General features: G+C 37.1%; 1 protein-coding gene across 1 annotated transcript; it reads right to left on the reverse strand.

Annotated features, from left to right (window-relative positions):
• Positions 1-73,446: 73,446 nt before the first annotated feature.
• TMEM74 (transmembrane protein 74) lies at positions 73,447-77,531 on the reverse strand. Its single transcript, XM_033203083.1, has 2 exons — positions 77,389-77,531; positions 73,447-75,050 (listed from the first exon to the last, which is right to left on the reverse strand). Exon 2 carries the CDS (start codon positions 75,009-75,011, stop codon positions 74,094-74,096), a length of 918 nt encoding a protein of 305 aa, XP_033058974.1. The 5' UTR covers positions 75,012-75,050; positions 77,389-77,531; the 3' UTR covers positions 73,447-74,093.
• Positions 77,532-144,179: the final 66,648 nt, after the last annotated feature.

Genomic DNA, 144,179 nt, shown 5'->3' on the forward strand with positions numbered 1-144,179 from the left:
CCTTGAGTGGCGCAAGGGAGAAAGAATGAGAGGTGGTGACCTGGTTGTTTAAGGCCTTCAGGGACATTTTAAGGGCTTAGGGTTTTGTTCTCAGTGAGATGGGGAACCATTGGTGGTTTCTAGTGATATGATCTGACTTAGGTTTTAAAAGAATCCCCCTGGCTGCTGTACTGTGAATAGATGAAAGAGTAGTACCAGTTAGAAAAATATGCAGTGTATTAATATAGTATATTGATATGGCGTATGCATATACTTTAAATAAATATATATACATTGGAGTATGTTCAGATTTTTATTACCTTCAGTGGTACATGGATAAAAATGCCTGCAAACCACTGTTCACAACAGCAGAAAGTCAGCAGGTGGCTGATATTACTTGGGGAAAGAGGCAGACTCCTCTAGTGTTTAGTTTTGAAGAGCTAATTAGTGATAACACCTGCTAGAAACAGAACAGCTGTGATACACTAGGATTTTTGACAACACTAACAGAGAGAATGTGGGTGGGACCTGAGTCCTGAACTGTGTGGGGTGCTCTGTGCAAAGATTTGAAGCTGAAATGTTGGTATATGTATAAGTCACCTGATGTTTCTTTATATTCTTATGAACCTTTAAAACAACATTGAGACAATCAGCATTTAATATGTATGAAATTTGAAACATGGTATTGATATGAAAATTGTACATTTTCTTTTTTTTTTTTTTCTTTTTTTATTTTTTATTATACTTTAAGTTCTAGGGTACATGTGCATAACGTTTATATCATGTATAACTCCCCAATGCAATCCCTCCCTCCTCCCCCCTCCCCATGATAGGCCCCAGTGTGTGATGTTCCCCTTCCCGAGTCCAAGTGATCTCATTGTTCAGTTCCCACCTATGAGTGAGAACATGCGGTGTTTGGTTTTCTCTTCTTGTGATAGTTTGCTAAGAATGATGGTTTCCAGCTGCATCCATGTCCCTACAAAGGACGCAAACTCATCCTTTTGATGGCTGCATAGTATTCCATGGTGTATATGTGTACATTTTCTATTCTTATTTACACATGCAATTTATATTCACATAGTTTAAACATGCTCATTTTTAAAACAATAAGAAAAAAGGCAAAAAAATGAATGAAATGTACCCATTATATCATACTACAAAGTTAGACAGCTAGTTAGTAGCATTTTGTGTGTGTATGTGTGTGTGTATATGTGTGTGTGTGTGTATATATATATATATGTTTATATCCTTGTAGTCACATATGCAGTATCCCAATCACAATTACATAAATCATTAATGCGTATTTCAAAAGTAAACTCGATTAGAGTAGAACAATTTTTTTAGTTTGCTTACCTTAAGTTTGCCCTCAAACAGAAGACATTTACTTTGAAATACTTTTTACTCTGATTCTCTTGATATAGGTTCTATTGACATATTCTTGTGGAGATTAAATTGGGGAGATGCACAAGCACACAAACATTTACAAAAATGGGACCAGATCTTTATATTATTTGTTATTTAGATACATTCTCATGATTATCTACCTATTTTGTTAATACTTTTAAAAAATAATTATGTTAAATATACATTCTCACAAAAGTATTTAATATCATTGTAGCCTTCCACAATATAATACTTTACTGGATCAGTCTTCTATTTTGGCAGATCTGCATTGTTTAGTATTTATCTCGATTTTAGAGAGCACCGCCCTCACCATTTTTGTGGCACATATTTGCACACTTTCTTAATTGTTTTCTTATTCTGGTTCTAATCAAATGGAGGATACAGTTTTTCAGATGTTTTTATTTCACAGGAAGCCATAAACTTATTAATATATAGTTTTCTAACAGAGTAGAATACAAAATATGTATACAGTTTAAATATAAAACTGGAATTTCAAAGAAATTTCAAGCCACTGTCAGGCTACTTTGAGAGTGGAGAGGCTAGTGGGGTGTGGGGAAAATCAAATTTACCTGTATCATCAAAGTTTCTTTGGTGGATAAATTTGAGAAGCATTCTCTCAAAGTAGAATTTTTGGAAAAAAATGGCATGTATTTTTTATGACTTTTAATCCATATTGCAAAATTTTCCTCTAGGCAGGTTACATCACTTTGTATGTGTAAACACTGTTTCGATTTGTTGGAAGGTAATATCATCTTCCACTGAAAAGGCAATTTAAAAGTATATTTTTAAAAAATCATGTGCACAAATTACTACTATTTGAGTTTCTATGTTTTTCTTTATTCTCATGATAATTATGTCATCATCTTGAAATGTTGTTCATGTAAACAACCTCTTTGGAACATTAGCTAATTTTTAACAAAGACAATGTTCTTAATTATCTGACTTCCACAAACAGACAAGGATTAAAGTGAATTTCAAAATCATTCCACAAGGGTGGGCAGACCAGCTGTCCCCAAATTGTGTAAAGCAAGTATTTATAGATATCCAAATTTATTTTAAAATAAAATAATCACATTCTGTATAGATTTTGATTTTTAAAAATCCTCCTAACTTGTCAAATGATTGTCAGCCCAACTACAGTTAGAACTGAACATTGTTCTGTGAGCGTAGCAATGAGAACTGTTAAGTGGACAGTACTGTGGGAAATGGTTAAATAATAGTCTACAATCAATTCTGATTTGGAAAAGACATGGTATGAAACCTATTATGAGATGCCTTTTGTAATTCACTGGCGTGCCTTTCTCATATCAGTATAACTTCTTATGGTTTATGAATAATTGATCTAATAGTACCCATAGTCATTGTAGAAATATTTTAAAGTTGCAAACATAATGTAAATTCAAATAAATTAGGTAATCTATAAGCTCTCTGAAAGTAGGACAGTCTCATCTTTGTCTCTTTAGTGCTCGGCTCGGTATCCTACCATAAAAAAGACGATCAATATAAGGTTGTCAAATAAGTAAAATGAGGAATACTGCCCCCAAATTAAGATAAAACAATTTATTTATTTGTTTGTTTGTTTGTTTGTTTAGTTCAAGACGGAGTCTCACTCTGTTGCTCAGGCTGGAGTGCAATGATGCGACCTCTGCTCACTGCAACCTCTGCCTTGTGGGCTCAAGCGATTCTCCTGCCTCAGCCTCTGGAGGAGCTTGGATTACAGGTGTCCACTACCAAGCCTGGCTAATTTTCGTATTTTTAGTAGAGATGGGGTTTTACCATGTTGGCCAGGCTGGTTTCAAACTCCTGGTTTGAAATGATCCACCTGCCTCGACCTCCCAAAGTTCTGGGATTATAGGCGTGAGCCACCGTGCCTGGCCAAGACATAAAATTTAAATACCCATTTCAGAGATGATTTTCAAATTCACTAATTTAATCAACATTAATTGATTGTCTCCTATGAGTAATGTGCTGGAGATACAGTGGTGAACCAAACACTGTCCCCAACCTCTGTATCCAAGACATTTGCGGCCTGTGTGCAGCTAATGAGACAGACATGCTCCTCAAACCCCATCTCTCCTCTCTACCAAGAAAGACAGTCTGTCTCACTAGAATCTTATCAAATTCCAGCTGGGACACACTAGCATAGATTTATACTAGAAATTAATAATTACAACTACCCTACTTCTTTTCTTCCTCCCTTTCTTTGCTCTAGCGACACTAGTCATCTTTCTGACCGTGGATTCTCTAAATACTTTCCATTCTTAGAAATTTTGTCTTTGCCGTTCCATCGATGTGGAATGCTCTGCTTCAGGATTTTCTCACTCGGGATTTGGGTTGAAAGCCATCTCCTTAGAGAGATCTTCTCTATTTTCTCCTCCCCAGTCTCAACTAACCATCCTCACTCCAATCACTTTGTGACATATCAAACTGTTTTATTTTCTTCATAGCAATTACAACTTTTCTAAATTATGTGGTTTATGATTTCCTTCATACAGAATATAAATTCCATAAAAACAAAGACTTTTTATGAAAGCAAATTTGTCTTGTTCACCACTGTATCCCAGTAAGTAAAAGGGACATTCAGATTTCTTTGCAATTCTTCCTTTCTGTCCCTCCTTGCCCCTCCCTTATCCCCAAAGAACTGCTTTTATTTACCTTATGACAGCTCATACTTCCTAGAATTTTATACAAATGGAAGCATGCACTCTTTTTTGCCCATTTGGCCCATCTTTCACTCAGCATAATTATTTTGAGATTCTTTGATGTACAGTGTGTAACATTTTATTGTTTTATGGATCGTGATTTTGGTGTTGAACACAAGAAATCTTCGTGTAATTCAAGGGCAAAAATGTTTTCTTCTCTGCATTATTCTAGATATTTTATAGTTTTAGATTTTACATTTAAGACTATGATCAATTTGGAGTTGTAGTGTACCTTTGTGATTATATTGGGCCCATCTGGTTAATCCAGAATAATCTCCCCATAGCAAGATCCTTAAATTAATCACATCTGCAAAGTCCCTTTTGCCTTTTAAAGAAATATATTTACAGGTTTGGGGATTAGAACACAGATATCTTTGCAGGGAGTGGGGAGCATTATTCTATTATTCTACCTACCACAAATGAATTATTGTGAGCAACTATCCCTGGATTTTTCATATACAAGTGACCTTCATGTTGCCCTAAAGTGGTTTGCTATAGTGAACAACTTGAAGATAGGAATGTTAAGACTGAACACTGACCAAAACTTTGCCACTAAAAACTCACTCGATTTTTAGTGGAAAGAGTATAGGCTTAGGAATCAGTGAGATTTCGGTTTAAATTCCAAGGATTTCAGTTTTGGCTCTGTGATCTTGAACAAGTTTATTTACTCTCTACCTTTGGGCTTCTATTTCAGTAATGGGGTAATAATGCTTACCTTGTTGATTGTTTTGAAGACTAAAGAGCTAAAGTAAGTTAAAATACCTGGATAGTACCTGACACATAAAATATATGATGCTAATTTGCATGTATCTGCCAGAAACCTTTGCTTCACTAAGCTGTATTTTTTTTAATACAAGGGGATGCTTTATTTATTGCTGATACTTATAGTATTGTTTTTATCTACACTAAGGTCATTCATCTTCATATTACTATCATGGCTAAGAGCACATTGATATAGAGGTTAAGAATTATAGAGCCCTAGGTCTAAACCCTGATGGCTGCATGTGCTAGTTGTGGAAGATCAGGTCCTTTGTTTACTCCTCAGTGCTCTTACCTCTTAAATGAGGAAAGTGATAGGACTGACCTACCTCATGCTCTTGTGAGGATAACAGAGATGCAGGTAGAGTGTTCCTTTCAGGGCTGAGCACACACGCATCTCATTCCTGGATTGGGTACAGTCTGTGCTGCAATGAGCTCATTTGACCCTTAGAGGGAGCTCCATGTGAGTGAGAATCCTGTGAAGCAGATGAGATGTGTGGTGGTGGTTTTTTCTCTGGATTCCGTTTTTAGCAAAACTGATTAAGGGGTGATTTAAATGCACAGATTCACTGCCACGTGATGTTATATATGCATTTGTTAAATTCTGAAGCAGAACATTAATTTAGGTTCAGTCTGAGTTAACAATAATTTCAATTATTTCCCAAAATGCTCATAATGTCCTTGGCAAAGTCAGAAAAATTCAAATAAGTTCACACGCCAGAGTAACCTTCAGTGGCTGACCAAGTTTGTAAATCTAACAACTTATGAAATCTATTTTTCATGTATATGTGTGTGTGTGTATATATATATATGAATATGTTACACTAAAATAGGCAAGGCAGCAATCATTTTGAATCTTTCAAACCATAACCTTTCAAAGAAATTAATTCTTCCTGTGACAAAGATTGCTGAGGCAATCAACTATAAATGGCTTTCACGGAAGCAAGTCCAAATAGAAGGGAGTTACAATTAACTTCAGTTCTCTGGATAGCCCACGGAAGCCCTAAATTTATTTTCAGCATATTGAAAAAATGAAAACATAAAACCAGAAAGATGGTACATTCAACACCAAAACCAAGATCAAATATTAATAAATAAAAAGAAGGCACATTAAAGGGGGGACTTAATGTAAAATTTACTCCTCACATGGCAAGAAAAAGATGATGTAGTTTAAAAATGTTTCTTCCAGGGAATTATTAAATTCAATTTTTAAAGCAATTATACATGAACTGTTTTCTAAAGGGAAGGAAGGTGCTCCCGTCTTAGACATGGTGAAACTTCATTTGACTCTGAACTTATATTTGCAGCAGTTTGGTTAAATTTCTTTAACATGATGAGGCATGATCCTGAGTTTGAGCTCCACAGTCCAACTTTGCTATTTCCCTAACACACCCTGTACTTTCGAGGTCTCCATGATTTGCTTGATGATTGCTTCCAGTAAATATTCCTCTGTCTCCACCCTTGTTTGCTGCCAAACCTCCACTTAGGCTGGCAGAGTTCAATTATCCTGTTTTCTCAATAATCCTTCCCAATCTTCCCCCTCCTCCTGCACTTCATGTAAATCTATTTATTTATTCATGTTTCCCACAACACACTGGAATATTCTATTCCAGTTATTGGTTTATAGACTTGTCTTCATGACTGAACTCTCTACTTTGCGTGAACAATAGCAGTGCCCTTATTTAATTCAGTATCAACAGAACCTCCCAGAGTGCAGAACATCATAGATATTACATAAATGTTATAAAATCAAGTTGGATTTTGTATGGCTAGATACAGATGGTGCCATGTATCCATGATCATTTTTGAGTCTGTGAGATGATGCCAGTGATGATAATGGTGGTAATTAAAGCACATAAGGAACCACATATGCAAAATTAAGAGATGATGAAAATTTTTCCTTCTTTCAGAAATAAAAAGTGGTTCATTATTGTGTTCATTATATGCAAGTTCATTTATTAAAATGAGTTTATTAGTATTTTAGGCAAAAGCAGAACAAGTTAAAATTACTTATACCTAGACTAAAGCACCTCATTATGCATATTCAGGGAAATCTTAGGTACAGAGAGAAAATGCACCTTCATGATATATTTTGGGGTGCACTAAGCAGACTCTGATGGCTAAAGCTTCCTCCCATCTCCTTTATTTATTAGCTTCTCCATGCAGAAGCTAGAGTGATTTGACTTATTTAAAGAAGATATCAGACCATATCATTTACCCGCTTAGGACTCTCTAATGGCTTCTCAATCCTCTTAGAATAAAACACAACCTCTTTTCTTCAGCCTCTAGTCCCTGCACAGTCTGGCCTCTGCTAACCAGCCTGGGCATTTCTCACTGTGTTCTGCTTCATTCACAAGCTACAGTCAAATTCTCTTTTCTTCTCTTAGTTGAAGACACCAAGTTTGGCCCCACTTCGAGCCATCTCCCCTGGAATGTATTTCCCTCTTTAGAAGACTTGCCCCACCTTGCCATTTGGATCTCTCATTAAGGACACTTCCTTAACCTTCTCTGGTTGCTTAATCCAGATAGTTTCTCAAATCTTTCAAGAATGTCATCTTGTTTTATCTTTATGATAACTCTTAGCACTACCAAAACTCTTCTTGCTATTTGTTTATCTTTGTGTTTCTCTCCACTTAAAGTTATAATTCATAAGAACAGATGCCTTGTTCATCTCTGTGTCTCAGAACCCCTAAAAGGAAAATAAGGGCTCAAAAGCACTTCTTAAACAAATGAATGGATAAATATACCACCGGAAACACAACTACTCATTCTTTTTAGATTTTTTTCCTAATGTATTTTGAATTATTTCTTTGGGCATTGGGGATAATAACGTATTTAGCTATGTTCTCTTAAATGTTTAGAAAATTAGATTAATAGAAAGTATCTGCATCTTGAGATGTAAATGGTGAAAATACTCAGATATCCTAAGACAGATATGTAGTTTCTGCTAGAATCAAGGAGACATAGAGAATATAGGAACTTGTTCAAGGAGATTAGCTGAAAATGAAATCAAAGAAAAGATGAGAGGAAAGTAGGGTCAAGAGAAGCTTTCTATTTTTATTTTTAAAATGAAAGCAATATATCTTTAAACATGTTATAGTGGCAAAGATTATATTAATCAATCAGGATATGTGTTATTGCAGACATTTGAGATTTATTTTTCACATCTAAGGTGCTATAAATTACTCAAAGGATAATGTAACCTTTGGTAGGAAGTACTAATATGTAATTATTGCCATAAACAGAGTGAGATTGTTGGATATTTATGAAGGAAGGGATCAGAAAAGAATTTTGGTATACCATGTGAGAACTTAGATGCACCTAGATAAATAAGGATTGTAATACGCAATATACCATTATATTTATTAGGGACATTTTGGGCCATATTGACTGGGCCTGCTTCTTGTGGCTCAAATAGTGAGACCTGGGGTAAAATCCCTTTTCTGCTTAGGTTTCTTCATTTTTAAAATGGTAAGACTATATGTCATCAGCTCTAAGGTCTCTAACTAGTCTAAAACCTTTATAATTAATGGGAATGTTGTAGAATGCACTGAAAGCAGGAGGAAAGCATATAAAGGAGTCCAGGTAAGCTAAAATTCATCTACTGCAAAACTCTGCCTGATGAGCTTATGTGTCACTTGGAAAGCACATTACCTCTTTTAAAGTATAGTAAATCAATTGTCAAATAGCACTAACAACGCTATACAAACAATTTAACATTGCAAAATATTTCTTGGTGAAATGATACATTTTTTAGATAGAAGAAACTAAAGAATGATTTGGTATAGCATTTTTGAAATTGTGGAATGCCAGTTTTATAAGACATTAATAGGTACAATGTAACAAATGAGTTTGGTGATTAAATAAGTACAAAAACATTGCACCTGTTTGGGAGATTCACGAATCTTATCAGTATATTAAAGCATCTGAGGGATTCATCAGTAAACAAACTCTATTAGTTTTGAACATACATTTTGTTCATTCATTCAACAACTATTCATTAAGTTCTACTATGAGTCCAAGCTCTGTCCGAGGTACTGATATATCAGTGCCAAAATAGACACACGACCTTGTCCTTGTAGGGCTTATATGCTGGAGGCTTGGGGTGGAAAATAAACAATTTTTAAAAATTAATTTAAAAATATGATAGGAAATGGTAAATGCTAAATAAGTTAGAGGATATTAGGAGAATTAGGGGGGCTGGTGCAGGGGTAGGAACAAGTTTTATTCAGTATTACAGAGCATGGTCTAGAGAGGCCTCATTGAGAAGATGGTGTTTGAATGAAGAGGTAAGTGAATTATACACATAGGCAATTGGGGAAATAGCATTTTGGGGGAAGAAATAACCAATGCTAAGGCAAGAACATGTCCAATGTTGAAAAGCCAGGGGACCATTGTGGCTAAAGCAAAATGAGCAAGAGGGATCATCCCAGAGAGTAGAGGAGAGAGGATATTTTATGAAGATCCTGATGGGCCACTTAAGGCTTTTGGATTTTTCTCAGAGTCAAATTGGGAGCTTCTGTAAAGTTTTGAGCACAGAAATAATGATTTGAGTTATAAAAAGATCACTCCAGCTGCTGTGTGGAGAACAAACTATATAATTGCAAAGACAGAAACAAGGAACCCACTAGGGGTCCATTGCAGTGATCTATGAGAGATAACTAATCTTGATTAGGAGGACAACAGTACAGATGATGATAAGTGGCAAGATTTTTGGATATAGAGTCAAGAGAACTTGCAGATTAGATGTAGAGTATGATGGAAGGAGAAGTGTACAGGATATCTTTCACGCTTTTGTTCTGAGGAACTGAAAAGATAGAGTTGCCATCAACTGAGATTTGGGGAGCTGTTTGTGAAGCTAGTTTTTTGAGGGGGAAAGATCATAAATTCAGTTTTGTGTTTGCTGTCTTTCATAGATGTATAAGTAGAGGTGCTGGGAAGGCAGTTTGATATGAGCCAGAAGCTCAGAAGGGAGGTCTGAACTGGAGATAAAACTTTGGAAGCAATCGACATATCAACTATATTTAAAGACATGAAAATTGAAGATATCACCAACCAAAACTGTGTCCATAGAAATAGAAATGGACCAAAGATTAAGCCTTGGAACCTCCAACATCAAAGAGCCTGGAAAGAAGGAAATAGTCCAGCAAAAGAGACTGGGAAGTGTCCAATAAGATACTAAGTAAATAAAGGGAATGTGGTGGCTTGGCATACAAATAATGAATGTATATCAAGGAGATGGGAGTGGGCCGGGCGCGGTGGCTCAAGCCTGTAATCCCAGCACTTTGGGAGGCCGAGACGGGCGGATCACGAGGTCAGGAGATCGAGACCATCCTGGCTAACACGGTGAAACCCCGTCTCTACTAAAAAATACAAAAAACTAGCCGGGCGAGGTGGCGGGCGCCTGTAGTTCCAGCTACTCGGGAGGCTGAGGCAGGAGAATGGCGTGAACCCGGGAGGCGGAGCTTGCAGTGAGCTGAGATCCGGCCACTGCACTCCAGCCCCCGGCGACAGAGTGAGACTCCGTCTCAAAAAAAAAAAAAAAAAAAAGACGGGAGTGACAACTATGTCATGATTCTGACAGGTCAAGTAAGGTGAGGACTGAGATTAAACACTGGAATGAGCAATGCAGAATCACTAGGAACCTAGACGAGCGCAATTTTAGAAAACTGGCGGTGTCAACTCCCGATGAAGTGTGTTTGGGAGAGAATTAGAAGAAAGGGATAATTGGAAATAGTTAGTATAGCAGCTCTTTTAAGGAGTTTTGCTCCAAATGGGACTTTTTTAAAAAGTGAGAGAAAAGTAGGCCAAGAGAAGTTGTTTTCCCTTTTAAAGTGGAATAAATAGGCATATGCTTGTATGGTTGCAAGAATGATCCAGAAGAGTGTAAAGAATTGATAATGTAGGAGAGAAGGGGAACTTGTTAGAGCATTTTTCCTATGGGAACAAGTGAGGCTATAGACATCAGTTTTAGATATCAAGAAGTCTTCAGATATCAGCATGGATATTTCATTTATGGTAACTGGTAGGAAGGTAGAGTTTAAGGGGGAAGATATTGATAGATAAGTAGGAGGGGTGGTAGGAGTCTATAAAAGTCCTCTCCTGATCATAGAACCTTTTCCCCTCCCTCTCCAACTCCAACCCACAGGTGGATTTACTAATACAATCTGTGGAACCAGTATGCCATAGCACACCAGAAAACATTGATTTATTGCCATTCATTCAATTTAGCAAGGTATTACTATATACAGGAAGGATAGTCCTGTGTCACATATATGATTACTGTTAGTAAAATTTTCCTTTTGTGTAGATAAACTAGTTAAGTACCAAATGATCTAATCAGCTACAATTAATTCTCCACCTAAAGTCATCAGTGTAACCTATGTTGATGTTATAATTCACAGGCCATTCTTCAGTCTCTTATACATACAGACTCTCAATAAACATTGGTTGAATGAATAAATGCATTAAGAAGCCATGTGTTTTCTAAACAAAACAGGAGGCAAAATATGGCAGTCCACTTATTTTGCTAATTATACTAAATTAAGGGCAATTTAATTTTGAAGTCAGATTATTTAGAAATGCGAGAATTATAAAGTCACTGTTATCATTATATTAACTTTCTCTTGTGGCTATATCAAATTACTAAAATTTTAGCAACTGCAAACGAGACTTCTTTATTGTCTCACAGTTTTTTGGGTCCAAAGTCTGATACATGTCTCACTGGGCTAAAATCAAGTTGTCAACAGAGCTGTGTTCCTTACTGAAGGCTAAGTAAGGAAACAACTACTAAGGCAAAACACTACTCCTGGGCCCATTCATTTTATTGGCTTAATTCAGTTCCTTGTGGTTGTAGGGCTGAGGTTCCTTCCCTGCTGGCTGTCAGCCAGGGGCTGGTCTTTGCTCCTACAGGCTGCCTGTATTCTTTCATCATGCTTTCCATGTGGCCCTCTCCAGCAATGGTGGATCAAGTCCCTCTTATACTTTGAATCTCTACCTTCAGTCAAAGAAAATTAGAAAATTCTCTGCTCTTAAGGGCTCATGTGATTAGATTTGGCCGTTGTATAAGAGATAATCCAGCATAATCTTTTTGGAATGTTAATCACATCTGCAAAGTTCCTTTGCCATGTAATTTATTCACAAGTTCCAGGAATTAGGGCAAGGACATATTTGGGGTACATTTTGCCTATCAGAATATTTAATCTGAAAGATTCAAGGCATTTTTCAAAAGAGGTTCCTATAAAACTATGCTTTGTCTATGTGATAGAATATTATAGATATTTCCCCATTTTACTTCTCAAAAAGAGAGGTAAACATTAATTGTAACTTCCTAAATATCATTCATTCGCTTCCCTTTCCATTTCATTTCATCCCATTCCATTCTATTCAATTCCAGAAACTTTGGTTGAACAACTTCTATGTGCCAGACACCATGCTACATGCAATGGATATAAAAATGGAAGTCATTTTCTTAGCTTGTAAGGAGCTCACAGTCTAGCTGGGGAAACATCTCAAACATAATTTGCAGCAACAGAGTGTGGTTGGTGAACATTAATGGACAAAGAAATTAAGTTAGAACTACTTGGACTTACCTTATCCTTCTATACTCCTAATGCTATACTGGACCCCAGGAATACTTCCAAAGTAACTAGGTTTTCAAAGACTCCCAGCAGTCTTTCAAAAACAATTGTCTCCTTCACCTGTGCCTTCAACTGCCTGAATAAAAGCCTTTTTGGGCATTGCCTTTTGACTAAAAAGGAAAACATTTCCCTTTTAAAAAGACTGGCATGAGCCTGCTAGTCTTTCTATAACTTAACTTTTCAAGGTCAAATAGAGCCTATAAAAATCAAGCCTCCCCATGCTGGTCAATAGAGTGGGGCTGGAGAGTCAAGCTGGCAGGCTGGGCTGTGGCCAGCCTATGTGTCTAAATCCACCTAGGATGCTCTCTGACTCTCTGGCAATCAGTCTGGCTGTGGCTTACAGAAGACTACTGAAGCGCTCCTTGGCAGGGCTGTATTTAAACAGCAGCAATTTGTTATACAGCCCCTGGCACTGTCCTTCACAGACCAACGGCCTTTCATCGACACAATCAAGACAACTGGCTACACCATTGTGTTGTCTTGTCCTGCACTTTTGGATACCAATATTTCATAGAAATTGCAGTTTCCCCTGTTCAGATAAAGTTCTTTTATATGATTCATTAAATTTCTCATTCATATGTTTATTCATTCCTTTTATTATGCATCTCCAGAATGTAAAACTGTATGCTTTAGCTTTAAATGTACACAGATTTCCTCCTTTTTTTTTTTTTTCCTTGAGTCAGAGGCTCACTCTGTCCCCAGGCTGGAGTGCAGTGGAGTGATCTCAGCTCACTGCAACCTCCGCCTCCTGGGTTTAAGCCATTCTCCTTCCTCAGCCTCCCGAGTAACTGGCACTACAGGTGCCTGCTACCATGCCTGGCTAATTTTTGTATTTTTAGTAGAAACGGAATTTCACCATGTTGTCCAGGATGGTCTTGACCTCCTGATCTCATGATCTACCGGCCTTGGCCTCCCAAAGTGCTGGGATTACAGGTGTGAGCCACTGCGCCCCACCCCCTCCATTGTATTTTAAGGGAAAGAAAAAGTTAGTTTGGCTTGGCATATATAGTTAAGTTAACCAGAAGTCTGTGGGGAGGGAAGCAGGGATATTATTCACATTTTTGAGCATCCAAACAGACTGACCTGCCAGAGGCTTTGGATAGGGTCCTGCAGACACTTTGCTGTAGCAAGTAGGGCATTAACTCTTTCATTTTGGGACAGTGAGTAGGTTCAGGAGGTCCTAAGCATCAGGAGTGATGATATATTACCAACTGGTAGAAATGTATTAAAATATTTAAACATTTGATATGGTTATTCTAGTCATAACAGTTAAATATTAAACCTGAGAAATAGTATTTTTGTGAATTTAGAGTTAAGTTTACCATGGGTAAAACCTTTGTGTTGTTTATTAGTTTGACCCATTTACACCTCTAAAACTGCATCCTAGAGTAGGGTTTCCCAAATCTCCCTCTTTTTTGGAGTTACTTGGTAAGTTTTATTTTAAATTTTACTGGTTTTTAAAAAACTATTTAAAATATAACATGTGCACATGGTTTTATAAAGTAAAACTCTTTAGGGAACTGGAAAATGAAAAGTTAAATCTCTTGTCCTATGGTGCTTCTACGTATAGAATGACACTGGAGAACAATTTACTTTAGACTGTTTCCATGGTTGCTGCCACAACTAAAGGCAATAGTTTTATATCTATAATTCTGACCAACTTTAAATAGCTTTAATATAACTGAAGAAAACTTCAAAAAAAAAAATACAGATTACCAGGTCCTTCCTTGCTAGAATCTGATTCAGTACATTTATCTTGGGCTTAGGAATCTAAATTTTTTTAAGTTCTGATGTGATTATTTTATTCAACCAGAGTCAGAACTAATTTACCAGGGAAAGAAGGGTGTGGAGAGTAACATAACCATGTGTTCTTATAAAGTTCTTTACTCAACCAGCATAAACATGCTTGGTGTTTTGACCCTAAATAATGGTGGAATTTTACAACATACAAATTTCTCCTCACTGTAAAAACACCGTACCCTGCTTTCTTTATTCTTTTTTATTTTCATATCTTTTACATTCATCTCTTATATTTGCCTTTTTTTTTTTTTTTTTTTTTTTGAGACGGAGTCTTGCTCTGTCGCCCAGGCCGGAGTGCAGTGGCCGGATCTCAGCTCACTGCAAGCTCCGCCTCCCAGGTTCATGCCATTCTCCTGCCTCAGCCTCCAGAGCAGCTGGGACTACAGGTGCCCGCCACCTCGCCCGGCTAGTTTTTTGTATTTTTTTAGTAGAGACGGGGTTTCACCGTGTTAGCCAGGATGGTCTCGATCTCCTGACCTCGTGATCCACCCGTCTCGGCCTCCCAAAGTGCTGGGATTACAGGCTTGAGCCACCGCGCCCGGCCTAAATTTGCCTTTTATAAACCTTTTTTGTGTGTCTTAGAGTTTATATGTTAACCTTATTTTCCTGCTTTTCTACCCGGATTTGGGAAGTTGAGTAAATTGCTGTTTCATGTCATTATCCAAAAAAAAAAAAAAGTTTGGGGGGGGGGCACAGTAAGGGGCCATTAAAGATTGTAGAAAGCAGAGTTATCAAAAAACATGATTAGAAATTTCTGGGAAAATGTACAATCTTATAATCAATAGAATACATGTTCTCAATACTTGGAAACTCAGCATATCAATTTAACATAGTGATCTATATTTAGCAAAAATTACTCATCACACTCAGGAGCATAAAATCTCTATGCTCATTTCTGCCTGCCAAAGCATTTAATGCAGCTCTAGTTATTTAGGATAAGGATGGCACTGAGTTTTCAAATAAAAATTTCTGCTGTAGGACACCCTAAATTACTGGGAGGATTAGGTGATAGAAAGCATGAATACACACTGAAAATAGGACATGGCATCTGTCAGACTCTGCTAATAATTTTCTGTCCTTATGCTAAGCCTGTCAGCATTGCCAATATTCTTCACAGAGGTAGCTAGCCTTGTGTTCTGAGTGAATGAAACAACCAGGTCAGTTTTGTCTGACATTTAAAAAAAACGTTCTTAGCCATACCATGTCTTAATAATTTCTCAATGTTTGATTATTGTTCTGCAGAAGAATTTAAGTTTAATCATTATTTCCTACAAGAGAAATTGTTCTCAATTTTCACAAAAGGATCTATAGCTATTCCTGAGAATCTACACCACATAAAAACAGGGGAAGGGAAGTTTGAAAAAAAAAAAAAAAAGGCCACCATTTTTTCTCCTAAGTCAACTTCTGTTTTTCGGAATTTAACAGCAGAGTTTTCTGATCCCTAGACATACAACCTTGGACTTAGTGTTTCATCCTTTTCTTTCAGTTGACTCCACTCCCCTCCTATTCCCAATTCCTGTACATGCAGTTGTAAGCCACACCAATACTTCCTTTAAAATGTCTTGGGCAGTGAACAATTAGAAATTAAAAGTTTAAAAATACAATTTACAATAGTATTGGAACCATAAAATACTAAAGAGTTAATTTAACAAAAGATACACAGTATTGCTTTACTGAAAACTACAAAACTGCTGATTGAAATTTTAAAAGACCAAAGTAAATAGAAAGAAACAGCATATTTATTAATTGGAAGATTCAATGTTTTTTCACTGTCCATTTTCTCCCCATTTATATACGTGTGTGTGTATGTGTGTGCATGTGTGTGTGTACACATGTTCAATATAATCAAATTCTCTTCATCCCATGTGAGTGTTTTTTTTTTGTTGTTTGTTTTTTGAGACGGAGCCTTGCTCTTTCACCCAGGCTGGCAGTGCAGTGGCGCCTGCCACCGTGCACAACTAATTTTTTGTAGTTTTAGTAGAGACAGGGTTACGCTGTGTTAGCCAGGATGGTGTCGATCTCCTGACCTCATGATCCACCTGCCTTGGCCTCCCAAAATGCTGGGATTACAGGCGTGAGCCACCGCTCTCGGTCCCATGTGAGCTTTTTAAGACTATAAAAAAGCTGTTTCTAAAATGTATTTGGAAATGCAAAGGACCTAAAATAGACAAAAAGTTGTTTAACAAAGAAGCATTTGATTTCAAGATGTGTTACAAAGCTGCAGTACTCAAGACAGTGAGACAGTGTGGTATGGGTAAAATAATAAATATGGATTAAAATATAGAATCTAGAAATAGACTCACATATATATGATAAAATAATTTTCAACAAAGTCATCAAAGCAATTCAATGAGGGGAGGAAAATCTCACAAATGGTGCCACAGGAACTGGATATCCAAAAAAAAGGGCACTTCAGCTTCTGCATTGTGACATACTCAAAAATTAATTTGAAATTGATCATGGGCCCATAAGGAAAAGCTACAATTATCCAGCTTCCAGAATGAAACATAGATTAATATTTTCAAATATATATATATAACAAAAGGCTTATGCCTAGAATACATAAGAAGGAATTCCTACAACTCAACAATCAGACATTTAATTGTCTAAAAAAAGACAAAAACTTATGCAGATACTTCACAAAATATGATATATGAATGGCTAATGTGCACTTTAAAAAACATTTGGCCGGGTGCGGTGGCTCAAGCCTGTAATCCCAGCACTTTGGGAGGCCGAGATGGGTGGATCACGAGGTCAGGAGATCGAGACCATCCTGGCTAACACGGTGAAACCCCATCTCTCCTAAAGAAATACAAAAAACTAGCCGGGTGAGGTGGCGGGCACCTGTATAGTCCCAGCTACTCGGGAGGCTGAGGCAGGAGAATGGCGTGAACCGGGAGGCGGAGCTTGCAGTGAGCTGAGATCCGGCCACTGCACTCCAGCCTGGGCGACAGAGCGAGACTCCGTCTCAAAAAACAAAAACAAACAAACAAAAAAACACTCAATAGCATCGATCCTCAGGAAAATGAAATTAAAACACACATTGAAAAAAGATGGACAATATCAAGCATTTTAGAGAATGTGGAGCATCTGGAACTTCCACATATAGTTGGTGGGAGTGTAAAATGGTTTGGAAAATAGTTTGGCAATTTCTTAAAAAGTTAAACATATATGCACCATATGACCCAGCAGTTACACTTTTAAGTATTTACCTAAGAGAATATAAAAACAACTATAGAAGCTTTGTTCTAGAATGTTTACAGCTCTTTTATTCATAGTAACCCCAAACTGGAACAACCAAAGTATCTATCAACAGGAAAACAATAGTTAAATAAACTATGATATCCTCATACAGTGGAACAGCCATTAAAATAAATGAACTACTGATACACATAACATGAATAGATTCCAAAAACATGATGTTGGGTAAGAGACAGAAACAAAGTACTATATAATTTATGATTCAATTTATAAGAAGTTAGAATAAACCAAAATAATCTATGAGAATAAAAATCAGATGAGTGGTGGCTTCTGGGGAATGAGGGACAGGCGTTACTGGAAAGGGATAGGAGGGAAATTTTTAGGGTATTGGAAATGTTGCATGTCTTGATAACAATGTGGTTTACGTAAGTACACTCATTTGTCAAAATGAACAAACTATATACTTAAGATCTACTTTTGTAAAGTAGACCTTAATTTAAAAATTTGAAAATATCTTCCAGATTTGTTTATTATTGCTTATTACCTCATTTCAGGCTATGAATATTCTGCATTTATTTTGTTGTAAAAACAAGGGAGTTTGTTGAATACAGAACTCTTATCCTAGAAAAGGATTGTTCATACCCCAGTGAGTGGCCCAGTGTGTGGCACATTTTGTGTTCTCACTGGAAGTCCTCACAGGTATAAGCCAGTTGCTGAAATGTGGCTCTGGCTTAGCTATTCCACAACATCAAGCATTATCTCATTTGTTCATTCAGAATTCCAAGCTATTTACAAACCAGTGAATCCCTTCACTTCTCTTGTGATGGTTAATTTTAGGCGTCAACCTGAGTGGATTAAGGGATATCAAGAGAGCTGGTAAAGCATTGTTTCCGGGTGTGTCTGTGAGTGTGTTTCTGGAGGAGATTGGCATGTGAGCCAGAAGCCTGAGTGAGGAAGATCTGCCAGCAGTGTAGGGGGACACTATCCGGTTAGCAGGAGGCCTGAATAGATAAAAAGGCAGAGGAAGGATGAATTCACACTCTGTCCTGGAGCTCGGACACCCTTTTCCCGTCCTTAGACATCAGAACTCCAGGTTCCCCAGCCTGTGGACTCCAGTGGTCCCTGTGGATTCTCAGGCCTTCATCCTTGGAGTGAGAGTCCTTCTACTGGCTTCCCTATTTTTTCACCTTGCAGAGGACCTATCACGAAACTTCTAAGCTTCCATAATCAAGTGAGCCAATTGACCTAATAAACCGCCCTCTCATCCATCTATCTGTCTGTTTACCTATTTATCCTATTGGTTCTGTCCCTGTGAAGAACCCTAATATACCTGTCATTCATGTCGTTCTTTGACACTGTTCGAAATACAAGTTACTTTAATTATTTTTCTTTGCTAAATCATCATCTCTATTATGTTCAGTGCTCTTCTCCTCCTCCCCGCTACTTCAACTCATATTTGCATGGTTTTCCTTTCTGCTAAATTTTTAAATATCCTCTGGAACTTTTTCTTGTTGTTCAAAAGAAAGAAGAAAAGAAAAAATTTAAAGAAAGAAAAAAAAGAACCTCCTTAAGGAGCCGAAATTACTCACAAAATGCCTTAGGTTCATCCTCGCATCAATTCAACTGGGGACACTTAAGACTTTGTAGCCTTCTCAAGTGGAAGCTGCTTATTATCACACTCAGGCCTGCGTATGGCACTACGCATTCTTATTATTTCTGATTAACCTAACTAAAATGTATATATTTTAAAATTTTAACAAAAACTCAACAAACATCAGTACTTATAGTTCAATGCCATAGTAAACCGCCACTTTCTGCTTATATGTTGATATCCTAATGACTCTTCCACATTCACTAAGAACCCCGATATCTGACTTTGTAAGTCTATCTATAATTCCATCATCATTCTCTGTCAATATCCATGTAGCTGTCTCATTCAATATCCTGGTTTTCAAGTTCTGACTTTCATTTCCATTCTATTTTAGCAGCCCACTTCTATATCTTCATGATGGACCCAGCCATTGCCCATTTTATTAGCAGCTTTATGGAGAAACTATTCACTTACCATAAAATTCACCTATTTAATTGTATAATTCAATGTATTTTAATATATTCTCAGATATGTGAAACAATCACCACAGCCATTTTGGAGAATTTTCATTACTTTAAGAAGCAAGACCATATCCTTTAGCTCTCATCCTTCTATCTCCCCATTTCCCCACTTCTCAGCCCTGAGCAACTAATAATCTGCTTTCTGTATCTATAGATTTCTCTATTCTGGACTTTTATATGAATAGAATCATATAGTATACAGTCTTTTGTGACTTGCTTCTTTCACTTAGTATAATGTTTTCAAGGTTCCTGCATGTTGTAGAATGTATCAGTCCTTCATTCCTCTTTATGGCTAGATAACATTCTATTGTACACATATACTACATTTTGTTTAACCTCTTGTCCATTGATGGACATTTGGGCTGTTTCCACCTTTTAAATGTTATGAATAATCCTTCTGTAAACATTCATGTACAAGTTTGTACGTGGACATAGGCTTTTCTTTCTCTTGGAGATATACTTAGAAGTGGAATTGCTGAGTCATATAGCATCTTTATCTTTATATATTGCCCACTTCTTAATATCCAATATCTCACTCTCTGGCCACACATCAAGCTTACTCATTTTCCTCCTCCCTGTACACCTACTCTTCAAACATATAAAGATTCAATTTCATTTTCTCCCAAATTATATAATCTCTTCTAACTTTATTTTCTTGCCTACATACCCCATGGCCTATTACTTGAATTGCTCACTTGACAACTCTCAAATCACTCGCCTTCTGTTTTTTCTGTTGTTGCAGAATATAAGTCCTAGCTTTGGATTAATCCAAGCATTTTCTGCTTTTAAACAACTTTCTGGTTTGACATCATTGAAAATCCCTAGTTTCTAACCTCAGCTGGACTTTTCTCTAAAAATCTTCATGAAAAGATCCCTAGCTCACCCTCCCTCATCTTCGCCACTAACCTAACATCACCATTGACTGTTAACATAAGAAAGTAATTTCTGCTGTATTTGAGCCATTTTATATTTGAGGTCTACTTGTTATAGAAATTTTCTTAACTGAAATTACACAGGGCTTTCTTTTTAAAATAATTTTCTTTTTTGCTTGAAGTGTGAATTTTAAGTTATTTTTTAAATAATAAATTGCACGATTCTTAGAATTAATGTCATAGCTTGTTCTCTGATGATCCTATATAAATTAGTAGATATGACAACTCTAGTAATAATTAGATATTATTAGTCTACATGCCACTCTTAGAACAATATTTCTCCTTTTCTATTAGTATCACAGAAGCTATAGTTTTCAATTCCAGGGAAATGTACAATATGCACACATACACATGTGAAACATTCAAACTAAAAAAATAGCAAGTTGATGAGCAGAATAATCTGAGTAGCTATTAAAAGAGATCTAGGCAAGACACTGTCTCAAAAAAAAAAAAAAGAGATCTAGACGCTGGACAAATGTTTTCATTGTTTTAAGTACTTGACAATTAAATAATCTTGGAATTTTAAGCCTTGCAAAACTTTCACATCTCTATTTACCATATACACAGTTGGTTGTGCAGATAGGTCCCACTAGTGGGCTGTGTGAGTAGAATCTTGGGTTACTTTTCTAAAAGAAATGATAAATTTACCTTGATATCACTTTCATTACAAACAGGGACATAAATTTGTAGATGGCCTCATTGCAGCTTAGGCCAATTTCTTTCTATAAATGTAATATTATGCTCCACTATAGATGCCTTTTGGTCAGATTGTTCCAAACTATTCCTCAGAAGACAAACGTTTAACTTCATAAAGTAGAAAAGGAGCACCAAAAATTTATTAAGAGTCCCTTTGGCCTTCTGCTTATTTTCTTTGAAGTGTTACTTTAGAAGGCAGGATCACGTAGGTGAAAATATACTGACCTGGATGTCATAAAATTGTGGGTTCATACCCTGGCTCTGCTACTTATTATGTATGGACTCCTGAGTGAACTACTGATCACCCTAAATCTTAGTTTTTTTCTCAATCTCAAATAAAAACTTCTTAGGGTACTTATGAAGAGCTGGTATGTGTAAAGTGCATGGGATGTAGTTTCTTCTTGTTCCTTTATTTCCTTTGGGTCTAGCCTGATTTCTTCTTGATTGAATTAACATGATTTCTCAATGACTTGCATATCAAATCAGCTTGACAAAATTTTCATGTGCTCCAGATAGAATATCACTTAGAACATTTGTCCTTTGGATCTGGTTCATGCATTATTTAAAAAGCAAGTATAATTTGTTGATGAGATTAAATGTGTAGAATCTAAATATTAAAATATTAAAATTCATTTTCTATCAAAGGTAGTCTCACTCTGAAATTGTTTCTTAGTATTGAGAGAAAGACACTAAGTCATACTCACCCCTCTGAGACCAGTAGGAACAGGTGTCACCAGTCTGGGGTAAGGGTGTCCTTAGATCTCTGCAGCTGCAGGTCAATACAACTTCAATATAGTACAGTATAATACAATACAATGAGACATGATATAATAACAATTCAGTAGAGGAGGAATGTTTTGAATAGTATTTAGTCACAGCAATATATGTGAGTCTACCACTTTCTTATTTTCCCTTCAGTTCTCAATTCCCTGTAAAATGATTTTGGTACTCTCTACTTTATTGAGACCATTTTGAAAAGTAGCACATAATCTCCAAACTGGTAAATATTAGGATCATCTTTCAGTCCTGTACTCACCTGCTGAATTTCATGCTACATATAATACCTGAATTTTTCTATCATGATTTTCATAAACTACTCTGGTTTTTACTATCTCTTTAATTGATCTCTGTTGCTCTATTTAGGAGTCTTTCTCCCTATGCTTATCTTCTTTTCATTACCTTTCCACCAGGATTCATTTTCAACCCACCATTCTTTCCAATGTGTGTGCTCTCTCTTGAGATGGCCCCAGTTTCAACCATGGTCTATGGGACTACTTTATTGATGTATCGAGTCCCGCCTCTCTACTAAGCTTAATAAATGTTTGTGAATGGATCTGAATTGTACATCTCCACCTGGGATGAATAATTGGGGCCTTCTAGTGCAGAAACAGTCCATTTAGTGCAGAAACTGTTTGTGCACAGTTCAGAACATTCAGAGCACTACTGACACACTGTTGTGGCAGACCCTGTTATTGGTCTCCTTAATCTCTATTTCTTCACGTATCTTACTACAGAAAGTTCATTTCATTTGGGGTGTCAAAATATCAAAACTTGGCCAATATGACATAAAGGAACTCTCCCACAGATTCTAGAAAGCTTTACTTTTTTGATATAGGCATTACACTTGTTTCTGTTCTTGCTTCCTGGAGTGAAAGCCAGGGGAGCAATGGTCATGGCGATGCAATGAAGTGACTATAAGGATGCGAGCCATGCATCAAGGGACAGAGCAGCCTGGCCCATTGATGGAGCTTCTGCATCAACCCTGTGCTCCTGTATTAGATATAATTAATTTCGGCTTTGAGAAAAATACAATCAAAATAACAGTGGCATAACAAAATAAAAGTTGATTTCTCTTTTATGTTAATGAAGTCTAGGAATGAACAGTCCAGGATTGGTAGGGCAACTCCTATCATTAGGCACTCAGACTCCTTGAATTGTGTTGTATAGTCACATAATCTAGTCATTATATCTACAATTTAATTAATGACCAAGAAAGGACAAAAGAAGGACAGAATGTTTTCCTTTAAAAATACTTTCTGAAGTCACACAGGACATTTCTATTTACATCTTTCAGCCAGAAATTAGTCATACAGTCATACTTAACTGTAAGGTAGCCATGTGTTCAGCTAAAAATAATGAATGTTATTGCAAAGAAAGAAGGCAAGAAAATTGGGGGCCATAATTAGTTATCTCTGCCCCCAACTGCATATCTTTGACTTTTTGATAAATAAATAAAAAAAGTACTCCTCATTTGACTAGACCTTTTAAGATTCCATTACATGCAGCCAAATACAATCCTTAATTAATTCAGAATTTGAATCCTAGAATAGATACTGAAAGTAACACAAAATAAAATGTGGGATTGAGTGAAGCAAGAAAGTAGGGGCACTGGGCAATACAGTCTCATGGTTCATTCTGGAAAATTTGTGATGATGCTTCTGTAGAATTAGGTAAAACTGCTGTGTGCTGTATTTTAGGAAGCAGACCATATGCCTACCTTGGCTTTACCATTAGGAAAAAATGATAGGACAGTTCAGACTCTTGGGGTGTGTGGGTTACTTTATTGTCACTCTTATCAGGCCATTTTATAAGCAAAGAGGGAAGAGTTGTTTTAATCATTTATTGTGGTATAATAAACCACTCTAAAACTAAGTACTTCAAAACAGCTATTGCTATCTCTTACAGTTCTTGTGGATTGACTGGGCTTGGGTGAGTGATTTTCTCATAGGATTGCTCATGTGATTTTATGTCAGAAGATGAATAAGACTGAAGTTTTGATTGGTCTGGACGTCCAAAAGGGCTTTTTCTTTTCCACATCTGGTGCTTTAGCTAGGGTGACGTGGCCAGCTTGGGGGCTGGGAGCCTCTTTCTTCAGGTAGCTTCTCCTTGTGGCTTGTTGGGGGGATCAGACCCAACACTAGGTCGTGGGGGTGAGGAAGTCCGGCGGAGTCAAAGGATTGAGAAAAAGACAGTTTGAGAGAGAGAAGTGGGACCAGGGGGCCACTGTGATCATGGAGGCTGTGAAGACCCAGAGCTCTGGGAGTCCACGTTATTTATTGGTAATCCAACAGAGAAACAGGTGGTGATAATGTGGCAGTAAAAAGGGCAGCTGTGATGGTTTAGCATTTATAAGGAACATATTCTGCTACTTGAGATAATGGGAATACAATTGATCTAGGAGCCTAGGAAGACTAGAAGCAAGGAGCCAGCAAGTCTAGACACATTCCAGAGGACATTATGTCAAACATGCAAGCCCTGCCTCAGCTTTCTTCCCAATACTCAGCTTTTTCCCCAACAGTGGCTAACATGGGGTTTCTCACAGCAATGTTCATCTCAGGGTAGTCATGCTTCTTCCATAATCATTGACCCACAAATAAAGTATATGAGAGACCCAACTGGAAGCTACTAGGCTTCTAATGACCTAGCCTTCAAAGACATGCAGCATCACTTTTGTCCCATTCTATGGTCAAAAGTGAGTTAACTAAGTTAACCTAGATTCAAAGAACAGGAGCTGTACAAGTTTGTGAATACCAGAAAAGGTGATTTACAGGTATACCTCGTTTCATTGCACTTTGCTTTATTGTGCTTCACAGATACTACATTTTTCACAAATTGAAGGTTTGTGGTAACCCTTATGTCAAGTAAGTCTACTGGTGCCATTTTTCCAACAGCATGTGCTCACTTCATGTTTCTGTGTCACATTTTTGCAATTTTCACAGTATTTCAAACTTTTCCATTACTATTATGTCTGTTACAATGATCTGTGATCAGTGATCTCGCTGTACAGATCAGAAGGCTCTCACTGCTGGGAAGGATGTAAAATGTTATTAAAATCTCTGGTAACTAATTTGACACTGTTTTATAAAGCTGAACATGTGGCAACCCTAAAAACCTAACAAGTTCATGTCTGTTGTTTGAAGAAACTTGCACATGTGCACCTAAAACTATGTGTAAGATAGTTCACAGCATCATTGCTTGTGTTGGAAGAAAAGCAGAAATTACCCAAATCTCATCAAAAGAAGAAAGAATACATAAATTCCTAAATACTTAAACAGTGGAAAATTGCCCATCAGTGAAAGTCAATGAATTACAGCTATGTGAAACAATATAGATAATATCTTATAAAATTGAATTTTTAAAAAGCATGTTGCTGAAGACTTCATACTGTCTGATATTTTTATAATACAAAAAAGCAAAATTATACAATATATTGTTTAGGTATACCTACCTATGTGAGAAAACTACTTTAAAGAAGCAGTGACATCATGAACATGAAATTCAGGTGGCTGCTAATCTTTGCAGAGGAGAGAAAAGTGATGGGAATGGGCAAGAACACATAGGTGATTTTAACATAAAAGTAAGATTCAAATTCTTATGTTGAGTGGTTTAGGTTTATGCTTTAAACTCACACATATGTCACAATTCTTTTGTATGTATAAACCATATCGTAATAAAACACTTTTAAATTAATATATGTACTGATATGAAATGCTATTTAAAATAGATCATCAAGTAAGATAGCTATAAGGGTTTGTTTGGGACAGCCATGGTTTACACCTGGCATAATTGCTAACTGCAGCATTTTTCTCCCTCAGATCAGCCCAACTGAAATGTAAATTATATGTTTACCCTATTTTTAAGTAAAAAAATTATAAGATATAGAATGATGTTTATATTATGCTTCAACTCATGTAATATGACCTAATCAAAAATATACAAATATAACATTAGGGAACAAATAAGAACATTAGTTATAACTAACATTTTGAAGAACAGGACATATGGAAACTACTTGGGAATCAAGGATACCTTATTAATGGATAACAGTTAATATCTGTGGAGCAGGAATTGGAAGACAGGAGTGAGAGACTTTTCTCTGTAGATCGCTTTGGTCTATTAGAATTTTGTGCCCTTATTCACAATAGCAAACACATAGAATCAACCTAAATGCCCATCATTGATAGATTGGATAAAGAAAATATGGTACAAATATACTATGAAATACTATGCAGCCATAAAAATGAATGAGATCATGTCTTTTGTGGGAACATGGATGGAGTTAGAGGCTATTATCCGTAGCAAACTAATGCAGGAACAGAAAACTAAATACTGCATGTTCTCACTTATAAGTGGGACCTGAATAATGAGAAGGTGGGAGGAGGGAGAGGAGCAGAAAAAAAAAAAAATAACTATTGGGTACGAGGCTTACTACCTGGGTAAGAAAATAATTTGTACAACGAACCCCTGTGACATGAGTTTACTTATACAATGAATCTTCACATGTACCCCTGAAACTAAATTAAAAGTAAAAACAAAAAACAAGAAACAATTTCACAGCACATAAAAAATAATTTTGTGCCTTATGCATGTATTACCTATTTGGATAAGCAATTTAAAACAGCAAAATTCATTTTTAATGCAATATGATCCATGCCATGATAGCTATTACCACACCAGCTTTCATTTATTAGATTCTTATTTTGTATGAAGCACAGTTCTCAACACTGTGGCTACATTAGATTCTGACAGCAAATCTAAGACATAAGTAGCACTACTACTAGCTGTGTGACTCTGAAAAGTTGCCTCATTTCTTCTGTGAAACTATTCTTATTCTATCCTATTTATACTATTCTTTTTCCTGCCCATTCTGTGATGTCACATATGTTAACTGTTAAGCATTTGCTAAGGCAGTAGCTATAGTAGAAAGTGTTCCGGATTCGTAGTCCTGAGATCTCTTGCTCAGCTACTTACCATCTATATACACCTGAGCAAGCTGTGTTGGCTCTCTTGAGAAAGCCTGGATTTTTCACTATAAAATAGATACAACATGCCTTCTGATTTTACAGGCTTCTGTGTGAAACAAATGAAGGCAGAAAGTGGAAGTGGGTTAGAAGCCAGAATGCATCAAGCAAATATGAGTTACTATTATTATTAATGACCGAGTGTAACATTTCAATCAGGAAAGCCGTAAATCAATAGAGATGTTGTAACTGAAAACTTGAAGACTTTTTTTTTTTTTGCATTCAGCACAAGTGCCATTTCCTCCTTGCTTGTTGCTTTATATAGTCGATAGTTTTATGCATAGCAACAACCTTGAAACGGATCCACAAGAACATAATGAATGTACTTTAAGCAGAAAATGTTAAATGATCTATGTCTTTTGTTACGGGCTAGGCCTCAATTAATTCCGGAGGTGGTTTTTCTCAGTTGAAACAAAAGCGAAAAACCTGATGTTGTTTACTGTACATGAATAAATTCAAAATTTGGTGATAAAATGGTAATATAAGTTGAATTGTGGCCTTTTCTCTTAAGAAAGTATACTTACAATATTCCCACAGAATTTATTTAGCTTAACTCTCTTCTTTTGTATAATTTGAAAGCTGCTTCTTTTCCTTCTTGCAGCAAAACAACTATGTGAAATACTGCAGTACAACATCAGAGAAAGGCCTTCCCAGAAATTAAACCGAAAAAATGTGGAAGAATTTGATTTTATTGATTATAAAAAAATAGCGTCACTGAAAAATATATGCCAAGTGTGTTAGAACTAAAAATCTTTCAATTCATATCTATAATGATGGAATGCTTGAAAGGAGAAAAGAGGCAAAATATATAGCTTTCTTGTTTATATAGCACTGTAAAGTTACCTGGCAGACTTGTCTAGGGTTTGGCGTATTTTAGTTTCTCTTGGCTCTTATGATAGCAGAAACCCAGGAAAATCTTCTAGAGAGTTTTGTCTAATTGGTGATTTTTAAAAATCAATTTATAATATCAATAGGCTCAGACAACTCAGTTTATTTTTGCACAAAATTTTATTTTTCTTTCGATAGTGTCCCATCCTCCCCATCTCCTCCATAGCCTCTCACCTCCCTCCAGGGGCACTCTGCTGAGTAGCTTTCCAAGGGGAGAAAGAATGTTTGAAAATGTGGGGGAAGATGTGAATTGCAGCCCACATGAAAATCTTTATTTAGATAGTTTTTATCTAGGGATTTAAAAAATGCCAACCAAGGTACTCAATCTTATTTTCTTAGCAGAAGCAAGAGAATAAAAGAAGGAGGTGGGCAATGTTTAGTGTACCTGCACCCTGGGAGGTGTGCAACATTTCCTCTTATTTTACATGAAACTTTATGATTTTACTGTTATCCTATATTCAGGGCTCACAGCATCGACTACAAGAGCTTGCCGGTAGCAAATTCTGAGTGTGGGTTTTGGTGTTGACCCGACCTCACTTCAGATTCCGATTGAGTATTTTTAGGCCAGATAATTGGACTGCCTCAGCAGAAATGACCAGAATTTTCCCTACTCAAAATAACCAAAACAAAGCAAGACAAAATTTCAAATAATAATAGTAACAACCAAAATGAGTAAATGAGAAAAAAGTCTCAATCATCAAGGTTTATTAAGCGAGCTTTAGGGTGCCTCCAGGAAAAACACAAGACACAGGTACATCTGTGGCTGTTTTTACTAAGAGATTTTTAGGAGGTTTAGTATTTACACATTTCCTTAAAGGGGGAAACACAGGTATGAAGAAGGGCAGGTAGGGAGGTAAAGTGAATAGTTACATTCCTGTGAGACACATTAGTGCATAGTAAATCTACATTTTACATAAGGGAAGGTGCATATTTGAAGATAAAAGGGGATTGAAAGGAAAAGTCAATTATGCAGATGTCTCTGGGCAGGTAGGAATGAGTCTTGTCTCTGTTTTATACCTGGGAAGATAAGCTTGTAATTGACATTATCAGTGTGGAAATGAACAGGCTTTAGTTTTAGGAGCTAGACTTAGATTATAGGCCTAAAGTTACAATTGGCATGCCCTTGTTTATGGGAGTACAGCAAAGAATTTACTTATGAGTGATCTGTGGAGGCAACCCTTTGTAGATGTCTGAGGCTTTTTCCCTTTCCCTGAGAATCTGGCTGATGGATAATGTTGGTAACAGCTATTCATTTGAAAAAGGGTGTTGCATGACTCAGCCTCCCAGCTTAATCTTCCCTTTTGCATAAGAAGTTTGGGGGACCTCAGATTTTTTTATTTTCCTTTATGATAGTAACCACATTTAGAGCAAAATGGTCTAAATGTATGTGTATTATAATGGAAAGAGATTCCATCTGAGGTCACAAGATCTGCATTTAGTTTTCTAGGATAAGCACTCACAAGCAAGGTAACCTTAAACCCTTCAGCCTCTTTCTTCATCTGTTCATTTGGGGGAACCACTCTCCTAATTTCCCCATAGGTTCCTGTGCAGATGAAACAGTGGTAATTCTCAGTGGTTAGCAAACTTTTTCCATGAAAGGTCAGAGTAAATATGCAGGTCTTGCTGGTAATTATGGTCTCTGTTGTAACTACTTAACTCTGTTTTTGGAGGGCAAAAGCAGCTATAGACAATACATGAACAAATGTGTCAGTGTCCAATAAAACTTTACTTATGAACACTTTTGTGTTCATAAGCATTTGAACTTTATATATATTTTACATTTCAAAAAAAAGTTATTTTTTCTTTTGATTTTTCCCCCAAGCATTTAAATATGTAAAAACCATTCTTAACTCCTGGCCATACAGAAACAGCTGCTGGGCTGGATTTGTCTCACGGGTTGTAATTTGCTGACCCTGGTGTATATCAAAGCACTTAATAAACGTACATGTATGTAAGTAGTTGCTAAGTTGTGTAAAACTATAGTGGAATATCTAAGGTCCATTTAAATTTCATATTGACATCCTTTGTCACTCCAAACTTGATGAGATTCCTGCTTGCCATGTCTGTGACATTTCAATGTTGTCCCAAGGAAAATCATTTAAGAGGAGAGGCTATTTTGACTGAAAGAGTTCCAGTTGCATTTCCCATCCAGAGATAAATGGTTGTAGAATCAGTCAGCATTTGAAATTACATGAACTATCGACTTGTCTCAAAAGCATGAAGCATCCTGGTTATCCCTAGATAATGCAGACACCCCTTTTATATCTTGCATGTGCACCGTCACAGAACCTCTCACACTGAGCTGTGATTGTCTGCTTAGGTTTTGGTATCCCAATAAATTATGAGCTTCACAAAGGTAGAAATTAAGCACTAGTACCTCCTGGCAAAGGTATTTGTTTATTTATGCCAGTGATAGTATAATTTATAATAAAAATATATATTTGGTCCTCATCTAGTTACTGGCACAGAGCTCCTAAAACCCTTGGAATTTCCAAAGTGGTGTCTTTTATGCGCGTATAAGATGACTGGTGGCTAGGGGCTCCTAAATAGCCTCAGGGTGGGGGCTGGTTACCAGGGGAACAAACCATTCGATTAGAGGGTTGGAACTTTCACCACTGGGGAGGGGAGAGGGTCTGGAGGTTGAGACCATCACTAATGGTCAATTATTTAATCAATTATGCCTTCACAATGAAATCTCAATAAAATCTCAAAAGGACAGGGTTCAGAGAGCTTCCAGGCTGTTGAGCACCTGGAGGTGATGGGAGGGTAGTGCGAGTCTGGAGAGGGCATAGAAGTCCCACGTCCCTTTTCTCATGCCTTGCCCTATACATCTCTTCCTTCTGGCTGTTCCTGATTTATATCTTTCTATAATATACTACTAATCTAGTAAGTAAATTGTTGTCTTGAGTTCTATGAGCCAATCTAGCAAATTGTTGAGTCTCAGTACGACATCAGGGGAATCTTGACTTGATAGCCACACAGTCAGGAGCACAAGTCACAACCTGGACTTGTGATTGGTGCCTGAAGTGGACACAGTCTTGTGGGACTGAGCCCTCAACCTGTTGGGATCTGATGCTATCTCTAGGTAGATAGTGTCCAAATTGAGTCAAATTTTGGGACACCCAGCTGATGTCAGGGAATTGGTCTGTGTGTCGGGGGGAAACTCATACGTCTGGTGCCAGATGGGTTTTGTGTGAGCATATAGTGAAACAGCTAAGGGTTTTCTATACAATGTTCCTTTCTAGCTAATGAAGGATTTACAGAGCTGACAAGAATACAGGAAAAAAAAAAAAGCAGATAAACTAGATGGAGGAGTCAGGGTAAATGTGAAACGTGGGAGTTAAAATGATAAAGCTAAAGGTAAGAGTATCACAGAGAAGTATGTACCACTTGATCCTGCATGTGGCCAGCCCACTTGCCCTATGATCTCCAACAGCAGAAGCATACTTCTCTCTCTCTCTCTTTCATTTTTTAAATTGCCAACTTTTAAGTTCAGGGGTACATGTGCAGGTTTGTGACATAGATAAACGTGTGCCATGGTGGTTTGCTGCACAGATCATCCCATAACCCAGGTATTAAGCACAGCATCCATTAGCTATTCTTCCTGATCCTCTCCCTCCTCCCACCCCCTGCCCTCCAACAGGCCCCAGTGTCTGTTTTTCTCCCCATGTGTTCATGTGTCCTCATTATTTAGCTCCCACTTATAAGTGAGAACATACAGTATTTGGCTTTCTGTTCCTGCGTTAATTTGCTAAGGATAATGGCCTCCAGCTCCATCCATGTCCCTGCAAAGGACATGATCTCATTCCTTTTTATGGCTACATGGTATTCAATGATGTATGTGGACCATATTTTCTTTATCCAGTCTATCATTGATGGGTATTTAGGTTGATTCCATGTCTTTGTTATTGTGAATAGTGCCACAATGAACATAAGCATGCATCTGTCTTTATAGTAGAAGAATGTATATTCCTTTGGGTATATAACCAGTAATAGGGTTGCTAGGTTGAAAGATATTTCTGCCTCTAGGTCTTTGAGGAATCGCCACACTGTCTTCCACAATGGTTGAACTAATTTACACTCCCACCATCTGTGTAAAAGTGTTGCTTTTTCTCCACTACCTCACTAAGCACCTGTTGTTTATTGACTTTTTAGTAATAGCCATTCTGACTGGCGTGAGATTGTATCTCATTGTGGTTTTGATTTGCATTTCTCTAATGGTCAATGATGTTGAGCTTTATTTCATATGTTTATTGGCCACATATATGTCTTCTTTTTTAGAAGTGTCTATTTATGTCCTTTGCCCACTTTTAAATGGGGTTGCTTGTTTTTTTCTTGTAAATTTGTGTAAGTTCCTGGTAGCTGCTGGATATTAGACCTTTGTCAGATGGATAGATTGTAAAAATTTTCTCCCATTGTGTAGGCTGTCTATTTACTCTGTTGATAGTTTCTTTTGCTGTGGAGACGCTCTTTAGTTTAATTAGATCCCATTTGTCAGTTTTTGATTTTGTTGCAATTGCTTTTGGCATCTTCATCATGAAATCTTTGCCCATACCTGTGTGGTATGGTAGGGTCATAGGTTTTCTTCTAGGGTTTTTTTTTTTAATAGGTTTTTTTTTTTTTATATAGTTTTGGGTTTTACATTTAAGTCTTTAATCCATGTTGAGTTGATTTTTGTATATGATGTAAGAAAGGGTTCCAGTTTCAGTTTTTCTCATGTGGCTAGCCAGTTCTCCCAGCACCATTTATTAAATAGAAAATCCTTTCCCCATTGCCTATTTTTATCAAGTTTGTCAAAGATCAGATGGTTGTAGGTTTGAGGTCTTATTTCTGGTTCTCCATTCTGTTCCATTGGGCTGTGTGTCTGTTCTTGTACCATACATGTGGTGCCAGATGTGTTTTATGTGAGAAGATAGTGAAAATATAGAGAATATGCTGTGTTGGTTACTGTAACCCTCTAGTATCACTTGAAGTCAGGTAGTGTGACAACTCCAGTTTCTTTTTGCTTATAATTGTAGAATTGCCTTGGCTATTTGGGCTCTTTTTTGGTTCCATATGAATTTTAAAATAAATTTTTTTCTAATTCTGTGAAAAATCTCAATGGTATTTTAATGGGAATAACATTGCATCTCTAAATTGCTTTGGGCAGCATGGCCATTTTCAAGATATTGATTCTATCCATGAGCATGATTCCTATCCATGAGCATGGATATTTTTTTCCATTCCTATCCATGAGCATGGAATATTTTTCCATTTGTTTGTGTCATCTCTGATTTCCTCGGGCAGTGGTTTGTAGTTCTCCTTGAAGAGGTCGCACTTCCCTTGTTATCTGTGTTCCTAGATATTTTATTCTTTTTGTGGAAATTGTGAATGGGAGTTCATTCGCGATTTGGCTCTTGGCTTGACTGTTGTTGGTGTACAGTGATGCTAGCTATACTGTACACAGTGGTGTACAGTGATACAATTTTGTACATTGATTTTATATCCCGAGACTTTGCTGAAGTTGCTTATCAGCTTAAGAAGCTTTTGGACTGAGACAATGGAGTGGTCTAGATATAGGATCATGTCATCTGCAAACAAATATCGTTTCACTTCCTCTCTTCCTATTTAGATGCCCTTTATTTCTTTCTCTTGCCTTATTCCCTGGCCAGAACTTCCAATACTACGTTGAATAGGAGTGGTGAGAGAGGGCAATCTTGTCTTGTGCTGGTTTTCAAGAGGAATGAGAAGCACACTTCTCAATGTGGGGCTGCATCACATGTTCCCATGATCTGAAGACACACTTGGAGTACCTTGACTGCTCTCCAGACATTATCAGAAAAGATGGTGAAAGCATTTGGGAGATGATGTCAGATTAGTAACCACAGATACCTATATTCTCTGGTCTTGCAAGATGATGTCTTAGCCTAGAGCTGAAAGGGAGGTAGTCTGTCTTCAAAGTCTCCCTGCTTCTTTCATGACCTCTCCCCTGCTCAAGTTTCCAACCTGTGCCACACCTCACAGGCCTCTGATCTTAGCTCTCTGTTAGCTAATTATTACTGATATCTGTATGAAAAGGACTATGATCCTTTTCAGCAGCATTTTCAAAATCTTAAACTGCTCCAAGGGAAATGAAAAGTCTTCACGGCAAAACAAGTTTCAAAACTTTGAAATCCAGGTCCCGCTCTGAGAATCACAATAGGTACCTACCCAGATGTATAAAGCCTCTGAACATTCCACAGCAAAGTGACTTGTGTAAACATTGTTTCACCCAGCATAGCTCAAATGTATTTAATTATGGAAATTCATTTTAGATAACACCTATTAACATCTCATGGATTAGTTTTCTCCATATTCTAACTCACTTCAAAGCATATTTTCCATTTCTCTCTTTCTTGTTCTAAAGCCTTTTAAATAAACTTCCACTCCTGCTCTGAAATTTGCTTTGGTCTCTTTTTCTGCCCTACACCCCTTAGTCAAATTCTTTCTTCTGAGGAGGCAAGAATTGAGATTGCTACTGACCCATATGGATTCACCACCAGTAACCTGGATACCTTCCACCAGTAATGCCTTCATGGACTTTAGAGTCTAGCAAAAAGCAACCCACTTTGGGGACAGATGCCTTACAATATTATTCCTTACGGTATATGAATGCTAACAGAATTGCTTTTAACAATTAAGCTGTTTGCACAACATCCCCCACAAAAAGGATTCTTTAGGGTTAAAATATTTTAGGCTCCATGATAAGCTTCAAGGAAGAGAAGATACTTTTAGGGAGGGGCCGAAGTCCAGTATTTCTTAGACCACATTATACATTGTGCATCTCATTCCACATAGCTATAAATACACTTTGTAGCACAGTAGAAATGCCATTAAACTTGGATCAGGAGATGGAATTTGAATCCTGGCTCTGTTGCACATTCTTTTTTGCCTTGCATCCAAATAATGTCATGGTTTTATATTTAGAAAACACAAGAGAATATACCTCTAACTGCTAGATACTATAAAAGAATGCAGGATGGACATTGGTTACAAATTTATATGTAAAAATCAATAGCTGTACGTTATACTGACAATAACTGGTTAGCAAATTTAATGGGAGGTAAGCTCTCCTTTATAAGAGCAACAAAAAACATAAATGAGAGCTAAATAAAACAAGAAATGTTCAGATTCAAAATAAAGAAATAAAAAAACCCAAATTTTTCTGTTAACAACAACAAAAAATCCAAACAAACTTACCAAGACTAAAGGGAATAAAATACTTTGATCTTAGGAAACAATAAATTTCCCCTAAATTCATCTCTATAGATGATATACTGCCAATCAGAATTACAAGAGGATTTTGGAGAACATACAAAATTATTCTAACATGTGAAAACAGCTAGGACGATGTTGAAAAGGAAGAGGAATGCGGGGAACTTGCCTTACCAGATGCCATTAGGAAACTTTATTACAGAGAAAGAGGAAGCTGCACGGATGCTGGGGACTATAATCATGAATACAACAACAGTGCCTGGGCAATCAATTAATGTTGAATGAATGAATGAATGAATGACAACCCTTACCTTATACAAAAACGTAGCTAGTCCGTCGCTTCTAAATGATGAAAAGGATGAGACAATATTAAAGATGCAGCAGTAAAGAGCACTGGATCTGAAGCTGAACTCTGGGTTTGAATCCTGGTTCCACTACTTGCCAGCTCAGTGGCCTTAATTAAATTTCTTAACCTCTCAGTGCCTTGCTTTTCTCATCTCTAAGATAACAACAGTTCTTTACAAGGGATGACAACAGTTCTTACTTCATACGGCTGTTGAGAGTAAATGCATTATCCATCTAAAGCCTGTGATGAGTGTCTAGCACAGAATAAGCTCTCAGGAAATATTTATTGAATGAAAAAGGAAAGGACAGAAAATTATAAACGTAGCCCTTGGTCAAAGGTCAATGATATGTCATCTCACATTCAAAAACTTGCTGTCACTGCAGCAAGTATGCTTCACTGTCCACATGTATGATCTAACAAGTCAATCTCAACATGTTAAACCTCCTTTCATCCCAACTGTGTACCTGTAAACTAACAACCTAATTGCATGATTTCAACCAAACCTTATTGTAACTTCAAACTGATTTTTCTCCAGATTCTTATATAACAATTTCTGTTATTTCAAATACATCAGTCTCTGCCAACAACCTCATATTCTTCACCTTGTCCACTCTTTATTCCCACTCCAACTGTTCTTACACTTTTCTAAGCATCTACATCTCTTCCTTTCTCCAAATACATCTCCTTAGAAATTTGCTTTATTTCTTATCTTAGAAATAATGTCTTTCTTGTCAGTATAACCAGTTCACTGGCCCTTTTTTATTGCACTTGCACTTATAATGAAAATCCTATAAGTGAGCAGCTAAAAGGAGGACACACTGGTGTCACTAAAAGTTTGTTACTTTCCAACCTCAGTTTTCCTTTTCAGAACACACAGTCATATTTTTGCCACATCCTTCTCTCTTCAATTTCTCATATATTTCAGCTTGTGTTCATTTTTCTTTTCTTTTCTCTTTTTTTTTGAGGCGGAGTCTCGCTCTGTCGCCCGGACTGGAGTGCAGTGGCCAGATCTCAGCTCACTGCAAGCTCCGCCTCCCGGGTTTACGCCATTCTCCTGCCTCAGCCTCCCAAGTAGCTGGGACTACAGGCGCCCGCCACCTCGCCCAGCTAGTTTTTGTATTTTTAGTAGAGACGGGGTTTCACCGTGTTAGCCGGCATGGTCTCGATCTCCTGACCTCGTGATCCGCCCGTCTCGGCCTCCCAAAGTGCTGGGATTACAGGCTTGAGCCACCGTGCCCGGCCTTGTGTTCATTTTTCTAAGCTGCTTCATTTCTGAAACAATCTTTTGAACATTTTGATTCATCTCTTAATTTTCTGGACTTTTTGATCAAGTAGTCTTTCAAGAATGACTTATAGGCATTTTATTTCTTGAATCCTTTCATGTTTAAGAATTCCATGGGAAAAATATCTTGGCTGAATATAATATTCTTAGAATATGAGCTCTCACCTTCAGAATTTAGTGGACATAGCTTCATTATCTTTTGGCATTGAATGTCTGTATACTGAAATTTGATGCCAGCCTAATATTTCCCCCAGTAGGTATTTTTCTTATTATGCCCGGATGTCTAAAAATAAATAGCCTCATGATATGCCATGGTGTTGAGCATTTGCCATCAAAATATCTTGCCATGCTGTTTCAAATGTTTGGAATGAAATCATCCTAAAAAACAAAAAAGGGGCCTATGTGCCCTTTGGATGGCAACTTTAGGCATTTCTTCATTTGAAATAATTTGCTTATTTTGTCTTTCAATAATTTCTGTTTCATCTGCTGAGTTTCATACTTCAGGGACACCAATTACACTTACTAAAGATCCCGTTTGCCAATTCCAGCTATCAGATTTACTCCGTCTGCTTTAATGTTTATCCTTTTCCTCTGCAGTTAGGAGCTTATTCTAAGTCTTTATCAGCACTTCCATATTCAGACATGTCTACTCTGTTTTGTACTGCTTTAAACTGATGTGTGAGTTTATCATCTTGGAATTTTTATGTGTTTCATCTGCTCTTTGTTCCTCTACTCCTCTTTTATTGCATTTATTTGGTGAATCAAGTGTATTTTGTGTCTACTTTACCCCTTCTACTTATGTTTTCAGCTGTATCTCACTATGTTGCTTTATAGTGGATTTCAAACTTCAGAATGCATAAAAATTACCTGGAGTGTTTGTTAAACCACATATTGCTAGGCCCAACCTTAGAGTTTCTGATTCAAAAAGTAGGAGATAGGAGCTGAGAATTTGCTTATCTTAACCAGTTCTGAAGCTCATATATTGGGAACCACTTCTCTACAGAATATAATATTCATCTTTGAATTATCATAGTCTACTATCAGGTAATCTTATTCCACCATGTAAGCAATGTTAAGAAACCAAAGACAAAATTAATTGTATCTCCTACTCCCCTTTGTGTTTTTGTTGACATGTATTTTATTTCAATGAATGCTAAAATTCCGTATGTGGTTATTATTTTCATTTTATACTGTTAATAGATTTTAAAATAAATGTTAAAATATATTCAAGATAAAAATAATAAACACATATTTTACATTTACCTATATGGTATACAGGCCTTAGGGTGCTCCTTATCATGATCCTGGACTCCTGGTCTTCACATCCTTGTGTGATCCCTTCGACTTGAAAGTGGGCAGAAGCTATGACTTGCTTCTAGCCAATAGAACATGGCAAACATGATAGGATGTCACTGGGTGATTTTGTTACATTATGTAGGATTCTGCCTTGCTAGCAGACTATTCTAAAGACTCTTCTTGCCAACTTTATGAAGTTAGTGGCTGTATTACTCAGGGTTCTCCAAAGAAACAGAGCCAATAGGATGAATAGGTAGATAGGTAGGTAGGTAGGTAGGTAGGTAGACAGATTTATTAAGAGAAATTGGCTCATGTGTTTTGGAGGCTAAGTTCCACAGTTCACCATCTACAAGCTGAAGACCCAGGAAAGTACATGATATAGTTCAGTCCAAGTCCGAGGGCCTAAACCAGGGGAGATGACAGTGTAAGCCTCAGTCTGAGGGCAGAAAAAGATGGATGTCCCAGCTTAGGAGTCAGACAGAGCGGGCAATCTCTTCTTTCCTCTGCCTTTTTGTTCTATTCAGGCCCACAATGGATTGGATGATGCCCACTCCTATTTGGGAGAGCCACCTGCCTTCTCAGTCCACCGATTCAAATGCAGGTCTCATACAGAAACATTCTCATGGACACACCCAGAAATAATATTTAGCCAAAATATCTTGGCTCCCTGTGGTCCAGTTAAGTTGACACATAAAATTTACCATCACAGTGATTACATAGCAAGAAACTGCAGGCTGTCTCCAGGAACACTGCAGTCAAGGGCCCGCCTTCAGTCTGACCATCCTAAGGAAATGAATTCTGCTAACTAACTACCTGAATGAGGCTTGAAGCAGATTCTTCCAGTCAGTAATCCAAGAAAGCAGCCTGGCTGATACCTTGATTGCAGCCTCTAGGACCCTGATTTGAGGACACAGTTAAACTGTGCCTGGATGCCAGAACCACAGAAACTGAGATAATAAATGTATATTGCTTTCAGCTGCTAAGTTTGTGATAATTTGTCATACAGCATAGAAAACTAATATAACCTACACACATAGCATGTGAAAATAAGGCTAGAAGTCCCACTTAAAACTATGTAATGTCTTTCAAAATTTAAGCTTAAAGAGGATATTTTACGCTGTAAGAAAACGCTTATTTGGCATCATTGATTTTTCTTTCTCCAGGGCCTAAGATTTTTGTATTAAAATAACTAATCCAAATAAATTTCACCTTTACATTTTATACTTCACAAATTGCTTTTTGATAGAAGTTTAAGAAATGATTGTGAATTCTGTTAATGATTGGTTTAATTAGCAACTAAATGTCAAATACATCTCTTTTTTTTTTCATTAAGTGTTTATTCCATTTCTTTTTTTTTTTTTTATTATTATACTTTAAGTTCTAGGGTACATGTGCATGATGTTTATATCATGTATAACTCCCCAATGCAATCCCTCCCTCCTCCCCCCTCCCCATGATAGGCCCCAGTGTGTGATGTTCCCCTTCCCCAGTCCAAGTGATCTCATTGTTCAGTTCCCACCTATGAGTGAGAACATGCGGTGTTTGGTTTTCTGTTCTTGTGATAGTTTGCTAAGAATGATGGTTTCCAGCTGCATCCATGTCCCTACAAAGGACGCAAACTCATCCTTTTTGATGGCTGCATAGTATTCCATGGTGTATATGTGCCACATTTTCTTAATCCAGTCTGTCACAGATGGACATTTGGGTTGATTCCAAGTCTTTGCTATTGTGAATAGTGCCGCAATAAACATACGTGTGCATGTGTCTTTGTAGTAGAGTAATTTATAATCCTTTGGGTATATACCCAGTAGTGGGATGGCTGGGTCATATGGTACATCTAGTTCTAGATCCTTGAGGAATCGCCATACTGTTTTCCATAATGGTTGAACTAGTTTACAATCCCACCACAGTGTAAAAGTGTTCCTATTTCTCCACATCCTCTCCAACACCTGTTGTTTCCTGACTTCTTAATGATTGCCATTCTAACTGGTGTGAGATGGTATCTCATTGTGGTTTTGATTTGCATTTCTCTGATGGCGAGTGATGATGAGCATTTTTTCATGTGTCTGTTGGCTGTATGGATGTCTTCTTTTGAGAAATGTCTGTTCATATCCTTTCCCCACTTTTTGATGGGGTTGTTTGTTTTTTTCTTGTATATTTGTTTGAGTTCTTTGTAGATTCTGGATATTAGCCCTTTGTCAGATGAGTAGGTTGCAAAAATTTTTTCCCATTCTGTAGGTTGCCTGTTCACTCTGATGGTAGTTTCTTTGCTGTGCAAAAGCTCTTTAGTTTAATTAGATCCCATGTGTCAATTTTGCTTTTGCTGCCGTTGCTTTTGGTGTTTTAGACATGAAGTCCTTGCCCATGCCTATGTCCTGAATGGTACTACCTAGATTTTCTTCTAGGGTTTTTATGGTATTAGGTCTAACATTTAAGTCTCTAATCCATCTTGAATTAATTTTCGTATAAGGGGTAAGGAAAGGATCCAGTTTCAGCTTTCTACTTATGGCTAGCCAATTTTCCCAGCACCATTTATTAAATAGGGAATCCTTTCCCCATTTCTTGTTTCTCTCAGGTTTGTCAAAGATCAGATGGCTGTAGATGTGTGGTATTATTTCTGAGGACTCTGTTCTGTTCCATTGGTCTATATCTCTGTTGTGGTACCAGTACCATGCTGTTTTGGTTACTGTAGCCTTGTAGTATAGTTTGAAGTCAGGTAGCGTGACGCCTCCAGCTTTGTCCTTTTGACTTAGGATTGTCTTGGCAATGCGGGCTCTTTTTTGGTTCCATATGAACTTTAAAGCCGTTTTTTCCAATTCTGTGAAGAAAGTCATTGGTAGCTTGATGGGGATGGCATTGAATCTATAAATCACCTTGGGCAGTATGGCCATTTTCACGATATTGATTCTTCCTATCCATGAGCATGGTATGTTCTTCCATTTGTTTGTGTCCTCTTTGATTTCACTGAGCAGTGGTTTGTAGTTCTCCTTGAAGAGGTCCTTTACATCCCTTGTAAGCTGGATTCCTAGGTATTTTATTCTCTTTGAAGCAATTGTGAATGGAAGTTCATTCCTGATTTGGCTCTCTGCTTGTCTGTTACTGGTGTATAAGAATGCTTGTGATTTTTGCACATTAATTTTGTATCCTGAGACTTTGCTGAAGTTGCTTATCAGCTTAAGGAGATTTTGGGCTGAGACAATGGGGTTTTCTAAATATACAATCATGTCATCTGCAAACAGGGACAATTTGACTTCTTCTTTTCCTAACTGGATACCCTTGATTTCTTTCTCTTGCCTGATTGCCCTAGCCAGAACTTCCAACACTATGTTGAATAGGAGTGGTGAGAGAGGGCATCCCTGTCTTGTGCCAGTTTTCAAAGGGAATTTTTCCAGTTTTTGCCCATTCAGTATGATATTAGCTGTGGGTTTGTCATAAATAGCTCTTATTATTTTGAGGTACGTTCCATCAATACCAAATTTATTGAGCGTTTTTAGCATAAAGGGCTGTTGAATTTTGTCAAAAGCCTTTTCTGCATCTATTGAGATAATCATGTGGTTCTTGTCTTTGGTTCTGTTTATATGCTGGATTACGTTTATTGATTTGCGAATGTTGAACCAGCCTTGCATCCCAGGGATGAAGCCCACTTGATCATGGTGGATAAGCTTTTTGATGTGCTGCTGAATCCGGTTTGCCAGTATTTTATTGAGGATTTTTGCATCGATGTTCATCAGGGATATTGGTCTAAAATTCTCTTTTTTTGTTGTGTCTCTGCCAGGCTTTGGTATCAGGATGATGTTGGCCTCATAAAAAGAGTTAGGGAGGATTCCCTCTTTTTCTATTGATTGGAATAGTTTCAGAAGGAATGGTACCAGCTCCTCCTTGTACCTCTGGTAGAATTCAGCTGTGAATCCATCTGGTCCTGGACTTTTTTTGGTGGGTAGGCTATTAATTGTTGCCTCAATTTCAGAGCCTGCTATTGGTCTATTCAGGGATTCAACTTCTTCCTGGTTTAGTCTTGGGAGAGTGTAAGTGTCCAGGAAATTATCCATTTCTTCTAGATTTTCTAGTTGATTTGCATAGAGGCATTTATAGTATTCTCTGATGGTTGTTTGTATTTCTGTGGGGTCGGTGGTGATATCCCCTTTATCATTTTTTTTGCGTCTATTTGATTCCTCTTTTCTTCTTTATTAGTCTAGCTAGCGGTCTGTCAATTTTGTTGATCTTTTCAAAAAACCAACTCCTGGATTCATTGATTTTTTGGAGGGTTTTTTGTGTCTCTATCTCCTTCAGTTCTGCTCTGATCTTAGTTATTTCTTGCCTTCTGCTAGCTTTTGAATGTGTTTGCTCTTGCCTCTCTAGTTCTTTTAATTGTGATGTTAGAGTGTCAATTTTAGATCTCTCCTGCTTTCTCTTGTGGGCATTTAGTGCTATAAATTTCCCTCTACACACTGCTTTAAATGTGTCCCAGAGATTCTGGTATGTTGTATCTTTGTTCTCATTGGTTTCAAAGAACATCTTTATTTCTGCTTTCATTTCGTTATGTACCCAGTAGTCATTCAGGAGCAGGTTGTTCAGTTTCCATGTAGTTGAGCGGTTTTGATTGAGTTTCTTAGTCCTGAGTTCTAGTTTGATTGCACTGTGGTCTGAGAGACAGTTTGTTATAATTTCTGTTCTTTTACATTTGCTGAGGAGTGCTTTACTTCCAATTATGTGGTCAATTTTGGAATAAGTGCGATGTGGTGCTGAGAAGAATGTATATTCTGTTGATTTGGGGTGGAGAGTTCTATAGATGTCTATTAGGTCCGCTTGGTGCAGAGATGAGTTCAATTCCTGGATATCCTTGTTAACTTTCTGTCTCGTTGATCTGTCTAATGTTGACAGTGGAGTGTTGAAGTCTCCCATTATTATTGTATGGGAGTCTAAGTCTCTTTGTAGGTCTCTAAGGACTTGCTTTATGAATCTGGGTGCTCCTGTATTGGGTGCATATATATTTAGGAGAGTTAGCTCTTCCTGTTGAATTGATCCCTTTACCATTATGTAATGGCCTTCTTTGTCTCTTTTGATCTTTGATGGTTTAAAGTCTGTTTTATCAGAGACTAGGATTGCAACCCCTGCTTTTTTTTGTTCTCCATTTGCTTGGTAGATCTTCCTCCATCCCTTTATTTTGAGCCTATGTATGTCTCTGCATGTGAGATGGGTCTCCTGAATACAGCAGACTGATGGGTCTTGACTCTTTATCCAGTTTGCCAGTCTGTGTCTTTTAATTGGAGCATTTAGTCCATTGACATTTAAGGTTAATATTGTTATGTGTGAACTTGATCCTGTCATTATGATATTAACTGGTTATTTTGCTCGTTAGTTGATGCAGTTTCTTCCTAGCCTCGATGGTCTTTACATTTTGGCATGTTTTTGCAATGGCTGGTACCGGTTGTTCCTTTCCATGTTTAGGGCTTCCTTCAGGGTCTCTTGTAAGGCAGGCCTGGTGGTGACAAAATCTCTAAGCATTTGCTTATCTGTAAAGGATTTTATTTCTCCTTCACTGATGAAGCTTAGTTTGGCTGGATATGAAATTCTGGGTTGAAAATTCTTTTCTTTAAGAACGTTGAATATTGGCCCCCACTCTCTTCTGGCTTGTAGAGTTTCTGCCGAGAGGTCTGCTGTTATTCTGATGGGCTTCCCTTTGTGGGTAACCCGACCTTTCTCTCTGGCTGCCCTTAAGATTTTTTCCTTCATTTCAACTTTGGTGAATCTGGCAATTATGTGTCTTGGAGTTGCTCTTCTCGAGGAGTATCTTTGTGGCGTTCTCTGTATTTCCTGAATTTGAATGTTGGCCTGCCCTACTAGGTTGGGGAAGTTCTCCTGGATGATATCCTGAAGAGTGTTTTCCAACTTGGTTCCATTTTCCCCCTCACTTTCAGGCACCCCAATCAGACGTAGATTTGGTCTTTTTACATAATCCCATACTTCTTGCAGGCTTTGTTCATTTCTTTTTCTTCTTTTTTCTTTTGGTTTCTCTTCTCGCTTCATTTCATTCATTTGATCCTCAATCGCTGATACTCTTTCTTCCAGTTGATCGAGTCGGTTACTGAAGCTTGTGCATTTGTCACGTATTTCTCGTGTCATGGTTTTCATCTCTGTCATTTCGTTTATGATCTTCTCTGCATTAATTAGTCTAGCTGTCAATTCTTCCACTTTTTTTTCAAGATTTTTAGTTTCTTTGCGCTGGGTACGTAATTCCTCCTTTAGCTCTGAGAGGTTTGATGGACTGAAGCCTTCTTCTCTCATCTCGTCAAAGTCATTCTCTGACCAGCTTTGATCCGTTGCTGGCGATGGGCTGCGCTCCTTTGCAGGGGGAGATGCGCTCTTATTTTTTGAATTTCCAGCTTTTCTGCCCTGCTTCTTCCCCATCTTTGTGGTTTTATCTGTCTCTGGACTTTGATGATGGTGACGTACTGATGGGGTTTTGGTATAGGTGTCCTTCCTGTTTGATAGTTTTCCGTCTGACAGTCAGAAGGACTGTCTGTTGGTCTGTTGGAGATTGCTTGAGGTCCACTCCAGACCCTGTTTGCCTGGGTATCAGCAGCAGAGGTTGCCGAAGATAGAATATTGCTGAACAGCGAGTGTACCTGTCTGATTCTTTCTTTGGAAGTTTCCTCTCAGGGGTGACGCCACCCTGTGAGGTGTGGGGTGTCAGACTGCCCCTAGTGGGGGATGTCTCCCAGCTAGGCTACTCAGGGGTCAGGGACCCACCTGAGCAGGCAGTCTGTCCGTTCTCAGATCTCAACCTCCGCGTTAGGAGATCCACGCCTCTCCCCAAAGCTGTCAGACAGAGTCGTTCGCGTCTGCACCGGCCCCCGCTCTTTCCCCTAATGGACTGCAGCTGTGCGCTGTCTGCAGAGGTAGAGTCTACAGAGACAGGCAGGCTTCCTTGAGCTGCTGTGAGCTCCACCCAGTTCGAGCTTCCCAGCGGCTTTGTTTACCTACTTAAGCCTCAGCAATGGCGGGCGCCCCTCCCCCAGCCTCGCTGCTGCCTTGCGGATAGATCGCCTCAGACGGCTGTTAGCAGTGAGGGAGGCTCCGTGGGCGTGGGACCCTCCCGGCCAGGTGTGGGATATATTCTCCTGGTGTGCCTGTTTCCTTAAAGCGCAGTATTGGGGTGGGAGTTACCCGATTTTCCAGGTGTTGTGTGTCTCAGTTCCCCTGGCTAGGAAAAGGGATTCCCTTCCCCCTTGCGCTTCCAGGTGAGGCGATGCCTTGCCCTGCTTCAGCTCACGCTGGTCAGGCTGCAGCAGCTGACCAGCACCGATTGTCCGGCACTCCCTAGAGAGATGACCCCAGTACCTCAGTTGAAAATGCAGAAATCACCGGTCTTCTGTGTCACTCGTGCTGGGAGTTGGAGACTGGAGCTGTTCCTATTCGGCCATCTTGCTCCGCCCCCCAAATACATCTCTTTAAAATAGGAGATACATGCAAAAAAGTACTGTTAAGAGTCAGAGTAGAACAAAGTTCAGAGTAGACATTGGATATTAATAACAGTGTAAATTTATTGCCAAATTAAAATTAACTTAAGGTTTAAATGAGACAGTATAGGCAAAGACAAAGAGAAAATAGGGAAGAAAAAGCATATTATCAGGAATTGAGAAATAATGGAACGGGGGAAATGAGGAGTACTTTTTCTTCCTATTTTATGTTTGCCATTCCAGAATCAAGGAATTATATTTTAATCACATGCAAGCATCAACAACAAAAATACTGGGTAATAAGAAAATAAAGTACAATTGAAAATGAGATAGTTTATTTGGAATGAATTTGTTTCTGAACTTTCATAGTTATTTAATTCTATCATGAAAATTTCAGACTATTAGGTTTTATCCACCTCCAAGTAAATGAAAGGCAGCATTCCAGAAATAGTATAAATCTGTTTAATGAAAAAGAAATTAGATTTTACTATGTGTACAAAGTAGATAACTCTTTTAATATGTGATACGAAGTATCTGATTCTACAGAATTTTTGGACACCAACCTGTCTGCTTCAGTCAACGGCACGTGAAAAATTATGTTATGTTTCCATTTCTAACTTAAAAATAGATAGAAGGTACTAAAATTCTGAATCTGTTCCAGTAAGCATATTCTTGACATAGTTACCACCACTGTCTGTTATGCTTCTCAATTTTAGTTCACCTTAGGTCAAATCAACCTGTTCACTCCTTTATAACCTAAGATGCATATCTGCAAATTTAGAGGAACAGAGTGAACCACTGTAAAGAAAAAAGAAAGAAAGAAAGAAGAAAGAAAGAAAAATAAAGAAGAAAGAAAGAAAGAAAGAAAAAAGAAAGAAAGAAAGAAAGAAAGAAGAAAGAAAGAAAGAAAGAAGAAAGAAAGAGAAAGGAAAGAAAAGAAAGAAAGAGAAAGAAAGAAAGAAAGAAAGACAGAGAGAGAGAGAAAGGAGGGAGGGAGGGGAGGAACGAAGGAAGGAAGGAAGGAAGGAAGGAAGGAAGGAAGGAAGGAAATGTATCCTCATGAGGATAGATCTGCCATTTTCTTGCTGTATTCATAATGACTGAGTCCATACACGTTGCAGGAACTGCAAGAATGAAGTCGAACCAGGGAAAGGGTTTACTTACCTGGTAAGAGCATAAGTTCTGATGTTGTGGTGCCAATCCTGATTATTTTTCCCAACAGACATCTGTGCTGATCACAGACCACAGTAATTACATTAATCATTTTTGTTTCCTCAGGAGCTAGGGGACTATACCCAAAGAAGCAATATGATACTATTAATAGAAAAGGATTAGAATACATCCTGTTCTTACAGTTCCTAATTTGAGGTCTACAAGCTAAGACTTTAAGCCCCAATTTGGGATCAAAACACCTCATCCAGGTGTTTCTTACTGTTTGTAATAAGAACAGTAATGCTAGATTAGGACCACTTTATCTAGTAGATAGTAGATGGAGGCTAAATAATTAGGATCATCTGCAATGTGGATAATTTCATGATAACAAATATGTAACCCTAGTTAATAAAATCTTCTTAAAAGAAGTAACACTCTCTTTGTATTCTTATATTCCATCAGATTGTATACATCAATATTTATCTCCACAAGACTGTTCTTAATAAGAAAATAAATGATGCTTGATTTTTAAATAATATACTATTGTGAATATTTATTCTTTGCTGTTTTTTAGAGATATTCACATACTAACATAATAGAGTAAGTTAATTAGTCACTTTTATTTGAGAAAGAACCTTAACAAAGTCAATTTACATGCTTGCTGATATAAATTGCCTCTCTTCTGTGTTTTTTTTAAAAAGCAATACATTGCTTTTAATGCCTCCAAAAAGTACCATATATGTACTTTTAAAATTTATACAGTTGCTTTAGAGAAAATGAACTTAATGACACCATAATTAATAATGCATTTATGTGCTAAATTTCCCTATGACTTCTTTGGTCAAGTCTTTTTCGCCTCCCCGCTAGCCGTCTCAAATCAAATCAGGAGAAATGTCCCCTTAGCAAACATGTTGTCACTTACTCTAAAATCTATACTATTCTGTTTCTTGCTGAAGCACTGATGTACTGAAGTCTGCATCTTTCACTCTTCAGTTGCATTGTGTGCTTTTTCTCCTGTGCTATCAAGAGAAGAGTTAAATTCTTTTGTCTCTCTGAGAATTTAAAAATGGAATTTCCAAAGCAGAACACCTTTCAGACAGTTATGCAGCTGCTTTCTTAGAGATATCAGTAACGAGGCTCTATCATTTAATGAATTCTATAATAATTTATAATAACCTACAAGTAAATTTAACAGACTTCCAGTTCTAGAAATAGCTTGGACAAATTACCCTAAAAATCCCTTGACAAAATTAAGTAAGTAAAACCACAAAATAAAACAAAACAGAACAAATATCTTTTAAAATATAAAGCAGAAACAAAGGGAATGCTGAAAACTAGTAAGCAAGCATATGAACTGAAACTCCAGCATACACCAAAGATACCTAAAGTTTGTATCCTCTGTGAAGGAATACATTAGAAAAAACCTACCAAGCACAGAGACAACCAGGAGGCTTAACTCTCTTGACCTCAGTTGGGTGAAGGATAGATAGATGTAAAGCCAATTCACAAAACAGGAAGTACAAATGGCCAAGAAATGTATAAAAAGATGTGCAATCACCTTAGTAATGGAGGAAAAGCAAATTGAGACAATAAGAAATATAATTTTGCCCCTATCAGATTAGCAAACCTTTTTAGTTGGACAATATTAAGTGCTGTGGAGGATGCTGAGTAATGACAGTGCTAATGCATGGCTGATGGGAGAGTAAATGAGATCAAAGTGGTATCATTTAGCAAACCTGAAGATGCTCACACCCTTGGACCTATCAGAGAAATTCTCAGACCAAAGAAGAACAAAATGTTCATTATCATATTATTTATAACAGTAAAAAATTTTTAAAAATATATAAAACAATATAAATTCCCATCAATAGGATGTTAGAAAAATAAATGGTAGCATGTTCCACCATTTACAATGGGTACTGGGTACTATCTATCAGTGAAAAATGTAAACTAAATCAAAGCTATATAGATAAAGGGTAAATTCCAGAAATAAAATGTGATTTTAAAAAATCCAGCTGCCAAATGATGATACCATACTACATGATTTATATAATGCTTAAAGACATGTATCCAAACAATATATACAGTATTTATTTAAAGTAAATGTATAAAGCATTCATAATATATTTAAAATGCATCCATAAAATCCATGTATTAGAAGTAACAGTATTAAAAATTGTGGGACTAATAAATTTAATATGGCTGTAATCTCAATGGAAGTAAAATGGGGTATGAGATCAAAGAGGGGTAAGATAAGCTACAATTCTAATCTGTACTGCCTTGTTTATTTTAAAAAAAAACAAATTTTCTGTAACAGTTGTGAGGGTGGATTAAGTGTTAAGAAAAGTAAACTGTTTCATCTGCTATTGGTGGAATGGTAAATTGCAATGTCTTTGGAAGGCAATTTGACAGTATCTATCAAAATGTAAAATGCATATACCTATTATTCATCAACTATATTTCTAGTAATTTATTCTATGAATATATTTGATGTAATAAAAAGGTAAATATAGAAAGATATTTATTGCAGCAATGTTTGTAATAGCAAAACTTTTGAAACAACTTAAAGGGGACTGATTAAATAATTATATGCCCATAAAGTGAAAGTGCAAAATGAATGATGTAGCTCTCTAATGGCTGAGAAGAAAATAACCTTGATATAAACTGAGTAAAAAACAAGCAAGGCAAAGAAGAATGGCACTGTATGTACACAGATGTGGTCTCACTGGTGTAAGAAATATATTTGCTTAGAAACAAATCTGTGTAAGCATATCCATGAAAATATTTGGAAGTTTACATAAATTGTTAAAGACAGATGCTTCCATGGAGGAGAACTGAGAGAATGAGGTGAAATGAGATTTAAATTTCATAGTATATGCTTTGTACAAAATTGGGTAAGATAAATGTGCTGGGTTGAACCATTATATATTTTGAGCTGTAATAGGAACAATTTCACACAGCTCAATCATCTAATATGCATAATGTAAAGCATGGCTTAGAAGGCTTCCACTATGAGGCAGGTGGATTACTTCAAGTCAGGAGTTCAAGACCAGTCTGGCCAACGTGGTGAAACCCTGTCTCTACTAAAAATATAAAAAAATTATCCAGGTGTGGTGGCACATGCCTGTAGTTCTAGCTACTCAGGAGGCTGACGCAAGAGAATCGCTCGAACCTAGGAGGTGGAGGTTGCTGTGAGCCGGGATTGCGCTGCTGCTCTCCAGCCAGAGAGAGAGAGAGAGAGAGAGAGAGAGAGAGAGAGAGAGAGAGAGAGAGAGAAAAGACTTCCACTATGACATTCAGAGCACTTTAACAAACAGACCGTATAATAGGTCTGAAGGCCCTTTTGCTTGATTGCAAGTGGAACTTCCAACAGCTTAGGTGAAGTAGAACAAGGGTCAGCCAGTCTCTTGGGACTGGTGACCTGGGTTGAAAAGTCAAGTGCACCGGGGTAGCAATGCATGGTCACAGAGGCTGTGCTGGGCACATATACTATCTGGAGAGATGAGTTGCCAGTAGCAGAGCTTGATGATTATTAGCAAGCCCATTCTGAGTGCAATTTTGACAGAATGCATCTATTGGCAGGAGTGTGAGAGGCAGCAAATGCTTGTGGCTTGTTCTTGCTCTGACTGCAACATTAACTTAGCCTTTACTTGGCTGAGTGCCTGACACACTCCTTAGAAGAGATGCAATTATCCCCTTGCCCTTTTTAAAAATTCTCTCATGTAGCAACGTCATGCCTGATAGCTGGTGTCTGATGTGAACCTTAGCCAAGGGTGTCATTACCTGGAGAGGGTACAGCGATGTAACCCTACACCATGATCTATAGTGAACCTGTGAGTGCTACAACCCCAAGCTTTTACTGGTTCAACACTGAAGCCAATCTGCCAGGCAGAAGGGAAAAGAGATGATTTGTTTGCTCTGGGATTGGGTCACTGCTGGCTGACTCTATCAGTTAAAGGGGCCCCCTCTAATTTCAGTGTTCTCTTATTGTATGGGGTTCTTTTTAAGTGGTTGTGGTGTCTCTGTGTGTGTGTGTTAAATTTTATCACATTTACTAAATTTCCCTCTATTTTTCCCTTGCAAGAGAATCTATTAAACTAATTGAAATCATTTACCTTATTTTGGTTTCTGTTCATTCATCAATTTGCTCCTCCATCAATCCACTAAACATCACCAGTAAAACTGAAACTAAATATTAGACTGGGGATGAAAAGCAGTACACTATAGTGGTTAGTAGCATGGTTTCAGGAGTCAGAAACCTGGGCTCTAGTCCAGGATTATCTGCTTACTTGATCTTACATTAGGTTTTCTAATCTCTTTTTGCTTTGGTATCCCCAACATATAAATAGAACCTACCTCAAAGTGTTATTATAGAAATTAAATAAGATAATCAGTATAAAGAGACCTGCACAGAGGATGAAACATAGTAAGTCTACAATACATGTAAACTTTTATTAATGATGATCTATGAAAATTGTTTACTTTATCCTTATAAATGAGAGCCATAGGTACAGTTCTATACCTAGGCCATGTCTGAAACAAAGATGCAGTTTCCATCTGATTAGAGAGGATATTTTAACAGGCTCTAAACTGACCCTCTTATTCTTGTTCAGGAAAATCATCTGGATCTGGAGATGGATAGTCTCATATCCAAGGTCTTTGTTCAGAGAAGCCAGAGGCAAAAATATGTTACCCTCTTCCTATTCTCCTATCTATCCAAATAAAATGCAGCTTTAATATTCTTCTGGGTGGTACAACTGAATTTTTTCTTCTCTCTTTAGTCCTTACATGAGAACGTTTATAACATCAACCAATCTTTCTGAAAGCTAGACAATTCCTTTATGAAATATATTTCAAGGGTTTATTACAAAAGTATACAAATAGCTCTCTGTTCCAAAAAAATTAGTCAACCGCTATGATTTGCTATCAAGTCACAACACAAAACAGACCTGCCACAGGGCTTGGAGCCCTCCTGTAAGGTTTTGGAATAAAGACCCTTAAAGGTTCTTTCTCCACTTAATGCAATCCCTCTTACACTTCTGAGCTGATCAGAATTCAATCCAGTGAAGTTTAGAAATAATTTAATAGTGTTTCATTCTTCCTGCTATTAACACCAGAGGCCAAAGTTGACAGAAGAGACGTCATCTTCAATAAGATTTTGAAGCAGAAACAACTGTGTTTCATGAATGAAAGCCTCTTTGCACACAAATACACTTGGCATAGACTATCATCTCCATCATCTCTCCAATTGCACCTAACTAACATTTCAGAAATTCAAAGAATACAAATATATAATACACTTTGACATGATGGATTCCAGCTTCCAACATGCTGGGTTTCCTGTGACCTAAAGAAAATATTCTGAATTATTTCATGCATTCTTTTAAGGACAAATAGCTGATTCTCATGAATAAGCTGAAAATCCTTCAAAGCACAGTTAGTAATAGGCAGCCTCAGGACTTAATGTCAGCTCTTCATTTTGTGTAATTTCTTAATGTGTTCCTGTTTTCAGTTCCTCTATTTATCTGTTGTAAGTATTCAGGGATTTTGAACTCAGCCCCATGGTTAGAAACTACCTTGAATGTGTTAAAATTTAATGACCGACAGCATTTATCTTCCCATCAGTCAAGCTTCAGGTCTCAGCTCCAACATCATTTCCTTATATATACTTTTTCCCCATGATACATTCTCATATCTCCCCATCTTTTTCCTTTCTTGTACTTATCATTAATTTGAATGGCACTCTTATCTAATTATTTGATTCATACCTGTCTCCTCTACTAGATTCAAATTTAGTGGAGGGCAAAGTGGTATGCACTTATAATCTCTGCTACTCAGGAGGCTGAGGGGAGAAGTGGGAGAATTGCTTGAGCCCAGAAGTTTGAGGCCAGCCTGGGCAATGAAGTGAGACCTCATATTTAAAAACAAAACAAAACAAAAAACTCCTTGAGGACAGGTAGCTTCTAGTTTTGCTTTGTTTACCTTTATATTCCATTGCTTAGCAAAATCTCTAGAATTTAGCAATCAATAAAAATTATTAAATAAATGAAAGTACACATAAGATTAAATTTCCTCCAAATTGTTTCCTTTTACCTTTCCACAGTCGTTCCCATATTTCTTCATGTTCATCGAATCCATATTTCATGGAATTAATTGTCCCATGCATCTGGCTGAATCCCAATTAAACCTTTCCTCTCTTCCCATTGGTAAGTTCAGGAAACCAACCCTTTTCCCCATTGTAACATTCCCATCTATTATGCCTTAGACCATCCCACACGAAGTAGATGTTGTGAGTTAGACACAAAGGAAAACAGACCCCAAGGAGGCAAAGGCAAAGAGATGAATTTTAAATAATTCTGAAAAATGTTAACTGTGCCTCTAAAGCACTAAAAATCTTTTCCTGAGATTTAGCCATATAAACACAAATCTAGGCATGAAATAGTTTGCATAGTGTTAGAATGTTTAAAATACAATTCAATTGTAATATTCACCAATTTTGGAGATATTATAAATAACATAAAAGAAACAATTGACACGGCATTTGAATTTAGTATCTGTGGTTTAGATTAGTTGGGAATGACCATGAATGCCACCAAGAAGTATTAATTTATAACTTGGGCAAGAATGTCTACCCTTCATTATGGTGTTTAGAGTAATAAGTAAACATATGTCAGCACTTAGCACTCAAAGCAGATGTGCAAGGCACCTCTCTAGTAAAATATCTAATTATTTTACTGGTATTCTTATTTCAATTAGTGAAATTCCTTATCTGAATTAAAAGCATTCTTGATTTGAGAAATTACAATCTCCAGAGTTATTCCTCAGTCTGGTATAGGTTTACTGACAATTCGCATAGTCTCAGGATTAAACAATTCTTCCAACTTTTAATATTACAGATTTCTGATTATTTAATCATTCTTTCATGCACACAGCTTGACATAACAGTATTTAGGAAAAGAAAGTAAAAGAGTTAATGAAAAGACTCTCAGAGGGAAAACTACTAGTAAATATGGATTTCTACCTCCTTTTTTTCCTTTTATATCAACTCTAGAGGGTGGAAGTTCTGAGAATAAGTGAGCCTTCAGAGACTGCCATTTCTACACATAGAGGGAAAACTTGATAGCATTTCACTTGGGGCATTCAATTTATCTCTTATCTCCACAACACAAACAAGATAAAGGAGAGGATATCTCAATGGCAGATTCAGTCTAATTTACAACAATTGCAAACCAACTGCAAGCAATAGGAGAAGAAAGATTAACAGTGCAGGTGGCATCTGTAAGCCTTAGAGCTTTGATAGAGTTTCAATAGGCTGGACTTGTTCTACAGTCAAGACTAAACAAACAAACAAACAAACACTAAAACTAAAACAAACAAAAACCTCAAACATTTGCCAACGATTAAAAATGTGTCTTTCCTAGAGGGATAAAGGGAAGGGAAGGGTTAAAAAGGTGAGAATAAAGTTCTGGTAATAACTGATAAGCAGGAGAATGAGGTTAAATAAAAAAGTAAATTCCTGGATGCCATGTACATTTTTTTCCTGTTCTGAAATGGAGAGTGCTTTGAGTTTAAGATGAGGATAATTCCTTATCCCTCTGTATGCACAAGTTGGTTTGAGACAAAAGGCCCTGCCTCCTCCTGCTGGATGCCATTCTAAGAGACAGTATTTCTTTATGCTAACTTGTGCATTAGGCTCTGCTGGTAGAGGTCATGTCTGAACGGTGACAGAAGGAATATGAGCTTGAACTGCTATTCAAGGAAGGATAGCTCTTCTTCCAGCTCATCTCACTCTGTCTTATCTCCATTTCCAATTTGCTGGCTGCTAAAAATGCTTGCATCTGGTCTTTAAAAACATTCTTTACTCTCATAGGCATCTTAAGGAATAAGATTAGTCCCAATTTCGCCAGAGATGAACACTCTGCCTCATGTTCTCCAGCTGCAGAAAATCCCTAAGAACTCAATGAAGCTGAGTTTATCAGTCTTCATCCACCTGCTATATCACATTTTTAGGGCTCTGATGTTTCTGAGCCTTCTAGTCCATTCCCCTTCCATTTTCAGCCTATCAAGTCAATGTGGTTATCAATTTCAGGTACACAACTTCAACACATTCTCTGTGCTTGATTAACTTGTAGTTGGAAATAGGTGTATGAGTTGAAGATTGCGTAAGTGCACATTTGCTATTTCTACACTAAAGACCTTGGTACTGAGTTGCAGGTTTGAACTGGTGATCAGAATGTAGCCAATCCTAAGAAAAGAGGTTCAGGTCTGACAAATCTGCCTTACTTAGAGTACTCTCTGCTCTCACTGTCAGTGATACTGGAATTTTTAGTCAAGATTCTCAGAGGCTTCCATCATCCTGGGCTTTATGGGATGGTGATGAGCTTGGGGACCCCATAGACAACACAACCTAACTAAGGTCTTAGCAGTTTGAAATTATTATTATTATTTTTTAGATGGAGTCTCACTCTGTTGCCCAGGCTGGAGTACAGTGATGTGATCTCAGCTCACTGCAACCTCCACCTCCTGGTTCAAGCGATTCTCCTGCCTTAGCCTCCCAAGTAGCTTGGGATTACAGGCACATGCTACCACACATGGCTAATATTTTGTGTGTTTAGTAGAGATGGGGTTTCACCATGATGGCCAGGCTGGTCTCAAACTCCTGACCTCCAGTGATCCACCCTCCTTGGCCTCCCTAAGTGCTGGGATTACAGGTGTGAGCCACCACGCCTGACCATCTTTAGTTACTTTTAACGTTAATAACAACTCAAGATTTATTACCTACTTAACAATCTATAGAGACAGAATTTTTAAACAGATTGACTGTACATATTGTCCTAAATTCTTATACTTGACATACAATAAATGGAATGGAGTATCCTTATCTAAAGTGCTCATAAGCATTCTGATGAATTTTTCTTATTGGGGGAGGCTTTCTTACTAAATATGAAAAAAATGTGTAAGAACCAGCCTGTTTGGTTCATATCAGAGCTCTGGAAAAAGCAGCAAGTATATTGGCAGATTATTTTCAGTAGTATTAGCATAATCTAATTAAAAATGAAAATACTTGCATTTACTGGTATTCCCTAATATTTAAATAGGTATGGTTAAATGATCTCATCCAGCAGGATTTTAAAAGAGATCATATTTGAAGGTGTCCAGTGAAAGCAGCAATGAGGGATAACTTTATTATATTATTAATTTAGGGGTTTTCTTTTCTTTTCTTTCTTTCTTTCTTTCTTTCTTTCTTTCTTTCTTTCTTTTTCTTTCTTTTCCTTTTTCTTTGTTTGTCTCTCTGTCTCTTTTTAACTAATCAAAAGAGAGCTGAAGTATTGGGTTATTTCATTTGAATCTTATGACTTCATAGGAATGTTCTTTGTAGAGGCAATGAAGAGTTTGTTTTTTTGGCTGGGATGACAAATTATTTAAGTTTCCAAGCCAAAATTATATTCTCTAACCTTCAGTGGTAAAATTCTATAAGGAATTAAATAGATTCACAGTAATTTTCCAAGTTAGAAGGACTTTTACAAAATTTGTAGAGGCCCTCATTTATGGAAACATGGTAAGGTCTTCTACGTGGGCCACCATAAAAGGTGCCTCCAAAACTTTCACAATAGAGTCTCAACTCTTCTTCCATAGGTCTTTGCATTAGTCAGGGTTCTCTAGCGGGAAGAACAAATAGGATATATATATATCCTTTCATATATATATATCTTTCATATATATATATGAAAGAAAGTTTATTAAGGAGAATTCACTCACACAATCACAAGGTAAAGTCTCACGATAGACTGTCCTCAAGTTGAGGTACAAGGAAGCCAGTGGTGATCAGTCTGAGTCCCAAAACCTCAAAAGTAGGGAAGCCGACAGTGCAGCTTTCAGTCTGCGGCCAAAGGCCCAAAAGCCCCTGGGCAAACCACTGGTATAAGTCCAAAAGTCCAAAAGCTGTAGAACTTGGAGTGTTATGTTTGAGGGCAGGAAGAATATAGCACGGGAGAAAGATGAAGGCCGGAAGACTCAGCAAGTCTGCTCTTCCATCTTTTCCTGCCTGCTTTTATTATAGCTGCTTTGGCATCTGATTAAATGGTGCCCACCCAGATTGATGTGGGTCTACCTCTCCCAGTCCACTGACTCAAATGTTAATCTCCTTTGGCAATACCCTCACAGATGCATCCAGGAACAATACTTTGCATCCTTCAATCCAGTCAAGTTGACACTCAATATTAACCATCACAGTCTGAAAACTGAAGAATTGGAAATTTGCTTTCATCTACACACAGAACGTCAAAACCTAAACACTCATCAGAGAATTCAACAACAAAAGAGTAGAGATTCAGCAATTTTGTCAGAAGCTTGCTTGAAAATATTTAAGATTTGAGCATTAGTAAAACATGTTCACTATCCAATCCACAAAAGATTTCTGGTCCCATTCCTTTAATTGTCATCAAAAAGCAACCTACTTGAGCCATGGTATCTTAGTTTTCTGAAAAAAAGTATCTTCCCTCTGGACTCAATATTATATCCTTAGCTTTTAAATAGGGTCAATATAGGAAGGATCCATTTTTAGAACATTTCTGTAGCTTTGGTAAAACCATTTTTCACTGTTACTCAGTGTCCTTTATATACAGATCTGTGTGATAAATTCTCCATAGAATTTTGTGTCAAGAAGTGTTTCTCTCCCTAAATTAATACTGGCCTCCTTTTTATCAAATACTTTGTAACTTTGATCAAATATTCTTCACCCCTTCTTAATTTTTACAGAAATCTCAAGTTAACTTAAACTTGTTTTGGGGTTATTGACTAATTTCAGGGATCTAGTTACTTATATTTTCTTCTCTTTCTTATCAATTTCTAATTAATCTTTTTTATTGTGAAGCTTTGGTCTAACATCTAAATTATATCAATTCTTTTTGAAATAGATGAGGTATAAGTATAGTGATCATATACCTTGTTTTTTTTTTTTTTTTTTTTTAGGGACATTCTGATTTCAAGTGGTTTTATTCTTTTACTTAAAGATTAGTTGAAATCTCATGATATGCTTCCACATAAATTTGTAAAAATTTCATGAAAATAAATTCACCAGCCATTGGAAATTGGAAAAACTCTGGATCGCAATTTTGGGCTGAGAGAAGATTGTCACAAAGCTTTATATCATAAATAAGCCCAGCCTTACTCCAGCACTCCAGACCTGTACTTCCACTGACCATTAGCCATCTTCACTTGGATGTTCCCCACAGACCTCAAACTCAACATATCCTTCCCATTAAACCTGGTGCTTTTTCCTAAGCTTTCTATACCAAACTTGGCTAGTGACTAATAATACAAGCAATTTCCTTCACTGCTCCACCACTTTCAAATTAACCGTCAACTTTATTGATCTTTGAAATGACTAATTTATTGCCTCCTCTTGATTTCTCCCTTCACCATCCTAGTTTATTATTTATCCCTGGACCCTTCCTAATCTTCCCAACTATCCTCACCTACTTTTCCAATCTCATCTCGATCCTATCATCTGAGTTTTCTTTCTAACATTAAAATCTGATTATGTTACTTTCATTCTAAAAAATGAGTAGCTCTTGCATCATCTACAGAAAAAGTTGAATTTATATAATCATGACATACGTAGGTGTTATCTCTGACTGCGATACCACCAGCTCCTCCTGTAACGCAAGTGTTGTAGCCTTTCACATCCCCGCTTCCCTCCCCTGCCATAGCACAACTCTCTTCAATGCGCACCTTCCACTGGTAGGTCTGAGAAAAAGTGAAGGTGAGCTGGTGCATATGAGGGTCCGCTTTTCTGCTACCACCAGCTCCTACCTGCTGCTCTCAGGTCTGGCTCAAACCTTCACCTGTTTCCCTAAGGATCATGAAATTCTTGCACAACCATCTCCCTCAACTGCTGTCACGTTTGCCAAATAGACCTCAGTAGAAGGGTAATTCCAAGGGGCCTGCCCTTCTTTTCCATGTCTTATCCTTAAATTCCCCATGAACACTTTGACATGAGGCTGTTACATATGACTGACTTGTATGCAAGGTTTGAAGATATTGAGAGACAATATAGAGAATAATTTGGAACAGGGAACAGCTTAATAGTAAAAATGTCACATCAGGCAGAGGATGGAGGCTCACGCCTATAATCCTAGCACTTTGGGAGGCCGAGGCAGGTGGATCACTTGCGGTTGTGAGTTCAAGACCAGCCTGGCCAACATGGCGAAATACTATTTTTAGTAGTAGCAGACTACTACTACTAAAAAGAAAAAAAAAAAATCTGGGCATGGTATGTGGTGTGCCTGTATTCCCAGCTACTCAGGAGGCTGAGGCATGAGAATTGCTCGAACCAGGAAGCAGAGGTTGCAGTGAACCAAGATTGCACTATTGCACTCCAGCCTGGGCGACAGAACACGACTCTGTCTCAAAAAAAAAAAAAAAAAAAAAAGTCACATCACAAATCTTCAAAATCCTTCAATCATCTCACTCTCTCTGACCCCAAACTAGGCCACTGCTTTCTCTTTTTAATTTATTATTATTATTTTACCAAATAAAAGGACCACATACTTTGGCAGAGACATTTGCCATTCCACTTTTCCCCTTTACCATACACAGATTATATTCCTAGCCTGGGCTGCTCTCTCTGCTACTTTTTGTAAGCCAAAGAGAAGCAATCTTTTTTTTTTTTTTTTAATTCACCGCCTTTCTAAAGCTGTGTGACCTTTTGTCCCCATAAAGATTCAATCTTAAGGTATGTATGAATTCCTTTCTAACTTTTATGAGTTTTCCCTTCAACATTCTCACAAGAAAAAGTGCTTTTTTGTTATCTATTAACACTTTTTGGGGCCAGTTTCCAATTTCCCTTCTAGCATCTTTTTTGTTTTTTTGTTTTAACCTGGTATTACAGTGCCCTACAAACATCTTTTATGGAACTTTATCACATCATATCTTAGTTTTTTATTGCTGCTTCCTAGGTAAAATTTTTCATCACTTACTTTGTCCTTGTTTCATTGGTCCTTCTCCATAGACCAATAGATCTTGTCAGAAATGTTTCCACCTACCAAGTGGCTCATGGACAGACTGTGAATATGACCAAATACAGAGAGGAGGAGAAAGGGGAAGTTCCATTCATGAGTAAAAAGCTACAGAGTGGGTCCACTGTTATAAAATAAAATGATTCCTTTTAAAAAGCTGGTATGGTTTAGTATAGTGAGAAAAAATAGCAATTATTATACTAAATTGTTCTTCTACTGCAACTGGATAGAGGTCAACAACAACAAAAACAAAAACTTTCCAGAATACTTACAGGCCTTTTAACAAATTAGAATGTTTTTATTGTTAAACATATATTTATTTTTCCTCTGATGTATATAATGACAAAAAACCTAAACTCATAAAAACCCCAAAAGAAAAGGAAGGAAAATGGATGAAGTACAATTCAGCACAAATAATGCCATCTAGCTTCCAAATAAATTATTCATGGTAGCTATTTATATGGTGTAATTCCTATACTTACCTGACAATATGCTGACAGGTTCTTCTTTCTACTCTATTTTCCTCAGTCGGCTTGTTCAAGTCTGAGAAGAAAGGTAAGAGAACAGTGGACTCTCTCTCTTCTTAGAAAGTACTTAGATTATGTCTCAGTTGTAGAAAAAATCTTAAGATATTTACAGAAGCAGAGTCTCATTTTTGTGGCTCCTTTAAAAGATGAGAGCATAAATGTAAGTAAAGGACAAACTGGGTCCTCCCACCTTGCTTCATGATTTCATGAATCACTGAATCCTAGGTCTGGAAGGGACCTTGAGAGCCTCCTTCCTATCCCTGCCCTCAGCATGAAAACATGAGCTGTTCAGAGGAGAACCAATCTCATTTTTCTGGTTTCAGTGAGAAGGTCCCACATCTTGCCCTTTCACTCACTTCAGTGTAACAATCCTGACATCAGAATAGTCTTCCTAATGGATAACTGAGTTCTTCAGGTTGCTATATTATCCTCTTATATTAATCTGGAGAGGTCAAGATAATTAATTCATACTTTACTATTTGCTTTAATTAGGCATTATTTTATTTTGTTTCCTCATTTCAAAGTTTTTCACTGTCATAGCCTAGTTAAGCATATGTACTTAACACCATATACTAGCTGTGTGACCTTGGGGAAATATTTTAACCTCTCTACACTTCAATGTCATCATCAATAAAATGGAGGTAACAAAAGTACCTACCTTATAGGGTTCTTAGGAAGATTAAATTAAATGAGTTAATATTTGTAAATTCCTTGATTCAGTGTTGACATATAGTGTCACATAAATGTTTGCTAAAAAATTTAAAGTATATTTGGAAAAAAGGAAAGACAAATTTAGAACATATAACAAAATACAAAAAATTATCAATAATTTTACTGCAGAGAAAACATTGTTTATATTTCAATATGTTTTTGTCTGGTCTTATGTATATATAAAAATCACATATATAGCACATAATTGGGATGATGCTATATTTGAGAAAAAGCTCTGCATCATCAGCTACTTCACTTAATGTTACTTTATAAACATTTTTCCGGATTCTTAAAAATCTGCAAATTATGTTTAGTGGTTGTATAGCAATCCAGTTTATGGGCCTACACCATCAGCAATCTCCTTGTTGTTGAGATATGAGGTTTTTTTAGCATTTCCTTTTTTTTTTTTTTTTTTTTTTAGCTAATTCAGTGATAACTGTTTTTATAAATAAACTTTTATCCATCTTTTGAATCTTTCTATTCTAAATTTCCTTGAAGCAGGATGCTGGGAGAAAGGATACCTTGAAGACTCCAGATACATACTGTTAAATTATGTTCCATAAGAAATGCATTAATTGATGCTCCTAAAAGTAATGTATGAGGTATCATCTTTCATAGAAATATTAAATGTTGCTTTAAAAAAGAAACATAATTTCCATTTTTATAGTAAATACTACCATATTTTGCCATAGTTTAATGTTTTAATTTGAATTTTTGATTCCTGGTTAGAGTGAATATTTCTATTAACTATTATATACTAATTATTGAGTGTATATTAGCTACCATAAACTAGTACATTTTTATTAAGTCATGCCTTAGCATTTGGCTCTCCAAGTGGAATTCATTGTTCTTTTATGTTTTCCTTTGGGTCATGTTTTCTAACTTTAATTGACTTGTGATTTTCCTTTAAAGAGTTTTTTCTTCCTTGGGTTATTTTCCTATACTGGAAACCAAGGTAAGAGGCTGTGTTGGTATTAGGGCCCAACTGACTTGTATGTGGCATAATGGGATGTTACCATCTTTGCAAGTCAGGACAAACCATCAAGTGACTAGTATGACTTAGTACTGATCTGGGTTCTGTGGAAATAAGAGAGGGTCCTTACTCTCCCAGAGTTTTAAAGTCTAGTTGGAAAGAAATGACCAATGCTTATAACAATTAGTGATCAATTAAGGCAGCCTATACTGAGTGAATTGTGGAATACATACAAAGTGCTACAGTCATTTAAAGAAGGGAGAGATCAATGAGGATATGACTAATCATCCACGAGGTTGGCCTTGGCGGAGGGAAGGGCAAGCAGTTTGGGTGAAAAGAACTACAGAAGTAAATGGCAGCCTATTATAGATGAAAAGAGCATGAATTTTTGTGTCAGATCTGGGTGGGAAGCCTCAGCTACACCACTTAGTAACTTTAACCTCAAGCAAGTGTACTAAGTGGGTTTGAATACCAATTCTGCCACTCATGAGCTGTGTTACCTTGGGGAAGCTGATAATTTCTATGATAAGTCTAAGTTTGCTCACGCATAACATAAGGATAATACAAGGACCCACCTCACAGGATTGTCATAGGGATTCAATGAGTAAATGTGAGAACTGGGGTCTGGCACATTATAAGCACTCAATAGTGTTAGCTTTTATTATTAACCTATATAAACATCAATAAGTTACTTATTAGTATGATATAGTAATGATTCTCCACTACATTAGATAACTATGGGTATTTTGATTGAGAATTGGGCAAATTTGGCACTGAAAAGGAAAGGAAGAGACTGGAACTGGAAGTTTTCCTCCAAATCATGATACACATATTAAATTTGGAAGTGCAGTGCTCAGCTCTGCACTCAGGTGAGCGATTATTCACTGGAGCACATACCCACAGACCTGTTTCCTTCCATTTAGCTTGAGAGCCTGATTTTTCTCTGCAAGGCTCAAAGTCAGCTCTGATTTTTTAAAGATCAAATTCCACACTCTCATCAATATTTCCTAAAAAAAGATACAGTTAACATGCCTAAAATAGGAATTAAAATAGACATATAATTAAAATACCAATTAAGTAAAGAGGCACTATATTAGCAACACTAAAGAAAATAGAAGGATTTAGAAAAATCAAAATACTGAGAGTGAAGGTTTTAAAATATGTATGCATTCTTTCTTGACACTCCTCCCCTAAAAAGGTGGCGCCTACTTCCACTATCCTGGACTGTGGGCTGGAGTTGGTGACTATTTTATGTATAGGATGAGGTGGAAGTGACAGTGTTTGACTTCCAAAACTGGGCCATAAAATCCTCTGCAGCTTCGTTTCTGTCTTGGGTCCCTCTCTTCAGGGGACCCAGCAGCCTTGTTTGGAGGAAACTCAAGAAGCCCTATGGAGAGGTCCAAGTAGTAAGGAATCAAATCAAGACCTCTTGCCAACAGCCGGCACAAACTTGTCAGCCGTGTGAGTGAGTAATTTTGGAATAGAATCCCCCAGTCGCAGACAAGCCTTAAAATGCCCGTAACCCCAGCCAACAGCGTGACTGAAACCTTATGAGAGAATCCCGAGCCAAAACCACACAGCTAAGCTACTCCCAAATTCCTGGCCAACAGAAAACTGTGTGATAATAAAAGTTTAATTTTTCAAAGCCACTACATTTTAGGGTAGTGTATTATGCAGCCATATATGACTTATACACCAAATGTGATCTAAATTGAGATTTTACCATGAGATACTTAACCTAATTCACTTGAGGAAAAAAAAAAGGCAAGGCTCATAGTGAATTGGAGGGAGATTTTGATATGTAGACATGAAGAAAATAAGTAGAAAAGCAAACATTAAATAGGAAATTAACTATAAGCAGGTCACACCTTGTGGAACAGACTGGCTAGCTGTTCAAACCCATTTCTTCTTTCTCCCAGATATACTGCTGGACTACATTTCCCAGCCTCCTTTAAAGCTGGATGTGGCAATAAAACCAAGTGCTAACCAACTGGACTGAAAACCTCCCACAAAATCTCCAATGCTGTCCCTTTTTCTGTCTGCCAGCTAGATATTAACAACCAGAGTAATCTTGGAAGATGACAGAGCCTCTATCAGCCTAAGGTTCTCAATAATAGTGAAGCAGACAGCCTCCTAAACCAGGCTGCTGGAAGATTTACCCCTTTAATATGGCTTCTGTAAGTTCTTAGGCAGCTTCATCCAGTCACTAGATTGAGAAGAGAAGTGCACAAAGGCCTGCTGGTTTCTTTACCACTAGAGCCAGAAGGTAACTCTCCTCACTTTGCTCACATTCCTTTGGTGCTAATTAGTCATTTGGACCTACCTAAATGGAAAGATAACTGGGAAATGCAACCCTTGTTTAGGCTGCTGTTCTCTAGCAAAAACTCTACACAAAGCGAATAGGCATGGATCTTTGGCAGATGTGCCATAGTCTCTCCCTTCCTTTAATTTTTTTTCTTTTTCTTTTTCTTTCTTTCTCTAGAGACCAGGTCTCACTCTGTTGCCCAGGCAGGTCTCCAACTCCTGGACTTAAGCGATACTCCTGCCTCAGCCTCCCAAAGTGTTGTGATTACAGGTGTGACCCACAACACTTGGCTAGTCTATCCTTTCTTACACAAGAAGACTCAACTCCTAAGGAGGAGGACTAAAGGACCCATCCAGATCATGCCTCCAGCTCCAAATCCAAGACCTCCAAAACGTACATAGTCTTCTCATAAAGTTGCCAGATGTTGTGATCTGGCAAACTATAAACAGAAGATATGTTACACCTCATATAAAACATATAATAATGGAACAGGGACATGATAACCATAAGAAACAGTCTGACATAATCATTGGTTCATAAGAATGTTGGAACTTTGTCCGTCAGGCATTGTGCTGTACTTCTGCCCTGTGATAGGGTAAATTCCTTGGATATGCCCTGTCCTTCTTTCTGGAAGGAATCACTTGTCCATTGTTTCCAAGAACCCTCATTCAAGGCCCTAGGAGTTTCTTCCTCCTAGGTTAGGCCACATCTAAAATAAATATTCAGGAACACGCCCTCTTTGGGGGCTGTTCTAGCATATTTTCTAGCCTGTTTCCTACTGCCACAAGTTTGGGGACTCAAGTGTTGTTTATTAAGGCTCAAATAGTCTAAGGCTCATGGGTTCTTTGGCAATGTATTTCCCTTACAAACTTAGACTTTTGCGTTACTTGCTTCCCATCAGTTCTATGTGCCAATAACCATATTAAAATTTTCCTGCCACCAGTCTGAGTTGTTTCTTTGTTTCCTGACCCATGACTTCTCTTTTTCAGCTCAGTGATGCACTTTTGAGATTATGAGAAATAGCTTTGACCTTATAATGCTGTTTGACGTAAGGCAGCATCACTACTGAACTTTTATCACTCAGCTTCATATTTTACTGTTTAGAGTCTAGCCTGTGTCTCTCCTAGCCCCCTTATATTCTGTTCGCAACCAAGAAATTCTTTCCTGAGTTCATCATTTGTATAAGGTATGGCCAAAGGCTGGGGGTTCTACCCTCTTCCTGCTCTGGTACCCTGGTTTCCCTCCTATGGATCCACTCAGCAGCAGGGGGCATCACTGATTATGCCATTTCAGTATCAGGAGAAAATGAGTTCAATTTTTAGCAACTGTTTCTTAATGTCATTTGTATTCCAGAACAGTTAGTTTTGCTAATTTGGCAGAATGTGGACAAGGTTCAATAAAATTCAAAGATAAATATAAACACATGAACTTTGTGGTCTGGGTAAATGGCAATGAAAAACAGTCTTTTCTCAGAGTGCTCATTGAATAGAACCTTTTAAGTTTTAACACTATGAATGTTAAAAACAATTCAACCAAATGACAGGATTTTGTTGGGTTTTGCTATGGTAAAAGCTATTTTGTTTAAAAGATAATTAGGCTGGGCACCACGGCTCTCACCTGTTTGGGCGGCCAAGGCAGGTGCATCACTTGAGTTAAGGAGTTTGAGACCAGCCTGGCCAACATGGTGAAACCCTGTCTCTACTAAAAATACAAAAATTAGCCAAGAGTAGTGGCAGGTACCTGTAATCCCAGCTACTGGGGAGGCTGAGGCAGGAAAATTGTTTGAACCCAAGAGGTTGAAGTTGCAGTGAGCCAAGATCATGCCAGTGTACTTCAGCCTGGGCAACAGAGTGAGATTCTGTCTTAAAACAAAACAAAAGATAATTAAATATTAATATTTTGCCACATGGCATGCTGATGATTAGAGTTATGACTACTCAAGGTCTAGAGGATTGTAGTACAAGATATTTATGTACCATACTCCACAATTAAACCAAAGACTGTTTTCCAAGTTGTTTTTCTGTTCATGAAGGGAGATGTAAATTTCTTTCTTGGAGGGATGTATTTATGGTGGTGGAAGTAAAAGACATCCAAATGAGCAGTTTCCACATGATGATGATTATGATGAAGGAAGGAGAGAAAGAGGGAGAAAAAGGAGGAAGAGGAAATTAAGAAGGAAAAGGAGGATGAGGAGGAAAAAGGACCATAAGAAAAAAAAATATATGTTTAATCAAGATGATCAGTAATCATCTGACAATTGGCCCAATTCAGTTTTTTGTCAGCTGATAATCAACATGAACATATAGGATCCCAAGTACCTACAAAAACTCATATTCTTCAGTTACAAAGAACCTCACTTAAGATAAGGTAGCTGTTAGGATGGAATACCAGAAAAGGATTTTTGTTTTTTCATTTTTCTCTAACTTTCCTTATTTAAGTTCTATCAGAGTCTTGCAAGGCAAACAGTATTATTCTCATTTTACAGATGAAGAAACTTGGCTCAGATGTCATTACAAAAGTAGAGGAGCAGGCATTCAACTTCAGGTGGTCTGTCTCCATGGTTCTGAAGCTTTTATTATTATTATTATTTTTTTTTTTTTTTGAGGCAGAGTCTCGCTCTGTTGCCCGGACTGGAGTGCAGTGGCCAGATCTCAGCTCACTGCAAGCTCCGCCTCCCGGGTTTACGCCATTCTCCTGCCTCAGCCTCCCGAGTAGCTGGGACTACAGGCGCCCGCCACCTCGCCCGGCTAGTTTTTTTGTATTTTTAGTAGAGACGGGGTTTCACCGTGTTAGCCAGGATGGTCTCGATCTCCTGACCTCGTGATCCGCCCGTCTCGGCCTCCCAAAGTGCTGGGATTACAGGCTTGAGCCACCGCGCCCGGCCCTGAAGCTTTTATTATATGATGTGTTGTGGAGATTATGCAAGACACTGCACATGAATGCAGAATGCCTGGCACATAGTAAGCACTCAAATGTGACTTTCTCTCCGTCCCTGGATCCCTTACTGGAGATTTACTTTCTATGTTCACTGTTGTGCACATAGAAAGAGTAACTACATTTTCTTTTCAATTCCGAAGAAAAGTGTCAGCATAAGCTTATTTGAACCTCATTAGGGATAAGAAGTAGGATGGCTGTGAGTTCTGATAGTTTTGACATATATTTTGATAAATCACTATATTACCTAAAAGCAAAATAGTGATATGATTTCTTTATAGGAAGTGTTCTTTATTTCTCAGATCACAAGCCTGCTATTCTTTTTAGTTTATAAAATGGTAAGCACAAAATAAAACAGCTAGTATAAATTGATTTTTATAAGGGTCATATTCCTTCTAAATTTGAGTAAATATGGAATTTTAGTGAAGGAGTCCCAGATTTTAATTCTTTTCCTACCGCTTATTATATAACTTTGGCCAGTTATTTGACATTCTCCAACTTCAGTTTTTCATTTGTAAAATGCAGATACTTGCCTTGCAGATATGCTGTGATAATTAAATGAGGTGAGGTATAAATTAAATAATACATAGTAAGGACCCAAGAAAGTAAGCACTTCCTCCTGTCAGCGAGCTGAAAGGACAAATGTTGGCTTAATCTCCTTTTTATGATTAAATAATACAATAAAATCACATAGGTAATATTAAAGTATAATTGTGACAATTTCTTTTTAAGCATTTTTAATAAAGACCTATTAAATTGTGCCTTCTCTGGAGATCTTTAGCATTTTTTGGCCCCCCAGTATAAATGTATTAATAGTAAATTGATCAAGTGATCATTAGAGAAGATGAGAATATTTATGTTCATTGATACGTAATCTGCTTGAACAAAACAAAGACCTTAGAAATTATGGTAGTCACTAGTGTCATTTGCCAAACACTCCCAATTCTCCTCATTTCAGTGTTCATGCTGGAACTGCATTTCCTGGCTTAAGTGAGACTATATGACTAGTCCTGACTAAATATGTGTTGACCTGGTGCAGTGTCTCTTTCAGACTCTTTTCCCCTCCAGCTTGGCAACAAGGGGCACGTAAAAAGGTGGCTGCATCAGACTGGGTCCCCCTGACTGCTGACCTACAAGAGTCGTATAGCGAGAGGCTGTGGAATTGTAACAGCATCACTTAGCTTATTCCAAATGATCAGAGGTGGTTAACAAAACCCCAAAGAACTTCTAGAAGCAAATAGATATCAAAGGAAGTAGACTTTCTTCCTATAGAGTATGTAGATAAGAATCTTGATCAAATTTTTATTCAAAATAGATGGAACAAGATATGGGGCCTCACTTCCAAATGTCTCTTTAGAGGTTTTGACCTTGACAGCACTTATATATAATAAGGATAAAATTCCGGTCAATAATATAAATTGTGATACATTTTTCAAATGAAAATGGAGATCAAAATTAGATTACAAGAAGATTAAAAGCAGGTGCATAAGTTAATTTGATATTTATTTCTCACCTAAAAGCTTTCTGGACACTCAGATAAGTGTGTTTTTAAAAAATATTTATTCATGTATTTTTTCCATATCATAAAATGTATACTCTAAGTTTAATACTGAGTGATTTAGAGAAACCCAAATAACTTGGACTATTTCCTATAAAACAACAAAAAATAAGGCACAGTCTACATTATATAGTGAAATGGTAGCAAGAAGAATGACAAACCTAAATTGGGGTAAATATTCATTTTAATTTTTTTGGATAAATACTTTCAAATACAATTTTAAAAGACCAAATCAGCATTACAGATTCCAATTTAAATTCAACTTAATAAACACAATAAAGCATTTGAGTAGTTTTATTTTAAAATTATATGACATACTTGTTATTAACATATAAGGCATCAAGTGCCCTAAGAAAGAGCTCATAACCTTAGTAATTCCCCTTGAAAATATCAAAAAGCACATAATCAAGGTCAAATTATTTTTGGTAAGAAAAGTAAAATTAAAAGCACGATGAGAACCACAGGGTACACACTGTAAATACACAATATGTAATAATTCATCTTTCTTTCTTACATGATATTTGTTTGGAGCCTGGCTAGGAAGCCTGAAGATGGCAGTGAAAAAATAGGGAGAGCTGTTCCTGAAACACAGGAGTGTTACCCAAACTTGAAACAAAGGAAGATACTCCCCATAGTCCCCTGAAATAAAATAACGATTCATGGTAAAATAATTTCCAAATATCGCACACTCTTATGAGTCTGAAATTGAGAAGTTAAAAATAAATCAATAAACATCTGTGGGAGGCTGAACCACCAAAACAGGTTTATAATAATTATGGCATCTCATTCTGAGGCTGATTCCAAATTCTTCATTCATGAGTTGTGAAAGACTTCTCTTATTTTTAATGTCAACAGTAAGGCATGCCAAATTCCTATAATAAAATTAGTCTAACAATAACTTTGGGTATTAAAGTTGTATAACTATAAAATATAGTCTGAATGCACATAGACTTGAGTGCACATAAATCTGCACACAAACATAAACCATGAGTACACTCAAGTGTAAGCCACAGATTCTTGAAATCAGTTTCATGTGTTTAAAATAACATCTTGCTTTTTACAGTGTCAATGTGTCAATGCACTAGGCAGGCAAATTATTTCCCAAGACTTATAAAATTTGGAAGAAGATATTATAGAATATTATGAATCATAAAATGATATAGCTAAAAATCAGCAGGAAGACAATGCTATGTTAATTATCTTTCTTAAATACTCTTTTTACACTAGGAAAAGCCAGTGAGAGTTCATTATAATCTTCTCATCATAGTCAGTTTTTATGTCCAATTCTGGGAAAGGTTAAACCCATTACAGAGAACAATAAGTATTGATAGTATTACATCTTGCTGTAATAGGTGATCCATTGGCAAAGGTTGTGAATCTTTTTTGTCAGACCACATATTTTTGATAGCATTAATTGCTGCGCTGCAATCTGACCTTCAGGTTGAAAAACCTTCTCCTAAGAGATATACATATAGAACATTTTTTTAAACTTTAGACAATTAATCCAAGTAAAGTTTTGCATACACCCACCATTGCACATGTGAAAGATGAAGACCAAAATGTTCACATGCTCCTGCCTAGAATTTTTGCTTGTCAGAAAGAGGTTAAAAAAAAGTAGAGCCATTGGGTCTAGGCTTTTAATTCTCAGTGTTTAACTAGCATGGTGCTCAGTCACTCATTTTCAGGATTAAGTCACCCCTTATTCTGGGGGACTGAGGTAAAGGCACACATAACTTTGGTAGCACAGTCTCTTTTCAGAAGTTGTACCTTGAAGGGCATGTCCCAGCACTAGTCCAATTGGGTCCCTAAAACAAATAAGTATGAGGGGGATGGACTCATATTTTAAGCAGACAGCAAAGCATTTGATATCAAAGCAAGTAACTTGATAGTACAGAATCAAGGGTTATAGCAGTCATGCGGGTAAAAGCAACCATGGCCTCCAAGAATTTCATGTTCCAAGCAGTCTTGTCTTCCTCTAAGCTATAAATCAACTATGCAGTGGGGAACATGAAGAAAAGCTGTTCTTTATATGAGGGTCCAGTACATCTTATTACGTGATCTGCTTTAAGAGCTCCCAATGGGTGGAAAGGACACATAGCACTACAAAGAAAACTCTTTGCAAACTCTACCACTAACAGTTTAAGGTGCTCTAAAAAGAACTGGCTTATAAAGGTATTAGGAGCCTTAAATCATCCATCAGCATGTAGATTCCAGTAATAAAGGAGAAAGACAGGTTTCTTTCTGTAACTCACCCCATTGGTCCATACTGCTGAAAGATGAGTTGTCTTCTCATTGAGATTAGGAAGAATGACTCTGAGTTTAGATTTCTAAAACCACATAAATAAGCTAAAGACCTAGAACCACTGAAAAACGTTTTTCTTCCCCAGGTCTAGCAATAAAAACTTTTATAGGTAACAACCAGCACCATGTTGAAGAGACAGATGGAAGGTCATAAATCTCCATGAAGGATGCAAGACCAACCCCATAGCTATTGTATGCCCAATGTCTGTAGAATGTATCACCTGGTCTTGCCAAAGTACCTCTAGAGCCAAAAACACTCTTTGTCAAATTGGGAACAAGAGGAAATAAAGCACATGGCTTTTCTTTGCCTGTGTTACCATCATTTTAAATTCAAGTAATCTTCATATTGAATTCAGGCACTGCCAGGATGGATAAGGGCTACATAAACCAAATACCCAGTGAAAAGTTGATTAAGGTTAATATCTGAATAATGTCACCACAGCCCAAAAGGAGTCATTCAGACGATTTTCTAAATCATGTAATGTGTAATGGTTTGCCCTCAGATAAGCAGAACCTTAAAAGAGATGTGCTCTGTATGTTAGCAGATTTAAATAATGTTGAAATATGCATTTACTTACCACATTTCAATTTTAAATTTTAAAGAAAATTATAGAGTTCTGGGGAAAAGAAAGGAAATGTATTTTGACTTGTTAGGTCTTTTCCTTCCCCGTTGAATATTTTTTTTCCAAAATGGCATTTTTCAAAATGTTGCCTCTAGATCACATCTATATTATTTTGTAGTCCTGCAAGATTCATTAAATGCTTCCATATGAAAAGCTCTATCATCAAGTGAAAAGACTTCCTAACACTTGATTCCCAAACTCCTCTTCCTTCATAAACTGAAAACCGATTCCACATTAATTGTTTAGTTTGTCATTTGGCTAATTAATCCTGTTTCACCAATAAATAAAAACAAAACTCAGTTGATCTCATTTAGCTTCTAAGAATAAACATTAGTTTTTTCTTTAATGCCTTCTCTCTCTTTTTTTAATGCCTTCTTTTTTTAACACACAGCTCAGACCTACTCACTCAGCAGATCGTTTCCTTCTTATCTCAACATCATCCAAAGTGGATCCTTAAGCAGGCTAGAGCTGGACTTAAAAACCTTCAGAATATAAAACTTATACCACTGGTAAGGCAGCCTCAACAAAAGTCATGAAATGAGAGTCCCAGTAAAACAAAGTTTGTTGAAAAAGCACAAGGAAACAGCAATGGAAAGCAAAAATCATGTTTATGTCATCTCAATTCTTTCTTTTCAGTAATCAGTATTGCTCTATAACATAAGGCAATTAACTACATCTAGCTACCTGATTCTCATATAATTTCTCATTTTTACCTAATAATTCTTTCATATACCCACCCTCTCTTTTTGCTATCTTCTGAGTCTACCTTTTTGTATTTCACCTCAACCCTTAGTCATATACAGCATACCGCACTCATCAAATCAATCTCTGACACCCATGAGAGCTCATTCACATAAATATCCTGATTCACACATTTTGCCAAAGTCACCCATGTATTCCACAGTTGTCCACAACACAAACTTCAGACATTTGAAATAGCCTTTAAAAATCTACAAAGAAATCACTTTCTTACTTCCTCATTCCTGCTCTCTCATACCAATTCCCAGCTCCTGTCCTCTTTAAGAATGACCCCCTGATCCTGTTAATACAATCATGGAAGTTACAACAACTCCTACAGCACAGGTTGCAAAAACCTCCAGCCAGAGTTGCAAGATGTAAGGTATTTCTGAGGCTGCATTTCCCATCCCTTTTCTGAACCGTCACCATAATGAGGCGGCGTGTCACTGTGAACACCCAGTGCATGTCTTGCACAGTGAGCACCTTGCTCATCATGCTGCTCTTAGAGAAGAGTTTGTGCTTTATAAGGCAAGAGTTCACAGTTACTGAATGACACCTAGACTACTGTGAGTGGGAGGTGAGTTCTGACGATGACTACAGTCCCCATTAAATCAGTGTATTTAATCTTTCCTTCTTTTTTTCTGTCTTGTTTTTTTTTTGGCTTTAGGCTTAAGGACTGCTGCTACCATGAGGAAAGCGCTTGTTGCTTAGCCTAGAGCAAGTGATACAGTCTGCTAGGCACAGTCCCCAAAAGTCTAGCTGCAATTCTATTGGTGGTTTTCCCCAAACAGCAATAACAAGATGTCACCTGGAAGCACACCAGAGTCAATCATGACTCAGGCCTGCCTAGATGTTTAGATGTCTGGAAATATATTTTAAATGTTTCACGCCTTGCCTCTTTGGTGTGAGAACCAGCGGACTTCAAGAGCACAGATAGCCAGTATGATGGCAAAATCACAAAATATAAAATTTATATCAGTAACTAATTTGACCTCATTTTAAAAAAGAGCATGTGACCCTGGCTAATATCTGGCACTAACACTGTGGTTTAAATTCACATTGGTCTTACAATGATTTACATAATTTTCTTTTATTAGAAAGTTTATCCCAATGACTTAATTACCATTTTTGAATACAGGAATAATTTCAAACATAACATTTTTTACAATAAGAAAAGCCCAACATCCTCAAACTTCAAAATATTCAAACTAAAAATTCCATATTTTAGTGTTTAGCCAAATTACAAGAACGATAATTTAGCAAGAAAATGGATAAGCACCTTTGAGAATAAAATGTAAGCCTTATTATTGATTAGTGCTTAGTTCTTTTTCACAAAATAGATTAGCAATTGATCCTACTGTGTGTAGGACCACCTAGTGTCCAAAGAATAACATCACATATCTGAGTAAAATAAATAATTTGTATACTGGGTAATTAGAAATATTTTTCTATCGAAGTAGAAGTTCTTGGCCATTACCAATTAATTAGCCTTCAGCTCTTCAGAAGGACAGGTGTGGCTGGTTGTGGTTTCTTATACATCTTACATGGCTGTTCTTATAAATAGAAAACACATGGAGAACAAAAACACTCACTGGCTGTTGGTTTCTGAAATAAACTTTTCTTGCCAGGCAAATAAATTGCACTGTGAATTTTTATAAATTAACTTCTCTTTTCATATTATAAAATGCCAAGGCAGACTCTCAAGATATTCACAACCAGAATTAACTCTGTACAGCGAGCGCATCTTCCTCTACCAAGGACAGTTCCAGAGTGTTTTCATTCGTGCTGGTTTTCATCCTGAAGTTGAAAGAACCATAGAGTTTTGCAGACTCTTTGGAAGAGGCAAATCTATTTCGACGATAGATCTCCCCCTTCCACATGGACATCATTAGCAAGCAGGACAGGACGACACCCCCCAGCGTGAGGAGGCAGAGCCCTGCAATCACACAGCGGTCCAGGTGAGCCCCCAGCCTCGCACTCTCCTTCTCCAGGCGCTCCATCTCCCGGGCTGCCACAGTGTTGGGGTCCACAGTCACTTCCCGTGGGACGATGTAAGAGATAATCACCAGCAGGATCCCGGTGACCAAGAACAAGATGGCGCTGATGAAACCATAGTCTATAGATTTCCCTGAAGACGTGGCTTCTGAACTTGCATCGTCCTCCTCTTCAGATATCAAAGATATGGCAGCCTCTTGGGACCACTCATTTGGATTTTCCCAGCCAAGCTCCCCAGGGTGATTATGCCCTTTTGCTGATGGCGAGCTCCGGTTCTGCTGCTCCAAGTTGATGTTTTTGTCCACATAGGTAAAAGAAGTTTCTAATTCCTGGCTGCAGCAGTTACAGACTTTCCGTTCCGCTGTTATTTGGTTGTTCCCTGAGTGGAGAGGTCCTGGTGGAAAGGTGTCTGGCTGAAGAGTACCGTTTTGCAGGGAGGAGGAGGGGGATGCTGGAGAAGAACTAAGTTTAGACCCTTGCATCTCAGTTGCTCTTGGGGTTGATGCACACTGTCTCTGACAGCAGAGAGCAGCTCTTGTGGCTGCTGTATCTGCCTGGTCACCAGGCAGCCCTCTTAAACTCCAGTCCCTGGCATCCCAGAGGTCTGCCTGGTTGCTCTTCTTAGCAAGGTAGTGGAGCTCCATGAGAGCTAGTCAGACATCCCCCAGCAGCTTCCGGAAAGTCTGCCAATAGCAACAGAGTTAGATGAGAACCCAACAGAAGCTAAGGTTGTACTTCCAGGAGTGTTGCTCCTGGGGTCCCCATTTCCTTTCACAGCTGCACCTGTTTAGCCCCTTTTTCACCTCAAACAGGCAAAAGAAGGGAGGTGTTACCTAGTGGCAGGAAAGTGTGGAGAGGGCAAATGCTCTCATTTGTCATCGTGATTAACACTGAGAAACTTAGGTCAGGGTAGAAAGGCGCATGGAGGAAGTGGCAGTGTCTATTGAGAAATAATACTGCCATCACCAAGCCAAATTTATCCAAGGACTCACACATTCCTGCAAAAGGATTCCTGTAGAAGGCAGGTTTCCTGTAAAAAGACAAATAAGAAAGGCAAGAGCCCTTTTGAGCAGAGCTGCCGATTTTCTGGACGACTTGGGGAAGTATAGACTTCTTAATTCAATTAGACTGTAAGTGTTTACATTCTCCCTAGTTCAGAACAGATTCTAATACAAATTAGCTTTAGAGCATCAACATGAGTGAACGACTATACCCCATTATCAGCTGGGCAGGAACTCAGCATTTTGATTCCGTAGCTCTAAAGTAGATGAAAAAGGCCAGCTTAATCAGCCACCTCAGCTAATCTTTTACCTCATACATCCAATGACCCTCGTCACACAGCCCTGTATTTACAAGACCAGATGCTGCTTATTCACTGTGCTTCTACTCAGCCCGATTCCCTCACTGCTCCATGAGGGAAGCATGTTCTGGACCCCAAAGCATATAGGCAACAGACCTTACTGCAATCCCTGCAAAATACAGTGGGCCAACCCACTCCTTCACACACACATCTGCCTGCTCCAGTTGCAGAACTCCTGTTCCCTGGGTCTGTGTTCCTCCCTCTTTGCATGCTTTGCTATCACACATGCACAAGAAATTGACCATCGGAATAGCTTTACAAACCTAGAAGTGAACTGAAAATAAAAGACAAACTATAAACCCACAGAGTAAGAGTTATGTGGAGGCAAATAGATGAGAAGCTATATCCAAGGTTACCTCTGGAATTTTATAAACATGTCACTCCTCACCCCCCACTGCATCAAGGGGCATTTCTGGGAGAGAACTTTGGTTTGAGCAGAAAACCATCTGCCTATCTTTTTCTGCCTCTGCCATGTTTCCAAGGAATAAAAATTCACCTTCCATTATCATTAAATATAGAGATTTTAACCAAAGGATCCTTTTATTTTGCTTCCAAATCCAGGGTGATAATTGATTTAGTCAACGGCTTGAGGCTTCTTATGATTCAAAACCCACAGCTCCAAAGCTGGTAACAGAAGCACAGGCAAGGGTCACCTAAGGTCAACCTGGCAACTCAAAATATGGGAGAGGGAATCGACATGTTTTCTGCTACACATAAGAGTTTGTTTAAAACAAAACAAAACAAAACAGAAAACGTTTTTCTCCTGTTATCAGAGTTTCTCTACAGTGAAAACAGCAAAAAACAACAGAGCAAAAGAATCACTACTAAACTAGAACAAACCCCCACTAAAGAATCCCTCAATGAATGAAGTGATGGTAACAGGCTTCATCAATTACCAAGAACTCTTCTTCCAGTTTTCTCAAGCATTAGGGGCTCTGATTAACCTTTGGTACAATTAACTCATCACACTAGACTACCTTGGATAAAATCAGCAGGGTTCTTTGAGACTTTCAATTTTTAACAAAAGAGGAGAGAAATCCCCACTTAATTCCCTAAGGCCGCCTCTACCTCTCTTTAAAGAAAAGCTTCTCCCGCTTGTTCGCTTGTTCTACCGAAGGTATGTTAGCAGCGCAGTCGATTTCCTTTGCAGCTCCCTAATCCGGGGCTTCCATTCTCAGTGGAGAATGGATAATCCCAGGAGACCAGCTAAAGACTCTTTTCTTCCGTCCTCTCCCTCTTTTTCCTCTGATCTGCTTAAAAGCCCAGTTAACGACATTGCACCTTAAAGCGAGGGGACATGCACTTTCCCTCGTCCATCTGTCATCAATTAAAAGCATTAATATTTGCTTTACACTGACACAGGCAAGGCTGGTCTCGGGGAGGCGACCTCTGGATGTGCTCTGTGCGAGCTGAGCCGGAAGACCGAGCCCCAAACACCTGGCAGCGATGCCCCTCGCAGGCGCCTAGGGATCCGGCGATCCATTTCTGGTGAACTCTGCGCCCACTGACGGACTCGAGGTAGGGATGTGTCCGCTTAGTACCGGGAGACGAGACAGACACCTTGGGTAGGGAGCGGGGATATGCACTCCAGCTCTGCTAGGCTACAGAGCTCTCACCCTCGCACCCAAAGCCTCCTCCCCATCCTACTCCCCGCCACTCACCTTCTGCTTCGGCCACCCGGTGCGGCTCGAGCACCGCGCGCTCTCTCCGCACGGCTCCCGGAGAAAGTCCCCCAATCACCAGCCGCGGCACTTGTAGCCTCTGCACGCCGCTCGGCTCCGTGGGGTGGGCAGCGCCCGCCGCGGAGGGGGTGGGGTGGGGCGGGGCGGGGCGCTCCCGGAGCATCCCGGGAGTTGTAGGCCAGGGGCGGTCCCTGCATCCCTCCTGTTTCTGTCTCCTCCCACGCCTTCTGGGTTTTACCTTCCTACAGAAGAGTTCCCGCCATACCCTCTTACTCCTCCCCAGCACTTAAGAAGACAGCACTGTTTTCTAAGCTCAGAGTGGAGTTCCCTAGCCTCAGGTGTGGCCACAAGACTGTGAAAAGGAAAGTATATTTGGCTCCAAATGTGCCAGATAATTTGCATATTTTGTCTTTTTTTTTTTTTTTTTTTTTTTTTTTTTTGAGACGGAGTCTGGCTCTGTTGCCCAGGCTGGAGTGCGGTGGCCGGATCTCAGCTCACTGCAAGCTCCGCCTCCCGGGTTTACGCCATTCTCCTGCCTCCGCCTCCCAAGTAGCTGGGACTACAGGCGCCCGCCTCATCGCCCGGCTAGTTTTTTGTATTCTTTAGTAGAGACGGGGTTTCACCGTGTTAGCCAGGGTGGTCTCGATCTCCTGACCTTGTGATCCGCCCGTCTCGGCCTCCCAAAGTGCTGGGATTACAGGCTTGAGCCACCGCGCCCGGCCTATATTTTGTCTTTTTAATAGTCAAAACAAATATTCCAAGTAGATTTTATTAATCCTCATTTTACAGATGTGGAAACAGGCTCAGAGAGGGCAAGTGCCTCCTCCACAGTGACCAAGACCAACAGCAGCTTCTGAAATTGCATCCAGGAATCAGTTTGGAAAGTCAATGCATTTCTCACAAAATCAGAAGAAATGTGACCATTAAGGGTAAGAGATTGTCCCATGTACCAGCACATCCCCTGTACTTAGCACAGTGGTATTCATTGAATGTATGAATAATAATGAAGCAAAATAACAGTTAACATAAATAGCGCTTATTATTGCCAGGCTCTCTTCTAAGCACTATAGATACATTGTCTCATTTAATGGTCACAATATATTGTTAAAGTTCTATAAAAAAAAAAAATCTTCATTTTGACAGAAGAGGAAACTGAGTTACAAAGAAGTAGAATAATTTGCCCAGTGTCAAACAACTAATACTTAGCAGAGGTGGGGGGGATGAACACCAACAGATTCTAAGCATTATACTATATGGAATGAATGGAAGAAAGACCAGAAGGCCAGAATACAAGGTGTCAGGAATAAAGGAAATCTGAAGATTGAATCTCCTGAATTGTGACCCTTAGGCTAGGACAAGGTAACTGTGTAACCAGCCTCTTTCAACCAGAGTGGACTGCAACAGCCAACAACCACTGAAAGCCCAGGGTATGTGTAGCTTGTAGATAATCTCCAGTTTTCCAGCATCCTGTTGGGACAATTCTAGGGGAGCAAAAAAGGATTATAGTTTGGATGGGCCGGACACGATGGCTCAAGCCTGTAATGCCAGCACTTTGGGAGGCCGAGGTGGGCAGATCACAAGGTCAGGAAATTAAGACCATCCTGGCCAACATGGTGAAACATCGTCTCTACTAAAATACAAAAAATTAGCCGGGGGGCGTGGTGGCGCGTGTCTGTAGTCCCAGCTACTCGGGAGGCTGAGGTAGGGAATCTCTTGAAGTCGGAGGCGGAGGTTGCAGTGAGGGGAGATCAAGCCACTGCACTCCAGCCTGGCGACAGAGCAAGACTCCGAAAAAAAAAAAAAGAAAGAAAGAAAGAAAGAGAGAGAGAGAGAGAGAGAGAGAGAGAGAGAGAGAGAGAGAGAGAGAGAGAGAGAGAGAGAGAGAGAGAGAGAGAGAGAGAGAGAGAGAGAAAGAAAGAAAGAAAGAAAGAAAGAAAGAAAGAAAGAAAGAAAGAAAGAAAGAAGGAAGGGATTATAGTATGTATGTCATTTTGCTTGTAGCTCACATAAATACTGTGGTTGCTTGCTTTCAAAAGAGATAGCGATCTCCTTTAATGACAATTATGTTGGTATTTCTTTACATTGATAGAATCTATAGTCACACGATTACAGGAATTCACAATCCTGCCTCTTTAAAATTCTTTTCCCCCCATATGATTATGTTTGTAGCCAGTGAGGCCCATTTGTTGATAAACATGATAGATGTATTATGACTTCTCCTTTGCTTACTACACAGTTCTCCAGCATGAATATCTTTCCTCCACTGCCCTATTCCATCCACACTTCAAGAACTAGTTTATCAAGCCAAATCTACAGGGATGCAGTTCTTAGTACTACGTATGCAAAAACAAATAAAGAGAGAAACTAAAATGTAGAAGGAACTTGAATTTATGTTGACAAGGAAAAGCTGAAGGAACTTAGGCTATTAGCCATAGAAGAATACTGAGAGGAAACAATAAACTAGTTTTAAATATTCTAAAGTTTCTAAAAATAGAAGAATTCTATAGCATATTTAAAAGGGTAAAAGCAGAACAAATAACAATAATACTTTTTTTTAGTGCTACTATGTTATCATCTTTAATTTTTACACCAACTTCACAAGGAAGGCAGTATTATTGCACCCATTTTGCAATGTAGAAATTGAGGCTTGAAAAGATGTAATTTCTTTCCCAAGGCCTGAAAACTAATATCTGGCAGAGCCAAGGTTCTAACTTGGGTCTATGTGATTCTAGAGACTTGATCTCTTTGCTAACACATTATACTGAGCAATGCTTCACAATCTCTTTTACAGCAGAGTACACATAAGAGGTGATACTATTTATGGCAATGTAATCAACACAGGAGGCTCCTCATGGCAATAGTTCTGGGGCTGTGGGTACTTCAGTCTCTACAGGATAGCTTGGAGAGCTAAGGAAATAAGTAAATCAGCACACCTGTGACACACTGGCGTGCTGAAGGATGCCAAAGCGCCGATCTGAGAAGCTCTGGATAGCACAATTAAATTTAAGAAGGAGGCTGATTTGAGGCTTAGTATAAGGAAGGACATTATTTCTAAAACTTTTAAATTGATGTCTCATGAAGGCAAATTCTCTGTTACTGGTGAGGATAAATTAAAAAAAAAAAAGGAGAGCCATTTATTAGTGATTTCATAGAAGGGATTCATCTAGTTGGATTAGAGGACCTCTGTGGTTCCCATGTTGGACTGATTTTAAGTTACATTTTTTTCGTGAAGCCTTTTTCTTCCAAGGATTATACCTCCTATAAACTTTGCTGGGACTTGTCAGTACTGATGTGTTTGATATTTATCATCCACTGCTTTACGACATTTCTTGAATGGCTAGGTAGCCACTGCATGTGGTTTAACTTCTCACTTAGGTGCCTAAATCTCTAAGGTAATCAATCATAAACTCCTTAAGGTCAGCATCTACATGCTGAACACCTTATCTCCTGCAGAAAGTACAGTATTTCTGTTTAGAGGGAAGATGACAAGACTGAACTGAAGACTCAAGATGATTACCTCTGATAATACTTGACTATGTACATGTTCTTGAGCATTAAAAATATATCAATTCCATACCAACACTATAAGTCTATGTCTAAAAGTTTCCTGAAAATTGACCCAAGAAGCTTTTTCAAAAGCCTTTCTTGTTCAACATCCTCAACTTATTGTTACCCTTCTAATTGGCTTTCTAGTAGCATAATACGCTTTCTTTTATGCTGTCATTTTAGATATAGAAGAGTATTTCATGTATGTTTTATACTGATTTCTATGTGATCTCTCCAGATAAAATTTAAGCTCCTTGAGAACCAACATATTCTTTCTATTACTTTGAAGCTATATGTGAGCATGAAATAGTGCAACACATAGGCAACAGTAGTTCCTCAATATATGCTGATAAAACAATTCACAGTTGTAAAATGTTATTTAGAAACCTGCATAATGATTTTGGTCTTATGCTAATTTTAATGGCTCACATTTTCCTGTTTACTTATACTCCGTTTCATGTGGGAGGAACAATCATTATTATACTAAGTTAACCAGCTGAAAAATAAGAAAAATTCTGAGAAGTAAATTTATCATGTAAATCAAGGGTAGTGCTGGGACTTTTAACAACCAGCCTCTTATAATAATTACTGAGGATGCTTTCCAGTTTCTTTTTCTTCAATAATAATAAGAAGAACTGATTAGTAGACTTAGAATTATTATCATGAGGGGCTTGGCCCTAGAGAGGTAAGAAATACATTTTTGGTATAGCCTGGAGGGAGGATCAGTCATTGAATAGGAATAGCATGAGGAATATGGCCCTATACCCCATACTGGTGCTAAGAATGAACGTGACCATAATTTAGAGAATGAAGATCTTGTTAATGAACAAGATTCTAGGAACAAAAAAAAAATAGTACTAAATTTGAAAGGTTTCCATTTAATAAGAATGCTTACAATGGTCAAGCAGGCATATTACCTAAATAAAGCGACTGAACATAGACAATAAGGATAGGGGAAGATTACCCAAGTTAAGAGCAAGTGCCTTTCCCAAAAGGGGCAGTATCCCCTAACTGTTCTACCTGAGTTTTGTCTTAAGTGAATTTAGACATTAATGAAAGTCAGATATCACAATTTTTTATTCAAAATCCAATATATTTTAAACCCTTAATGGGTCAGAGAAAAAAAATGTATTGGCAACATTTGTTTCCAGTACTAATAGAGTAGGTAATTTAGACCTACCCACTGCTGAGGATAAGTAGAAAATCTTAACAAAATATATAAAAGTCACTTGATTGAAGGCATAAAAAGTTAACAAGATAGAGAAAAATTACTAGATTAAGATGCAGAGAAGGAGAAAATCTCAGAAAGACAAGTCAGGATCTTGGAACTTCTTTTTAGTTGGGGATGTTACATGATCCAGAGAGGGCAGTTTAGCACAAAAGGCTAAGAAGAGTGGGGATTAGGGTCCTGAACTCACCAAGGGAGGAAGCCATAGTGAATCTGCTCCATTCCCTGAAAGTTGGGTTGGAATCTGGAAAGGTTGCACCTCAGCAGTGTGTTATATAGGCCCTCACAGGGCATGCTTCCCAGTTTGTGAATATCTCAATTTCTAATATTTAACCAAGATGACTTCAGAGTGCTAAGATACCAGGTACCTGGCTGAAGGAAGTAGACTCAGTCTCTGAAAAAATACAGCATCATCTCAAACCAATTTTACCAACAATTTTGCAAATACACTGATACAATAAAAAATAACCATAAAAAAGCCAATCTATAAATGTCACATATTGTATGATTCCCTATAACATTTTCAAAATGCCAAAATTATAGAGATTGAGAGCAGATTAGTGGTTGTCAGGGGTTAGAGATGGTGGGAGGTGAGAGGGTGGGTGTGGCTATAAAGGGATACCATGAGGAAGCTTTTTGCAATGATGGAAAAGTTCTGTATCTTGAATAAAAAATGTATAAGGGTTATCCAGAAGGCCAATATGTATATAGAAAGAGACACAGAATAATCAGTCGTAAGAAAAATGTAATTTAAAACCACAGTGAAATAGCACATCACGTGCACTAGAATGGATGAAGTGGCAAAATAATTGGCAATACTAGGTTTTGGTAAGACATAGAGTTACTAGAACCTTATATACTGGTGGTAGGAATGTAAATTGGTATAACCACTTTGGAACATTTTTGCATTCTCCACAGAAGTTAACTATGATGCAACAATTCTACTTCTAGATGCACATTCAACAGAAATGCACACACATGGGCACCAAGACGTGCAAGAAAATGTCCACCAACAACAGGATAGAGAAATAAATTGTAGAATACTTATACATAGGAGTAATATGTAGTGAAGGAGCTACAGTTACATGCAACAAAATGGATGGAGCTCACAAATGAAGGGTATAGATAAAATATTTTTGTGTTTATGTGGCCTTCTGAGCAAATTTGGCTGAAATTTGGGATCCTGAAACCTAGGCTAAGAGCAAGCATTGAAAGTTAGTTAACATCCACAAAATTAATGAGGGAACTGGAAAGAGATTTGTCTAATTCTAGAGGTAGATATTAAATGGGTAATGAGGCCCAGGATCTTAGAGACATTTCTAGGTCAAAAAAACTGGAGACACTTAGGTGCATTCGGCTTTGAAGAAATGTATTTATATTTGAAAAATTTAGAGAATCCAAAATTATTGCTTCCAAGGAACAAAGATTTTTTTCTTTGGGGGACAGGGGGAAAAGATAGTTTTCTCTTGCTTCTATATGTAAACAGACTAAATTATTTTTTCTCTTGTTTCTCATCTGTGATACAAATTTAAAAGTTTGTATGCCTTAGGACATCTGATCTGGCTTTCATTGTGTTGTGCCAAGTGTAAGAATTGGGATCCAGAGGACCGTATATTCATTATTTGCTTTTAAGTAAATAATCTGTTTCTTATCCAACACCATGTGTACATTCAGGATAAAATTAATAAATATGAATATTAAAAACACACAACAATAAAGCTGAAGAAAAGAAGTTAGCTACTAAAAAATACACAATGTGCAATTATATTGCATAATTTCATTGATATTTAGTTAGTTAAGAGGCAAACTATACCAAAGTATTTGGAGATGTTAGTGAAACAATAAAGAAAAGCAAGAATGCAGTTACCATAAATGTCAAGAGGTAGGTTGCCTTTGTAAGAGAAGAAAAGAGTAGTGATTCTGAGAAGACTAAGGGGCGGCTTCTGAGACACTGGCACTGTTCTATTTCTTGACCTAGATGTGTTTACAAGGGTGTTCTCTTTCAGTTAAATTACCAGAGGTGACCCTCTTTATTTCATGTACTTTTCTATATGCAGTTATTAATGATAAAAAGCTGTTGGATTGGATCCAGCTATTGGAGTGGATTCAGGTTCCAAACACCTTATTTGCAATCTCTGCATTAAAGGTTTATATCAAAATCTAAGTGTTCTGTTTTACGTTAAGAAGAACCTGAAGATAGTTTTCTCTGGCTTACGTTCACCTGGCATCTTGCTATGCATGGCAGGGTGGGAGTGTACAAAGGTATGCTATTCAGATTCTCCCAAAACACTTACAACATTAGGATTTAAAGTAATCCGAGCACTGATATCTCAAAATTAAAAATATGGAAATATTTCATGTCTAATATTTTGTATATAAACTTTATGATACCTTTAGAAAGCACAATATGGAGAGAATATTGGATATTGGTGGAAGGATTTAGGTCTGCTGATTGCATAAAGACCCTGTTGTCTTTAGGCCACAGATTTCCTTTATAATTAAACTTACTAGAAACAAGACTGCATTCACTGACCCTAATCTTGTACCTTCATTTTCTTTTTTGATCTACTGTTGCTGTTAGGGTCCGTGTTAATTTAATTAAGTAAAAAACACAAGTTGACAGCTATGGGTTGAATCTGATCTAAATACATGGTTTTATTGGTGCATTGAGTTGTCACAATTTATTTAGGTATTTATCAAATTTGGAAATTTGGAAGATTCGAGAAACCTATTTGGATTTCTGGTTTCTCTTGAATTATATGAAAAATCCTGAAACAGTGGACCTCACTTTTGTATGTTAACAATTAACTAGAGCTTAGTAAGTTTTGCACTCTGTAGATGGGACAGAAAGTATCCAGATTTTCATAGTTCTCACCCTTAACTTATATCTGGCTCAGTTCTCCTACTACTTAGCTTTTGTAGATATGTGGGTTTGCTACCAGTGCCTTAACAGTAAGTCTCCAGAGTGAGGTATCTCACTTGAGGCAAAATCAATAACAGATAGCCTTCTGTGCACTTTTCTGCTATCTCCTTTCCCAACTCTTGGCCAATGCTTTTCTTCCACATTCACTCTTGATTGATGTGTTTTTATTAAATTTAGCCCTTTTTGGCTTGGCATTTTTGATATCTGCTGTATATTTCCTGAGTACCCTTCCATTCACTCATTTAAATGACTGCTTGATGCTCACCTCTTGACATGACCTTTTAGGGAACAGAACCATTCCTGATACTACTCTACCATGATCTCAAGAAATGTTTCAATGTCTTCAACTCTTTCCCTGTCTTTTTATTACATCCATTTCTAGAGACAAAACCCAGTTTATGAGATCATCACTGCACTGAATGCCTGTGTTAAGGTCATTAACCACTGTAAGTAATTCAGCCATTCACTCAATAGCCATTAATTGTCAACAAGTTCTATGCTGGGTGCTGGAGGTGCAACAGCGAACTGAATGGATACATCCTAACTTTCAGGGAGCTTACAGTCTGGTGAGGAACATGCCAGTTTAACAGGTAAGTATAACACCATTTCATAGGTGTTGTGACAAGGGAAATAGATAATACAATGGGAACCTATAGGAAGAGAACTGAATTCAGAATTGGAAGAGTTAAAGTAGGCTCCTACATGATGTAATATCCAAGTGATATAAATATAGAAAGAAACTGGCCATTAGAAGAATAAAGCAGGATGAAGATGAACTTCTGACAATTCAGAAGTGAATTATTGGAACTGAAAAATATTTAGTATGTCTTCAGTATGAAGTGTGAGGGAAGGGATGTCAAATAACGATAGTAGAAATGTTAGTAGAGGACAGATCATCTTTGGTCTTTTAAGTAAGGATAAGGTGTGTGGACTTAATTCTGAAAATGGCAAAGTGCTAAGGATGGTTTTTAAGCAAGAGAATAATATATTAAAATTTTGGAAAGATCCTTCTGGGGAATAGATTGAAGATGAGCTTGTCAAGTGTCATCAAATAGCCAATAATAATCATCCAAACAAGAGGCAATATCAGTGAGATTTAAATGTAAAGACACAGGTAAGTTATAAGGAAAAGATATATCCTGCAAACATTAATCAGAAGGAAGCTGAAATGGTTATATTAGAGCGAGCTTCAGGACAAAGAATATTACCAGGAATAGAATGAAACAATAAGTATAAAAGGGTCAGTATATCAAGAAGACACAACAATCTGAACTATGAATGCACTCCTTGAATCTCTGTTTGACCATCTTTCCAGTTCTGGTCAATGCAATATATGTGGAAATGATGTGCATTAACTTCCAGGCTGAAGTAGTTATGTATCTGATATTTCCGCCCTTGTATTCTTCATACCATCTTCTATCTCTATATGATGCTAAAATGACCTTGAAGCCACAATATGGAAGTAGCCAGAGTCACTGAATCACAATATAGAGGAGAACCACCACATCCATATAAAAGAGAGATGTGAGTATCAAACCAACTTCTATCGTGGCAGTGAGATTTTGGACTTACTTGGTATAAGGGCCTTTTCTCCTTAATTGCAGCAGGTTAAAAAGGAGCTCAGAAAGTGGAAATGAGCGATCCGTTCATCTACCTATATAGATAGTGGTTTAAGCAATTACTGTATTTTGTTTTCTTTAATATTAAAAGGGATAAATATTTTAGTTTAGATTTTCCATGTAATTATTATTATTACTAAGTTTTTGAGTAATATTATTCAGTGTTTAAACTAAGTTATCTTTCTACCTGAATTTTCCACTCTCATCTGCACCTTTCCCTTTTCTATAAAATAGACATGTTAGAAAAACATATATACCTTATGTCTGTATTTTATACTTTCAAATGTACATTAGAGGAATAATTAAATCAGATTCCTATACATGTATAAACATATGTCTCAAGAGCAGTATTTCCCCAAATATATCATCTATATAAATATTATTTTCATGAAATATATAAATAATTCTGGAGGAAAGGATTCTGCACTTTAAAAATTCATCAGGTTTCATTACTATAGGGCTTCTGAGACCCTTTGATTTGCTAATATATGATTTTAAGCTCCAAGGGCAAGAGATGTTTTTAAGGTTTTTCCAAATTTACAAGATTATGAATCTTTTATTTTTCATTAAACATATTGTAGAACTGGTGTTGTTTAAAATGAACCCTGAGATATACTGCTATAATTTTTCATAGCCATGTCAGGTAAGAATATTTCATATTTTGATTCATATTTTTCAAAGACTTTTATAGTTCAACTCTGCCATGCTATTCTATTATCTGTTATTGTGTTAAGTGTTATGTTATTGGAGGCCTGACATTAACAAGTATCATAGGTAGTGGCTATGCTTCATTACGGTTTCTTTTTTAAATGTTGTTAGACTTTATGGTATGTGATTTGACTTTAGTATTTCACCATTATTATTAGTCTCAGCATTGGTTTTCTGACTCTGGTTGCTACTTCTTCCTTCTTTCTGCTTCCTTAGTGTAGGTTCTCATCATCTCTTGTCTGGACTATTGCATTTATTGCTAGTTAGGACCTTGTCTATAATCTCAAACTGCTAATTCACACATAACATTACCCATAGATTGATCTTGATAAAAACTATAATCATGGAAATCCCCTTGTTAAAATTCTATATCTAATTTTCGTTGCTTAAATTTGTCTTGTTTAGCGCTTAGTGGCCCTTTTAAAGCAGAAACATGTTTCTTTCAAGCTAAGAAGCTCTCAATTATCATATATTTATTTACTTGCTTTTGCAAAGACAGGGTCTCACTATGTTGCCCAAGCTGGTCTCCAACTCCAGGCCTCAAGCAACCCCCCCACCTCAGTCTCTCAAAGTGCTAGGATTATAGGTATGAGTCACCATGCTTGGCCCAATCATGCATTTAAATATTGCTTCCTTTTGTTATTGTTAAGCTTTACAGGTAGAATTTCTCTTAGATGCTGGAACTTCTATGTCTGTTCCTCTTTATATCTTCATACCTTTTAAAAATTATATTTTACCTACTTGTGTTGCATTTAAGAGATTTCTAGGTTGAATCTTCTGTCTGTAGAACAGTGGTTTAGTAAATGTGCTTGGAGTCAGTTGTCTTGGGTCAAGTCCAGTGTCTGCCACTTACTAGCCATGTGACTCTGAATAAACTTTATAAAGGAGCTGTAGTTCAATTTCCATATCTGTAAAATAGGGATGATAATATTACTACTTATTTTACTAGTATGAAAAAGAACTAAATAAAATATGCAAATCACTTAGAACAGTATCTGACATGTAATAAATGATCCAATATGTGTTATATTATTATTTTTTAGTTTTTGCTTTTCAGCTGTTTCCATTATGTTGTTTTTAACTTCCTCACTATTTACTTTTTTTCATTTTCATTACCATCTGTGCTATTTCTTATTTTATAATGAGCTGTCCTCCCTAAACTCTCCATGGAAATTAATCTTACATATCTTCAAATGTAAAACCAGGATCCATTCTGATTACTCTGTTAACTATTTCTTGGGCCTAAGGTCTCCATTTAGTCTCTCTTTCTCTCTTTCATGAGATGTCTTTTCATAGTTAGTTGGCTTTTGTCAAATCGTGCTCATTTTCATAGCAAAGATTTTCTCTTGGATTTACCCCTCTGTCTGTTTTGGTAGCTTCCTTGTAGTGGCTTCATATTTCTTCAGTCACATCTCATCTACTTTCCATGTTTTAGAAATTCCTCCTGATTTTGTCCTCATTAGCTGTCCTCTACATTTTTGAGAGTAGCTTATTCTTTTAGAGAATGTTTATGACTGGCTTACGCTTACCTCTTCCTAATCTCCTAACATAGGCTCCATTCTCATAAACTATAGAATTTTTAAATAATTTTCCCAGTTGCATCCAAATATCCCTTTTCTCAAGCTTCCTCCTCTACTTAGACTAGCTAGTTCTGAATTTTATTACCCTAGCAATTTGTAAGTCCAGGTAGCACCTACATAAGAGTCCACTCTGCTAGGCTATGGTTTTCTTTATAAGCCTCTTCCTTGACAGCCCCTTCCCCACCCTTCCCCACTATTTTCTTTATACCTCAGCCTCATCTAATTATTATACTCCTATCAAAGAACCAGTCATATATTATTATCTTTATTTGTCTATGTAAAAATGGAGAACTTTAGTCATAATTTAATCCTTGATTTCTAACCTTCACTTCCCTTCTAAAGAGGCAAATGTAAAGGAGTGTCTTTCAATTTACTGAGCCTGGTGATATTTAAAAGTGCAAACTAGGGAGCTGGAAAAGGTTTAAATAGTACTATACAAGGAAAGAGGTGGGGGAAGGCAAATCCCAGAGTGGGAAAGAGGCTGAAACTAGACACTGACAGGCTAGAAGAGAGGGACTTTGGAGGAAGGGAAGGAGGAACACTGTGAAAGGAGATTAGGGAAGCTGTTTTGTGAGTAGGATGGACAAAGGCAAAAAGAAAAAAAAAATGGCTAAAAATTTTTCTGTGCAAAATGGATTTTCAGGTTTCCAAATTTTTGAGTCAGATATATTTCAAGATTTGGGTAGGTTGTTTTCGGTTTGTTTTTTTTATTTTTGCTTTGGCTTGGTTTGGGAGTGTGTGTGTGTGCGCGTGCGTGTGTGTGTGTTTAATTTAGAAAGCTAACACTTTGTATACAAAATGAATTTTGTAAAATCCTCAGTGGAATCTGGGGCAGCGCCCCGTGGCCAAACACATTAATATCTTTTTCAGCAAAACATGTGTATTCACACAAAAAGTTAGGATAAACGAAGAATGCAAATAGTTCAGATTTGGTTTTGCTGTCAAATGAGTTTCCTATAAATTAATAGAAATCCTTTTGCTTTTAAGAGTTTATTGGATTTCAGAATGATGACTAAGCAGTGGCCCTATAGGGTATATATAACCCTTGCTTTTGCCTCCCTGCCAGACACTCCTGATCTTGACTAGGCTTGTTTGTCTGTGGTCGAATGCTGGGTCATTGAGTGGTCTAGAATGACCTGAGCTGAGACAATTTGTATTTTCTTCTCTGTGGCCCCCCATCCTCCAGCTAACTAGACCAGGCTAGGTAGCAGGATGACAGCAGGAATCCAGGAGAGTGAGCGGGGGACACAAAGCTTCTTGGGGGACAGGCTTAAAACTGGCACGCCGTCATTTTCAACACATTTTTATTATGTTAAATCAAATTGCCATCCTAGCTCAGATTCAAAGGATGGGGGAATAGCCTCTACTTTTTGATGGGATGACCTACAGAATCATACTGCCAGGGATATGAAACAATTAGGGCTATTTTTTTTCAATCGGTCTACTGTCCTATTAAAGTGCTGAGTTTGAACATTAAGTGGAAACGAGTGGAGAACCAACACTATCTATGGAGACTCAGTCACATAGTCATTGGTTGCCTTACCAAAATCAATTTCCCTTCATTCTCTTTTGTAGCAGCACTTGGATTTCCCTTGAGGTAACCGTCTTCCTCTTTTATTTAGCAACTTTGCGGTTTGGAGGAGATTGACTCTATCCTCTGCTCAAAGGCACAAATCAATAAGTCTAATCATCTTTTCCATGCCACAAAGGAAGGAAAAAGTCCTAAGCCAAATCAAATATGGGACTTCCTTAGCCACAGTGGTCTCAGAAATAGTCCAGTCAAATAAAGATCAAAATGTTGACCACTGGTTGAGGGCGAAGGAAGCACGTAGTCCCTGTTTCTGCTTGTAACCACAAGGTAAGTTAGCCTGAGAACAAAACTGACACACAGAAGAGTCTAAAGAATCACAAAGAAATAGAATGATAGTCAAGGTTAAGCTGTGCAGAAGTTCTTCTAAATTTTGAGCTTCTTGGTGACTTGAGTCAACAAATCATCAGCTTGAGTTGGCTTTTCTGATAACTATGAAAGCATCCAAATGTGATGTACTTTCATTTTATCTTACTAGACTCTTTGAGGTAATACTAGATTTAATTTACACTACTTACCAGTTTCAGTGTAGTGCCTTTCTCATTATAAGTGTTTAAGGACTCTATATAATCTGAAACCTACTGTAACATAGCCCTCGTGTACAAACACAGTAGAAGCAATATTCATAAATTAAAAAACAAAAGGCAGTAAGCACACCCCAATTTGCAGGGCTCGGGTGATATTTATAGAATGAAGGTATACATAAATCAATTGATAAATGGAGAACTTAAACCTAAAGTCTTTCATTCCACATAATTCTCCCATTTTGATATCATCAGAACTAAAACAAAAGTTATGAATAAATGCCTTTGGTTTAAAACAAAAACAAGGAAACACCAAGCCCCAAGAAAACCCTCTAACCAAAAGGAAGAAAATGTTCCAGAAAGGACAATCCAATTATTTTTTAATAGATAGTGAGTTTTAGAATAAAACACTAAGAAAAGGAAAATACTTTGCAGGAAAATTGAAGAACAAGTTCATGGCAAATATCATGAACATGGCAGTTCCCCAAACAGCATTCTCATTTTATAAAATGTACAAGTGAGCTAAGGCTAATTCTGTAAGTCCTTATTAATGTTTTGATTTCAGTGTCCCTAGGAAAAGGGAATTTGGTTGTCTGTCAATGGCTGTTACAAAAATTAACTAGAATGGATGCTTTGCTAAAAGGAGAATCAAATAGCAATGTGGAGTGTTCAGTTCAGTGAGCCAGAGCCAGAGCTCTTTTATATGGTATAAATTCTTTCTTTCTTTGATCTTATGAGAAGTTGAACATAATAATGTGTGTCTTAACCTGCAAGAAAAAAGCCCTTCCTTTTAAAAATCAAGACAAAGTAACTTTAAGCAGCGACAGAAATGAAGGCTAAATATTGGGAAAAAACACGATAATGAACTGTAAAACATGTAATAGGGGAGTCTGTCACCGTACAGAATCAATGTCAAAGTCATATCTGCTAAACTATGACATCCATCTATCAAAAATAATTTAGAAATAATTAAGTGGGTCATTAAAGTTTTACTCTCTCTGCCCTTCACTGTGGGGGCAGACTGTGTAACTCATTACCAAATTTTCTTAACCCAGCATAGTCTTTACTTCTATTTTTATGCATCTATTAAGATCTTACATGTTCCTCATAGTCATAACACATAAGAATATTGCATGCATTTCTTCAAGATTTATGATTAGGATGATAATCATGTTCAGACACTGTCTGAGCAATACCAAGAAAAATGAAATTGCAAAGTTCAAGTGCAAGGCAACTTGATTTGTCCACCCTTTGCCTAGTTATAGTTGGTGAATTTTTATAATGTTGCAGTCTGCACATTTATTGCTTCACACATTTATTGCTTCACACATTTAGTAAATTTTATTCAGCACATACTCTGGTCAGGCACTATGTTAGATGCTGGGAATTCAAAGACAGAGGAATATATGATTAATGTATCCACTTTCAAGTTTTTTTCCCAATGTAGTATAAGCTAGCTTGTAGAAGGAACATTTCCCTTACCTTTTCTGTCTTCCAAAAAGTACCACAGAAGTACCAGTATTTTCTTCTACAAGCAATTGTTTCTATGTATTAAATGTCTTGCAGCCTATTTATCCACCTAAAGTTCCCTTAAATATCTCCCAAACTTAGCCCAGTTGTTTGACTGAACCAGTTTAAATACTTGGCATTCGCCTGAGTGGTATGTGCTGATGTCTTCTATAAACTGAAAAGTTCTATTTCCTCTGTCTTCTCTCAACAACAGTGAGCAGCCAAGTTCTCTTGGGGCAAGATTAGAAGAAACTACCTAAAAATAATTAGAGATGCAAGCATTGGTTTGATTCTCAAGCTAAACCAAAAGGGAAATAGTTGGCACATTTTATCACAGAAATTATAATGAAAGTAAAAAGAGTCCAAAGTAATTCTCCTTCCATCTAGCTATAAATTAATAGTGAAAGACACTATTATAGGCCTTTTATTCTCATAAATATTTTAAATATCATGATCAGATGTACTTGCTATTTCTCTTTTAATTGAGCTGTGAGAATCCAATTACTGGAGTATGTTAGCACTTCTGATTATCTCAAGGGGTTTTTCTGCTATCAGTTACCCCCAAAGAAGCTGACCTCCAGTGGTTTGATGATGTGAGATATATGTTGATTTCAGATAAATGCCTATTTTCAGATGTTTGTATGAATGTAGGTAATATTATTTTTAAAAGAATCCTATTTTCAAGACATGTCCTTTATAAAATCATTTATATTTGGAAATGCATGATCCGGATATGTTTGAGTATTATAGTTATGTATCTCAGATCTTGAATTTCTTCTCTCCCACTCTTAAAAATAAATTGAATGTGAAATTTTACTGTTCTCTCTTGAATAACTTAGATTCGAGGAGCTTTAGTCTTGCTTCAGCACTCCCATATCCTCTGCACATATCTCTGCAATCACATTTACCACACTATTTGTCATTTTTAGTTCTCATCTCCTTCATCAAAATGTGAGCCACTGTAGAGCAAGGAATGTGGTTTATTCATCTCAATGCCCTCAGTACCTAGCAGAGTGTGGGACCAAGAAGCCAAAGCATATTGGATAAGAAAGGAAGAAAGAGTGATGGTGGAAATGGATGGAAGGAAAGATGAAGGAATATAACAACTATATGTGGAAAACTATTTTAATAAATGTGGCAAAAGATGGTTAGAAACTATTGTGAAATCTACTTGGCAAAATCAATATGTTTGTTAAAAGATTAACATGATATATTTGCCAAAGAGGAGAAAACACTCAGGAATGGAAGATAACTTCAAACATAATATTTTGAGTAGGGTTAACTTTACTAAACTTTTAAAAAGCACAGGAGCTCAAAAATGCTAATTCTATTAGGAAGCCTCAAAAATACCACAAAAATAACAATATGATCTTGGATTATAACAACTTGACATCACAATTTATACTTTCTATGACTGTCTAAAACTAACAGTCACACATATGATCCAGCAATTCCACTTCTAGGTAATTATCCAAAAATTGGAATCAGGATCTCAAAGAGATATTAGCAATGTTATTACCAATGTTCATTGTAGCACTATTCACAATAGTCAAAATTTGGAAACATCCTAAATGTTCATGAATGGATGAATGGACAAGGAAAATGTGGTTTATACATACAACGGACTATTTTTGTCTTTTTTGAGACAGGGTTTTGCTCTGTCACTGATATGGTTTGGCTCTGTGTCCCCACCTGAATCCCATCTCAAATTGTAATCCCCGTGCATTGAGGGAGGGGTCTGGTGGGAGGTAATTGGATCATAGGGGTGGCTCCCCCACGTTGTTTTCATTTAGTGAGTGAGTTTTCATGAGATCTGATGGTTTAAAAGTTTGGCACTTCCCCTTTTGCTCTCTCTATCCTGCCACCATGTTAAGGTATGCTTTACTTCTCCTTTGCCTTCCACCATGATTGTAAGTTTCCTGAGGACTCCCCAGCCATGCAGGACTATGAGTCAATTAAATCTCTCTCTCTTTTTTTTTTAAATAAATGACCCAGCCTCAGCTAGTTCTTTATAGCAGTGTAAAAATTGACTAATACAGTCACCCAGGTTGGAGTGCAGTGGAATGATCATAGCTCACAGCAGCCTTGAACTCTTGGGCTCAAGCAATCCTCCCACCTCAGCCTTCTGAGTAGCTGGGACTGTAAGTGTGTGCCACCACACCCTGCAATGGACTATTAATCAGCCTTAACAAAAGAAGGAATACTATAATATGAGACATCATGAAAGAATCTGGACATTCTGCTGGGTGAAATAAGCCAGTTGCAGAAGGACAAATACTTCATTATTTCATTAATAAGAGATATCTAAAATAATCAAACTCACAGAAGCAGGGAGCAGAATGGTAGTTGACAGGGCCTGGAGAGAGGAGAAAATGGGAGAACTGCTACTTGAGGGACATAATCTCACTTAGGTAGATAAATAAGTTCAAGAGATCTGCTGCACAACAGTGTCTCTATAGTTAACAATGCTACATTGTATACTTAATGTGTTAAGAAGGTAAATCTCATATTACATACTCTTATCAAAACAAAACAAAGTTTTTAAAAAAATAAGAAAAAGGAATTTTCTTTACAGGAGACTTGAGAGGGAGCTGAGTTTAAAGAGAACTTTCACTTTTGCTCTACATTCTTCTGTTTTGTTTGGATATTTTGTCCACTCACAAATGCTCAGTCCCTAGTGCACTATCTGGCACATGGCAGTGACAAAGACCTGTTCGATAAATAATTTTTAAAAAATAGTTACAGGTTTTTTAACTTGACCAAGAGGTTAGATCCTATTTTCTTTGAATTAGAGTGAGGCTGTTTCTCATTAATAACCAAGAGAATGCAGCAGAAGTGACACTGAGTGAATTCCAAGGCTAGGTCAAAAATGGCAATGCAGCTGCCATCTTGTTTACTGGAATATCTTGAGTCCTGAGCCTACATGTAAGTCTGACTACTCTGAAAGCAATATACTGGAGTGGGTATGTGGAGATGCTCAGTGGACATCCCAGATGATCTCCCAGCAAACACCCTCCATCAAATGTTTACTGCAGAGTGAAACATCTGGGACTTTCATTCCATGGATCCTTCATATAAATTTAACCCCAGTTATGGGGTTGGTGGGTGTAGTAGTCTATTCTCATACTGCTAATAAAGACATAGCCGAGACTGGGTAATTTATAAAGGAAAGAGGTTTAATGGACTCACAGTTCCACACTTCTGGGGAGGCCTCACAATCATGGCAGAAGGCAAAAGAGAAGCAAAGGCATGTCTTACATAATGGGAGACAAGAGAGCTTGTGCAGGGGACTTCCCATTTATAAAACCATCAGATCTTGTGAGACTTACTCATTACCATGAGAACAGTATGGGAGACACTGACTCCATGATTGAGTTATATCCACCTGGCCCTGCTCTTGATCCATGGGGATTATTACAATGCAAGGTGAGATTTGGGTGGGGACACAGCCAAACCATATCAGCCAAGATCTATTGTATAAGATATTCCATTTTTTTTTTCTTTAAATTGAGACAGAGTCTCACTCTTGTCTCCCAGGCTGGAGTGCAATGACACGATCTCTGCTTACTGCAATCTTCACCTCCCAGGTTTAAGTGATTCTCCTGCCTCAGCCTCCCATGTAGCTGGGCTTACAGGTGCATGCCACCACACCTGGCTAATTTTTGTATTTTTAGTAGAGATTAGGTTTTGACATGTTGGCAAGCTGGTTTCAAACTCCTGACCTCAGGTGATCTGTCCACCTCGGCCTCCCAAGTGCTGGGATTACAGGTGTGAGCCACCACGCCTGGCCCTGTATGAGTGATTCTAAGCAAAAACTGTCCAGCTGAACCCTTCCTGAATTCATGATCATGAAATTGTAAGCAAAATAAAATGTTTTTTGAAAAATTAATTATCAAATTAATTTATATTTTAATTGACAAATGGAAAATGACAAATATTTATGGTATACAATATAACATTCTGAAATATCTTTACATTGTGGAATGGCTAAACTAAACTAATTAACATATGTATTACCTCACATACGTATCAATTTCTGTGATGAGAACACTTCAAATCTACTCTACTTAGTGATTTTCAGGTGTTACACAAATTTTATGGGAGACTGTTGTTTTGAACTAGCCTCCTGCATTAGAGTCCAGCAGACTAGACCACTTGTGCTAAGTGCCATGTGATCAAAATGAACTTTGAAATGGGCCAGTTTTCAAAACAAACAAACCAAAACAAAATCCAAACAGGAGATTCCAGTCAACTGGAGTCAATGTAACTCGCGAGTTTCCTGTTTTAACCCTATGAGTAAAGTAAATTTGAAATGACCAATCTGGTTTTGTTCCCAGTTTCTCATTTATTCAGCCTTTTCTGTCTATAAAGTCAAACTCTTCTGCTCAGCTCATCAAAACACTCATTCTGTTTTATACAGCAAGATGTTGCTTAGTGCTACAATCACAAATAAAAGCCAAGAAGATCTTTAAAGATGTCGTAATTTTGTGTTTTGACAGTTTTTGGTGACCATGAATAGACCCAAAGAACACTGCATGTGATTCCTCAGGCTCCTTAAGGAATATGAGAGGCACCACTAGCCCCTTTTAAGGTCCTTTGTCTTCCTCACAGAACTCCAAGCACTGGACTCTGCTCTTTTTGCATTGAGCCGTTGATCATTTTGGTTTTTGAATCCAAGGTTAGTTTGTGCTATGAAAGAGCACACGACCCTTTGGAGTTTTCTGTGTCTGAGTCACTAAAAAGAGCTGTGGTTTTTCAGGTATCTGACCATGGTTGCAGTCGGTGGCTGTTACTGCATGAGGTATACAGCTCTGGCTTTCAGAAATGCTCAGGAATTTGGGCTTATTCCTCTTTGTTACTTCTTGCATGGATAGGTAGGGGAAAATAGTTCACAAAGTTGATCAAGGGCAATTTCAGAGCCAAAGTCACAATTTAACTGGTGGGCATGAATCCGGCACCTAAAAGCTGCTTAGAGTGCATACAACCTAAAAAATAAGATTGCCACAGTGGGAGAGCTGGACTGTAGCACGGGCTAGTTTTAACACTGGGTTATCTGCTGTCCTCAAGAAGATGTCTCTGCAGTGAAGGAACATTGTGAAAGCATGACACAAACTAACCCAATGATGTTTTCCTCCTTCAGCTTTTATCTTGGCTCCAAGACACTCGAAATCAATGTAAAAATTGTATTCTTTTTTTCCTTCTTAAATTATACATTTACTTTTTTTCTAGTCTAAATTTTTTTCCATAAGTTATTGGGGTACAGGTGGTATTTGGTTACATGAGTACGTTCTTTAGTGGTGATTTATGAAATGTTGGTGCACCCATCACCCAAACAGTATATACTGCACCACATTTGTCATCTTTTATCCCTCACCCCCCTCTTGCTCTTCCCCCCAAGTCCCCAAATTTCATTCTATCATTCTCATGCCTTTGTGTCCTCATAGCTTAGATCCCACCTATCAGTGAGAACATACGATGTTTGGTTTTCCATTCCTGAGTTACTTAGAATAATAGTCTTCAGTCTCATCCAGGTTGCTGCAAATGCCATTCATTCATTCCTTTTTCGTGGCTGCATAGTATTCCATTGTATAGGGATTCTTAATTTCTAAAATACCAAGTATTCCAACTTGTGGCTGTACCTGCCATTACATGTATAAGTATTAGGCCCTGGAAGGTACAAATACTTACAAAAATGGCACACTAAAGATAATTTAAAATTATGATGGTCTTATTTGGAATGTTCAGATGAACAGTGTTGTACCTTCTTCTCAAGTGTACTTGAGAAGCACGCTTAAAAATGAGTGCTCCTGGCTGGATGCAGTGGCTCACGTCTGTAATTCCAGCACTTTGGGAGGCTGAGGTAGGTGGATCACTTGAGGACAGTAGTTCAAGACTAGCCTGGCCAACATAGTGAAACCCTGTCTCTACTAAAAATACAAAAATTAGCCAGGCGTGGTGGCAGGTGCCTGTAATCCCAGCTACTTGGGAGGCTGAGGCAGAAGAATCACTTGAACCTGGGAGGGGAAAGTTGCAGTGAGCTGAGATAGCACCACTGCACTCCAGCCTGGGTGACAGAGCGAGACTCTAAAAAAAAAAAAAAAAGAGGACTCCCAAATTAGACCTACCCATGAATACTGATTAATGTGTAGAAGTTTCTGAAAGGTTGTCAATTTTTTTCTTTAAAAAACTCCTTATGAAAAGCAAATTAAAAGCTTAAGCAACTAATTGATAATGAACATTAAATCTGCCAGCCTTTTCACTTACTTACTATCTCACCCCAAAGGCAAAAGGAAAGCTATCTGAAATGTTAATAAGTTAGGCCCTCAGATTAAGCAGTTTGCTGCTGCTTCAGTGCTATCCATTCTGAGTCCAGTCATAGACAATGCTTTGTCTGCCCTATTCACTAATGGGCTCTGCTCTGTACTTAATAATCTAGTTAAGGAACAGAAACTAAGTTTAAAAGCCACCTTTCTGGAATTTAGCTGATTATTTTGAAACTCTTGTAACAAATGTACATATACAAAGAAAAAACACTAGAAATGCTCATAGTGGGAAAAAGCATTGATCTAAACAAACTTCCCCTTTTATCATTTTTGTTTTCACCGGGCTTTCTACCTGTACCCTTCTTTGTTTTGACAAATAATGGTATTTAGGTCTAAAATCTAAGCTGTGTGATTTTGAGATGTCAATTTTCTATCTTGTTTCACCTAAGAGCCATATTTTTTTGGAAATGCAAATTTAGGGTCCACAATTTTTAGATAGCCATTAAAAATGGGAGAAATAAAATTGACAGTGATGAGGTTGACACAAAGGTTTAATTCATCAAAGATTGATGGGTCAGAAGAAAACTCGCTGGTCCTTCAACATTACAGGGCCCCAAACCAGTCCACTCTGTTTATCCCAGTTTGGAGAAATCTAAACATCTAAAATGGAAGGCAAAGATTACAATAAGCAACCCAGCTAACAATAACTTACAGCAATAATCAGGTACGTCAATCAAGAAAAGAGCAAGTGTTCCATGACTCAGCCCCTCTGCTGAAATGGGTAAGATGATCAGGGGATAAAGAGAGAGAGATCCTAATTGTTAATGATTCTGGGGAAAGATGAATCAGTCTTTGAAGAAGAGGTGATGGTTTCTGACAGTCTGTCTGGGTGTGGTGTCTGACCTCTCCTGTGATAAGAGTTAATCTTCCCTGGCTGATGAAACTCCCCAGGGAGAGGATTGATGACAGTCAAGTTCTTTTTAGAGGATCTGTCTTCAGGCAGATGAGGGGGATTCACAGAAAGCCTCCCTTTGCATTTTGCTGTTTTTTGAGTGCCTTCAGCTCAAAGTAATCAATATACCAAACTGACGTATTTGGGGTGGCATTTCCTGAACTCCTTCAATGGCTAGCTTTGTTTAATGAGCTATTCAAGCATACTTGTTAAGAATGAGAAAATTTGGTGAATGTAAATGGAATAAACATTTATAAATGAACTTTTTATATTTTCAAAAATCTTTTTGAAATCTTAAAGTTATGTTAAATTAAATAATAAATATTCATAAAATGAGTCATTTCTAAGTAAGTTAAAATACTGAAAAATTAATTGTTAAACATAAATTTAAATATATATTTTGGCATCTTATTTTTATGTAATATAGAGAATCTCTATACCCAAGTATATTTGGCTTTGATAATGAACATAAAAAACTGGCCAGGCGTGGTGGCTCATGCCTGTAATCTCAGCAGTTTGGGAGGCTGAGGTAGGCGGATTGCTTGAGCCCAGAAGTTCATGATCAGCTTGAGCAGCATGGCAAAATCCCAATTCTACAAAAAAAAAAAAAAAAAAATTACAAAAAAGAAAATCAGCTCTTTGTGGTGGCATGTGCCTGTAGTCCCAAATACTCTGGAGGCTAAGCTGGGAAGATAGCTTGAGCCTGGGAGGTTGAGGCTGCAATGAGCTGTGATCATGCCACCACACTCCAGCCTGGGTGACAGAGCGAGACCCTGTCTCAAAATTTTTTAAAAAATCATATTATGACATAGTGTTCATCTATAAAATGCTGACATAAAACACAGTGCCTATTAATTTTCATCAGAAATTAAGATTTCTAAGAATTAAAATAATTCTAATTAATATATGTAGTTAAAGTTATTAGAAATAATGAGGGAGGCAACTCTGTATGCAGAGTATACAAAGAAAGAAAGATGTATATTTGGTAAGAAAAGTTACTGAAAGGCATGAGAACTTTTTTTGGGTCATTGTTGAGGAAAAGAGTAATCTGTCTATTTTGGAGGTTAAAGTTTGTTTCAGAATGAGTGAAGGAAAAAAGAAGTGATATAGATAAAATTGAATTGATATAGAAAGTAGGGGGAGAGTGAGAGAGAGAGGAGGAGGAGGAAAGAGACCATTTCATGAATTTTGAATCATTGAATGCATTTGTTATAAGGGTTTTTAAAATGAGCCTTAAAACCAAAAGTACACTGGTACGAAACTAGAAGTTGGTTTTTCTGCCTGTTAAAATGAGAGTTTTCTTGGGGTTATTGATTTGAGAGTACAAAGTGTTTTTTCCCTTTAGGTAATTGGCCTAGGAAACAAAGACTTTGTGTTTTATCAAGATAATTTCTTGTGTTTCATGTTGTCACTTTAAGGTCTTTTGATTACTTAAGAAAATAGGAACTTCTCAGTATTAAAACAGCTAAATTTTTGTTGGCAAATATGTAACTTTTCTATCTTTGTCTTTAACTGTTTCATAATGTCTGATAATCTTGTTAAATTAAGTGTTTTAAACCTTTTGACATTTTTGACAAAATTCCTAAAATCAAATTATAAGTAAGTCTTTTTGACCTTGAACTAACTTTGGACATTTTGGAGAGCCCCTGAGACATCTGAAAAGATATATGAATGTAATTACATTTACTTTGTATGTTAAATTATACGAAAAGCATTTTCAAATAAGAAATGATGTTTAACTTTGAGTTATATTTGTATCAATATATTATTAATATGTGTTCCAGGAACTATGGAAAATTTTTAGAAAGCTGATGTTATCAGTCATGATTTTGGTTATGTTAAAATGTTGTATGCCACAGAAATAACAAAATTTCCTTGTTATTTGTATCATTATTATCACAAATTCTCATCATACTTTTAGCCATGACCGTTTTGTCTTATCATCCACAGACAGTTAATTGTTTTCTGAAAGCATTTGCAAGCAACTATAACACGAAGTGCTTCAGCATTAAGAGGACTCATGGGAAGGACTCTAACAAGTACAGGTTTCTTATGACTTTAAGATTATACCATTGAACTGGGTAAGAATTTCCAGAACTCTAATGAAAGTGATGGCTTCATGAAACTACTATTCCAAAATCAAGCAGAATAAAAATTAATTGCATGACACAAAACAAACTGATGAAAATCATGTTTTATGAATTTTTACTTCCAGAATTTGCTGATTCTTTTAGTTCGTTTGTTTTCCAGATTTAAAGAAACTATGTTTTTCTTTTAAGCCACCTATAGGTTACAGCACTTTGGTAAGTATGCTTTCATGAACAAAAATGGAAACATTTTTTTCTCCCTACCTGATCCCTCCAGAATTTGGAAACTTTTGTGAATATTCTCATTTCTATGGCAATAATATCATTTGTACAAGTTCAATAAGAATGTCCTGTCTTTATAACAGGATATAGTTGGAAATACTGTTATATTACCAAGGTTTTGACTGGATAATCATTGAGAATGTACATAGTATGCCTAGCTTCAGAGGTTCCAAGCCTTATAGTGAGTGAGAAAAAAATGTCACTTCCTGGCAGACCCAAGAATCTCAAGATATTTGAGAGACCTAATTAAGAGGGAAATTTACCTAAATCTGTATGTACTGGAAGTGAAGTCTGATGTCTGCCTTGGTTTGTCTCCATAGCCTTGAGAGTATTTTAAAAGTCCAATCTGAGATTACTTATAAAAAGTGCCAGCAAAGCAAACTTAAAAGGAGCCTATATGGTCAATTGCTGTTCTTAATCAGCCAAAGTTCAACGAGACTAAATTAGTCTTACTCTAATTATCATTGGTAGAAATGGGGGTGACTACAGAGAGAAAAAGTATGTCTCAGAAGAAAAACTATAGTATATCTGTTATTAGACTGTATCCCTGTTCATTGTTTTTGAGTTTTCATTATCTACCTGAAGATAATATTATCCACCTGTAGACTGGACTGGATCCTGAATTCTTTTAGTTTCCACGGATATCTGGCGGCACAACTCTTCAACTAAGAATAAGACTTCAGTTTCCGAAGCCCTATATGCTGAGACCGGACAATTTGATGTAAATTTTAAGGGACAAAACTTGTACTTCATACATGAGCCATTCGGATAGTTTACTGAAACATTCAATGTCATAACCAGAGTCATTCAAAATGCAAACTCACATGAGAAGCTGATGACATCACACTGTGGACAGCTTTAACCAAGACGTTGGAACAATATTCCTCATCATAATGAGGATTCTTTCCTTCTTATTTTTTTCCTTGCTTATGTCTACCTCCTTCACTTGGCAGCATAATGTTGTAATTAAAATTTCAGAGTCAGTAGCTTCTGGATATAACTTGACAAAGTGTGAGATTTGTCATGCCAAATCTTTACATGACCTGAGAGATCCTTTAGTCCACCTAGTGAGTAACTTTAGCAGCATCCCTAATGCAACTGTTGTTCATATTGTACTGTAGTCCCTTTTATCGTGTCAGACCTCTAGACCCATTTGTTCTCATTTTTTGTTTTAATTTAACCCAGTCATGGAATACTAGATAATAGTATTGCTACTGACTAGCTGAACAGGAAGGAAAAATCTGTGCAGTTGCTGACGCTTCTTATTACACATGAAAAAATATGTTGGGTATTATGGTTGCAAAAAAATTAATTAGCAGGCTACTTGGTTAAAATGGGTAGATTCCTCATATGGCTCATTCTTGGATGCATTTAATTTTAGTTGGTTTGGTTCACTGGGACACTTGGCAAGGGGCATACTTCAAACACATGGTATTACCCTTCTGATATTCATAATGGCTGGTTCTATATTTTTGCAATTGCAAATTGTGCTGCTATAAATGTGTGTACAAGTGTCTTTTTCATAGAATGACTTCTTTCCCTCTGGGTAAATACCCAGCAGTGAGATTACTGGATCAAACAATACTTCTACTTTTAGTTATTTAGTTATTTAGTACTTTTAGTTCCATACTGTTTTCCATAGTGGTTGTACTAGTTTACATTCCTACTGGCAGTATAAAGGTGTCCCCTTTTTACCACATACATACCAATATATATTATTTTTTGATTTTTAAATTATAGCCATTCTTGTAGGAGTAATGTAGTATCTCATTGTGGTTTGATTTGTATTTCCCTGATAATTAGTGATGTTGAGCATTTTTTCATATGTTCGATGGCCATTTATATATCTTCCATTGAGAATTGTCCATTCGTGTCATTAGTCCACTTTTTGATGGGATTATTTGTTTTTTTCTTGCTGATTTGTTTGATTTCCTTGTGGATTCTGGATATTAGTTCTTTGTTGGATGCATAGTTTACAATAATTTCCTCCTACTCTGTGGATTGTCTGTTTACTCTGCTGATTTTTTTTTTTTTTTTTTTCTGTGCAGAAGCTTTTTAGTTGAATTAAGTCCCATCTATTTATCTTTGTTTTTGTTGCATTTACTTTTGGATTTTTGATCATGAACTCTTTGCCTAAGCCAATGTCCAAAAGAGTTTTTTTGATGTTATCCTCTATTATTTTTATGGTTTCAGGCCTTAGATTTAAGTCTTTGATCCATCTTGAGTTGATTTTTGTATAAAGTGAGAGATTAGGATCCAGATTCATTCTTCTACTTGTGGCTTGCCAATTACCTCTGCACCATTTGTTGAATAGGGTGTCTTTTCCCCATTTTATGTTTTTTATGTTTTATTTGCTTTGTTGAAGATCTGTCATCAGCTTCTCATGTGAGTTTGCATTTTGAATGACTGGTTATGACACTGAATGTTTCAATGAACTATCTGAATGGCTCACATATCAAAAACAGTTTATGTTTTTGTTTGCTTTGCTGAAGATCAGTTGGCTCTAAGTATTTGGCTTTAATTCTGGGTCCTCTATTCTGTTTCATTGGTCTACATGCCTATTTTTATACCAGTACCATGCTGTTTTGGTAAATATAGTGTTGTAGTATAGTTTGAAGTCAGATAATGTGATGCCTCCATATTTGCTCTTTTTGCTTAGTCTTGCTATGGCTATGTGGTCTCTTTTTTTGTTGTTGTTGTTCCATGTGAATTTTAGGATTGGTTTTTCTAGTTCTGTGAAAAATGATGATGGTCTTTTGATGGAAATTGCATTGAATTTGTAGATTGCTTTTGGCAGCATGGTCATTTTCACAATGTTGATTCTACTCAGTCATGAGCATGGAATGTGTTTCCATTTGTTTGTGTTGTCTATGGTTTCTTTCAGCAGTGTTTTATAGTTTTCCTTGTAGAAATCTTTCACCTTCTTGGTTAGGTATATTCCTAAGTATTTTTATTTTTTTGCAATTGTTGTAAAAGGAATTGAGTTTTTTATTGGATTCTCAGCTTAGTCATTGTTGGTGTATAGCAGTGTTATTGATGTGTATACATTGATTTTGTATCCGGAAATTTTACTGAATTCATTTATCAGATCTAGGAGCTCTTTGGATGAGTCTTTAGGGTTTTCTAGGTATACAATCATATCATCAGTGAACAGTGAAAGCTTGACTTCCTCTTTACCAATTTGGATGCCCTTTATTTATCTTGTCTGGTTGCTCTGGCTAGGATTTCCAATACTATGTTGAATAGAAGTGGTGAAAGTGGGCATCCTTCTCTTGTTCCAGTTCTCAAAGGGAATGCTTTCAACTTTTCTTCATCCAATATAATGTTGGCTGTGAGTTTGTCATAGATAGCTTTTATCAACTTGTGGTATGTCCTTTCTATGTCGCCTTTGCTGAGGGTTTTAATCATGAAGTGCTGGATTTTGTCAAATGCTTTTTCTTCATCTGTTGAGACAATCATATGATTTTTGTTTTAATTCTGTGTATGTGATGTATCACATTTATTGACTTGCATATGTTAAATCATCTCTGCATCCCTGGAATGAAACCCACTTGATCATAGGGGATTATCTTTTGATATGCTGCTGTATTCAGTTAGCTAGTATTTTGTTGAGAATTTTTGTGTCTACGTTCATCAGGGATATTGGTCTGTAGTTTCCCTTTTTTGTTATGTCCTTTCCTGGTTTTGGCATTAGGATGATCCTGGCTTCACAGAATGATTTAAGGAGCATTCCCTCTTTCTCTATCTTTTGGAATAGTTTTAATAGTATTGGTACCAATTCTTCTTTGAATGCCCAAGAGCAATTAGTTGTGAATCTATCTAGTCTTGCATTTTTTTGTTGTTGACTTTTTTTTTTAATTACTGTCTCAACCTTGCTATGTTTTATTGGTCTCTTCAGAGTTTCTGTTTTTTCCTGATTTAATCTAGGAGGGTTGTATGTTTCCAGGCATTTATCCAAATCCTCTAGTTTTTCCAGTTTGTGTGAATAAAGGTGTTCATAGTAGCCGTGAATTATGTTTTATATTTTTGTGGTATCTGTTATAGTATCACCGATTTTATTTCTAACTGAGCTTATTTGGATCTTCTCTCTTCTTTTGTTGGTTAGTCTCACTAATGGTCTAACAATTTTGCTTTTCTTTTCAAAGAACCAGCTTTTTATTTCATTTATCAGTTGTATTTTTTGTTTCAATTTCATTTAGTTCTGTTTCAGTCTTTTTTATTTCATTTCTTCTGCTTCATTTAGGTTTGGTTTGTTCTTGTTTCTGCAGTTACTTAGATTGTTTCTTTGTACTCTCTCAGACTTTTTGATGTAGGCATTTAATGCTATGAACTTTCCTCTTAACACTGCTTTTGCTGTATCCCAGAGGTTTTGGTAAGTTGTGTCACTATTATCATTCAGTTCAAGGAATTTTTAAATTTCTATCTTGATTTCATTGTCAACCTAGTGATCATTCAGGAGCAAATTATTTAATTTCCATAGTATTCAGCATTCCTTTTGGAGTTAATTTCCAATTTTATTCCACTGTGGTCTGAGAAGGTACTTGATAAAATTTTGTTTTCTTACATGTATTGGTAGTGGTGAATTCTCTCAGCATTTGTTTATCTGAACAAAACTTTATCTCTCCTTCACTTATGAAGCTTAGTTTTGGTGGATACAAAATTCTTGACTGGCAATTATTTTTAGTAGGCTAAAGATTGGACACCAATCCCTTCTGGCTTGTAGAATTCCAGAATTTCTGGTGAGAAATCTGCTGTTAATCTGATAGATTTTCCTTTATAGGTTAACTGATGCTTTTCCTCGCAGTTCTTAAGATTCTTTCCTTTGTCTTGACTTTAGATAACTTGATGACTATGTTCCTGGGTGATGATATTTTGCGATGAATTTCTGAGGTGTTCTGTGAACTTCTTGTATTTGGATGTCTAGATTTCTAGTGAGCCCAGGGAAGTTTTCCTTGATTATTTCTTCAGATATGTTTTCCTAACTTTGAGGTTCCTTTTCTTCCTCAGGAAAACTAGTTATTCTTAGGTTTGGCAGTTTACATAACCTTTTTTTAACATATTGCCAGAATTACTTTTCTGATTCCTTCTCATTTTAATAGGCTATTTCAGTGAAAAACTCTGAATCTCAAGGGCTGCTGTTTATTCTTTTGTCCTATGGGGTGATCCCTTGATGTGATGCCTTCCCGCTTTCCCTAGGGATGGGGCTTCCTGCAAGCCAGATTGCAGTGATTGTTATTACTCTTCTGGGTCTCACCACCCACAGGGGCACCCAGGCTCTGGGATGGTGGCAGGGAATGTCTGCAAAGATCCATCTTCAGGTCTCCCAGCCATGGATACCAGCACCTGCTATGGGGGAGATTTCAGGAGAGTGAAGTAGATGGAGTGAGAGTCATTGGCGATAGATATGTTTATGGTGCTGGCTTTCTTGAATGCTGGTTATGGGAGCAGTGAAGTTGTCACATGAACAGACTCAGGACCACTGGTTAGCCAGGATGTTGCAGGAAATGGAATTAACTTTTGTTTTCTCCTTCCTTAGAGCAGGGTTGTTCTGTCATGAGTTGCTGTAATTTCCTAGTTGGTAGGCCTCCAGCCAGGAAGTGGCAGTTTCAAGACAGCAGCAGAGTTTTTCACCTGTCTTGTGGAATTTGCAATGGCTTACCACTTCTTTCAAAGGATCTGTGATTTCTTTCAGCTTTACTTGTATGCTCCTGCAGTGGTTCCTGGAGAAAACGTCCAGTGTGTGTCTCCACGTTGTTATGTCTGTCCAAGTGGCAGCTGCACATCAGCCCTTTCCATTTTTTTTTTAAATGAATCCTTTTTTTTTTTTTTTTTTAATAGTGAGGAAGAACAGCTATATAAAGGAGAATAGTGGTCACAAGGAGAACAGTGGTCATAACTACATCATTTAAAATATTTAAAATAATTCAGTTTTTGGCACAGAATTTCTTGATTTGAATAATCTTTGGCTAGCTCAACTAGCATACACATCTTATCTTTAAACACTTGCATGGCTTGTAATATCAGTTACAGTTGAGATATGTGTGATGGATAAACAAGGGGAAAAATAGAAAAAACCTACATAATAAAGCAGGTAATATGTTAGACAAAACTTAGTAAAAATGCCACCTTATTCATCAAGCAGAGATTACATGAGTAACATCATATAGGGACTCCTCAAGATCATTACTGAGGTATAATGTGAGATAGATATTTTAACCTAGATAACATATGGTCAGAAATAAAGAAAAGAAAAAGTAATCAAAAAAAGATTCTAATGGAATATTTTTAAGCCCTACAAAGTCTTTAAGTGTCTTAAAAATGGCTGAAGGTTTTTTTAATTGTATAGCAGTTTAATATGAAGTTTGTGGTAATCAACAGATATTGAAAAATCCTTCCCTTGGCAATCCTGGATTTTAAATGTCTTTTGAAGTTTCAAGCAGCTCACAATATGGTAAAGTCTAGGAATGAATGTTGCACAGATCTTTCCTTCGGGGTAGAACATTAATTCTGAAAATGAAAGTTTAGGATATTCAGCTTATGTGAGTTGGCAGAAAACTAATGTTCTCTGGGGACATTTTAGAATATGGACAATAATTGTGATTGCCATAGCTTAGGTTTTATACATACTGTGTTATAAGCAATGACATAGCAAAGATATTTAAAGCACTCTCAGTTGCTCAGGCTTTTGCTTCAGTTTTTCTTGCTATCCATTTCTTACAATTATTTGGGCCTTCTCACTGAATGCTTTTCAATTTTGTTCCTTGATTTTAAAAAATAAAATGTTGTTTTAATAAAAGTATTACATACAAAAATATTTGAAAGAAATTAAATGTAAATAGTATTAAAATATATAAAAATGATATTTACTTGATCCTCTCATACCGATCCTTAGAGACAAGTGTTTTTAACTCATTCAGCTTATTTTCTAAGTATTTTTCTGCATGATTTTAAACAATATGCATATATTGCATTTTCTTTCCTTATTAAATGAATATTTTCTGTTATGGTTATCAAGGCAAAATAAGCAGGTGGGCATTAACCTGGAGTTTCTGTACCCAGAATTTGTATGTTAGCATACTGTAAAGTAACTTGGAAATATTTCTTGTAACTGACTTAAAAAATAAAACAACAATAAAATGAGATTCAGCAAATCTCAAACATCGAACAAGTCAACCGGTTGTACAATTAGGGACCTCCCAACAGACTATACCATGTAAGACAAATGCCTCATCACAGCATGCCCAAATAAGGCAGACACCTAGCTATAGCCAATCAGGTGATTCCTCTACTTTGTTTCATGTTTTCCTTCTCATGCTGCTGAGTGGTGCTCTCTGAACCTCTTCTTTTCCTGAGTGCTGACCTATCTAGGAATTGCTCTTGGCTCAAATAAAGTCATTCAAATTTAATTTGTCTAATATTTTTCTTTTCACATGGTATGTAAGGATTTAACTCACAATTCCTCTTCTCCTTCCTGATCCTTCACATCGTCTCAGTATATCTCAATTTTAGTTAAAAGATTGCTCAGTATTTTCACTATTTTTGACTACGTAAATATTGTTCTTGCTGAACCAGGAAGAATACTATGATGTTTTAAAATTGTTGTGTATTTTCTCTGTGGTTTACAGCAGCCCTCATGTTATTTGTTTGCTTTTCACTTAGTTTTCTTTGAACATCTAATTATTTTTTAATGTTTTCTAATAGTTCTCTAAATGCCTCTCAGTATAATTTTCTTGACAGTCAAACGTAAGAGATGAGTTATTAATTCCAAGTGTTTTCCCTGGAAACAGCTTTCATGCTCTTATCTGAACAGGTTGCTCTCTATGTCAGAAAAACATGTTTTGTTTTTTCTAGGTATTGTTTAGTTTTATTTCAGGAACTGTCTTTATGTGTATCTTTTGTTGATTATTTTTCCCTGAATCTCTTGCATATTATTTTAATTATGATTCAACTGTAAATAAAAGCAAAACTCCCCAAACAGACACTAAATAATGAAAGTTTACTTCTTTTTATATAAAAATAATCATATAAAAAGTAGATAGCTTGGGCTAATAATGTAGTTTCAGAAGTATCAGGCACCTAGACTTTTATTTTGCTTGTCTGCCATACCTATCATGTTGCCTCACGGGCCAAGAGAGTTGCTCAATCTCCATCCATCATGTCTTCATTCCAACCAATATTGAGAAGAAAGGGTGAAAAACAGTAAATCTCATCTTTTAAAAATACTTTTCTTACATTTCTTTAGCCAAAATAGTTCCTTGGCTGTCTCAACTTGTGAGGACGTTTGATAAATAAGTTATGTTACCTGAACTGAAATATTTCCATCTAAAATTTGAAATTACATTACTAAGTACAATGCGTATAATGGGTATTGAGAGTCAGCTACCATATCTGCATTATCAGCTTCACTGGGAGAAACAGGGAGGTATCAAGAACGGGCAGAGGGAAAAGTCACACTGTGATGTAGGCTGGATGACAGCCTCAACCAGTTCCATGGGAAGATTGGAGCTAAAATAGCTCATCAGGGATGTTCCACTTGGGACCTAAGTAGGTGGGCCTTTATATTCCTGTGTCCATCAATCACTATGTGCGGATCCCTCTAGGAAACATATGATCTCTTTAACTAAGGCAATCTCTGAAAAGCCTGACAGTAGTCTCTGATAGCCCTTTATAAAGGGCAACCAAAATGAAGGATGATATATTTTGCATCTGTACCCAATTCTCATCCAAATCTCATGTCGAAATGTAACCACCAATGCTAGTGGGGATTAGTGAGAGCTGACTGGATCATTGGGGCAATTTCTCATAGCTTAGCACCATCCCCCTTGGTGCTGTCATGCCAACAGTGAGGTCTCACAAGATGTTTGGTTTTTTTTGTTTTGGTTTGGTTTTCTTGAGACAGAGTCTCACTCTGTTGCCCAGACTGGAGAGCAGTGGTGCGATCTCGTCTCACTGCAAGCTCTGCCTCCCGGGTTCACGCCATCCTCCTGCCTCAACTTCCTGAGTAGCTGGGACCACAGGCGCCCACCACCATGCCCAGCTAATTTTTTGTATTTTTTTTTAGTGGAAACGGGGTTTCACCGTGTTAGCCAGGATGGTCTCAATCTCCTGACCTTGTGATCTGCCCGCCTCAGTCTCCCAAAGTGTTGGGATCATAGGCATGAGCCACTGTTCCAAGCCATGGTCATAGATTTTAAATCAGATAGATTTGTATTAAATTTTGAGCTCCACCAAAGCTGTATGACCTTGGGAATGCTTCTTTTTCCCTTATCTGCTAAGTATGTTAGGATGATAGAATTAAATGAGAAGAGAATAGAAAAAGTTTAGCCCAGGGCCCAGCACACAGCAGCCATTTGATAAATCACAGCTACCGCTGTTGCGAAGATTCTTGCTGCTGCTGCTGACAGTGCAAAGTATGCTATGGCAAGAGTAGAAAGAGCCTCCTTCCTATATTTGTCATATCCACTCAACAATAATTCTGCCAATATTCATGAAGTGTCTACCATGTGTCCAACACAGAGTTAGACATCTGGTGTTGAGGGATAAACAAAAGAGGTATGACACCTGTGTTCATTGTGTTTAGGGACTAGTTATAAGTTGAATATTGAGACACAAACAAAATTATAGAAATGCAAATAGGGATAAGCTCTCTAACAGAAAATTCACCGTTACATTCTCTAATGGACAATATAAAAGGGAAATGAAATTTAGCTGAAATGTGTAGAATAGCCTCTCTGAGGATCTACTGCTGAGACCTGAAGAAATAAAATGAGATGAAAGGCAAATAAATAGATGAGGAGCCCTCCAGGCTTTGCATGTGCAAAGGCCCTTGAGTAGGGAAGAAATATGTGCACTTGAGAAACTGCCAGAAGACTAGTATGGCTGAAATTTAACTGGAGAGTGGGGAGAAGTGATATGATATGAAGAGAGAGAAGTAGACAGGAGCCTGATCCAACTACTTGTAAAAGTTGTAGTTTTTTTTTTTTTTCCTAAATGCAATGAAAAGTTGTTTTTAATTGAAGAATTAGACAGTTGAATCTACATGATTTAAAAAACAGTTTGACAGCTTTGTGAATGATGGAGTAGAGAGATGCAAAGCAGAACAGGATGACCAGTTAAAAGCATTTTATTATTCCAGGGAGGATATAATAGTAGCTTAAGGAAGCCTCATGGCAGTAAAGAAGGAGATGAATGAATATTTTATATGCATACACACACACATATATATATATATGGTAGGTACAGCTTTATTTAAAAACCCTTACGTTTTTAAATCTGTAAAACAAAAATCAGAAAAGTTAAAATAACTTGCTCAAGATCACACAGGTAGAAAGTAGTGTTACTGGAACCTGACCTTATATTTGGCTTAATTCTAAAGTCCTTACTTTGAGCATTATTCCATTCTGTGTTTGCCACCTAATCCAGAGGATGAGTCTAGATTCTACACCTCTGCACTGGCATCAATGATTCCTTTCAGCTTCTGAACCCTCAGGCTTTGCAGTGACTGAGGAGACAGCAGTTGTGCCAGGCGCATCTTTGAGGCAACCGCAGCCAGTTTCCAATTGGTCCCAATATCAGTATCATCAGTGGCCCTAGACACTCTCCTCCAGAGTGCTCTAGGGTTTCAGAAAAGTGCCCTTTATAGAAAGTGAGGGGAATTATCTAAGCTTTACCCTCATACATTAGGAAAAGTGGAATGGTAATGGCTTCTATTGCGGGATGCTGCAGATAATTAAATAGAGGAATGAAAATAACTGTTTTGAAAGGAATATGTAAGATCACTGAACCAGAAGTGTCTTGATCAGGTGACGAATAAGGATTCAGGAGATTATTAAGAGAATATGATTCTGGAGGGGGAGGGGAAAGAGGGTTAGACTGATTATAAAGCATCAAAATCTGGACATGGTTTCAGAGAGGAAACCTGGAAAAATACATCAGATGTTAGAGTTTGGGAAGTATAGTAATAATCGATACCACTATTGAACGGTTACTATATGCAATTAAATGCATCATCTCATTTAATCTAATCTCACAATAACACTTATTTACTTGATAACAGAGATACCAAGAAATTTGTCTTGCATTATATAACTAATAAGTGATGGAGTCAGGATATTGAATCTGTCTATCCCCAAAGGTAAACTCAAATATTAAATTCTCCTGAGAGGGGGAAGGGCATGAAATGGGTTTTGAATGAATCCTGTCTCTGATTCTTGCTTCTTTTCCTAAACAGAAAGGGAGCCATAAAGGAGTGCAGAAGAGAGGAAAATAAGTTACCAGTATAGTCTTTGGGATGACCTTTCTTTAGCACACTGAAAGAATAAGTGAAGGTTGCAAAGCTTGACAAATGGCACAGGCAAATCCTTGAAGGCTGTAACTCTGGTGACAGAATGAGGTTTCTTGGGAGTTATTGCAGATACCAGACAAACGGTAGTACATTTTAAATCATGTGTGGGGAATAATAACGGTGATGAGATTTCTCTTCTTACTGTCCCCTTCTTTTGTGTGACATATTGTACAGGAGGTGGGGAAGTTGTGTGGGAGGGGATTTATACTAGAGCTTAGAAATATTAATATGTGTGAGATGCCAACAGTCAGAATTTAACTGATTGCCATTTGGTCAAGGGAGCTTATTTCTAGTGAGAGAATATATTGTCAGAGACAGAAGGAACTTCTACATTCCAGGCCAAGGCTGTTTAAGGAGGAAGATAGTGAGTTGCTGATAAAGTCTGTGAACTGCATTGATCATGGAGCTAGTTGTTACCTATAGTAATAGTTGCCATTTATCAAGCACTTTCTATGCCAGGCACTATTCTAAGTACTTCTCATGTTTTACTACCTTATCATTCAATTATCATAAAACCCTGTGTGTCAGTTGCTATCATAGTAATTCCAGTTTTACAGATAAGAAAACTAAGGCAGATAAAGGTTAAGAAACATGCCTAAGTTTGTACTGCTAATAGGTATTAGTTGAGATTTGAGCCTAAGAGATTTGACTGTAGAGCCTGTATGTTTAACCATCGTACTATCCTGCCTCTATTGCAAATCCCACATCTGTTTATTTTCTGAATAATGAGTATGCAGATTAGATTTTCTTTCAAGACCCGCTTCACTTTGCTTATATTAAAAACATTGAAAATCCATTTTTAAGCAGCATTGAAAATTGATTTCAAAAAAGCCTTTTTAGCACAGAGCCCTCTATAAATGTCCTCTGTCTTATACATGTAAGATAGAACCCTAGATAGAAACTTAGGGAATGAATTACTTATTATAGGACTAAATGCACAAAATAAATATTAAACTACTTGATAAGAGTAGGTGAAAATTGCCATACTTAATGGTCTAATCCTGTAAAGGTTATTTTTTCTTTTTTTAAAAAAATAGGCTTAACTTTTCTTCTCTGGTCAGGTATACTGTGGGGGGGTTGGAAATGGATCAAGACTTGTTCAAGAGAGTGTCTGCCCTCAAAGCCATGGTCAGTGATGGCATTCAAAGATGAGGCAGGGGCCAAAGAATAAGAGGGAGGCTCACTCCACTAAGGCAGAGAAGGAAAGCCTAGTAGACCACTAGACTGGAGATCAAAAACTAATATGGAAAGTGAGGGTCCAGTGTCTTGGTGGTTAGCAGGAAGCAGCAGCCAAGGTCGAGAAGAATTAGAGGGACCAGTCAGTGCTGCTGCCCCTGCTTTCCGGTGAAGGCTGCCTCTGAGAGTCGTCTGGGAGAGCTGCCTATTTAAAGGGCAGCCATACGTCAAGTTGAATGTCTATGGCTCCATTTGGAAAATATGTATGAGTGGAAAGAGAACATGGAGCAGAATGACAATGCACTCTCCTTTAGTCAACTGGCACCGTTTTTCCTTCAAAAACTCACTCTTCTCACTGTACATGTTTTTTATCTTTCTTATCTCATCATATTCACTCTCATTAAAGTCACCTAAACTTTCCTCCCCTATACCACACATGGTAGAAATAAAATTTCTGTCTTTCTTTTCTCAGAGGCAGTTTAATAGCACCCTGCAGATCCAAGTAGGAGATATGAGCTCTTCCAATGTCAGCCAAAAATATATTAATTCAAATGGGAGTCAAAAGAGGGCTGTCACTGTATTGTTTAAAAGCAAAGATTTTGCTCAGAAAAACTGGGCTACAACTACCTCTGCCACTTACTCATGATGGGTCCACTGCCCTCTCTGTGAGGTTTTGGGCAAGGTTATCTGATCAGTTAAATGTTAAACTCTCATTTCAACTTTGTAAAATGTTTGCAGAATTGAGTTGCAGAATACAAATGAGGATTGTGCATAATAGGCACCTAATAGATGGTGGCTGTTATTTTTATTGATATTATTTTTGTCATTAAAAATGTTAAATAACTGCAAGGTTCAAATAGTAGGGCAGAAAGAACTTACTTAAAGCACTTAATCAATATATTATTATTGTTCTGAAATGCTGCTATTTACAGAACAGCCTAAGCAGCAGCTTAGAATCTATTAAATAAGGCCATTTTCATCCTTACTGCATTAAAATTCTCTCTTACCCTTATATTTAACTATCTTTCAAGCAAAGAAAATAACTGTCTTTACCTTGACATAAGATTGTTTTCTAATTTGGTCCCTTGTTGGAATAAAAGAGAGAGAAGACATAATGTATAATGCTTGATTTAGGAATCAGGCAGAACCATTAATACCATTTCATCCTCCTATTTTGGGGTTCAAGGATTGGGGACTGGATTCCTTTTGCCTCTACTAAGGCACACCTGGCTGATGTAAATTTTAGACTCTGGTTGACAGCAGAAAATATGAGGCTCATGTATCTCAGTGAATTGAGAAAAATAGGTTGATAAGCTTTAGGATTGGAATGGGTCAGTGGAATAAAAAGTAAATGAAGAATAGCTTTGGAGGTATAAAAATTATTATATCATAAAAATATGACTGACATTTATTAATCTGAGCTTGAGAAGTTCTATATAGATAATCAACCACATTTCTCATTCACTTGTTCATGTGTTTACTCAACAGACATTTATTTAGTGCTTTCTATGTTCTAGGTGCTTAAAATTTACATCCTCTTAATCTCCAACGATGGATCATAGACTTGGACTGAAAAAAAAGGGCTAATGAAGTAAAATGGAATTTTATATTGTGGAATAATATTCCATTTGTGATTTCTTTAATTTAATACGTTTATTTATTCTTGTTTTGTGCCTCAAACCCACCTCCAGGCCCCATGCAACCTCTGCTTTTCTCTGTCCCAGGGGATGGTAGGAAATTGGAGGGCAGGAACAAAGAGGCCAGGGTATTTCTGCTCCCATCCTATATGGAAGACCTTCATGCCCCTCCTTACACTCACTTGGCTCAGGTGCACTTTCTTTCCTTGCTCCTTTAGGCTTAGAGGTGGTAATTCCTTTCCGCTGTTCATAGTCTATGAGTGCCTCTCTACTATACACTTTTCACTGGTTTCCTTACTTCTCCCCTCTTCTTTGTAGAGAGTTCCTCATTATATTTTCTTCAAAATAATGTAAGGGTGAGCCTTCTTTCTCCTGCCAGGACATCAACTGATAGATAAATGTAGCTATATAGTCAAATAACCACACCTATAGAGCTAAGAATTTATTTGTTAACAATATAACAAAAACAACAACAAAAACTACCTAAAACAGTTTTAATATTTCAAAAAATATACTTTTACTACTGAGCATCTTGGGGTGATCTACTTAGCTATTGTTTTAATTCATATTTATATACACATTTCTAGGGCTTTGGTCATCAGTGACTCTCAGGCAATGGATGTGCTTGCTAGCTTTTATTGCCCTGAAATTTTTTAAACTTACATGTTGTTTTGTAAGTTTTGTAGGGTTCATACATGAACCCTACATGCCCGGACATATCTATGAAGGAACACTAAGGCCTTTTCCACAAGAGATTGCTTTACTTCTCCTACTCCTTGCCTCACAATTTCTCTTGATTAAACGGAATAGTGACAAGAAACCAGAAAACAAACAAACAAAAAAAACTATTATGTTTTATAGTGTTAAAGCAAACTAAATATGACCTGAGAAGGACTCCCTACTTCTATATTTGAGTCTTTGTGGATGAACTGGAACCTAGCTTAATAGTCAGACAAAATTGAAAACCTAAGTAGCATGCACCTATAACAATAGCTGAGTGTTGGCCAATCCCAGTGGCCATACTTCAGTCACTCATAGACTGCTGAATGTTCAAACTGTCTTCAAATAAGGCAAATGCCAACCTGTAACAAAGCTCACTGTTTCTGTATTTCACTTTCGATTCCTGTACGTCATTTTTTTTTTTTTTTTTTTTTGAGACAGAGTCTTGCTCTGTAGCCCAGGCTGGAATGCAGTGGCACGATCTCAGCTCACTGCAAGCTCTGCCTCCCAGGTTCACGCCATTCTCCTGCCTCAGCCTCCCGAGCAGCTGGGACTACAGGCGCCCGCCACCATGCCTGGCTAATTTTTTGTATTTTTAGTAGAGATGGGGTTTCACCGTGTTAGCCAGGATGGTCTCGATCTCCTGACCTCGTGATCCTCCCGCCTTGGCCTCCCATAGTGCTGGGATTACAGGCGTGAGCGACCATGCCTGGCTGTCACTTTACCTTTTTTGTCTATAAATTTGTTCTGACCACGAGGCACCCCTGGAGTCTCTGTAAATCTGCTGTGATTCTGGTGGCTGCCTGTTCATTGCTCAGTGAAACGCTTTTAAATTTATTTTGTTTGAAGTTTTTCTTTTATCAATAGTTTAATAGGAAAATCAAAAGGAACAGACAGGAGACAGGCAATCTGCTGTCCTTCTCCCATATGGGTGACAATACAGTTGAAAGAATAAGTACTAATTAGCTACATGAAAAGCGCAAGCTGTGATTTTTGAGGAGTTTAATTTTAGGGCAAACTGAGATGCTTCCCCAATACTTTAGAGGTAGAAACAGAGAGAAACTCGGAATGTCTTACCTGTGAAATCTGGCCAATAAGACCTTCATATGTTACAAAGGGAACATCAACAAAATTATTTACAGGAAATGCTAAGAAAAATACTAATTGAGAATTAAGTAATTTGACTTTTCATAAATATCTTACTCTGAAAAACAAAGTTAAAACACTGTTCTGAAATATTCTTTGATTATATTAAGAGCAAGTTATGGATGTATATGTTAGAATTAGATTTGTTAAATATCATATTGATAAAGAACTCTATAGAATCTGCAATACAACTATATTGCTATGGACTGAAGAGTGGAATAACTTATTTCTGCCTGTATAAGAAATAAATGACTGTATTGAAAATGAGATGAAGAGTATCACAGTATCCCCCTCCCCCACACCTGATTAGTAAACACATGTAAAAGAAAAATGACTATGTTTGCTCTTAGGATCATAGCTAGAGACTGAATGTTTGTGTCTTCTCAAAATTCATACATTAAAACCTAATCCCTAATGTTAGGAACTTTGGGAAGTGATGAGTCATGAGGGCTCTGCCTTCATGAATGGGATCACTGTACTTGTAAAAGAGACTCTCAGAGGGCTCCCTTCCCCCATGTGAACTCAGTGACACTGCCTTCTGTGAACCAAGAAGTGACCCTTACCAGCCAAGGAATCTGCTGGTGCCTTCATCTTGGACTTCTCAGTCTTCAGAACTGAGAAATAAATTTCAGTTGCTTATAAGCTACCTAGTCTATGACATTTTTGTTATGGCAGTCTAAACAAAGAAGATGATCATCATTTGCTAATCTAATAATGTGTAGCCCATTCCTTTTCTGAAATCTGACATATAATACCTATACTTGGTTCCCATAATGTTCTTTCTTAAAAAAGAATCAGGATACTAACTTTACCTCCAGTCTTCTGATTTCACATTCATTACTCGTTGCTATTCAAAAACTAACAGAGTATAAATAATCTATAGTGTTTGTTGGTAACCTGGGTTATAATTTGACTATGTCAGGAGACAAACATTTCAAAATTATGTGCTATTATAAGCAACTCACTTATCTTGAGATTCAGTTCTTTTTCCACGAGCATTACCTCCAGCTTTCTGTGATCTGAGGCCCTTTCTTCTGGGCATTGAAAGCATAAACAAGACAAAAAAAAAATAGTTGAATGCTCCCTTTATCCTGGCAATTTTTTTTTTTCTTTCTTTCTTTCTGGCTACTTCCTTGGTGTTCAATTACCTCGTATGAATACAAAATACCTGACTTTTAGAAAAGGAGATTTTAGTCCCTTTTCTTAATCCTCTTTCCAACAAAGTAATTTGGATAGAGACAAGATTGTCTGTAACATTTTGAGGCATTTGTCTTCAAAGTTTTTAAGTATCACCTTTTGAGATAGTTAATTCTTATAACAAAAATGTGTTCCACCTTGATATCAAGCTTTCTGACAAGGTTGGCCTCGGATAATTTAATACATACAAGCCCCGATGCTAATATGTGCACAGATTTTCTGAACCAAACATAGTCTTAGTTGACATCATGGTATTAGGAGATCAACATGATAGAACTAGGAGTGATTCTGAAAAGGATTTTTACATGGAAAATCTCATTTGGAAAAATTGTCTCCTACTGGCTACTATAATAGGAGTACTATAACTACATTAATACTACATTAATAATTTCTTAGAATGTCTTGGTTACAGTTTTGTATAACACAGTCTTCAAGTGCTAACTAGGCTTCTGGTAAAGCTTATGGGGAATTTTACTTACATTTCACATTAAGGGAGAAATATACTTGATTATTTAATAATCAACACTTCGTTTTTCTCCTTCCTTAAAGAAGGTATTTTGGATTCAGGTAAGAGTCATCATTGTTACCTTAAATTCACTCTGACTTCAATATTTTACCTGATCTGATAATGCACATAACTGGAACAGTGAAAGTAAAATAAGGCTCTTTACAATTGTATGAGTTGCCTCAGGAAGTTAAAAAACATCCTTAACACTGCTGAGAACTCTTCAAAGAGAGCTTTTTCCCCTCTAAATACATATCAATATAACAACAGAATAGAGCAATAGGTAGACAACAAAAGGCTCAAGTAAATACCAAAAAGAAAATAAAACAAATAAATGTGTGAAAGTAGACATAAGAAACTGTCAGGCCTTTGAGCCCAAGCCAAGCCATCGCATCCCCGTGACTTGCATGTGTACGCCCAGATGGCCTGAAGTAACTGAAGAATCACAAAAGAAGTGAAAAGGCCCTGCCCCGCCTTAACTGATGACATTCCACCACAAAAGAAGTGAAAATGGCCAGTCCTTGCCTTAAGCGAGGACATTATCTTGTGCCGGGCTCATCCTGGCTCAAAAAAGCTTCCCCACCTGAGCACTTTGTGACTCCCACTCCTGCCTGCCAGAGAACAACTCCCCTTTGACTGTAATTTTCCTTTACCTACCCAAATCCTATAAAACGGCCCCACCCTTATCTCCCTTTGCTGACTCTCTTTTCGGACTCAGCCTGCCTGCACCCAGGTGATTAAAAAGCTTTATTGCTCACACAAAGCCTGTTTGGTGGTCTCTTCACATGGACGCGCATGACAGAAATAATTTCAGATAAAATTAGAATATATTATTATTTAATAAATGACTTCATTGGAAACCAAAGGAAACTTTCGCTCTGATGTAAAGGTCAATATAAAATTAAGATTAGGCAATATAAAATTGTTACCTATGCATAACTTCTGTGAAACAAAAAATTGTAAAAACACAAACCCCTTTTGATGACCACACAGGGTGTTTACACCAATTTCTTCTTTATTTCATAAATGATATCATTGCATATATTAGGCATTAGGTAACTACATTTATTTTCCAAGATAATACCAGTTACATACAAGTTTAAAAGATTCACTAGTAGAGTTACTGCATTAGGAGTACTTTGAAATTTGTCCTTAATGGTACATGCAAATTCTTACTATATATCTTAATACATTGAGCATAGCTCTATCCATACAGGTATGAACTCTCCTCCGTCTTTGAAAAAAAAAAAGAAAGGAAAAGAAAAGAAACTCCTTCGTATGTTCTAATTGTAAACCTACTAATCTGTAAAATTTGATACCCACTTCCAATACAAGCTATGTTTGATTCCAGGGAAAAAAATTAGTTTTCTATGTTGCCCCATTTTTAAAAACTAGAACATGAGGCATGAGAAGGTTAAATCATTTTCTAAGTGTTTTAACACATTTTAGGACTTGCTTCTCATTGTAATATTTCATGGAGACTAGTTCCTTCAACTGCAAGCTTTGTATAGACAGAAGCTGTTTGTGTTTGGCTCAGTGGTATACACACATACCAAGCAGCTCAGTAGCTATTTGGAGACTATTCATGTGAAACTCACAGCTACCATAGAATGGCCCCTGTTTCATTCTTGCCAATTAAGGAGTATAGGATAACTTTTTTTCTTTCACAGTATTCAATAACCTTTTACAGCTCTTTGATTTCATAGAATAATAGAATTTTATTCCCTGGAGAAAATTTTAGGATTATATGCTCAGTTCCCTTGTAACTAAGTGTCTCATTTCCCAGGCAAAATAATGTTATTGTCGGTCCCAGGTTAATCTTGCTTTTCAAAAGTTAGTATTATTACCAGAATGAGAGTAATTGAAAATAGGTTTTTGATTGATGACACATCCATTCTAAACAGTTTGGAAATGAGCTGTGTCCTAGTTTCACTTCTTATTTCCTAAATATTTTGGAATATAGGTTTTTTGTTTGTTTGTTGTTTGTTTGACAGAGTCTCGCACTCTCGCCCAGGCTGGAGTGCTGGAGTGCAGTGGCTCCATCTCAGCTCACTGCAAGCTCCACCTCCCGGGTTCACGCCATTCTCCTGACTCAGTCTCCTGAGTAGCTGGGACTACAGGCTCCCGCCACCAGGCCCGGCTAATTTTTTTGTATTTTTAGTAGAGATGGGGTTTTCACCGTGTTAGCCAGGATGGTCTCGATCTCCTGACCTTGTGATTCGCCCACCTCGGCCTCCCAAAGTGCTGAGATTACAGACGTGAGCCACCGCCCCCGGCCTGGAATATAGGTTTTAAAGTTACATGTCATCCAGTTAGCAGGAGTAAAACCAAGGAAACTACCTACATCAATGTCAATAACGTTAACTAGACACTTTTAACTAGTTATTGTTCCAAGTAAGATTAATATTAATTTAGTGATCACTAAGCAAACACTTTTAATTGGTTAGAGTTTCCTCAAACACAGTCAACCTTTCATACATATACACGATTTCTACAATGTGCCTAGGATTTAAACTACTTGTTACAACATTCATTAGATAGTCTCATTTTTAGTTTCAAATATAAAGTTACCATTACCATATATTCGCAATAAATAGGCTATAAATAGAAAGTAATCATAAAATTAAATATGAAAGCAAAACATTGTCAATTGCACTTTAGCTGCATCCTGCCCTGTACACTCTGGATAAGGATCCAGAAGTGAGTACTAATTATTGAGATAGTATAAGATATGTTTCTTTACTGTTCTTTTCTTCAGTTATCTCATCAATAAAGTGTAGATAACAAATTCATAATTCAGAGAATTTTGGTGAAAATTAAATGAGATAAAGATGTCAATTCTTCTCAAATTGACCTACAGATTCTATTTTTTTTAAAAGCCAAAATCCCCCCACAGGTTTTTTCCTTATTTTATTTATTTATTTATTTTTTTGAGACGGAGTTTCACTCTTGTTGCTCAGGCTGGAGTGCAATGGCATGATCTTGGCTCACCACAACCTCTGCCTCCCGGGTTCACGTGATTCTCCTGCCTCAGCCTCCCGAGTAGCTGTGATTACAGGCATGTGTCACCACGCCCAGCTAATTTTATATTTTCAGTAGAGATGGGGTTTCTCCATGTTGGTCAAGCTGGTCTCGAACTCCTGACCTCAGGTGATCTGCGCCTCGGCCTCCCAAAGTGCTGGGATTACAGGCATGAGCCATCTTTCCCAGCCTGGTTTTTCCTTTTGATAAAATTGAGAATCAAATTTTAAAGTTTAGATGGGAAGGCAAGGCAATTTAATATTTGGAAACTAGCCAAGACAATTTTTTTTTTTTTTTTTTTTTTTTTGAGGTGGAGTCTCGCTCTGTCGCCCGGACTGGAGTGCAGTGGCCAGATCTCAGCTCACTGCAAGCTCCGCCTCCCAGGTTCATGCCATTCTCCTGCCTCAGCCTCCTGAGTAGCTGGGACTACAGGCGCCCGCCACCTCGCCCGGCTGGTTTTTGTATTTTTTAGTAGAGATGGGGTTTCACCGTGTTAGCCAGGATGGTCTCGATCTCCTGACCTCGTGATCCGCCCATCTCGGCCTCCCAAAGTGCTGGGATTACAGGCTTGAGCCACCGCGCCCGGCCGCCAAGACAATTTTGAAGAAGCTAAACAGATTTGGGAGCTTTTCACTGACTACTGTAATGCTATATCAATAAGACATTGGTATATTGGAACAATGATAGACAAACTGATCAATGCAACAAAATGCAGTTCCAGAAACAAACTCACATATATTCAGCTACCTGAGATATACTGACAATGGCAGTACAGTGTAGTGGTAAAGAAATGATCTCATTCAATAGTGCTTCATCAATTGGATATCTATTTGAAAAATAACATGTATCTGGACCCCTACTGTATACTACACATAAAAATTCAATTCCAGGTGAATTAATGATGTAAATGTGAAAGGGAAACAAAGCTTACAGAAGACCATCTATCTTCATGACCTTGTCATAGGAAAAGGTTTCTTAGTCAGAAAACAAAAAGTACTAACTAGATATTTTTTAAATTTAAATGTAATTAGATTAAAAGTAAGATTTCTGGTTATTAAAAGACACTACTAATAAAGTCTAAAAGCCACACACAGAGAAAAACATTCATGATACGTTTATCTGAAAAAGGACTAGTACTCATAACGTATTTTAAAACTCCCACAAATAATCACTTGCAAGTTTGACAATCCAATGGAAAAGTGGCCAAAAAGACTTGAGCCCTTCTCAAAAGAGAATGTCCAAAAGATCAGTAAACTTATGAAGAGGTGCTTAACTTTATGAGCCATCAAGGAAAAGAAAATTAAAACACATATCATGGAAGATGATATGTGTGTAATATGAATGCATTACAAATAATTAATATCCAGACTATATAAAGTATTTCTGAAAATCAAATCAGTAAGATAAACTACCCCGTAGAAAAACAGGCAGAAGGTATGAAAAGGTCTTTTACAAAGAAAGAAAATCAAAGAGCTAATAAACATAAAAAGTTGTTCAACTTGTTTACTCATCATGGAAATACACAGTCAGATACCACTACATAGTGTCCAGATTGCATAATCACAGTCTGATAATAGCAAATGTGGGTAAGAATTTAGAACAACATGTAAACTGTTTATTCTAGTAAATTGTCAGGCTCAGTATAAATTAGTGTAAGCGCTTCCAAAAACATTTAGGGATTATCTATTAAAGGTGAGGGATTGGCTCATATGTAATGCTATGACTGCTCAGTACCCCTAGGCATATACTATAAACCAATCCACATATGCACAGAACACTTACGAATTTTCATAGCAGCCTATGATGGTTTACAATGGGCAACCATCAAAATGTACTTCAAAAGTAGAATGAATAATTTTTATGGTATTTATATAATGGAATACCATATAGCAATGAACACAAATGGACCACACTACATGCAGCATGTAAGAACTTCACAAAGAAACCTGAAATAAACACCAACATGATTTTCCTCAAACGAAAAAAGAAAATAAACTAGCATGTTTATAGATATGTGGTAAAACTTCTAAGAAAAATAAGGAAATTGTTATAGAACTGTCATCACAAAAGTCAGAATGGTGATTATCCCTTGGAGGTAGAAATTTGAAATCAGAAGGATAGACAATATTTTCTGGGGCTGTAGGCAATTGCTCTTTTTTACCCTAGATGCTGCTGCATGGCATTTACTTTGAAATTATTTATTAAACTATATACTATATACCTATATACCATACATACACACACACACACTTCAGTTTATCAAATAATGTAGCTACTTTGGAAAGACTATGTCTAACTCATCCTTATACAGGCTTATCACAATGAGGCACCCCTTCTAATTAAGTTTATTTTTCTCCTAAGACTCATTTATATCCACTTGATCTTAAAATTTTCCAAATAGACTTGGTGTGGTGGCTAACACCTGGAATCCTAGCACTTTGGGAGGCCAAGCAGGGAGGATCTCTTGAGCTCAGCAGTTTGAGACTAGCTTGAGCAACATAGAAAAATATATTTTCATCTCTACTAAAATTAAAAACAAATTGGCATGGTGGCATGCACCTTTTGTACCAGCTATGCAAGAGGTTGAGGTGGGAAGATGACTTGAGTCTAGGAGATGAGGTTGCAGTGAGCAATGATCACACCACTAACCTCCAACCTGGGTGACAGAGCAAGACCCTGTCTCCAAAAACAAACAAATAAAAAGGTTGCCAAATAATATTAACTTCTGGAATCTTCAACTCAATGGTACCTGAGTTCTTGAGATGTAAAGTTGAATTCCAGGAAGGGAGGCAGAGGTGGCCATGCTGGTTAATCCCATATGGAAAGAGAATGACCAGTAATATAGAAAATATAGGAAATTGTCTTTAGCATGAAGGGCTGTTGAATTTTGTCGACAGCCTTTTCTGCATCTATTGAGATAATCATGTGGTTCTTATCTTTGGTTCTGTTTATATGCTGGATTACGTTTATTGATTTGCGAATGTTGAACCAGCCTTGCATCCCAGGGATGAAGCCCACTTGATCATGGTGGATAAGCTTTTTGATGTGCTGCTGAATCCGGTTTGCCAGTATTTTATTGAGGATTTTTGCATCGATGTTCATCAGGGATATTGGTCTAAAATTCTCTTTTTTTTGTTGTGTCTCTGCCAGGCTTTGGTATCAGGATGATGTTGGCCTCATAAAATGAGTTAGGGAGGATTCCCTCTTTTTCTATTGATTGGAATAGTTTCAGAAGGAATGGTACCAGCTCCTCCTTGTACCTCTGGTAGAATTCATCTGTGAATCCATCTGGTCCTGGACTTTTTTTGGTTGGTAGGCTATTAATTATTGCCTCAATTTCAGAGCCTGCTATTGGTCTATTCAGGGATTCAACTTCTTCCTGGTTTAGTCTTGGAAGAGTATAAGTGTCCAGGAAATTATCCATTTCTTCTAGATTTTCTAGTTGATTTGCGTAGAGGTGTTTATAGTATTCTCACTCATAGGTGGGAACTGAACAATGAGATCACTTGGACTCAGGAAGGGGAACATCACACACTGGGGCCTATCATGGGGAGGGGGAAGGGGGGAGGGATTGCATTGGGAGTTATACCTGATATAAATGATGAATTGATGGGTGCTGACGAGTTGATGGGTACAGCACACCAACATGGCACAAGTATACATATGTAACAAACCTACATGTTATGCACATGTACCCTAGAACTTAAAGTATAATAAAAAAAAAAATTAAAAAAAAAAAAGGAAATCATCCAAAATTTTCAGAGATGACTTTCAGTTCTTTTGTTTGTAGGCTTGGTAAATTATAATAGAGTGTAATTTTAAATCAAAAATAGAAAATATTAGTATCAATATTGTATCAAAGCATATGATTAAGACAGGAATATTTGCTTCTTAACATTTATAACAATATGGTTCCTCACCCACAGATTAGAAAATTAACTATGAAAAGAAAGCTAACAAATGCAATATTAAAATAGGTAGAGATTCACAATAGTTTAGGACCTCATCTTCTGCAATTGCATGCCTTTCCATTGGTTTAGCAAATATTCTCAAACAATGATAATCGCACAGGGGACGACCTCATCTACTTTGGGTTTGGCTTCAATAATAATATGAAAAATATTTTAAAACAGCTTTTCAAGGTAAAAGTGATACATTTTATTGGACCCAGAGACTAAGGTTATCCAACACATAATTGTGTATTAATTGTAAGCAGATGAAGTTAGAAGTCTCTGGTCAGTGGGTATTTACCTAATGGCTTTTAATTACTGAGATCAATGTATTATTTTTCCTCTTGATTTCTTAATCCGGTTTGGTAAACCATTTCTCCTGTGCTCTTGGAGAGATCAGAGCTTTGATTTGCTTTAACGAGTGTGTATAGCAATACCTGTTTGGCACTGCCCTTGCTAGAACACCACCAGATGGTCCATCTGTGTTAAAATGGCAGCTGGAAGAACTAAAGCAGGTCAGAGAAAGGGCCAAATTCATGAGAGAAATTCTTCTAAGGTTGCTGAGACGCTTTAGTTATGGGTACCAAGTTAGAGAGTTGGTGTTACCATTAAGAAGGGGAAATGGGCTTTGTGAATGGGCAGGGCTGTGGGTAAAACTTAGTTATATAAGACTCTGTGATTTCCCTTATTTCTTTATTTGCCTCTCGGTCACAGCATCCCTTGCATTTTAATTTCTATCATTCCCTGATCCTTGGATATCTGGCTTTATCTTCTTCATTCTCCCACTATAGTAGTATACTACTGGTCAGCACTATTATTCACTTTCTCTATGCCAGGGACTATATTAAGCAATTTTTATGCACTACCTCATTTAATATTCACAACATCCCTATATAACTTACATCACTGTCTACATTTCACTGATCAGGGGACCTGAGGCCTAGAGAGGTTAAGTAAATTTTCCAGAAATCAGAGAGCCAGTCCATTGGTGCCAGATCAGCAACATGGGGACTCTGCCTCTAACACTGAAGACTACTGCCTAGGGAGTGACTTTCACCCTCCCATTTGTAGCACTTATCACTTTGCCCCACCAGGAGAAGAAACAGCTGTTATATATGATTTCACATTCTATGAAGGAGCCAGTAAAATAATCCTATGAGTGGCAATAGATCCAAAATCTATTTACCAATGGGGATATTGGGCCCTTCTTTGGGAACTGTGAGAAAGAGAGTAAAGGATGCCCTCCTGCTGTTTCCTAATATCTGGTAGGAACATTCCAGATGGAGGAAGGAAGTGCTTATTGGAGATTGGGAGTTAGGAAGGAATTGAGGACAAGCAGAAGAAACCTGGATTTTGTATTCTCCTTCCTACTTAATTGGCAGCTCCTGTGATTTCAAAGTCTATTACAAGCTGTAATTCCCATCACAAAGACCCAATGTTTGTCTGACAGATGTGAGGTCAGAAAAGGGGTCATTTCACTACCCAGGAAGTCTCAATAAAATCACTGAGGCAATTCTAAGTCTCTGCCTCTGAGACATCCTTCTGGACTTCTTGATTATATTGCTACTACCTTCCATTAAAGAAATTCCTCCAAGAAAAGGAGATCTGCTGAGTAAATAAAGTGCTTTGGCACTGGTCTCTTTCCACTGAGGAAGGGACATGGCAAATTTGTAACATACAGTGGTGTCAGGTCTTGGTGAAAAGGAAAAACCCGGCAATGCTGCCAAGAGTTTCCCACCAAGTTCAAACTTGTATAGGATATCTCTTGTGCCTTGCCTCTAATTCTCTTGGCTCAATCTTTATTTCTGGGCACTGCTGCAGAAATGAATTCTCACAGATGTAACCTGACAGCACTATATATCTCTCGTTTTCAGCCTGGGGATTCTTGGATTCAGTAGTGTGGGGTGGATTTGAGTGCTTATTAACACTGCATGTGGCCCATTTTGACTAATGGTGGAAGAAATCTGGTCCCTTCTCTCCCTGAAGTAGACATTTTGAGGCACATTCTCTGAGACACCTCAGAAGGCCTTGGCCATATTGAGTTCCAGTTGTCCACTACGGAGATCAGCATAGCATATCAACAGTGAATTGGCTTTCTCTCCTCTGTTTCATTCTCTCTGGTCCTTCCTTCCTGTTCTCTTGTCTTGCTGGCTCAATTGACTATCTGCACAAAAGCACTTGTCTCAGATTCTGCTTTCTGGCAGGGGGTGGATGGTGAAGGTAGGGAGGTTGTAGTGAGACTCAGGCAAACACAAAGCCTAAGTAGAATGGAAAATTGGAAAGAAGAAAGTGTGAATAAGACAAAAAAGGTTGTCAACAGACAAAATTACAATAACTTTAGTTTAAACATCTAATTGCCTTTTGTGTCTGAGTCTAGAATTGGGCAACACCTCATTCTATAAGATAGAATGAGTGTTCCACTGGGTTTGACAAAACAGTTGGTTTTTGTAAGGTAGAAACAAGAAAAAAGAACAACAAAAAGAATGGATTGGTTAACATCAGGCTACTACAGACCTCTTTTGTTGTGAAGTTTAGAACAGAAGGGACTTCCGCATTATCTCAGGTAGACTGGGTTCTTACTGATTGGTGAAATTTGTTTTAAGGAAAAACTAGCTTGTTTGGGGATTTGCCTGCTTCCTTAAAGTTTCAGTTTGATTATGTGACATTTAGCATGAGTGGCTCCATTTTGGTTTGATCTGATCTGCTGGGGCCTAGGACAAGAGGCTGGTCTAAAATAATGTCTTCCCATAAATTTTGATTAATGGTGTATACATATATACATATTTCTGTTATCTTAAAATACATTCAAAAAAAGTATTGCAGACATTTAATGATAATGGAATTGGTGTAATAAACCAAAAAGCATTAAAAATAAAAAAGCAAAACCACTTTGTAAATGAAAAGATATCTATATCAAATCCCCACATCCTGCTGCCTTAGTACAGCAACTGAATGAAACCTTTACATCTGAGTTTCTTAGAAGTCAAAGCAACAATGAAAATATACCACAACCCAATATTCAGCTGTTGGAAGCAAACTGACTAATCAGAAGTAAATGCTTTCTGGATTTTTGAGCAGTGGAAGCTCATTACATTTCAGGTATTAAGAATGAAATGAATAACAAGAGATTCCCATTTCATGAAGGATGTCCTGCCCCAATATTATCAGATGAAAAATGGTAAGAAGTTTCGTCTTCTGGTTATTTTTGTCATAATTATAGATGGAGTTTTATATCAAAAATTGGAAATTATATGACTTTTTTTAAATAGATGGCACATTGGGTAATGTAATGAACAATGTACTTAATAGTAGAGTTACACAAATTGCAGAGGCATTCTCTGGGGTCTACTTCATCTGTTAGCTCTTCATCAGTGCTAAAGATATGGCATCCAAAATGCTAGAACTTTTCTTTAAAAAAAAAATGGCTCTGGGCTGTTTAAAATGCATAAAAATGTGCTCAAATGCCAACTGATTGAACCATGAAAAAAATGACCATTATTTGAAAAACAAGTCAGAGATCAACACTTAACCAAACTATAGCAGAATTAGGATATAATCCTAATAATGGTAAATTTTGAGCAAAACTGCAATCCTGATGAACTTTGAGTCAGAAAAGATAGTTCCATCTTGCACTCCCAGATAATGAAATAAATTAATATGTTAAACAACATTTCTTAATTATGCAAGTATGACAACTTTATTGCAAATGTCTCCATTCTCTTCTGTACTTATGGCAGACATTCCTATTGGCATTCCTCCCTGTTGATCTTGGAAGCAACCTCTGAACACACTACTCCAGATACTGTAGGTGAGTTGAATATTATTGGTTATTATTTGTATGTTTCAACTCTCTAGATGAGAAAACATGGCTGCCGAAAATAATTTCTTCTCATTTGTGTGAAACAGACTACAGATCTCACAGTGTCTTCGGGCTGCTCCTGGGATACAGGATAAAATTTGTTCACTGTATTCAATACAGAGAACAAATAAGTGTGAAAATAGAATGAGATTTCCAACCTAAGAGATCTAAGAATCACAAAGAGGTAAGTTTTTTCATCTGACTTAAAAAAGTATTCATATATGGAAATATGAGACAAATCTGAGGTAGAGGAAGATTCTTTACCTAAATGAATCACTTTGCCAGAAAGATAAGGCCCACAATATATATAAATGTTCATCAAGTATTATAATAGCTATCATTTCTTTAATAAAAAGAAGGCAGCAGCATGACATAACATACCTCCCATTCAGAAGAACATTTCCAAAGATTCCCCACCCCACCAGCTCTCAACTCTCTCCACCACGTCAGCTAGAGGTTAGTATGGATCAGGTACTTACAATTCTTGAAAATATGATTGGCAAAGAGAAAACTCCATCTACAATTGTAACAAAAATAACCAGAAGATGAAACTCTTCCTAGATAATCTCACATTTTTCATCTGATAATATTGGAGCAGGACCCTCCCCATGAAACATAAATCACATATGTTATTCATTTCCCATTCTTAATTCCTGAAATGTCATGAACTGCTACTGCTCAAAGCAGCAGCTCTGATTGTTGTCATGGGTGAGATGTACAAAAGAAAATATATATTCTATTATAGACTTTAAATGGAATCTCTTCATCTTTAATGTGAGTAGATTAATAAAATGTTTACAAAGTGATTAATAGTAATAGTAGAGAATATTAGTTTGAAATAAATGTATGAAACTTCTTTGGAATAAGTAATGCTAAAACCAAACATTGATTTATTAAATTTCTAATGTTATACATATCCTTTATGGTTTATAAACATTAAGTAATCATACATAGCTAGAAAAAATTAACAAGAGTAAAATCAACTGCATTTTAGGTCAATAGAGGCTATGTAAAGAGAAATATTAGGTTGGTGCAAAAGTAATTACAGTTTTTGACATTAATTATAATAACATAATCAAGTAGTTTAAGAGTTACTAAGTTAGATCACTGTATACAGAGAGGTCTTTTTTCATGAATAGTATATGAAAATATTATTATTGTTTCAATAGCCCTCATCTGTTAGTCTAGTAATAATATGTTTTATGCCTAAATTTCTTTCTGGTCATGGATAATTTTCAGGGAGATTAATTCTAGGTTACTGTTTTGTTGATTTTTTAAAAAGGAAGTAAATGTCACAAGCATAAAGAGAATCTCAGTTACTTCATCCGTGAAAATCAAAGGCATCCATTTATTTAGAGAAGTGTAATTCAGTGTGAATTATTTAGCACTTATAGTCATAAGCTGTTAGCAGTAGAAGGAACCTTAGGGATTTCCTAGTTCAAAGATTTTCGAAGGACAATCTTTGGATTTCTGGAGCTCCTCAGTTGGACCAGGGGCTTGCCCGCTCATTTCCTTACTTGGTTAGACTATATATATATATATATATATATATATATACATACACATATATATACATAATTTTACTTTAAGTTCTGGGATGCATGTGCAGAATGTGCAGGTTTGTTACTTAGGTATACATGTGCCATGGTTTACTGCACCTATCAACCCGTCATCCAGGTTTGAAGCCCCACATGCATTAGGTATTTGTCCTAGCACTCTCCCTCCTCTTGCCCACCACCCCCTGACAGGCCCCAGTGTGTGATGTTCCCCTCCATGTGTCCATGTGTTCTCATTGCTCAACTCCCACTTGTGAGTAAGAACATGCTAGACCAGTTATATTTTTAACTGTTTTATGTAATGGTATGACTTGTAAGGTTGAATTTGAAAAAAAATTCTGCTACTAAAAAAATAGGCAAATAGCCTCTATATCCCCCCTCATTTTACCAATAATAATTGTAGGATTCTCAAGAAATAAAAATATTTCACCATGAAGATGCTGTTTTGGTAGTAGAGCCAAGTGCCGATGATCCTTCCACTAAAGTGTGGCATTTTTATCTGCGCAGGATTTAGGAAAACAGCTTCTGCTCAAAAGTATGTATATAGATTTTTAAGTTTTAAAGCTCAGTTAAAGAAAAAGAAATGGGTGAAAATTCTAAGTTTATGTCAAGTTTTTATGTATGAATATTAGTTGTTTCAGAAGTCAGAAATATTCGGCTATTTTGATAAATCTTATTAGTCCAGCAAGTTTGAAAAAAAAATGCATGAGGAAAAGAAAGGAAAAAAGGAACAGGGAGGGAGGAAGGAAGAAAAAAAGGAAGCAAGCAAGCAAGAGAGAGAGAAATTAAGAAGAAAAGATTTAAAAAGATAATTTATTTTTTTCAATATAGCTACATTTGAGACTGATAGCTCCAAACCTATTTTTTATGTTAGGTAATTAAAATATTAAATTTCCTTTTACCTAATACCATACAGAAAATGAACATTTGATGATAACTACTTTTATTTGTTATATACCATACAGAAAATGAACCTAATACCATACAGAAAATGAACATTTGATGATAACTACTTTTATTTGGGTTGTGATTCTTCTACTTTAAAATTTTATATTCTATGTGTGTGATGGTTATTTTATAAACTAAATGGCAAACTGTTCTAAAAGAAAAATATGAAAGGTTAATATAACTAATGTAACTTTTTAAAAGCTCCACATTGGACATTCTCAACAGAGAGAATATATCTAAAGCAAAATTAAAAATGTAACTTAAAATAAAATTATCTAAGAATTTCAAGGACTGTTGTTATATATATAACTAAGACTTCCGGTTTTTATGAAAAGGTAAGAGATGCTAAACAACTGCTCTGCAAATCAAATACCCTAATTTGTTCATATTATAATTCCTTCTATATTGCATCAATGTTATAGTGTTTCTTTACTTATTTGTCTCTCCTCAAAGACTGTAAGTTCCTTAAGGTAAGTATATCTTACTCCCTAGTAATTTGTTTTCTGTACCTCATAACTTTCATAGGCATGCTGTAGATTTTATTAATATTTATTTAGTGAATGAATGCATGAATGAACAAACATGAGTGACTCTGCACAATGAGATTCTGGGTTACTTGTACTTTCTGGTATCTCTTTAAAAGTCTGTTTTGTTTAGACTATTCTCACTTCAAAGTAACTTGGTAACAAAAATAGAATTACATGTCCAGATTTCCTCCCTATTCTCTACCCTACTTTAGTGACTTAAAGACACTAGTGGAAACCAAATTCACATTTTTCTAAATCATTTATAATACCACAGAGGGGTAACCCAAACAAATATAGATGGGTAATGTTCTTAAGCAACTTTACTTTCAATTATAAAACAAAATACACAGATATAAGCACACAAGTACACAGATGCATACATGAGAATAAGTCCAGTACTTCCTCTTTTTAAGTTCCCAACAGATTATTTACTTTTAGAGAAAATAATAATAGATATTACTTAATGAGCACATACTATGTGCCCCATTCTATGTGAGCATTGGCATATATTGCTAGATCTTTACAACATTCTTAGGAAACAGGATCCACTATTATTCCCATTTTGTAGTTGAGGAAATCAAAGTTTACAGAGGTTAGTAGTCATATATTGCTTTTACATTGAAAGGCTTTGTTCAAACTCAGGTGTATCTAGTCTTGCACATTTTTACATATCACCTAAGCCTATATCAGAGTCTGGTCTGAATCAGCAAAGAAAGAAGTTCTTAAAATGTCTGAGAACTACAAACCACTGCTCAGTGAAATAAAAGAGGACACAAATAAATGGAAGAACATACCATGCTCATTGGTAGGAAGAATCAATATTGTGAAAATGGCCATACTGCCCAAGGTAATTTATAGATTCAGTGCCATCCCCATTAAGCTACCAACGACTTCCTTCACAGAATTGGGAAAAAAACTGCTTTAAAGTTCATATGGAACCAAAAAAGACCCTGCATTGCCAAGACAATCCTAAGCCAAAAGAACAAAGCTGGAGGCATCACGCTACCTAATTTCAAACCATACTACAAGGCTACAGTAACCAAGACAGCATGGTACTGGTACCAAAACAGAGCTATAGACCAATGGAACAGAACAGAACCCTCAGAAGTAATACCACACATCTACAGTCATCTGATCTTTGACAAACCTGACAAAAACAAGAAATGGGTAAAGGATTCCCTATTTAATAAATGGTGCTGGGAAAATTGGCTAGCCGTAAGTACAAAGCTGAAACTGGATCCTTTCCTTACTCATTATACAAAAATTAATTCAAGATGGATTAGAGACTTAAATGTTAGACCTAAAATCATAAAAACCCTAGAAGAAAACCTAGACAATTCCATTCAGGACATGAGCATGCGCAAGGACTTAATGTCTAAAACACCAAAAGCAACGGCAACAAAAGCCAAAATTGACAAATGGGATCTAATTAAACTAAAGAACTTCTGCACAACAAAAGAAACTACCATCAGAGTGAACAGGCAAACTACAGAATGGGAGAAAATTTTTGCAATCTACTCATCTGGCAAAGGGCTAATATCCAGAACCTACAAAGAATTCAATCAAATTTACGAGAAAAAAGCAAACAACCCCATCAAAAACTGGGCAAAGGATATGAACAGACATTTCTCAAAAGAAGACATTCATACAGCCAACAGACACATGAAAAAATGCTCATCATCACTCGCCATCAGAGAAATGCAAATCAAAACCACAATGAGATACCATCTCACATCAGTTAGAATGGCAATCATTAAAAAATCAGGAAACGACAGGTGCTGGAGAGAATGTGGAGAAATAGGAACACTTTTACACTGTTGGTGGGTCTATAAACTAGTTCAACCATGTAGAAAACAGTGTGGCGATTCCTCAAGGATCTAGAACTAGAAATACCATTCGACCCAGCCATCCCATTACTGGGGATATACCCAAAGATTTATAAATCATGCTGCCATAAAGACACATGCACACGTATGTTTACTGCGGCACTATTCACAATAGCAAAGACTTGGAATCGACCCAAATGTCCATCAGTGACAGACTGGATTAAGAAAATGTGCCACATATACACCATGGAATACTATGCAGCCATAAAATAGGATGAGTTTGTATCCTTTGTAGGGACATGGATGCAGCTGGAAACCATTATTCTCAGCAAACTATCGCCAGAACAGAAAACCAAACACTGCATGTTCTCACTCATAGGTGGGAATTGAACAATGAGATCACTTGAACACAGGAAGGGGAACATCACACACTGGGGCCTATTGTGGAGAGAGGACGGGGGAAGGATAGCACTAGGAGATATACCTAATGTAAATGATGAGTTAATGGGTACAGCACACCAACATGGCAAATGTATACATATGTAACAAACCTGCACGTTGTGTACATGTACCCTAGAACTTAAAGTATGATAATAAAAAAAACATTAAAAAATGTCTGAAAGTGTTTGGAAATGCCTCACTTCAAAACGGAGTTACAAGTCCAAATTTTTTTGTTTCTTGCCTTCTCCTGTTTGACTTCAGTGATTTTCTAACATCAGAGAAAAAAAAATTTGTGTGCTTTTAAAAAAAAACCTCCAGTTGGCATTTCAACCAAAGCCAGGATAAACTGGTGGTCTTCTTCCTACACAGGCACCCTTTAGATAGCAGCCCTGTTTTTTTTTAGTAGGTAGCTCAGTTTAGTTTCATTTGAAACAGAGTCATCTCTTTTGTTAATTTACAAATTTAAAAGATCAGTGAAGTGTGAGAGTGAAATGGATATAAAAATACAAGAACATATGCAGAGGGTGCTGAGAAGAGGCAGACAATACAGTGTTTCTCAGCATGAGGGCTGCTCTGCCGCATTACTACTTGGGACATCTGTGCCTGCACCAAGCTGTCTCAGAGACAGGCTTCAAGCCAAACCATCACGCAGACTTTGTCCTCCACACAGAGTCACGGCAATTTTGCTATTCAGAAGCACCTGCCTGCAAATACAATTTGCTCACTGATGCTGCAAGGGGCATGAGAATTATGCACTGTCTCCATCTAATAACACCTCTGCAGTCTCTCCACAGCAGGGGCTCTGCGTGGACCTTTTAATCTTCTCACCCTCTGTAGGAAGTAAGAACTATGATTTCTCTTCCCCTCACAAATTAAATTGTATTACCAGGTAGCAATGGGGCAGTGCCAGTTGAATAAAATTGATAGTAAAAGCAGACAGAAGAATTGCAATGTCCTCAGCTGACTTCAAGGGAGAGAAATTTTATTTCAAAAGCAATAAGTCAATGAGTCATGAGTCCCCAGTGCTGTGCAAGCACTCTGGTGTTGCTCACCAAATATACAGCTAGGGATGGCGTGGAACAGACATCACCTGCTATCAGCCAACTTAACTGAGGTGGCTTTGTCAGCCAATTTACCTGAGGTGGCTCTATCAGCAATCAAGCCTCATCACCCTTGTCCTTTTGCAAACCTGTACAGTTGCTATCCTCCTGCATTTTTGGATTGCACTTATTCTTCAATAAATAGCGGCCTTAGAACAGGGTTCTGCCTTCACTTATTTAAATATTCCTAAGCATAGCCAGTAGGGATGGCTTTTCGATGACTAAATTCAAGCTCATCAGGAAGGTGCATAAGTGATATATCAGTGACGCATATTGTGAGAAATGTTTTCTAATTGTAGGAATCTTGCTGCTTATTCCTGACAAGAAGCTGTTATAAAAGGTTGAATAATATCTTTGGAATTCATAAATTATGAATGCAGTCTTCTGCCTGCCATGGATGCTATGGTATGTACGTTGCTTATAGCCTTTCAAATGCCACAGCTAATGTATGCATTGCCAGTGTCATCATCACTATTTCAATTTATAAAGGATACTAAGATAACTTTCCCCAAAATACATTCCTTGGAACACTAATACTGCATAATAGGGTTCTACGGAAACATCATATCAAGAACTGTTCCTGTGAATTGGTAGGAGGAAGATAAGCTCTATCTTTTGCATTTTTCAAAATTATTTTGTAAGAAATTTACTTTTCTCAAAACATCTTGAGGACTAAAAACCCATTAGAATCACCATTTGAGGAAAGAATGTGAAAACAAAGAGCAGCATAATTGTTACCATCCAAATATTCATGATGGGGTATAGGGATGAGAGCAGCACAACCCGTTCCCTATTTGAGTATTACTTTTCCTCCTCAGATTAAGACCCAGTACATTGATTTCCATTAAGTTTTCTTTATATCATAATAGACACGTAGCAAAAACAGCAAAGGCTATGTCTATATTGTTCACTCTTGGGTTCCCAGAATAAGGCTCATACTAAGTGCTTAGTAGGTAAATGCTTGTTGAATAAATGAATGAATAAATAGATGAAAGAATGGCTGAGTCTGCACATGGCTCTTTATGTATGTGGTTACTTATGATATTGCACTATTTTCAAAGGTAAGTGGGCAGTTTTAGAACAGATGTTTCTAAGCCACCACAGTGGCTCTGCTTTCTTCTCTATAACTTGTAAATAACAAAATCACATGCACATTTCAAAATGTCAGCCTCTGTTGCTGGCTGTGTTGTTGCCTTGGCAACATAGTCTATGACATTATAAGCTATGGTCTCTGCCATGCAGTTATTTGAAAGTTACCCTGCAGAGTTTCACAGTGAGATATTGTTATTATGGATCTCTAACCACCCCCTGGTCTGAACATTGATGTGTGTGTGTGTGCCTGTGAGAAGGAGGCTTACCTTATGTTAATTCTCTTTATTATTTGGGCCTAGTATTCCAGTGGCTAAATAATTATTTTATCCTCCTTCATTTGCTTCAATTATGCTCATAGTGGATAGCATACTGTTTATGAAAATATACTTGACTGCTGATGATCCGACTTTGGGATTTTGCAGACCAGAAGAACTCATTAAACAGAGGAACAAGTCTATGCTTGACCACTTTTATTATTTCTAAGTAAAGGCAAAAAATAAAAATAATTACCCACTATCCTGGTTTTATTAAAGAATAGGCATTTTGTTTTCCCCAAAGGAAGAAGCATACTTTTAAAATAAAGGGCAGTCTTGAATTTGAAGAGCCCTATAGCCCTATAAAATATCAATCACATTGCCTTTATTCAATTTATTAGACTGTTGAAAAATTCCCCATGGACAGATCATATTCTGCAAACATATACGTGACAACCTCTTCTAAAAAAGGATAGTAGGAAAATAAAGGTGACTATGAAATATAAGAAGCATTATTCTAGATAAGGGCTATTTCCTGTACAACCTAAAATTCTGTCCCATCGGTGACACCAGGGAACACAGAACAAGGCTCAGTTCACCATGTCAGTCTCCAGAGTGCATGTGTTCAAGTTCACAGGCATTAACTTTCTCTACTCTCCTCCAGGAGACAGCCCACCTCTGAACTCTCCCATTGGCTTATTCCTGACAAGAATAATATACAAGGACTATACAAGGAGTAAGGAGTATACAACCTCACTTCTCTCTTGAGAAAACGGAGGCCAAACATCTCGTGATTCCATAGGTACCAGTTACCTAAATCTCTACTCATCCTCTCCAGGCTTGGACCTTCTATTATGTCCACTTGTTTGAATTTTCCGACTCTTGGCTGACACTTGTGTTTTAGCCTTCACTTTGCTCCACAGTAAAGTACTAAATTTAGTTTGCTTTGGTCCATATTGACTGTTCATGTAATTACTATGGCCCTGAAAGAAGATATTAACTCCATTACATTTCTCACTGTGGTTCTCAGGCAAGGTCTCCCTCTGGTAAACCCATTCAGGTGTGTGCCCTCTCTATTCCAGCTCCTCAGTTCACCAGAGATGGGATAAATTGGGTCAGATAAGTTATTGTGCATCTGGTTTCATGTGGGGTCAGAGATGTATTTATGTGTTGGCTCAGACAAGTTCTCGTGGATCTGGTTTTATGGAGGGGTTGCAGATGCACTTTGTTTTCCAATCTAAGCTATTTCCAGGATCCCTGAATGAAGCATAAACCATGATCTCCATCAGGCTTCCTGTTCTTTGTGTACGTCCAGCACTTCCAAGAATCTTGGGGAGTCAGAGTTAAGTGGCAGGATTATGATATAAACCCCACTCCCAACCCCTAACAATTTCCACTCTCCAACTCCATTTCCTTGCATATCTACCCACTGCAACCTGTCTTCACCACCCATAGGACACCTCAACACTCTGGCAAAATTCATCAGTGTCTTTCTAATTGTCAAATCCAATGACATGTGTCAATATTGTAATTTTTTTACATCTTCAAAATATTTAATTTTTAAAAAGTAAAATGTAACTTTTTTTCATCTTGAAATCTTTAAAGGTTCTTTAGCTCTTATTTTATTCTGCATGGTTCTGACACTCCAATCATTCTCTCTTGAAAATTATTCACCAAGTCTTTTCTTCCATATAAAACACTCTTTCTGAAGTGTACTCTAACTTACTTCTCTAACCGGTTCTTCCCAGATTCCTTTGCTTAAATGCTAATGTTCTTTTAAGTTCTGATCTTGATCCTCTTCTATTTCTGTTACTCTTCTCTCATTACTTCTGTCCCGAGATTGACTTCCAAATCTACCTAACCAGCTTAGGTCTGTTCCTTGACTCTCAGTTCTGTGTATCTTTCTGCCTGTGAGAACTTTTCACTCAGATAAATCCCAACCTGCATATTCAAAATTAAATCACTTACTCTCACATGACAGCATGGGGAGCTCTGCTGACCTGCTCCCTGATGAAAACTGGTGAAAATCGTGTTAAAAAAGAAAATGCCAAAAGCCTCTAGAAAAAACATAAGAGCAAAACAGCAAATGAAAACAAATGTTCAAGAAAATCTAGGAAATTTCAGCAAGAAAAGTGAGAGTCTGTAATATTTGCCCAAAACAGCTCTATTCTTCCCCATCTCCCTGTTTTTTTCTTTGGGTTTTTTTTTGTTTTTGTTTTTGTTTTTTTGTTGCCTTTTTTTCCTCCTGGGAAGAACAAGGTTTTGGCATTTCTTGTTCTGCCCCTGGCTGCCTGGTGCTGAGGCTAATCCTGGCGAGTGTGGTTGAAAGTGAGGCTTTCTTCTTCTGCTCGATCCCTACTCAAGATTGGAGGGTTGGAGGGTCTACCTTGGGTGTGGCATGCTGAGAATCCTGGGGCATTAATACCCTTTCCCCTGGGTTGTGTTGTGGTCCCTCCATGCCAGAGGATCAAGCCAAGAAGACATTAGCTTATTGTTCCCGCTTTTACTGAGTGCTCTCCTAAAATGAGGGTTTTACTCAGAAAGAAAATTGCTGTTGTCCCTACTCGCAGCTCCAGAGCTGTAGTTAAGAAATTTTTCCTGGGAGGAGAAGCAGGCAGTAAAATAGTGACTTCATCTGCAACAGAGCAGTGGAGAAATTTAAACCTAAGGACACTGTCAAGATTAGTGTAGATTGTGCTGAAAGGCAATTAGAATGAGATCTGTGAATCTAATGAAGAAGATACAGCCTAGGCTGTAGGCCTGCTAGTTTGCAGGAAATAATAAGGGAATAGGACAGCTGAGAGGAGCTCTCCTGGGGTCAGAATAAACATCAAACACTGACATTGGAAGCCATTTCTTCAAAGGAGTTACAATTTAATTAGGTTAGTTTGTAAAGAAATGTATGCCCAAGGTATTGTAAATAATAAAGTAATTGCCAGCAGTGGAGCAAGGGGAAGAATTGGAAGAGGCCCAGCAGATATCACTGTTATCCCAGGTTGGCTCAAAGCTGTGTCTAGTTGAGGAGCAACATCAGAAGCTTAACACTGTGTGTGGGGGGTGGGAATGTACTTCATTAAAATAATCCAACCAGTCACTAAACAAATAACTAAGCAATTAACAATAACAAACCATGGAAGAGAAGAACCAGTACCTAGAATTCCTACAATATATTATCCAAAATGTCCAATATCTAGCCAAAAATATGGAGCTACAAAGAATTTTGAAAATATGATCTATACTCTGCCATAAAAAAATAAAGCAACAAAAACTGCCCATGAGAGTGATGAGATGTCAGATGCATCAGAAAAAGATTTCAAAGTAGCCATTATAAATATATTCATAGATCTAAAGGAAAGCATAATTAAAGAAATAAATGAAGGTATGATGACAATGTCGCATCAAATAAAAAATACCAACAAAAAGATAGAAACTATATCTATCTACACACAAATATTAACGTTTGTGTCTGTGTACACAAACACAAACACACAAGTATTAACATTTGTGTCTGTGTATGCAAACACACACACACACACGAGCCAAATGGAAACTCTGGAACTGAAAAGTGCAATAGCTAAAATAAAAATCTGTAGTGGAGACTCAATAGATTTGAGCTGTCAGAAGAAAGCATTAGTAAACTGAAAGATAAATTGATAGAGATTATATAAGCCAAAAAACAGACAGGAGAAAAAAAAACAAAACAGCCTCAGAGAAAGGTGGGACACAATTAAGCACATCATATATGTGCAATGGGAGTTTCAAAAGAAGAAGAGAAAAAGACAAAATAATTCAAAGAAACAATTGTTGAAAAATCCCCAAATTTGTTGAAAAACAATAACCTATGCATAAAGGAAACTTAACAAACCCCAAGTAGAACAAATGCAAAGAAACCAGCCAACAGACACGTCAGTAAAACTACTGAAAATCAAAGACAATGAGGACATCTTGAAAGCAGCAAGAGAAAAATATATCACTTACAAGGGAAACCTAGTAAGATTAACAGCTGACCTTTCAGCAAAAACAATGAAGGTCAGAATATAATGGGATGACATATACAAAATGCTCAGAGAAAACAAAAAGTCAACCAAGATTCCTATACTAGCAAAGCTATCAATCAAAAATAAAATAAAAATAAAGAATTTCCCAGATAAATAAAAACAAGAAAATTGTTGCTACCAATGCCATTTTATAAGAAATACTACAGGAAATCCTTTAGGCTGAAAATAAATGACCCTAAACAGTCATTAGAATTCACAGGAACAAACATGAGCACCAGTAAAGGCAATTATACAATTAAAACAGACATTGTAAATTCATTTTTCCCTTTCTTGTCTTAACTGATTTTAAAAAGCAATTTTATAAAATGATATGTGCAAAATATATTGTTGGGACTGTAATAAATAGAAATATAATAAATATCTATTTGCCAACAAGACCATAAAGGAAGTGGGTGGGAACAGAGCTGTAATGGATTAAAGAAACAATGACAGATGGTTAAGCAGTAAATATATCAATGTATTGTTGTATTTGTAATATTAGTAGATGTAATATATATAACAATAGTACTACAAAAGGGGGAAAATGGAGTAGAGCTATATAGAAGCAGCACTTTATATATTATTGAAACTTAGCAAATATAAATCTGAAGCTGTATATGGTAAACCCTAGAGAGACAACCAGGAAAACCAAACTCAAAAAGGTTAAAAAAAAAAATTGATGAAATTATAATGCTACATTAGAAAATATTCACTCATTGCAAAGGAAAGCAGTAAAGGAGGACTACAGGAACAAAAAAGACATGACAAAGAAAGCAAAAATTAAAATGGCAGCTATAAAACCAATTAAATCAATAATAACAGTAAATGATGATTAAACAATCCAATAAAAACCAGAGGTTATCAAATGAGATAAAAAAGCATTATCTAACTATATATATTATCTATAAGAGAAATACTTAATATTCAAAGATACAAATTGATTGAAGTAAAAGGATTGAAAAAGATATATCGTGCAAAAAGCAACCACAGAAAGCCTTAAGCAGCTATACTAATTGCAGATATAATAGACTTTATAACAAACATGTCACTTGAGATAAAGAGAGGTAACAAAAGGGTCAATTCATCAGGAAGAGATAACAATTATAAAAATATATGAGCCGAATAAATGAGCACTAAAATACACAAACATTGACTTAAGTGAAGACACAATTTAACAACAGAAGATAGAAATGTCAGTACCTATTTTCAATAATAAATAGAAGAACCAGACAAAAGAGCAACAAGGAAAAAGAAGACTTGTGCAATACTGTAGTCCCACTAGACCAAACGAACAGACATCTATAGCACACTCTACCCAACAGAAATAGAATGTATTATTCTTCTCAAGTACACATGGACCATTATCCAGGATAGACCATATGTGAGGCCATAAAGCAAACCTCAATACGTTTTAAAAAGAATAAAAAATAAAAAATATCTCCTTCGGCTATAATGGAATGAAATCAGAAATCAATTATAGGGAAAAAATTGGGAAAGATACAAATATGTAAAAATTAAACAAGACACTTCTAAATCATCAACAATTCAAGAAGAAATCCAGACAGAAATCAGAAAATATATTGAGATGAATGAAAATAAAGACATAGCACATCAAAACTTAAGGG

The sequence above is a fragment of the Trachypithecus francoisi genome, unplaced genomic scaffold, assembly GCF_009764315.1.
Source record: "Trachypithecus francoisi isolate TF-2019V2 unplaced genomic scaffold, Tfra_2.0 Lachesis_group7, whole genome shotgun sequence".
Taxonomy (NCBI): Eukaryota; Metazoa; Chordata; class Mammalia; order Primates; family Cercopithecidae; genus Trachypithecus; species Trachypithecus francoisi.

Coding starts and splice junctions, on each gene's coding strand:
- TMEM74 (XM_033203083.1), bottom strand. CDS start 75,011: ATGGAGCTCCACTACCTTGCTAAGAAGAGCAACCAGGCAGACCTCTGG.